Source organism: Microplitis mediator, chromosome 1, assembly GCF_029852145.1.
Source record: "Microplitis mediator isolate UGA2020A chromosome 1, iyMicMedi2.1, whole genome shotgun sequence".
NCBI classification, from domain to species: Eukaryota; Metazoa; Arthropoda; class Insecta; order Hymenoptera; family Braconidae; genus Microplitis; species Microplitis mediator.
In genome coordinates this window covers 674140-800926 of record NC_079969.1, presented here as the reverse complement: position 1 = coordinate 800926, position 126787 = coordinate 674140, and the positions used below count along the sequence as shown (strand labels likewise).

At 31.3% G+C, this 126787-nt stretch overlaps 22 protein-coding genes and 1 long non-coding RNA gene across 34 annotated transcripts; 12 read left to right on the top strand and 11 right to left on the bottom strand.

The window, feature by feature from the left end:
- Positions 1-6093: 6093 nt before the first annotated feature.
- LOC130668900 (1-acylglycerol-3-phosphate O-acyltransferase Pnpla3-like) lies at positions 6094-21930 on the bottom strand. Of its 3 annotated transcripts, none has more exons than XM_057471433.1 (9): positions 21225-21930; positions 15464-15576; positions 15257-15376; positions 11880-12152; positions 11140-11492; positions 9286-9440; positions 9136-9204; positions 8905-8985; positions 6094-7564 (listed from the first exon to the last, which is right to left on the bottom strand). In XM_057471433.1, the coding sequence occupies exons 1-9, from the start codon at positions 21382-21384 to the stop codon at positions 7326-7328; spliced, it is 1563 nt and encodes a 520-aa protein (XP_057327416.1). In that variant the 5' UTR covers positions 21385-21930; the 3' UTR covers positions 6094-7325. The 3 variants fall into 3 exon arrangements, with proteins under 3 accessions (XP_057327416.1, XP_057327407.1, XP_057327398.1); XM_057471424.1 differs by having other exon boundaries at positions 8905-9204; positions 21225-21390; positions 21466-21930; XM_057471415.1 differs by having other exon boundaries at positions 8905-9204.
- Positions 21931-23279: 1349 nt separating this feature from the next.
- Positions 23280-32571, top strand: LOC130672501 (ankyrin repeat and LEM domain-containing protein 2). The gene is made up of 7 exons (XM_057477116.1): positions 23280-23825; positions 23898-24238; positions 26233-26550; positions 26622-27013; positions 31084-31671; positions 31745-31873; positions 32231-32571. Exons 1-7 carry the CDS (start codon positions 23699-23701, stop codon positions 32277-32279), a joined length of 1944 nt encoding a protein of 647 aa, XP_057333099.1. The 5' UTR covers positions 23280-23698; the 3' UTR covers positions 32280-32571.
- Positions 32572-32778: 207 nt separating this feature from the next.
- On the bottom strand, positions 32779-38836 carry LOC130672528 (clathrin light chain). 5 transcript variants are annotated; one of them, XM_057477203.1, is made up of 7 exons: positions 38750-38817; positions 38315-38478; positions 37360-37476; positions 37123-37200; positions 35384-35495; positions 34723-34734; positions 32801-33160 (listed from the first exon to the last, which is right to left on the bottom strand). In XM_057477203.1, the coding sequence occupies exons 2-7, from the start codon at positions 38469-38471 to the stop codon at positions 32974-32976; spliced, it is 663 nt and encodes a 220-aa protein (XP_057333186.1). In that variant the 5' UTR covers positions 38472-38478; positions 38750-38817; the 3' UTR covers positions 32801-32973. The 5 variants fall into 5 exon arrangements, with proteins under 5 accessions (XP_057333195.1, XP_057333186.1, XP_057333193.1 ...); XM_057477210.1 differs by lacking the exon at positions 38750-38817 and adding an exon at positions 38591-38612; XM_057477194.1 differs by having other exon boundaries at positions 32807-33160; positions 38686-38835.
- A 4268-nt stretch (positions 38837-43104) lies between these two features.
- On the bottom strand, positions 43105-47038 carry LOC130675308 (protein PFC0760c-like). The gene is made up of 3 exons (XM_057480889.1): positions 46644-47038; positions 46108-46194; positions 43105-46018 (listed from the first exon to the last, which is right to left on the bottom strand). Exons 1-3 carry the CDS (start codon positions 46882-46884, stop codon positions 44697-44699), a joined length of 1650 nt encoding a protein of 549 aa, XP_057336872.1. The 5' UTR covers positions 46885-47038; the 3' UTR covers positions 43105-44696.
- A 9099-nt stretch (positions 47039-56137) lies between these two features.
- Positions 56138-57968, bottom strand: LOC130674169 (uncharacterized). Its single transcript, XM_057479441.1, has 5 exons — positions 57491-57968; positions 57163-57252; positions 56963-57088; positions 56818-56889; positions 56138-56635 (listed from the first exon to the last, which is right to left on the bottom strand). Exons 1-5 carry the CDS (start codon positions 57721-57723, stop codon positions 56536-56538), a joined length of 621 nt encoding a protein of 206 aa, XP_057335424.1. The 5' UTR covers positions 57724-57968; the 3' UTR covers positions 56138-56535.
- Positions 57969-58181: 213 nt separating this feature from the next.
- On the bottom strand, positions 58182-59738 carry LOC130674177 (uncharacterized). The gene is made up of 4 exons (XM_057479448.1): positions 59006-59738; positions 58767-58853; positions 58569-58691; positions 58182-58487 (listed from the first exon to the last, which is right to left on the bottom strand). Exons 1-4 carry the CDS (start codon positions 59236-59238, stop codon positions 58358-58360), a joined length of 573 nt encoding a protein of 190 aa, XP_057335431.1. The 5' UTR covers positions 59239-59738; the 3' UTR covers positions 58182-58357.
- A 470-nt stretch (positions 59739-60208) lies between these two features.
- LOC130674327 (uncharacterized) lies at positions 60209-62601 on the bottom strand. The gene is made up of 4 exons (XM_057479629.1): positions 61042-62601; positions 60732-60821; positions 60452-60577; positions 60209-60370 (listed from the first exon to the last, which is right to left on the bottom strand). The coding sequence occupies exons 1-4, from the start codon at positions 61269-61271 to the stop codon at positions 60262-60264; spliced, it is 555 nt and encodes a 184-aa protein (XP_057335612.1). The 5' UTR covers positions 61272-62601; the 3' UTR covers positions 60209-60261.
- A 1215-nt stretch (positions 62602-63816) lies between these two features.
- LOC130674337 (NF-kappa-B inhibitor cactus-like) lies at positions 63817-66524 on the bottom strand. The gene has a single exon (XM_057479641.1). It carries the CDS (start codon positions 66214-66216, stop codon positions 65671-65673), a length of 546 nt encoding a protein of 181 aa, XP_057335624.1. The 5' UTR covers positions 66217-66524; the 3' UTR covers positions 63817-65670.
- A 1-nt stretch (position 66525) lies between these two features.
- Positions 66526-67637, bottom strand: LOC130674346 (NF-kappa-B inhibitor cactus-like). The gene has a single exon (XM_057479651.1). The coding sequence runs from the start codon at positions 67054-67056 to the stop codon at positions 66532-66534; it is 525 nt and encodes a 174-aa protein (XP_057335634.1). The 5' UTR covers positions 67057-67637; the 3' UTR covers positions 66526-66531.
- Positions 67638-68229: 592 nt separating this feature from the next.
- LOC130669022 (uncharacterized) lies at positions 68230-69852 on the top strand. 5 transcript variants are annotated; one of them, XR_008990104.1, is made up of 6 exons: positions 68230-68868; positions 68957-69130; positions 69212-69283; positions 69371-69454; positions 69530-69603; positions 69700-69852. XR_008990104.1 is itself a non-coding variant. In XM_057471689.1 (4 exons), exons 1-4 carry the CDS (start codon positions 68639-68641, stop codon positions 69435-69437), a joined length of 543 nt encoding a protein of 180 aa, XP_057327672.1. In that variant the 5' UTR covers positions 68230-68638; the 3' UTR covers positions 69438-69473. The 5 variants fall into 5 exon arrangements, 1 of the variants encoding a protein (XP_057327672.1); XR_008990103.1 differs by having other exon boundaries at positions 69368-69454; XR_008990106.1 differs by having other exon boundaries at positions 68750-69142.
- A 128-nt stretch (positions 69853-69980) lies between these two features.
- LOC130670180 (uncharacterized) lies at positions 69981-70994 on the bottom strand. The gene has a single exon (XM_057473428.1). The coding sequence runs from the start codon at positions 70992-70994 to the stop codon at positions 70623-70625; it is 372 nt and encodes a 123-aa protein (XP_057329411.1). The 3' UTR covers positions 69981-70622.
- A 5731-nt stretch (positions 70995-76725) lies between these two features.
- LOC130678224 (uncharacterized) lies at positions 76726-77162 on the bottom strand. The gene is made up of 2 exons (XM_057485316.1): positions 76928-77162; positions 76726-76769 (listed from the first exon to the last, which is right to left on the bottom strand). Exons 1-2 carry the CDS (start codon positions 77160-77162, stop codon positions 76726-76728), a joined length of 279 nt encoding a protein of 92 aa, XP_057341299.1.
- Positions 77163-88237: 11075 nt separating this feature from the next.
- Positions 88238-90748, top strand: LOC130675411 (uncharacterized). Its single transcript, XM_057481084.1, has 2 exons — positions 88238-89150; positions 89464-90748. The coding sequence occupies exons 1-2, from the start codon at positions 88910-88912 to the stop codon at positions 89967-89969; spliced, it is 747 nt and encodes a 248-aa protein (XP_057337067.1). The 5' UTR covers positions 88238-88909; the 3' UTR covers positions 89970-90748.
- Positions 90749-91488: 740 nt separating this feature from the next.
- LOC130671750 (protein PFC0760c-like) lies at positions 91489-94741 on the top strand. Its single transcript, XM_057475826.1, has 4 exons — positions 91489-91840; positions 91942-92182; positions 92632-92718; positions 92808-94741. Exons 2-4 carry the CDS (start codon positions 91942-91944, stop codon positions 94112-94114), a joined length of 1635 nt encoding a protein of 544 aa, XP_057331809.1. The 5' UTR covers positions 91489-91840; the 3' UTR covers positions 94115-94741.
- A 2639-nt stretch (positions 94742-97380) lies between these two features.
- LOC130671775 (NF-kappa-B inhibitor cactus-like) lies at positions 97381-100159 on the bottom strand. Its single transcript, XM_057475856.1, has one exon. The coding sequence runs from the start codon at positions 99520-99522 to the stop codon at positions 98998-99000; it is 525 nt and encodes a 174-aa protein (XP_057331839.1). The 5' UTR covers positions 99523-100159; the 3' UTR covers positions 97381-98997.
- Positions 100160-100333: 174 nt separating this feature from the next.
- LOC130671761 (uncharacterized) lies at positions 100334-102762 on the top strand. Of its 2 annotated transcripts, none has more exons than XM_057475836.1 (5): positions 100334-101394; positions 101485-101658; positions 101740-101811; positions 101890-101975; positions 102221-102762. In XM_057475836.1, the coding sequence occupies exons 1-4, from the start codon at positions 101165-101167 to the stop codon at positions 101936-101938; spliced, it is 525 nt and encodes a 174-aa protein (XP_057331819.1). In that variant the 5' UTR covers positions 100334-101164; the 3' UTR covers positions 101939-101975; positions 102221-102762. The 2 variants fall into 2 exon arrangements, with proteins under 2 accessions (XP_057331819.1, XP_057331827.1); XM_057475844.1 differs by having other exon boundaries at positions 101893-101975; positions 102221-102761.
- A 280-nt stretch (positions 102763-103042) lies between these two features.
- On the top strand, positions 103043-104478 carry LOC130675701 (tyrosine-protein phosphatase non-receptor type 9-like). The gene has a single exon (XM_057481536.1). It carries the CDS (start codon positions 103563-103565, stop codon positions 104469-104471), a length of 909 nt encoding a protein of 302 aa, XP_057337519.1. The 5' UTR covers positions 103043-103562; the 3' UTR covers positions 104472-104478.
- A 231-nt stretch (positions 104479-104709) lies between these two features.
- On the top strand, positions 104710-105809 carry LOC130675709 (nuclear factor NF-kappa-B p105 subunit-like). The gene has a single exon (XM_057481546.1). The coding sequence runs from the start codon at positions 104710-104712 to the stop codon at positions 105190-105192; it is 483 nt and encodes a 160-aa protein (XP_057337529.1). The 3' UTR covers positions 105193-105809.
- A 163-nt stretch (positions 105810-105972) lies between these two features.
- LOC130675719 (uncharacterized) lies at positions 105973-108341 on the top strand. Its single transcript, XR_008991329.1, has 3 exons — positions 105973-106364; positions 106422-106487; positions 106959-108341. It is a non-coding gene; the product is annotated as an uncharacterized LOC130675719 (long non-coding RNA).
- Positions 108342-108937: 596 nt separating this feature from the next.
- On the top strand, positions 108938-111254 carry LOC130673765 (uncharacterized). Its single transcript, XM_057478948.1, has 3 exons — positions 108938-109216; positions 110493-110673; positions 110751-111254. Exons 1-3 carry the CDS (start codon positions 109051-109053, stop codon positions 111022-111024), a joined length of 621 nt encoding a protein of 206 aa, XP_057334931.1. The 5' UTR covers positions 108938-109050; the 3' UTR covers positions 111025-111254.
- Positions 111255-114520: 3266 nt separating this feature from the next.
- Positions 114521-117127, top strand: LOC130675725 (uncharacterized). The gene is made up of 3 exons (XM_057481566.1): positions 114521-114719; positions 116330-116507; positions 116585-117127. The coding sequence occupies exons 1-3, from the start codon at positions 114620-114622 to the stop codon at positions 116814-116816; spliced, it is 510 nt and encodes a 169-aa protein (XP_057337549.1). The 5' UTR covers positions 114521-114619; the 3' UTR covers positions 116817-117127.
- Positions 117128-117499: 372 nt separating this feature from the next.
- LOC130676193 (uncharacterized) lies at positions 117500-121926 on the top strand. Its single transcript, XM_057482292.1, has 5 exons — positions 117500-117882; positions 119945-120140; positions 120223-120522; positions 121425-121689; positions 121915-121926. Exons 1-5 carry the CDS (start codon positions 117765-117767, stop codon positions 121924-121926), a joined length of 891 nt encoding a protein of 296 aa, XP_057338275.1. The 5' UTR covers positions 117500-117764.
- A 459-nt stretch (positions 121927-122385) lies between these two features.
- LOC130673060 (uncharacterized) lies at positions 122386-123660 on the top strand. The gene is made up of 3 exons (XM_057477992.1): positions 122386-122610; positions 123084-123279; positions 123360-123660. The coding sequence occupies exons 1-3, from the start codon at positions 122493-122495 to the stop codon at positions 123658-123660; spliced, it is 615 nt and encodes a 204-aa protein (XP_057333975.1). The 5' UTR covers positions 122386-122492.
- The last annotated feature ends 3127 nt before the right edge of the window (positions 123661-126787 follow it).

Here is a 126787-nt window from a genome sequence, read left to right as displayed (position 1 = left end):
TAAAATTGTCTATTAAAAAGATTCTGTGACATTTTTTGATAAGTCAGATAGTTTTGCTGGAAAAGTAAAAAGATCTGGAAATTTATTATAGGTTTGACTTCCAGCTCCGATAACTTTCGAATGGATGGATTTATCAAAAAATGATAAGAGACCTTTTTTGTAGAGCGTTAAATTCTCTACAAGAATATGCTATAGACTCATTTATATGACGTGCGAATGCCGAGCTAGAAAAATAAAAAAATAAAAAAATTTTTTTCCCGTGTTATTTAAATGGGAAATGGAGAATTGCAAATAGGCACCTCTTAATATTAATATTAAGAGCTCAAATTTCGATAGAATTTTTTTTCAACATCTCAAACAATATTTTTACTGTAATTGTATACAATTCTATATAATTATATACAATTCTATCATTTCAATTATATAGAATTGTATATAATTTGTATAAAATTGAATATAATTATATGGATTTGTATACAATTTGTATAGAGTTGTATACAATTTCTATACAGTTGTATACAATTGGATCGGGCCATTTTTTGTATATAATTTTATACAATTGTATAAAATCTTTTTTCATCGGGTCATTGAAATAACGGTAAAAAGCAATCAGAAAGGAAAAAAAAGGAGATTGACATCAAGAAGAATCTACATCGTGTAAGTTCACTAAGAATTTGAAGACTAACAATAAAAAACAAGAGTATTGACTAAGAGTTTAGGATTAAACATCAAGTTTAAATAAATAATCAAACATCTTAATTTTAAAAACTTCCAAGCTAGACGAATTTATAATATCCTCCGGTAATTCTTCCCATAGTCGTATCGCTGTAACAACGAAGGAAGATTCATATTGAGTTGTACTGAAATAGTATGGAATTAATGGAAGTAAAAAGTAAGTAAACAAATTTTTTTCATATTCTGTTTTATTGTAAGGAATATAATAGATTAGATAACAAAAAAATTTAATTATGTCGTTCATTAATATATAGTTGAAAAAAAGCATAATTTTAAATGAGTGTGAATGTAACGGACACGTGGCGATTTTTAAATTTCAAATAAACCCTCGCATTTTTGAATCACGGTGGAAACACGGTGGGTTTGTTCCAATTTACCACTGTGATTACGCGGTGAATTCACCGTGTTTCCACGGTGGATTGCCCACTGTGTACACACGGTGTTTCCACTGTGATTACGCGGTGGATACACCGTGGAACCACGGTGGTGAAATAGCAGAAAACCACCGTGGAATCACGGTGGATACACCGCGTTATCACAGTGGATACACTGTGTATACCCGGTGGTGAGATGGAACAAACCCACACGGAAAAAAATTAATCGTGAATGCAACATGATGCAGTCTTGGTAAATAAACATGATGAAATCATGTTGCATTCACATGATTTGTCATGTTACGTCTACATGATAATCATGTTGCGGTAACATGAGAAAATCATGTGGCATTCACATGATAATCATGTTTCGTCTACATGATAATCATGTTGCGGTAACATGAGAAAATCATGTGAATGCAACATGATTTGTCATGTTTCGGCTACATGACAATATGTGGCAGCAACATGATTATCATGTAGCCGAAACATGACAGATCATGTGAATGCAACATGATTTTCTCATGTTACCGCAACATGATTATCATGTAGACGAAACATGATTATCATGTGAATGCAACATGATTTTCTCATGTTACCGCAACATGATTATCTTGTAGCCGAAACATGACAAATCATGTGAATGCAACATGATTTCATCATGTTTATTTACCAAGACTGCATCATGTTGCATTCACGATTAATTTTTTTCCGTGCACCGTGTAACCACGGTGGATCCACGGTGTTAACACTTCCACGGTGTTTCCACCGTGATTCAAATCTGCGAGGGCGACTTTTCGTAGTCGTCACCTCACACGCCGCCGCCTAACCTATTTAAACATCCATTTCCGCGCCTATTTTGTGTATCGGGTATAATTATTGCTAGCAGACGCTCAATAAATAAATTATTTTATTTAATCAAAATTATTTATTTATCAATGATAAAGATTTTTAAACGCCTCATATCATTTACTACGCGCGTGACGTCAGATAGGGCTCAGGACGATACGGAATAGGTCTCAGAGCTATCTACCGTATTATTGCCAGAACGATACAGTAGATCGTTGCAGTAACAATCTAGTAGATAACTATTCCGTATTGTTACTGTAACTATACAGTATACTTCTGAGAACAATATTTTTTTCTCTGTGTATAATAACAAGAAGAAAAAAACTTAAAAGTTTCTTTACGTTTTAAAAAATTTGGTGGCCTTGAAAAAGGCCGTTTTTTTTTCTCCGCTGATTAAACAGCTCTACTTCTTCGATTGTTGAGACATCTCTCTCAAATATCTCTCGAGCCAAAGCCGTTTAGGCTTCATGACTCTTACGCCGGTAGGATTTTGGTGGAATTGTTTCAGGCTCTGCACCAGAGCCTCCACTTCTTCGTACTTCATGGCCCGTAAAAGCAGCTCCAACTCTGCGGTGCTAAATCCACTGTCCATCCTGATTTCTTCTAGATCCATTGAGGTCGTGCGTAGGTGATGTGAAAATCGTTAATGAGTCCCAGGCCGCAATGTGGGCCTTATATAAGAACTTGCGAGTACAGACTCAAGCGTATAGGTTTTAGTACCCCCACTCTTCAAATCTGACCAATGGCGGTGAACCACGACTTTTTTTTCTCTTTCTTGGAAGAAATTTTGGTAGATCACTGCTATTGGTCATATTTGAAGAGTGGGGGTACTAAAAGGGACCTATACTTTTTAGTACCCCCACTCTCAAAATATGACCAATGGCAGTGATCCACGATAGACCTAAAATTTCTTTCGAGCCACCAAATTTTTCACAACGAAGGAACTTACTTATATTTTTTTCCCGTGTCATTCAAATGAGAAAATGAATATTCGTTGAGCTCTTAGCAGAATTTAGATTTCGAACTGCTCCTTAGAGACGATTTTTTAATATTTCAGACTAACTTTTAAGGGGTAACGGTAACCGATTTTCAATTCAATTTAATTTACGGACAAACACTAGAAATCTAAAATAGAGTCTTTAGCGTTTTTTAAAACCTTAACAGAGGGCTAGAAATTTCGTATTTTCAAAAATTCTAATTCGTCTCCGAGAAAAATTGTTTTAAAATTCTCATTTACTCAACGAGTGCAACAAATATGGTCCCGTTTATTTTTCTGAGTGTGAGCAAGAGGTCCGGTAGCGTATCCCCTTAAACCTATAAACTTAAAAAAAAAATATTTTTTCAGGGAAAAAACTTTACTATGTATAATTATATATTGTTTTCAGTTACAACAAATACAACAATGTTTGGCAGCTCAACAAAAAGCCGCAGTTGCTAGTAACTCTCCAAATCGAACTCAAATCCAACCCCGAAGCTCCGCAACGTCAGCTCCTGGAGACGAATCACTCTGAATGTTCAATTTTATTTTTTTTATTTATATTTATAATTTTTTCTTCTCTCCTCTATCCAATATTATTTTTATTTCATTTTCTATTCACAATCGATCCACAAAAAAAATTACTTTTAATACTATTTATATAGACAGTTTTTCCTCACATTTTTTTTTACTATTTATGTTAATTTAATAAATCGTTTTTTTTTAACATCACAAATCGCGGGATAATTGAAACCTTCACAATCAATTAAAATTAATTTAAGCAAATAATTAATAATTATTTTTACGAGTTTTAAAAAAGTAAACAATCAATTTGAATATATTAAATAATTTTAAAAAATTATTAGAAAATTAATTTTATTTTTAATTATAAATTGAACTTAATTATAAATTGAAACTAAATGATTTTTTTTTAAGTTAATAGGAGTGTGCAATAAAATACAAGTTAACTTAAAACAAATTAAATTAATGTTTAAAGTATGAACAAATTAATCGTGATAAAAATGGATCAAATGAAAGTAAATTTAAAAAAAAATAATTAAATTAATAACAAATTGATTGTTTTAATTAATTTATTAATTAACGTAAAGAAAAATATTAATCGAAGGTTTCAATTATTGTACATAATTACATATACATACAATTTGTTTTTTATATAAAAAATAAAAAGAAAAAAAAAAGTAAAAGTTAATAATTAATTATGATAATTAATAAAAAAAGTTATAATAATGAATATTAATTAATGATTATTATTGATAATGATAATATTAGTAATAAAAATGATTATAATAATTGAAAAATTGTAACTTTTCTTTTCTAACCTAGAAACAAATTTTTTCTTATGGAAGAAACAAAGTATGGAATTAATGGAAGTAAAAAGTAAGTAAACAAATTTTTTTCATATTCTGTTTTATTGTAAGCAATATAATAGATTAGATAACAAAAAAATTTAATTATGTTGTTCATTAATATATAGTTGAAAAAAACATAATTTTAAATGAGTTAATGTAACGAACACGTGGCGATTTTAAAATTTTCAAATAAATAAATAAAATTCAAGGAAAATCAGCACGCGCGTTTTTTAAAATTTCACTATTTTAATATATTTATTTATACACAGAAAAAAAGGATTTCTTGGCGCAAAAAATTTTTTCTTGTTCTAAGAAAATTTTTTTATTATAAAGTGAAAACAAAACTTTTCTTGGGGTAAGATAAAATTTTCTCGAAACAAGAAAAAAATTTTTTAGGCGAGAAAAAAATTCTTGAGCCAAGAAAAATTTTTGCCTTCAATTCATAATACAAAATATTTCATGCGCCAAGAAATTCTTTTTTTCTGTGTACATATAAATAGTCTCATATCTGTTACATTCCTACTCATTAATTTTCGGGGTTAGAATTTTTTGACAATGAAATTTTGATTATAAAACAAAAAATTTTTTATTTTATATAAATTATTTAATAATATATAATTATATCTGATGATTTCGCATATAAATCTTAATAGTATATATGAATATGCCTGATCTTAATCCTCATGTGTTAAAATGTGATATTATCTGATCGCAGATGCTCATATATGAACATGCATAATTTATATCGTAATATATGACAATATTTGTTACATCTGGTATATAAATGATCATATATATTTGTATACGACCACAATCATATGTAGTTGAGCCCGTAAAAGAATGAATTTCTTTCCGCCATTTTCTACAATCGTCATTGCCGCGCATGCGCGTTCGTGCAAATGCATGGACATCATAGCCTAGTGGGGAAAAAAAGGCCATTCTTCCGCAGACTCAACTGTATATTCCTACTTTACTAGGTTAGAATTTACAGACTATCAAATTCAATCACATTTTAATTTATATCTGATACAAAAATTTTTTATATATAAAATTTTACTAAAAAATCATGGCAAGAATTTTTTCTGTCATAATTTATACACAATAATTAATAAATTACAAGATTGCATAATTTTTGTTTGACTAATGGAGTAAAATTCTTATGATTATCAGGAGACGCAGTAGTGTCTCGCGCCAAGTACACGTTCAAACACATGTATATTAGGGTGGGCCGACAATCCGCTTTTTTAAAATTTTCATTATTAATACCAAAAATATTTTTCTTTGTACAAAAAAAAAATTTTTCGGAAAACAAAAAAAATTTTAGATCGATATCTTAGGCTCGCCAAATCCCGTTCAAGGTAGAAGTTATTTAAAAATTTTTTTCCAACTTATTTTGATCGGAAATTTAATTCTCTACATAAAAGGTCCTATAATAAAATTACGTAAAGTTGATAGTTACTGGGATAATTGCAATTTTGTCCTAAAAAATATAATTTTTCAAGATATTATCACTTTTTCAGGGTAAAATATGAATTTTATCATATAAATTTCATGGAAAATCAAATTTCTTACAAAATTGGTCTTCTGGTAAAAACTTGAAATTTATAGTTATTCAGAAACTGGCAGTTTTATATTTAGATAATCACATTTCTCGTTATTTGGTGGCATTCATCACCAAGAATCGCTATTATCTTGGTAACTATCAACGTTGAATTAATTTTTGTTAGGTCTGGTTTGTAGAAAATTTAATTTCCTACGAAAATTGTATGATAAAATTTATTTTTTTACCCTGAAAAAGTAATAATATCGTGAAAAATTTCATTTTTTAGAGCAAAATTGCAATTATCTCAGTAACTATCAACTTTACGTAATTTTATTATAGGACCTTTTTTTGTAGAGAATTAAATTTCCGACCAAAATGTGTTGGAAAAAAATTTTTAAACAACTTCTGACTTTAGCGGGATTTGGCGAGCCTAAGATATCGACCTCAAATTTTTCTGATTTTCGAAAATTTTTTTTTTTGTACAAGGAAAAATATTTTTGGTACTAATAATGAAAATTAAAAAAAAGCGGATTTTCGGCCCACCCTAATGTATATGTGTGAAGTGTCATGGCGCGAGCCTACCGTGTATCTATACCGTAGACATAGTGGTTTTTAATATTACAATAATTGACTTATTTCCTTCATTTTTTTATTTAGAATATTCAAATATATCATCAAATTAAATTAAAAAAAAATTACGGAAGTTAATTTAATTTTTTTTACTCATAAGTATAAATTCCACCCTAGTATATGCGCATATTTTTCAACGAATATAATCTTTGATTAATACTTATTAACATTTACTTTTAAAAATTAAAAACATAACAAAATATATATTCTATTAAATGTTTGTTTGTTCAACTTATTTATCCATAAAAATTAAATTAATTATTATGTTTATAATATAAACTAAGAAAACACCAACAATTAAATAAATTAATTGTATATTTATATCACTTTCCATTTACTTATTTATTTTTTTTATATTTTTACTGAATAATATTTATTTTTTTTTTTTTGTGCATAAATATTATTTTTTCATAAATAACTTTTATTTAATTAAAAAAAAAGTATAGTAACTAAAAAATTTTATATTGTATTCGCTCTCGTCATTTGACAAAATATGACCCGTTCATTATATATTTAAATATTAACCAACAGATATTTGCTGATTTTATTATTAACATTAATATAAATACTGTTAATTTTTTTTTTTTATTTCATTTAATTAAAATCTTTCCAAGTAATTTAATTCTCAAAGTTAGTACCATTTATTCAGGTACACGTTTTAGTTCATCATTCCAACTCCTAAAATCCACTTAAAATTTTACGTAACAAAAAAAAGTCTAGTGCGAAATATTAGAAAAGAAATTTTGATCTCAAGTCACAGACTTTAATTTTAAAATTCAAAAAAAAAATAATAATAAATTATAAATTGTTGTGGGTTTTAGGAGATGGTCATAATAATAAATAAAGTTTTAAAAACTAGGTTGATCAACTTCCGGGCGACAGTCCGACGCGAGAGAAGTAGAAGTTAAATTTGTATTCACAATAACTACTTTTACTTTGTCTGTTTTGTCGATTACCCATTCGCTTTCGGGATCGGAAAATATGGTTGAGTCTTCGATTGAATGATCTGATAATCCAAGACTTCCTTGGTCGTCTTCTTTAATGTGGATTTCCCTCATACTATTTGCTTTATTGTTCATTTCTGTAACTGTAATAAATAATATTTATATTGATCATTGGCCAGAACCTACTTCATTATTTGTCTTCTTTTCTTTATAAATTATTTTTGGTGTTTAAAACAACTAATTACTCGACTTAGTGTCAAAATTTCATACTACAGAACGCGAACGGCAGAAGTGCTGCCTCTACAGTCCATGTTCTAGAGCCGTATCGGAACCTGCGACCCAATCAGATTGCAGTCTACGCTTTAAAGGGAACATACGATAGTTCTGTCGGCGACTGGTGACAAAAATCTGCACTAAGTCCGATCTATTATTGAAATTTTATATTTCAGGTATTGTTTGATAATTAGGACTGCGATCTATAGACATGTTACGATGTCAATAATTTTTCGTCTCTTAATTTATTTCAGCCACGCGGATTATTTATTATTGGCCAGATTTCGTATTTCATTATTTGTCTTTTTTCTTTATAAATTATTTTTAGTGTTTAAAACAACTAATTACTCGAGTTAGTGTGAAAATTTCATACTAGAGAACGCGAACGGCAGAAGTGCTGCCTCTACAGTTCATGTTCTAGGGCCGTATCGGAACCTGCGACCCAATCAGATTGTAGGTTACAATCTTTGTCTGTAACTGCGACCCAATCACGTTGCAGCTACGATCGTACCAAAATATAGGGTCAAGTAAAAACAAAAAAAAATTTTGAAAATCCAAAAGTGCACGCCTCGAAAGCTCATGTTATGTTTTTTTTTAAAAGTTAAATTTCGAATAAAATTGAACATCCCGCTCTTTTCCCATAGAAATTTCCATGGTAAATATACGGTAATAAAAGTAAAAAAAAAAATAAATAAGGAGAACATTCCTAATGAAAAATGGCGGCAGTGTGTGTTTGTTTACGTGTAAGATTGCCGGTTTTAACCGTAATGATTTATTTTTAAAAAAACGAGAAGGCCTACAGTAGTGATTTTCGAAAGGAACCTTCTTTGCTTATTTCTGAAAATTTTGAAAAAAAAATTAAGTAGTTTCGTCAAGTCGTTCTCGAGATATCCGTACCACGCCGTTTTTTTGAACCACAGACTAATGGACGTCCACGATAAATTTTTTTTAATGAACTTTTTTTTATATTAATACATATTAGACAAATTAAAAAAAGTATCAGGATTATTTATTAGTGTTTCAGCTTTATATTGATGTGTTTTTCATAATGTGTAAGAGTAATAGAAAAAAAATATATGCACTTTAATGAGTGGAAATCGTGTGACCTTAACAGGTCGGTTATAAAGCACAACCTCTCCGCTTCGCTTCCGAGGCGTGCAATAAAAAAAGGCAATTTTCAAATTTAACTAAAATAAAATATTTAAATTACCATCAGCAAGTGTATGTTGCGCAATCCAATCAGGTTCATCCCAAGAATCATCACAAAATTCAATATTGGCATTACTTTTATCTACAAAATTTAAATCCACATTATAATCATTACTTTTTATTTTCAATAAATCATTTATTCCCGCGGTATTTTTATTTTGATTCATATAATAGTAAGCCATTAGTGCGTCGTAGTCTGTAGTAACTTGCAATATATTTTCAAAATTATCACCATTGTCTGTGTGCGCATCGCGTCTCCATGATTTCATCCATTCGTCAGTCTCATCTCCACTGTAGCATTCTATTAAATAAAAATAATAATAATAATTTTGACACCTTAACTGTTATAAGTTAAAAAAATGAACAATAAACTGATAATTACTTTTGTATTTCGCAAACGCCACTTGGAATCTTATTAAATCAGTTATTGATATAAACTGAATATTTATTGTTGGTAATAATAAATTTACTTGTTTCAAAATGTTTCTTATTAGTTCAATAATATTGACACTTAATTTCGGTGCAGTTGAAATAACTCTGCAATAAAAACAAATAAAAAATCACAATACAGATAAAAATTGTCGAGTCAAATTTACTACAGCTGGAGACATGTTTACACTGTAAAAAGTTTCGGAGTAAACGCAAATCAAATCCCGAGTAATGACCGTATTTATTTACGATCCTGAAATTAGCCGACGTCTAATAATTTTTGGATTTTTTAAAAAACGATAAATTATGAAAAAAAAAATTTTTTTAAAATTGCACTTGTAGTCTTATAAATTTTCTACACGTGCATATTTTTATTTTTTTTTTCTTCAAATTTACTTGTTAAAAAAAAATCCAAAAATTTTTAATTGTCTGCTAACTTCAGGATCGTATTTATTTAATTATCTTGCAGTTAAATTAACTCTGACGAAGAGTTCACTTCGAATTGAAAGTCTGGATCGAAGTGAATGCAGACTTAATTAAAATTATCTTTCGACTGAAAAAGGAATTTTCTAGAAATTTTTTTTTTAAGTTTTTAAAAATTGGAGCTAAATACCGTTCAGTCTACGGTAGTATCTCGCGCCAAGTACACGTTCAAATCAAACACATGTATATTAGGGTGGCGCAAAAAAAAAAGACTATTTTTTTTTTTCGATCTCACATGAAAATTTGTTGGTTTACGATTTTTAAGAAGCCTCCAAAAATCAGCTCGATAAAAATTTTCAAGAGGTCGCTCACGAATTTTGAAAATATAAGAAATGATGGAAATTCGGATTTTTATTTCTAAATTTTTTTCTTTCTCGTGTCAGCAATAGTTTATATTTGTAAAATCATGACTATGCTGAAAATTTCAGCCCAAAATTTAAATATTTGAACGGCGCTCAAGAATTTTGAATATTAACTCAAAATACGTAACTAATAATTTGAATTAGTTTTTATATTTTTTTATAACTCAATTATTGTCATTTCACTTAAATATGACTTTTGCATAACCAAAAATATACAGGACAGTCGTAAACAATAAAATTTGGTAAGTTTTGAATAAGCGAAAAAACCTACAAATTGAATTAAAAAATAAAAAAGTATGTAATTAACTTATTATTTATATTTCTCGGGTTATATTTTCATTCATTGTCATGCAAATTGATGGTGAAAAAATCGAGAAGCTTTATTATTAACATTAAAGGGTCGCTCAAAAACGTCCAAAAGACAGCACTCGGAAACATTCAAAATTCTTGAGCGAGGTTTAAATATTAAAATTTTGGGCTGATATTCTCAGCGTAGTCATGATTTCACAAATATAAACTATTGCTGCCACGAGAAAGAAAAAAATTTAGAAATAAAAATTCAAATTTCGATCATTTTTAATATTTTCAAAATTCGTGAGCGACCTCTTGAAAATTTTTTATCGAGCTGATTTTTAGAGAAGTTTCTTAAAACCGTAAACCAAAAAGTTTTCATGCGAGATCGAAAAAAAAAATAGTCGGTTTTTTAGCGCCACCCTAATATACATGTGTTTGATTTGAACGTGTACTTGGCGCGAGACACTACCGCGTTTTCTTATTTAAATCGCTGGAAAAAATTAACTCCGTATTAACTCCTTATGCAATAATTTTTTCTGAAACTCCGTAACTCTGCGGATTCAGATTTATGTGAAATCCGTAATGACTCCGAATTAACTCCCGATTTTTTACAGTATAACCCTGACTAGATTATACATCAATTAAGTAATAAAATAATAAAAACTAACTTGTTTATGGTAGCGCACATAACATCAACAGGCAGCGTGTAAGGAAGACTCAAAACGGATAACAATTTAATACTTTTGTGTTTGAATAACCAATTAATGATTCCCTTATTGGCGGAGTCAATAGCGTCCTGAAGAATAGTCATAACTGTTTCTGGTAAGTTTGCGACAAGTGCTTCCTGACGGTGAATTTTACATTCAATACACTCGGGATCATACTCAGTACTGTCGTCAACTGTTTCGGATACAACGAACGGTGACTGTATTGCCACGCAACGGGTACAGTTTATTAGATTATTGCGGTGTAGGAATCTCAAGGCATCGTCGAAACCTTGCTGACACATTTTTGATAATATCTGCGATTTAATATTTTGTTAATTGACAATTAATTGTCTCTATGCTTCAATTAATTGGTAATTTTCATGATTATGCAAATAAATTTTGAAAAGGTCGAGAACTGGGTCATTTACTTTCTCAAAAGACGATTAAAAAAAATCTTAATTATTTTTTGAACTACTTTTCTTCGGGAAGTTTCAGTTAAAATCTCTGTCGATTCGAAAGTTTACTTTCATGGAAAGGAGGTTAATTGACTCTATACATTTTTCTTTTTGTCAGATGAATATTTCCAACAAGAGTCGGCTTTTTTTGCCGTTTAATCGGCGGAGGAATTTTATACCGTATTATTTTTCTGCATAATTATAAAAATATAAATATAGTCAGTTAAAAAAAAATGGGAAACTAACCTCTGGATTTGGCGGGAATAAAATGCGGGCAAAGCGATAAATGTTGTCACGTGATAATTCAATACTCGTGTTGGCAAAATTAACATGGAATAATTGTGAAGAAAAATCACGTGGACAAATATCACTTTCGCCGCAAAAAGGACTTATTGTTATTGTATTTTCATCTAATGTTGGTAAATTATCGCTAAAACCACCGTCCATATAACGTATCCCGTGAAAACGGGGTGGAAGTATTCCTGAAAATATCGGTACAAATGATGTTGCGAGAAGTGCCTAAAAAATATTAACGTCTTTAATTTTTAAACAAGTTATTAATAAAAATTAATGTCCTAGTAGCATTCTTGAAGAAGTTTCATGCACTGATAGAAGGATTTGTTTAGGAGTAATAAATTGATTTATTAAATTTTTCTCAATTGACTTTTTTGGATTTAACAAATATTTAGTAATTATTAACAATATTTATTATAATGAAATAAGTAACTTCTTTATTATTAAGAAATATTTTTTATGCTAACAAAGTCTTATTAACATAAAAGAAATATTTGTTAGCACCAAACAAGATTTGTTAATATTTAATAAATATTTCTGAGGAGAATTTGTCGGTAGAGGGCTACACACGAGCCTGTAGTGGTGTACACGTATTAACTTAACCATTAAAAACACATGTAATATCAAACGGATTTCATGTTATTTCTCGGCGTAGTTTAATATAAAAAATATTAATTTGTTTATTCTAGTTATAGTGTTAATTACTATGAAATTGTATTTTGAAATTGAAAGAATAGAAAATTTTATACGATGGTTGTTTTAGTTATTTTTGTTTATAAATATAAATATTAATGAATGTGTGTAGCTGCATGCAAAAACATATATACATATATATATTCTTGAACTGTGTGATTTTATGAATTAAATTTTAATAAATAAGTTAATAGATAATTTCTTAAATATAAAAAAAATTTGTTCAAATAATAAAAAATATATTAAATATAAAATATTCATTTATTAATCATTAAAAAGTGATTCATTAAATGTTAAAAAGTGATTTATTAAATATTAATAAATCATTTTTTAAATGGAAAGAAATCGTTTATTAAATATTAACAAATCGTTTATTAGATGCTAAGAAATATTTATTAAATACAAAAAAATGATGTTTAAGAAATGATTTGTTAAATATTAATAAATATTTCTTAAATAAGGCTCCGTTAAGAAATCATTTGTTAAATATTAACAAATCTTGTTTAATACCAAGAAATCCTTCTATCAGTGTGTAAATCTGTATTTTAACCCGTCAGTTTTTCGGTATACTTTACGCCCGTGATGAGAGTTTTGCTCACGCTCAACGCTCATACGTAGGCACCAAAAAAATTTTTTCGAATTTTAAACAAGAAAATATTTTTCATAAATTAATTACTCCATGTATCATAAGAATAATAAAAAATAAATAAATGATGATTGTAATTTATTTACGATTAATAAACGTAGTTTAAACTTTAACGAATTTAACCGAATAACTCCGCACACCGCAAACTGCCGAAGGTATACGAGCAGTCACGAGAGTAACCGAACATAGAATTTTTTCACTTACGCCTTTACGCCCGTGGTGAGGAAAATGCTCACATTTTTTGAGGAGCATAAAAAAAACAATTTTTATTATTTCTATGACAGCCAAACAAATTTTTTTTAAGCGTAATCTGAAAATATATAAAACTATTCAAAGATAGAAAAAATTTTAACTATTCGTTCCATTTGAAAAAAAAAGTTATTCATGTTTAAAATCGAGCGTGAGCAAAATGCTCATAATGGGAGTGCTGACGGGTTAAGTCTACATGATCACTCTTGGGAAAGTCTAAGGCAAGATACTTCTATAAAATATCGCAAGTAAATTTGAAGTAATACTTGGCTAAGATACTTAAGTAAGACCTATTAGCTCAGACTTGCTGCAGAGGGAAAGGAAAAATAGATACTAATTTTAACTATCATACGGTAAATACGTGAACTTATGATAGAGAAGCTGAATGACTGGAGAAATATCTGAATACTGCATCACTAAGAGAGTTTTTTTGTGTTTTATGACACTGACATTACATTAGACAAGATGATTTGAAGAGAAAAAGTCCGTTTTCTTCATCTCCATCATGGCTGCTGGCTGAAGACTTAAATGAAGACGTTGACTGGATCCGGCCTTAGTTGTGATGTCCTCGACCGCTGACTAGTAAATGCTGCTGCCACTCATTAATAACTATGAGCTATGGAATTTTCGACTATGGCAATCTTTTACCCCCACTCCTCGATTAGAGCCAATGAGAGCACAGCACTAGTAGAAGGGATAGCTGGGGCCTGATTGGACCGCAGGTCCCGATGAAAAGTTCATAACCCCGGCGGCTTTCCAGGTTACGTTACTTATTTTCATTCTGAACTCGCTACAGTGTAAGTGAACCATGGACCACTACGAAAACGACGAAGACGTTCTTCAGTTGCTAGACGATCTCGACCTTTCGTGGATTGCTGACAAAGTTAACGGGACGTATCAGCCGCTGACGCCCGAGCCATCTCCACCACCATCACCACCAGCATCAGAGACAGCTCCAGCCCCAGTACGGCGTTCAAGTCGTGTTAGGGTAGCCCGAGTCCCCTGGGACTACCAAGCGGAGACGTCCCGCAACTCGAGGTGATCACCTCAATGCTCTTGAGCACCAACGGCCCTTTTCAGGGCCCCCAAATTTTTTAAACGTAAATAACTCTCAAGTATATTTGAGAAAACATCAATTTTTTAAAAATCCCTATAGGAACTTTTGTTAAAGAAAGATTCTAGAGGAAGTATCTTGAGCGAGACTTCTAGCTGCTAGTGTCTTTTTCTACGTATGTAGTCTTACACATGACTTGCTCAAGACTCACGGTCAATTTTGAACCTTAAGCAGATCTTGAGCAAGCCATGCGCAACTATTTTCAACCCGAGTCTTACACCTGATTTTAGTTATAATCTGGCAAGAATTTCTTGTGTAAGACTTGCACTAGGGTGCAATTTAAATCTGGTTACAAGTATCTGCAGCAGGACACATATGTAGAAAAATACACTAACATCTATCGATCTTGAGAGCAGACTTGCTCAAGAATTGAAAAAGATTGTTATGTAGGAATTCCCGTTTGATCATCCTTATCCATTCCATTAACTACAAAGGCGATTATAATGCTACTAGGGTAGTATATAAAATATAATTGAATGTGTGGCACAGAATGGAACACGATTTCAGGCTGCCGGTGACGTCAGCCCTCGCTACGGCTCGGGCAGCCAACTTCACCCTGATCTGAAATCGTTTTGTTCCATTCCTCGTCACATAATCTACTAGTTTAATTAATTAATCAATTAGTACCTGAAATAAATCTTCCCTAGAATTAAATTGCGATACAATAACGTTACGTCCATCATAAACTCTTGTTAATGAAATGTGAAGTTTGCCGTTGACTCTGATATGAGCATCTTCGGGTAAATACTAAAAATATATAATTAATTATTAGTTCATTAATTGATCAATCAATATTTTTTATTCATCAAGTATTTAATTAATTAATTAATGAACCTTTTGTAATGATTCTAATAAAATAGCTTGGAGGTTAAAAGTGGGACTGAAAGGCCCTAGTGTTTTTCTTCTTGCTTCCTTACTTAATTTCAGTAAATCACTTGTATAAAGTCCTGTAACATATAAATATATAATTATAAATAATTCAGGCGGGTTTCACTTAATTCCTGGAAAAATTTTCAAGACATTGATTACTTTTATTTATATAATTTTTTTTGCGCCCCTCGAACGCGAAACGTGGAAAATTATTTAAGTAAAAAATTCCTCGCGGCCTTGATTTAAATGTTTGAATAATTAAAATTTCAAATATTCGGATTGATACCACCGGAATTTGGACTACAGGACAGCAATCAAAGTCTAGTTAATTTACAATTGGTGTCGTCTCATATTTACTGACTTTATCACGCCACTGCAGTGTAAATAAAAATATAAGAAATTAATGAGTCAACTTTTTTTTTCCACGTCTGATGTTTTTGAATTGAAATCGATATTCAAATTTAATAGGCGGGAAAATTGAGACGATTTGTAAAGAAAACTGAACGGATCCGGCGATTACTTAGAAAAATTTATTTTTCGCGGGCTTTTAATTTGAATCATTTTGTTGAGAAAAAAAATGAATCTATGGTAGCATGGGTCATAATTTTTTATCAATAATCAGATAACAAATTCTTGAAAACAAAAAAAAAATTGCTGATATAATCGCGCGCGACTGCGAATTTTTAAATTGACCGCATTGTCCAAACAATTAACTTGCCCCTTTTTTAATTATTATTATTAAATTACATAGTCATAAGAACAGAATTTATGATAATTAATAATAATAACATTTATTGATAAATAAAATGTATGAAATCTTATCAATTTTTTTTCAGTTAATTTTTTATCAAAAAGGTTTTTAACCTTTATCATGTTAATCGATTATCAGTTAATATTCTATCAATAAAATATGACAATTTAAACAAAAAAAATTTTTATAATAAATAAATAAATATTTATTTATTTATTAATACTAATAAATATAAATTTAAATTATTTCCTAGTAGTAAAAATGATAACAAGTTCATTGCCATATATATTTTTATATATAGTTTATAAAGATAAAATTGATTGATAATATATATACATATATACATAAAAACCTTGATAAATATACATTAAACTATCACATGATTCATGAAATAGTTTTAGTAAAACGTAAACAAAAGTATGACCCAGTTATCAACATTTGTCACACGTTCTATTAAATATTTTATAAAATTATATATAAATATATACAATGATAATTGATAAACTCAAAAATGTTATATAAGAAAAAACAAAAAAAAATTCTAACAATATAATAATTTATTTGTTCTATTTATTATAAAATTTTATTAAAATTTTTTGTTTATTTATTTTTGAAATATATAACGATAATTTATAATATATGTTAATGTGAGTGATGAGTAATATGCGTAGTGATAATAAATAATATGATTATTTATCAATAGTCTTTGTGGGGATGCTTGAGCTCGATATATATTTATTACATTATTTTTGTTTAAATTTAAAAACTATGATAATAAACTAGAGTAGTTAAATAGGATCATTACTCATTACCAAACAAAGAAATTCCATTGCTCAAGTAATGAAATTCATTATTTCATTTTAATTGTGAAAATAAATTTAGTTTTCAATTATAAAATACTGAAAGTTTTTCAAATAATTCATTATTTATCGGATTTTAGATAAAAATACGTCCCTGCAGGGGACATGTTTTAAAAAGAGAATTAAAAAGGATTAAAAAGAATTAATTTTTCAATATTTTTAATCCTTTTTAATACTGCCAATCCTCTCTTACATGGCTTAATCCTTTTTAATTATCTTTTTTAACCAGGAGTGATATGAATAACAAAAAACTTGTAGTTTCATTTATTTTACCGTAACGACAAGATGGCGGAAGGAAATTTCGTTAAATTGACGAGGTTAGAAAAATGGCGACGAAAAAAATAAATATTTTTTTGCACGAAGAAAAAAATATGAGAACGTTGCTTAAACCCGCAAGAAAAAATATATATCCTGACAAAATAGTATATATCCGGCTCATATCTTTAGTATTGTCGTATGTATGCTATTTTGCCGGCATATATTCCCGGATATATCCCCTGATTAAATAACTGATTTCGATCGAATTAAACAGCATTAAATTTTTAATTCTATTTAATTCAGATAAATTCTGTTAATTCGGTACCTAACTTAAAAATGAATTCTGTCTAATTCGGCAGGAAAACCAGAATTTGTCCAAATTAAAACGAATTCAAATAATTCTATTCGGTTTAATTCAAAAATAATTCTCCAATTTCTGGTTCTGAATCCGAATTAAACTGAATTAAAACAAATTTGAAATTTTTAAATCGGTTTTATTCTGTTTAATTCAAATTCAAATTTTCAATTCAGTTGAATTCTGTTTTGTAGAATTCGACAGAATATAACAGAATTAAAATTTTTAATTCGGTCGAATTCAGTTGTTTACCCTGATTAAAAAAAGCGATTTAAAACGACTTGCAATGTTAAATGCCCATAAGAAGAGGGATCCAAAAGTATTTAAGGTATTCAAAAGCATTAAAAAGCATTGAAAATTTTTTATTTCGAATCGCTTTTTTTAATCAGGGATAATTAGGGTCTTTTTCCGATGTCGCGACTGGTTACCCTCCGACAAAATAACCTCGAACAAAATAACCTGAAAAAAATAACTTTGTTATAAAATAACCCGAAAAAATTCACATAAATCTATAACGATGAAATTTGTCCCTACTTGAAGGTTAATGTTGGGCAGATTAATGAATAGCAAAGTTATTTTTATCCAGGTTATTTTGTTACGAGGTTAGTTTAGTTCGGGTCATTTTCTCCGAGGGTAATTTGAGACGGAACCCTTTTTCCGTGTGGGAAAATGTGAGAAATTAATATAATCCTGAAGTTAGCAGACGATTAACCATTTTTGAATTTTTTTTTTCACCAAATAAATTGTAAAAAAAAATAAAATAAAAAAATACACATATAGAAAATTTAAAAAGCTACAGGTGGATTTTTTTAAATATTTTTTTTTTTAATTTATCATTTTTTTAAAATTCGAAAATTATTAGACGTCGGCTAACTTCAGTATCAAAAATTAATTTGTATTAGTATTTGTTACTAAAATATATGTATTAAACATCAAAATATTTTCGACTCGTTTTTTCCGTGTAGATTTTTGTTTACTAAAACATCATTAAAATTTTTAATAATCTACTAGATATAAATGTTTTTTTTTAGATACATAATATTATCGAGAATATAAATATTGTTATTGATCAAATATTTCATAACTGTTTTTTCCTGTTCGAGTGAAATAGAAAATTTTTCGAAATTGATAAGCTTGAAAAATATTTTCATTTAAATTTATTATTTTATGTAAACAGTTTACAAAATTATTAAAAATATTTCTTGATTATTATCATCATTATTTTAAAAAAATATTTACGCACAAAAAATAAATAAACATTTTGTGAGGATGAGTAATAAAGTCTAGTAGAAAATTATCATTTTACGAAAGTTTAAATTTATATAAAAAATTAATGTATGATAAATAAGGTGACGGACCTGACTTGAGAACATTGAACTCATTTAAATGAACTGTAAAATTGATCTTTGGTTAATTTCACGAGATATTGAATTTTTGTACTGTTCGCGATTAACTCACGAGACTAAAATTTTTAGAAAAGTTGATAATTTTAACTTATACATAAATGAAATAAATTTCTACTTTCCAAAAATCCACGGAAAAAAATAAACTTAGAAATTAGTGTTTGAAATTATAACCCGAAACCCGGGTGTCAATATGGGGAATTTTTACATTCCAAATATTAAATTTTCGAATACGTGTCGTCAAATTTCTAAGTATCAGTTACAAATTTTAAAGTTACAAAAAGAAATTTTTCTTGCATAGACAATAAATTTTCATACTTATCCTGTAATTATTCACGTTTTAATCATAAACGAAAAAATTACTATTTCCCTGGTGGAAATTTTTCGGAATTTTCTCTGAAAAACTCAGTCCTAAAGTTCTAAAGACTTTTTCAGTTATTCAGAGAAAAATCCGAAAAATTTCCACCAGGGTTAGAATGATAATTTTTACTGTTTACTTAATCATTATATTACTTGTCGTTCTCAATTTCTATAGTTCATTTTTTTCCGTGTAATAGTTTTTTTTAGTGTGGATTCTTATTCGTACCGGAATTATTTAGGTTCTGGATAAGATTCCATGCCAACTGATCCCTGATTAAAAAAGTGAATTGAAAAGTATTGAAAAAGATGAGAAATGAATCCTTTCGAATACTTTCTATACCCCAAGGTTTTCATTTTGACATAAAATGAATACTTTTCAATCCCAAAATAATAAAAGAATTTCTGAACTTCCGAGGAATTGAAAAAGATTCAAATGAATTGATATTTTTAATCTTTCTGAATCCTTCTCAATACCTAAACAATCCGACATTTCGGATCAAGTGTGGGATTGAAAAAGATTGAAATGAATTGAAATTTTTGAATATTTCCGAATCCTTCTCAATACCTAAATAATTTCACATTTCGGGTCATGTATGGGATTGAAAAAGATTCAAATGAATTGATATTTTTGAATCTTTCTGAATCCTTCTCAATACCTAAATAATCCGACATTTCGGATCAAGTGTGGGATTGAAAAAGATTGAAATGAATTGAAATTTTTGAATCTTTCTGAATCCTTCTCAATTCTCAATTCTTTTCAATACTTTCGAATTCCACTTTGGAATTGGAAAGTATTCAAACGATCGAAATTTCAATTCCATTCAATACTTTCCAAAACCGCCGAGGAATTGAAAAGAATTGAAATAATTTTCAATACTTTTCAATTCACTTTTTTAATCAGGGATCCTATCGCATTTAATCAGACTCATAGATCATCCAATCGCAGTAGTAGCGATTCGATTTAATAATCTATTAGATCGCCGTGGGATAAAATTGCCGGGAACAGTTAGCTGCGCACGCTGGTTTACTTTTAAGTTTTACAGTGCGCAGATCTTAGCGGTACTTCACGTGGGTCCAAATTTTTACTCTTAATTCTGGATGTACCCGAAGATCGAAACATTTTCCATGCAACGAAAATAAAAATTTTACTTTAATTTTCGGCTGACTTGCGAAACATTTCAGAAATCTAGATCCAGTAGATTTTTTACTTTTCATTTTCGTTCCGTAAAAAATGTTCTGATTTTCAGGAACAGAGTTCCGGAGGGACGTGGCAAAAATATGAGTTTTAAACTGTCAATCATTTTTTCAAAATTCAACTCATCGCGATCCTCAAATTTCTAGACAATTGACAATTTCCGAATTTTTTCAAAAAATCAGTTACGAAAAAAAAAAACTAAAGGTGCAAATTTAAAAAAATTTATTTTTATTTGTTATTTTTAAAAAAATCAACAAGTCATTAGACGTCGGGTGACTTCAGTATCTTCTGACAATCAGCAAAAAATTGAATGAAATATCAGACTTGAATAAATATTTAAATATAAAAAACTTGGAGCATAAATAAAAATAATTAGCAGATAACTAAAAATGACTAATTACATTTATGTGGTAAAAATAAAAATATGAGATACCGCGTCAAAGTGTACGAGTTAATGACTATCTATATATGTAATAAATAAACAAAGAGTTTAAATACGATATAATAAAATGTAAATAAATAATTATGATATAGTTCACTCACCGAGGGGTAGATCACAAAGAAGGCAACATGCAGCAATAGCACCAGCTGATGCACCACTTATTTTTTCCAGTAATAAATGTGGCGCGTATTTTTTGAAACAAACAGCAACTCCGACATGATAAATTCCCAAAAAACCACATCCAGCAAATGACAAATTCATTTTGTCCTAGATTATTTTCAATAAATATATAATATATATATATATAATATATTATATATTATATATTTCACTTGATCTTACTGTTGTATAAAATATTATTCACTGCATTGACGGTCATTTAATTATACGTTTAAATAATAATGGGATCAAAACGTCACCATGACCTTGTCAATTTTTATTAAATTCAAATATTCAAATTATATAGATATATAAATGTATGATATAAATGGTAAAGGTAATTGAAGTTATAATATTTGAGTTGAAAATTCTATTACGCGTAATGTAGTTCGAGAAAGTACTCGAACTGTCACTGACAGCAGCCTCAACTCGACTGACTTTAAACACTTGATACTTTCCGTTAAATAAATCCAATGACTACGTAATTAAATTGATAATTTTAAATAAAAAACTCAATAAATTGTTATCATTATTATTTATACCAATGAAAACAACTGCAATTATTATTATTGTGACGTAATGATATGTATATATTTATATATTTATGTATTAAAAATTATTTACACTCTATGTGCGTAGACATTTTTTATTAGGTTATGGCGCGCGTGTACGGAGCGCATGCGCTTTTAAATTTTAACTTACGCGCGCGCGAGCTAAAACCGCCAAATTTCAAATATTTTTTATGATACTGAAGTTAGCAGACGTCTAATAATTTTTGGATTATTTTTTAGACGATAGAAGATAAAAAAAAAATATTTGAAAAAATTGCACCTGTAGTTTTTAAAATTTTCTACATGTGCATATTTTTACATTTATTTTTTTACAATTGATTTTTTGAAATACGAACATTAAAAAATTTTTGAATGTCTGCTAACTTCAGGATCATTAATAATTTTTTAATTTTTATGATCCTGAAGTTAGCAGACAGTTAAAAATTTTCGAGTTTCTGTTTGAACGACTTAATTTTAAAAAAAAATAAAAATAAAAAAATGCACATGTAGAAAATTTAAGAAACTATGGGTGCAATATTTTCAAATATTTTTTTAAAAATAATTTATTGTTTAAAAAAAAAATCCAAAAATTATTGGACGTCGGCTAACTTCAGTATCATGAATTTTTTTTAGAAACGATGCATTGAAAAAAAAAAATATTTTGGAAAATTGCACCTGTAGTTTTTAAAATTTTCTACATGTGCATATTTTTATTTTATTTTTTTACAATTGATTTTTTGAAATACGAAAATTAAAAAATTTTTGAATGTCTGCTAACTTCGGATCATATATTTTTTTTTTAATTAAATTTAAAATAAAAAATCCTGAATATTTTTAAATTTCAAAATTTTTGAATTTTCATTCTGGATAAAAATTTTCGCGCGAAATCTGAGAAAATTTACAGGGAATTCAAACTCGCGCTTCTGAAAAAAAATTAACTTTCTTTTCCTTATACTTAATTACACTTTTAAAATTAAATATGACGTTTTTTGAAATTTAAAAAAATTCTTATCAATGAAAAAATGAAACGAAACAATAGTCGGCCATTAGGTCAATGGTCTGATCCCAGCTGCGGTATTTTATTTATAAAAATTTTTTTGAATTTATCGATAACGTAACTCGTAATCTTGTTAAATAAATATGTAATTAATTTTTAATTCAAATAAATATAAAAATGATAAATCAATTGTTTATTAACAATGACAGCAAGTTCTCTATCAACTCTCGAGATTTTCGCGGGTTATTTAAATAAAATAAAAAATATTCAAATAATTAATTAATTAATTAATTTTAAATCAATTACTACAATAATAAATATGACATTTATTAAGTAATATGTATAATTGAATAAGTAATATATATTTTTATGTTAAATAAAAGGTCAAGTTTATAAATGCGCACTGGAAATTGCGTAGAAAACAAATATGGCGCCGAAGGTCAATGAAAAGTTTGTAAACAAACTTCTCTTACGTGTCATATTTTTATAAAAATATTTATACCCATCACTAATTACTATTGTCACAATAATTAATAATAAATTTAATTACATCGTCTACTAATTAATTATTTCTATTAAATAATAAAAAATAAAATCGCGCGCTTTTTTAAAATTCATGAGCGCGACAAAAAAATAAAGAACCGTCAGTTAAACAAAAACGACAGTATTTTATTATTATTGTTATCATTTATTAATTAATTAACTAATTAATTAATTAATTAACTGATATATTAATATAATAATAATAATTACGTTATTTCAGTTATTAATTAATGAAACAGTAAAATAAAAATATCTAAAGTTTTAATTTCGTAGTCTAACCTAAAAAAGTGTTTGTAAAAAAAATATATAAAATAAATATGACAATATGAGTGTCAATGAATCAATCAACAAAAATAATTCATCAGTGATGTTAGATAATTTCAAAAATAATAATGTCTACCACGCGGTATTCGTCAACGAAAAGCCAACGACACCCGAAACTGAAGATCCAGGTGGGAAATAAATTTATTTTTTAAATTTTATTTACCGCCGAGTCAATTATTAACTTGGAAATTTATTTCCAGATAAACTGCATGTTTATACAGAAAAATTAGACGCATTGAAAGTCATAAAAAAATACAAGACCAGTAGACTGAAGTCATTCAGCAGCAGAGAAGAAGCTGAGAATTACGCAAAGTATGGAGACATTGATATCAAACAAGTCAATGGCGCGAATGGTGATGAGAAAATTAGCGAATGTAAAAGTGTTGAGGAAAAAGGGCCAGCATTCAAAAGTCTCAAGCCTCAGGAACTTGTGGTCTTCAGGAAACTCATCGAGACTGGAGATCTGGAAGGTGTCAGAAAAGCCATCTGGGAAAACCCGAGATATTTGATCGGTGTCAGCGCGACACCAACAATTTTACAGGTGATTATTAGGGTGATTAAAATAACAAACAATTTTTTTTTTTTTCTTCCAAACAGGTTCAAAAGTTTCGTTTAGATAAAAAAAGACGCCTGTGAAAATTAGAGCTCTTAATATTAACATTAAGAGTTTCCTCATCGCACTTTTCTATTTTCCATAAGAATAACATGGAAAAAATTTTTTTTACGTCTTCTGATTTTTATAAGTAGCTAAGGATGCGTCATAGGAATAATTGGCAGGCATATTTTTGTAGGGAATTGAATGCTCTACAAAAAAAGATTCTTATCATTTTTTGCGGAATCTATTTTTTCAAAAGTTATTTGAAGTTGAAGTCGAATTCATATTAAATTTTGAGTTTTTCTTACTTTTCCGGCGAAACTATCAGACCTATTACAAAATATCATAGGACCTTTTTTGTAGACAATTTTATTCCCTAAAAGTTATTTCTTATAAAGTTTTTTCAAATTCCGCATTGTTTTCTATTTATTTTTATTTTAATGTCAAGCTCTTAAAATCGATCAGAAGACTATTTTTTTTATGAGCATGACATTAAAATGGAAATAACTAGAAAACAATGCGGAATTCGAAAAAACTTTATTCAAAATAACTTCTAGGGAATAAAATTGTCTACAAAAAAGGTCCAATGATATTTTGTAATAGGTCTGATAGTTTCGCCGGAAAAGGAAGAAAAACTCAAAATTTAATATGAATTCGACTTCAACTTCAAATAACTTTTGAACAAATAGATTCCGCAAAAAATGATAAGAATCTTTTTTTGTAGAGCATTCAATTCCCTACAAAAATATGCCTGCCAATTATTCCTATGACGCATCGTTAGCTACTTATAAAAATCAGAAGACATAAAAAAAATTTTTCCCATGTTATTCTTACTCTCTAAATATGAATTAGTGATTTTTCACTAATTTCAAGTGAATATTCACTAATTGTCAATGCTACAATCGTACCACGCAGAATTAGTGAATATTCACTTAATGAATATGTGAATATTGGAATTCACTGATTTGATAAGTGAATATGAGAATCCACTAAATTGAAAAGTGAATATGGGAATCCACTGATTTCATCGGTGAAAAAAAATATTGTATTGCGAAAAAAAATATAAGACACTTGTAATTAGATCCGAAATGTGATTAATGTATTAGAATCATTACGTAGAGGAAGTATACATGATTTTGATTGATGAAAAAATCCCGGTGACTGCTGGGCTCGAACCTGCATCCTTCCGATTTAAAGTCTTTGATGCTGTCCACTGCGCTGACCCACGCATTTGATCGCGTGAGTGTAAATAGTATATTCGTTATGATACCAAACAATAACTGATGAAGAAATAAAAAATCCGTGATGTTATGATTGACGTACTCTTCATATAAATATATTATTGTTCTGTACTTCTATTTTTTTTTATTTTGAAAGTTTTTTATTAAAATTTTTAAAAATAGCACCATAATTATTAATTATATTTATATCTAGTAAAATATTTAATTATTTGCTAGTTAAAGTTACTAGTGAAATTGTGAAATTCATAAATTAAGAAGTGAATAACAGTTTGACTTGTAGAAATTATGAAAATATCGGTAGTTCAGTAGTGAAAATCACTAATTTACTAGTGAAAATTATAGTAGTAAATTTATTAGTGAGAATTCACTAATTCGTTATTTAAATACACTGATTATGAAGTGAATCCTGCTTCACTAACGTAATTAATACAATTTCCACTAATTCATATTAAGAGGGTATAGGAAATAGAAAAGTGCAATGCGGACAATGTTAATATTAATATTAAGAGCTGTAATTTTCACAGGCGTCTTTTTTTATCTAAACGAAACTTTTGAACCTGTTTGGAAGAAAAAAAAAATTGTTTGTTTTTTGAATCACCCTAGTGATTATACTCGAAATATTTTCGCGGGATTTTTAAAAATTACTGTAGATTTTTTACAAAAATACTTGATAATTATTTGTACATTTTTTAATTGAAGGAAGGGCCGCGTTACAATGCACTCCATGTAGCGACATCTAAAAGTACCGATGCCTTTAATATGTGCAAATTAATCCTGGATGTCGTCAGTGATCGAAACTTTATAGAATTAATTGACGGCATTGAAGAATCCGCGTCTTACGTCAACAAAAGTAAAGTATTTATCGACGCGTTCTTGAATACGCCAAATAAAGGCATCAATGAAACCCCGCTACACTTCGCTGCTAAATACGGCCTCAAAGATGTCGTAGCTCTTTTAGTTTCTTATCCCCAGTGTTCTAAAACAGTCAAAAATAAATATGACAAGATGCCGATTGACGTAAGTTTATTTTTTATAAAATAATTAAACCAATAATTAATTAATAAGTTATTTATTACTGTTTAAAATAGATTGTTTGTGATAGAAAAGGCTCAGAGAATCCACAACTGATCCAAGAAATTTGTACCCTACTTGAGGATCACTACTACGTTCCGGTAATGAGATCAGAAGACAATTCCATGGCGCCGGCTGTTGGGGATCTTTTTACCCCGGCGAGTCCTCCGCGGCTTGTTGTCGATCCAATTAGTCCGCGATTTGAAGTAAAAGCTTTCGCGGGGCCTATGACTAAGCCACAGGCTCTGGAGTTTAGGAAGAAGTGGAAAACCCCGCCGAGGACGTTATTTGGTACACCGAAACGTGACACCTCGTTGAATGATTCATTTCAGTTTTTAAATGATTCAGTGGTTGAAAAATTGGATTGTAGGCTTGTTGACTTTGATAAAGGTCTGGAAAGAGTTGGAAGGTAAGTTCGAACTAGGGCCAGAATTTTGGCCTTAATTTAAAAATAATAATCAATAATTAAGGGTGTGGAATTTTTGATATTACGGCAAAAATATTAGAGGTATAAAAAAATTTTTTAAACAAAAGTTGTAGGAAATTTTATTTCATAAAAAAAATGTCTCTTGTAAATTTTTCTTAGGACCACTAAAAAAGCTGTAATTTCAAAATTAAGAGTTTTGTAATTATCAAAAATTTGAATCACTCATTATGAAACTTAATTTTGGAATTACAGTGAAAATATTGGTCGTATAAAAAAATTTTTCAAACAAAAGTTGTAGGAAATTTCATTTTAAAAAAAAAATGTCTCTTATAATTTTTTCTTAGGACCAATAAAAAAGCTGTAATTTCAAAATTAAGATTTTTGTAATTATCAAAAATTTGAATCACTCATTATGAAACTTAATTTTGGAATTACGGTGAAAATAATGGTCGTATAAAAAAATTTTTTAAACAAAAGTTGTAGGAAATTTCATTTTATAAAAAAACTGTCTCTTATAATTTTTTCTTAGGACCAATAAAAAAGCTGTAATTTCAAAATTAAGATTTTTGTAATTATCAAAAATTTGAATCTCATTATGAAACTTAATTTTGGAATTACGGTGAGAATAATGGTCGTATAAAAAAATTTTTTAAACAAAAGTTGTAGGAAATTTCATTTTATAAAAAAAATGTCTCTTATAATTTTTTCTTAGGACCAATAAAAAAGCTGTAATTTCAAAATTAAGATTTTTGTAATTATCAAAAATTTGAATCACTCATTATGAAACTTAATTTTGGAATTACGGTAAAAATAATGGTCGTATAAAAAAATTTTTTAAACAAAAGTTGTAGGAAATTTCATTTTATAAAAAAAATGTCTCTTATAATTTTTTCTTAGGACCAATAAAAAAGCTGTAATTTCAAAATTAAGATTTTTATAATTATCAAAAATTTGAATCACTCATTATGAAACTTAATTTTGGAATTACGGTGAAAATAATGGTCGTATAAAAAAATTTTTTAAACAAAAGTTGTAGGAAATTTAATTTTATAAAAAAAATGTCTCTTATAATTTTTTCTTAGGACCAATAAAAAAGCTGTAATTTGAAAATTAAGATTTTTGTAATTATCAAAAATTTGAATCACTCATTATGAAACTTAATTTTGGAATTACGGTAAAAATAATGGTCGTATAGAAAAATTTTTTAAACAAAAGTTGTAGGAAATTTCATTTTATAAAAAAAATGTCTCTTATAATTTTTTCTTAGGACCAATAAAAAAGCTGTAATTTCAAAATTAAGATTTTTGTAATTATCAAAAATTTGAATCACTCATTATAAAACTTAATTTTGAAATTCCGGTGAAAATTATGGTCGTATAAAAAAATTTTTCAAACAAAAGTTGTAGGAAATTTCATTTTATAAAAAAAATGTGTCTTATAATTTTTTCTTAGGACCAATAAAAAAGCTGTAATTTAAAAATTAAGATTTTTGTAATTATCAAAAATTTGAATCACTAATTATGAAACTTAATTTTGGAATTACGGTGAAAATAATGGTCGTATAGAAAAATTTTTTAAACAAAAGTTGTAGGAAATTTCATTTTATAAAAAAAATGTCTCTTATAATTTTTTCTTAGGACCATTAAAAAATCTGTAATTTCAAAATTAAGATTTTTGTAATTATCAAAAATTTGAATCACTCATTATAAAACTTAATTTTGAAATTCCGGTGAAAATTATGGTCGTATAAAAAAATTTTTCAAACAAAAGTTGTAGGAAATTTCATTTTATAAAAAAAATGTGTCCTATAATTTTTTCTTAGGACCAATAAAAAAGCTGTAATTTAAAAATTAAGATTTTTGTAATTATCAAAAATTTGAATCACTAATTATGAAACTTAATTTTGGAATTACGGTGAAAATAATGGTCGTATAGAAAAATTTTTTAAACAAAAGTTGTAGGAAATTTCATTTTATAAAAAAAATGTCTCTTATAATTTTTTCTTAGGACCAATAAAAAAGCTGTAATTTCAAAATAAAGATTTTTGTAATTTCCAAAAATTTGAATCACTCATTATGAAACTTAATTTTGGAATTCCGGTGAAAATAGTGGTCGTATAAAAAAATTTTTCAAACAAAAGTTGTAGGAAATTTCATTTTATAAAAAAAATGTCTCCTATAATTTTTTCTTAGGACCAATAAAAAAGCTGTAATTTCAAAATTAAGATTTTTGTAATTATCAAAAATTTGAATCACTCATTATGAAACTTAATTTTGGAATTACGGTGAAAATAATGGTCGTATAAAAAAATTTTTTAAACAAAAGTTGTAGGAAATTTCATTTTATAAAAAAAATGTCTCTTATAATTTTTTCTTAGGACCAATAAAAAAGCTGTAATTTCAAAATTAAGATTTTTGTAATTATCAAAAATTTGAATCACTCATTATGAAACTTAATTTTGGAATTACGGTGAAAATAATGGTCGTATAAAAAAATTTTTAAAACAAAAGTTGTAGGAAATTTCATTTTATAAAAAAAATGTCTCTTATAATTTTTTCTTAGGACCAATAAAAAAGCTGTAATTTCAGAATTAAGATTTTTGTAATTATCAAAAATTTGAATCACTCATTATCAAACTTAATTTTGGAATTACGGTGAAAATAATGGTCGTATAAAAAAATTTTTTAAACAAAAGTTGTAGGAAATTTCATTTTATAAAAAAAATGTGTCTTATAATTTTTTCTTAGGACCAATAAAAAAGCTGTAATTTCAAAATTAAGATTTTTGTAATTATCAAAAATTTGAATCACTCATTATGAAACTTAATTTTGGAATTACGGTGAAAATAATGGTCGTATAAAAAAATTTTTCAAACAAAAGTTGTAGGAAATTCCATTTTATAAAAAAAAATGTCTCTTACAATTTTTTCTTAGGACCAATAAAAACGCTGTAATTTCAAAATTAAAAGTTTTGTAATTATCAAAAATTTGAATCACTCATTATGAAACTTAATTTTGGAATTACGGTGAAAATAATGGTCGTATAAAAAAATTTTTCAAACAAAAGTTGTAGGAAATTTCATTTTATAAAAAAAATGTCTCTTATAATTTTTTCTTAGGACCAATAAAAAAGCTGTAATTTCAAAATTAAGATTTTTGTAATTATCAAAAATTTGAATCACTCATTATAAAACTTAATTTTGAAATTCCGGTGAAAATTATGGTCGTATAAAAAAATTTTTCAAACAAAAGTTGTAGGAAATTTCATTTTATAAAAAAAATGTCTCTTATAATTTTTTCTTAGGACCAATAAAAAAGCTGTAATTTCAAAATTAAGATTTTTGTAATTATCAAAAATTTGAATCACTCATTATGAAACTTAATTTTGGAATTACAGTGAAAAAAATGGTCGCATAAAAAAATTTTTTAAACAAAAGTTGTAGGAAATTTCATTTTATAAAAAAAATGTCTCTTATAATTTTTTCTTAGGACCAATAAAAAATCTGTAATTTCAAAATTAAGATTTTTGTAATTATCAAAAATTTGAATCACTCATTTTGAAACTTAATTTTGGAATTACAGTGAAAATATTGATCGTTCTAACTTTTACTATACGACATTTGACCCGCAATCAAAATACCCGCAATCAAAAAATAAACTACTACTGTAGTTAATAAAAAACAACTTGATAAATAGCAGCTGTAGTTCTTAATATTCCACAGAAAAGTTTAAAATTTTTTATTCTTTACTATAAATCACTAATTTTTTACGGCACTGCTGCTTTTTTAAAGGAGAGTGGGGTGTCAAGATTGGGGGGGAGTTCCGAGTTAATGGAATCCGACAATAAAATTTGACTATTGTCGCTTTATATTGAGATTATAAATTTCAAAAAAGTCCTTGACCCTGCGGTTAATCAACAGGTCACAGACAAAAATTATCCCTCATATGTTGTTACCACTGCCTTAGTCCCGTCGCTAACTTCTCACTCTAGTGTTTTTCCCACTAGAAGTATAAAATACTATTATATTAAAAAATGAATATTTTTTTTACCAGAGATTTAGCTGAGGAGTATCACGTACAGTGGAAAGAATACTGGCCATTTTTGAACGACTTCGTAAATTTAAAATCCGCCGAAGGTCTAGATAAATTAGAAAATTATTTAAGTAAACTACAGAGACACGAAAGACTTGAAACAGTAAATTCAGTAGAAGATAACCCGCAAAGGCCGAAAATAAAATCTAAGAGAATTAAAAATTTGTCTAAAGATTTTAAAAATGATAATTGTATCGAATCCACACCGGCTGATAACGACGACACCGATGATATCAAGCCAATAGATTTTTATAACTCCCGAGATAATAATTTGTTCGATAATTTTGATAACAATAATTTACATTTAAAAAATAAAGTCAATGAGTCTTACAATAGTGATATTGACGCATTGATTAAAAATATGGAGTTACTGATTCTTAATTCACCGGATAAAGTGATCGATGATAAATTTTATACACCGCCATCTTCACCATTGCCAACTGATAACAATAATTCGGATTCTGATTACTATGATGATGATGATACTGATAGCAGTTCGGAGGATGAAATGTATGTCGCCTCAGAAGGACTTCCGGTATTTATAGAAGGGTAAGATTTTAATTTTTACGTGCAATATAAAAAATATGGAATCAATTAAATAATTAATTTATAAACATTTTAGTTCCGCGCCCAGTAAAACTGATTTATCTGTTTTCAATGCGATACCTCAGTCAATTGACCCTGAAATTCATCCATTAATTTACCGATGGAGGCACGATTTGCAATTAGCAGTCCGCAAAAATGATATAAGGTGATTTTTTTTTATTTAAATGATTAATAATTCCCATTCCGCAATTCGGCTGTACGTTATTTGTTCAAATATATGAGATGTATATGAATATAAAAATATATGAATGTGATATTTAAATAGCTGATAAAATTCCGCGTCAAATGAGTACCAACATCGATATGTTAAAAAAAATTAATTTTTAATTAATATAATTGTTAATTAATCAATTAAAATTAATTTATTTAAATATATCGATGTGGGTACTCAAACTAGAGGGAATTTTATCTACGATTCAACTGTACTCATATTTTTATACTTATTTTCATTTTTATATAAATATGATAATTATGCAAATTAACAATTTTTGTTTTTTTTTAGTGTTGACTTCAGGACACCCAGAAAAAAATTATTTACGCCGAGCAAATGATGAAAAGTTTCAAAATATAAATTATCTTTTTTTTTAAATATAAAATGAATGAAATTTTCTTCTATCCAGCGAATTTATATCTCTAGCATAAACAAGTCTTCTCTAATTACTTAAACTAAAAAAAAAATTATTTCCTTATATTCTCAAGATGAAAAAAATATTAATTAATAATTTATCTACAATTTTACTTATTACTCATAATTACATTAATTTTTTTAATACAGAGATATAATTACGCCTCAAATCTGTTCTTCCTTCAGCTTAAAAAAAATCAAACATATATTTATATTAATATTAATAATAATTGATATTTATACTTACCATTGTAATATAACAAGTGATATATTTAAAACATATACTTATATTTTTGAATAATATTTTATAACAATTTAAAATTAAACTCTTAAATAAAAAAAAAAACTGATGTAAAATTAAAAGGAATTAAAAAAAATAAATATTTAAATACGTAAAGTTAAATTTGTTAATTGAATTTTTATTTATAATTAACAATTAATTAGCAATTAATAATTTTAATCAAGATTAATTATTTAGTTTAATTTATTTTTTAAATCAACAATTTTAACTCAATGGAATTTTTTTCTCTTTAAATTTATGATTAGTTTATATATATATAGATTTATTTATTTATTGTTATTGTTATTGTATTTGTTTTAACAGATCAGCGATTATGAACTCAAACGTTCATTGATGTAGTGGCTGGTGGCGATTGTTTCAATTGCAAAATAATTGATCGCATGCGCGACACGTCTTTGGATATCCGTGAAGATTTTGGATTAAAGTCGCAGAGTTTTGCGATACGTTCCCACTCGGTTCCCGGTTCAACTTCGCCTGCTTCTGCTACGAACTGTTTCTCGGCATTTCTGTTGCAAAAAATTAAAAAAAAAATTATAAATATACAAATATAAATTCAAATATATATTCAATTTTTTTAAATACGTATTTAATAATACAGTGAACTGACAAAATGCATTTTTCTGTGCGCGTGTATTTTTAGCGATTAAATTTTTTAGAAGAAATTTTTTAAACAATAAAATTTTTTTACGATAATTAGCGGCTTGAATTTTATGATAAAAATTATTTTACTAAATAGAGTAATTAGTTTTTAATTTTTTCTTCCTATTATAAATTTTTTCGATAAATTTTATAATTAAAAATAATTATTTATTTTTATTGTTTAAATAAATAATCGGTCATGCGCTCAAAGCATTTTTAGGCTTTCTAATTAGTTTGTGCATATTAATTAATAATTACTAAACATTAGAGTGTCTCAAAAAATCGACTTTTTTTTTTCTTGAAGAACATTGAAAAATCGACAGAGTATCTCTAGACAAAGACCCTGTTAAAATATGAGACCTTAATATTAATATTTAAAGGTGGCGATTCACGATTTTCTATTTTCCATTTAAATAACAAGGGAAAAAAAAAATTTTAATTTTGGAATTTTATACCTCGGCGATGGCTTATTGAACAGATAAGTTCAGGATATATTTTTGTAGGGAATTGAACGCTCTACAAAAAAAGTCTCTTATCATTTTTTGATAAATCCATCTGTTCAAAAGTTATTGGAGCTCGAAGTCACGTTAGAGTAAATTTCGAGATCTTTTTACTTTTCCGGCGAAACTATCGGACTTATCATAAAATGTCATGAGATCTTTTTTGTAGACAATTTTATTTCCTACAAATTATCATTGATAAATTTTTTTCAAATTCTGAATTTTTTTCTAGTTATTTCCATTTTAATGCCAAGCTTCTAAAAAAGTAGTGTTCTGATCGATTTTAAGAGCTTGGCATTAAAATGGAAACAACTAGAAAAAAATGCAGAATTTGAAAAAAATTTATCAATGATAATTTGTAGGAAATAAAATTGTCTACAAAAAAGATCCCATGACATTTTATGATAAGTCCGATAGTTTCGCCGGAAAAGTAAAAAGATCTCGAAATTTACTCTAACTTGACTTCGAGCTCCAATAACTTTTGAACAGATGGATTTATCAAAAAATGATAAGAGACTTTTTTTGTAGAGCGTTCAATTCCCTACAAAAATATATCCTGAACTTATCTGTTCAATAAGCCATCGCCGAGGTATAAAATTCCAAAATTAAAATTTTTTTTTTCCCATGTTATTTAAATGGAAAATATAAAATCGTGAATCGCCAGCTTTAAATATTAATATTAAGGTCTCATATTTTAACATTGTCTTTGTCTAGAGATACTCTGTCGATTTTTCAATGTTCTTCAAGAAAAAAAAAGCCGATTTTTTGAGACACTCTACTAAACATCTAAAGTAATTGGCCTAATTTGTGACCTTGTCAAAATTTATACGATTTATAATTTACATAAATTTTTTTTCTTTATTTTCTATGTATTATTTACGATAAAAATCATGCTCGATAATTATTTATATAAACAAAGAAAAACTTACTTGGCATTTCCCCTAGGAAGCAAAATCAAAATAGATTTTGTTTGTTATTATTATTTAAATTCAATCAGTTAATTATCTAATTACTTAAAAGTTGGAAATTGTTTTTTTAATGACAGGACATAGAACTCGGGTCACACAGAAAAAAAAATTTCTTGGTACAAATCTGAATAAATTTTTCCCTTCAATTCATGATCAAAAATATTTTTTACTCCAAGAAATCATTTTTTTCTGTGTACTAGGGCAAGTTGTTAAGTTGAAGGTTGAGGGTCAATTTACTTCAAGAATAAAAGAAATTCACCCGCGCCCACCTCCAACAAATTACTGTCCCATCACAGGCACCTGGAGATCCAATGCGCCCAAAAATGGCGCAAGATTACAATTTCCGTGGGTAAGATCCGATGTTAGTTTTTTTTTTTTAATTAGATGTAAAATGAAATATCTCGGAAACTATCGAGACAAAAGTCTGTGACGTGGCAACAAATCGAGATTTGAATCATTTTTTTTTTTTTACTAAAAAATATAAAATGTTCTGAATATTTTGTTGTCCTGCGATGGGTCAGCAGTTGAAGGGGAGTTTCATCCTCGAAGTGGCGTCGGAGGCATTACAGGACTTAATAATAATAAACTAGTAATTAATTACAAATAATAAGTAACTACACACCTATTGGTAGCTTTTGTTTTACTAGTTGTTTCGGCATGATGTTTGTACCATTCCTCAAGTTCTTTTTTAGCAGCTATCTTCCATTCTTCTTTTTTCTTTTCTTCTTCGGCATCTTAAATAATTATTTTTATTTTAATAAAGTCGTGGGATTATAAATTTAAAAAAAAGGCGGGATATTTAAAAAAATTTGAAATAGGAAATTAAGGGGGATAGCCACTGTGAAATTTCAAAAAAAAAATTTTTTTTTTTTTATTAAATCAAAGTGTATATGTTCAAAAATATGTATCTTAAGTTTTATATGAAAATTCCGAATATTTTTAAAGTTATAGTAAATTTTGTGACAGCGCGTCGACTGACCGCTGCATCGACTAAAAACTTTAAACGCATTTTTCTCGAAACTACTTTTTTTGAACTGGTGGCATCTGTAATTTGCATAAATATCAACCGATTCGCAACTTTTTTAACTTCCCGCTAGGAAAATTGTAAATTTTCAAAAATTCGGGAAGTTATTGGTTTCGGTCCGATTTACGAAAATCGAATTTCCATCAGATGTCGACGTTTCGAGGTCCTAGGAAGCTATCCTGACTAATTTCACGATGATGTCCGAGTGTATGTATGTGTGTACGTACGTACGTCCGTATGTATGTATGTAAATATTCATAACTCTTGAACGGATGAACCGATTTTGATCGTTGAGGTGTCATTCGACGCGGCTTGTTAATGTCTTAAGGCCGTAAAAATTTGAACTTAATCGGTAGGGTGCGTTCAGAGATATTTCAAAAATAAAATTTTTTCGAAAATGTTTTATTTGGATAACTTTTAATTTGCTCGATAGATTGATTCCAAAATCTAATCAGCTCTAAAACTCTATAAGCCGCGTCGAATGCCACCTCAACCATCAAAATCGGTTAATTCGTTCGCGAGATATCGTGGGAGAAGGAAATGCTAAAAAATGGTTTTTTACAAAACAATGGCATACAAAAGTATTTGCGAGCTCGAAAATGTATTTACAATGTTTTCGAGCTCAACGAGCTCGAAAACAGCGGGAAGTTTTGGGGCTGGCCAGCAGGGTCAACTGACAGACCGATTTTTTTTTGACGTATTCGTCTATTCAGTAGCTAAAGTTGCACGTAAGGGATTTTGAAAATTTTGATTTTTAAGATTTTTTAGGGCTGTTTGAATCCAAAAAAATGATAAAAAATAACGAAAAAATTTTTAATATGTCGCCATTTTTTTTCAAATCCAAATTTTCAAAATCCCCTATGTGCAACGATAACCACATGCATACAGATTACAACGCCGTTTGGTTTTTTTGTTTCTGATCATCCGTTTTTGAGTTAGAGATGACACCGTGGTGGGGGTAATTTTTTGTTGCTCCACAAAAATGCTTATAACTTTGTAATAACATGATGTTTTTTAATGAAAATTTAGGAGAATTATCTTCAATGTATACTTTAGAAAACAAAAAAAAACCGATCCCCGAATTCCTTTATTATTCCTGTCAAAAAAATTCCCGAAAATCATCTATTTTTTCGATCCTCACAGTGGCTATCCCCCTTAAGTTAATAATTTAAAAGTTCAATGAAACTTTTTTACTTCTCATATTAATTTGTAAAATTACAATTCTTAGAAAGATTTGTCTGGCCAAAAAAAATATCGAACATATCTTTTAAAAATTTTAATTTACCGGAAATACGGTAGAGAAATTTCTAGTACTAAAATAAATATAAGAAACGAACCTTTTTCTTCAAGTCTCGCTGCTTGTTCCTCGCGCCATTTTTTTATTTTTTCAGGTTCTTCTTTTACGACAACTGGTTCTGTATAAAAATAAAATAAATAAGTTATTTAATAATAAAAATAATTTATAAAAATTTCAGCAATTAATTTATTTATAAATAAATAAATAATTAAATAATAAAAAATGCTAATTAAATAACTAAATAAATTTATAAAATAAAATAAAATATAATTACTACCTGGGGTTGAAAATGATTCAGTAGGTTGATCAATAGTATTAATCATCTCGAAGCTACCGGTAGTACCATTGCCACCGGATTCGACGGTCATATTTTCAAAGTTACCAGATAAATCGTCTAAATCCATAAGAAAAATAAATGAAACAAAATAATTAAATAAGTAAATAAATAAATAATTAACTCAATAAATATATAAGTAAATAAATATTTAATTAAATAAATAAAATGCCAACGAAATATTTTAATAAGAAGCTTTAAATATAATAATTAAATATTTAATTAACAGAACGTTAATTGTTATCTTGATGTCCTAAATTACTTTCTTTTTTTTTGTCAGTAATTTTTTTGGGTAAAATAAATATGAGATTCGAGTTGTTGGTGAAATTCCGCGTTAAATGAGTACCCACATCGATATGTTTCAAAAAATTGATAATTAATTAGTTTAATTGCTAATTAAATTGATTAAAATTTTTTTATTTAAAAATATTGATGTGGGTACTCAAACTAGAGGTAATTTGGTCAGCAATTCAACTGTACTGATATTTTTTGATTTAATTATATTTTCAAAAATAAATATGAAAATTTCACGGCAGTCGTTTTTCTTTTTTGTTAAAACTTCGGCTGTATTGAGTATGAATACTGATATTGCTGTAAAATTTGATGTAAAACGATAAATTATTATCAGAAATTAATATCGAAATCCATTTTTCTTATCAACTGGGAAAATAAAATGAGCGCAAGTTCAAAAATCGTCAGATTTTTATATCAAAATCCGGCAAAAAAAATTTTTAGCTACAAAATTTTTAGGAAATGAGTTTTTGTTTCCTTATTTAATTCGAATTAATGTAGAAAATTTTTTAGTTGGTAAAAAATGAAGATAATTTTAATAAAAATGTCAGGATTCGTCGCCCGGGATGTCAAAAATTTGATATTTTAAGATAAAAAAAATTATAACCTTCAACATTTGATAGAACTGGTGCTGATGTAGTCATAGCAACTGCTGGAATATCATCTTCTAGACCAGCCAATTGATCTTGTTCACGAGCTAAAAATTCAGCCGCTGGATCAACTTCGACATCATTGCCAGTAAAATTGTCACCGAAACCGTCCATTTTATTTCTAAAATAATAAATAAATAATAATTAGAATTAAACAAATAAAATTCAATTATTACCCAGTAAAATTTAATAATTAAAAATTTTTTAATAATCGAATTAAAATTTTAACCTACAAATTGAATTTAACGTCACGAGATTGGAGTTAAAAATATTAAGTAGATAGAAAATATGAAATTCAGGTTAAATTTATATGTGATAAATATTTTACCTGACTTGGGAATTATCAAGTGCGAATATTTCGGTTTAATTTATATTATTCTAATGATACACACCCCTAAGTGTAATAACTGCTAGAGAAATGTCAAAGAGAACGACAACGTCAATAATTAGAGAAAGAAAAAAAATATATAACGTTTTATTTTCGATATCAATCGGTCAGTAATGTAGGAATTTAGTTTTTACTCAATCGATAATGCGGGGATCGAGAATGGAGGCTTCTAATAAGGAAAGGAAGATGGCAGCACTTTGGAGAAATTGGGGTGATGTTGAGATCATGGAGTTGTAAAGATCTCTGCAAAAAGCATGGACAGAGACTCTATTCTCCATGGCAAAAAGGTACGACCTGACTCAGAAAATAATTTTTCCTGGGACATTTTCGGGTTTTTCCAACTGAAGGGCTCCATAATGATCAAAAAATGTTAAAATTATGCAGACTTATTTCCAACAGCCGACAGTTTATTTTACATGATTAAAGACTTGGTATTTTTTATAAATTTTTTAATTTTCTATAGAATTTCTTAGACGGCGATCCTGATCAAAATTGAGGCACCCGTAACTTTGCTCCTGTTGGCAATAACCCATCACAATACAAACGTTTTTTGCTCATTATGATGGTCTCAAGTAGGAAAATCCCAAAAAAATCCTAAGATAAATTTATTTTTCGAGTAATCGACGTCGGGCAGTTGTAAAGATCTCTGCAAAAAGCATGGAGAATAGAGACTTTTCTTCTCCATGGCAAAAAGGTACGACCTGACTCGGAAAATAATTTTTCCTGGGACATTTTCGGGTTTTTCCAACTGAAGGGCTCCATAATGATAAAAAAATGTTAATATTATGCAGACTTATTTCCAACAGGAACAAAGTTGCGGGCCACTTTGCAAAAAAATGCATAGACAATGTCATCCTCAATTATCTTCATTTATCCTCATATATGTTACATGTCAGGAAAAGATTTTTTTTTAGGACTTTTTCCTACTAGAGGACATCATAATGAACAAAAAACGTTTATATTGTGTTGAGTTACTTCCAACAGAAGCAAAGTTACGGGCTAATTTTTATAAAAATGCATATAGACTGTGTCATCTGCCCGCCCTGGAGAAAATTTTTCGGACTTCTGTCTGAAAAACTCAGTTCTAGAGTTCTAAAGACTTTTTCGGACAAAAGTCCGAAAAATTTTCACCAGGGCGGGCAGATGACACTGTGTATATGCATTTTTATAAAAATTAGCCCGTAACTTTGCTTCTGTTGGAAGTAACTCAACACAATATAAACGTTTTTTGTTCATTATGATGTCCTCTAGTAGGAAAAAGTCCTGAGAAAAAATTTTTTCCTGACATGTAACCTATATGAGAATAAATGAAGATAATTGAGGATGACATTGTCTATGCATTTTTTTGCAAAATGGCCCGCAACTTTGTTCCTGTTGGAAATAAGTCTGCATAATATTGACATTTTTTTATCATTATGGAGCCCTTCAGTTGGAAAAACCCGAAAATGTCCCAGGAAAAATTATTTTCTGAGTCAGGTCGTACCTTTTTGCCATGGAGAAGAAAAGTCTCTATTCTCCATGCTTTTTGCAGAGATCTTTACAACTGCCCGACGTCGATTACTCGAAAAATAAATTTATCTAAGGATTTTTTTGGGATTTTCCTACTAGAGACTATCATAATGAGCAAAAAACGTTTATATTGTGATGGGTTATTGCCAACAGGAGCAAAGTTACGGGTGCCTCAATTTTGATCGGGATCGCCGTCTAAGAAATTCTATAGAAAATTAAAAAATTTCTAAAAAATACCAAGTCTTTAATCATATAAAATAAACTGTCGGCTGCCTCACTAGTTTATAACTCACGCAATTGGTACTTGGTTCAAAGTGGGGCTCAAAAGATCCGCCCCTGTTTTATCATTTCTCAGCAGTCATAGGCTGCTCCGAAAAGCAATACGATGCTGAAGCTTCTCTAGACCCCACTTGATTCTCGTATTCTATTAGTAAACCAATTTTAAAACTTTACTTCCCCGAACCAATCAGATTGTCCAATCAGCTTACATGCGCGCGCAATTTGAGTAGAGAAGCAATGAACGTAAGAATGGTCACTCCAAACTTCATCGTAAACTGAACAATCGGAAAATGACATCCGGTGACAGAAAACCAAATTCTGTATAATTTACGCATTTTTTCCCATTCACATCGATATTAATAGCCCAAACTATTGTCAGAAATATATGTTATATACTTCAAAATTAGTTTCGTTGTCATGCTGTAAGCAACGCCCACAAACCCCTTCCTCATCAAAAACCGGAGAGCCACTGCTGCCAGAACGCGGATGAAAAGTTCCCCTTCCCAAGCATTACTTTAGCATCACATACAGCCTAAACGATGCTTGGGAAGGGGAACTTTTGTCCGCGTTCTGCCAGTAGTGCAGAGAGCTCAATACTTGTTAGTCACAAGAGCAAACGCATTTAAAATAAATATTCTTTCTGAATTATTTTTTTTATATATATGTATTATCAGCATCATTCAAATCAGGTTACCATATGTTCAGATTTAGTCAACATACTTAAGTTTTTTTTATTAAGAAAATATTAATATGAAGTTGCTACATAACACATTATTAATTCAATATCCGGATTAAATAATTCAAAATTATGGCAAGTCTAGTTAATATTATTATTATTAATGCTAATGATTGTCTATCTGATATGTGTATACTGTAAGTGAGTAAAAACTGTTATTTTTAAATGAATCATCAAAACTGACATACGTAACAATTTTTTCTACAAAGATATTACATGGCGACGTGATGTCTGCAGTGCTGCGTCGTAAACTATTGGCAACGACTTTCGAACACTCGGAATACGCCATTTTAAAAAAAAGAAGCAATATTTTATCAGAAGTTAGAAGTTCGGTGTCAAAACGTGTTTACTTCTTCATCTGGCTGCAGTAAAGTTGCGCTGATAGATTACGAGATTTATGTGAATAGTTTATTATTTCTTCCATTTTGTTCACTATTTTCGTTTAGCATTTAGAAAGCTATCATATTTAACAATCAACAAATTAAATATAATATCAAATGCAATCCTATAAAATTATGAATCACATTGATTTGGTATAATTAATTTGTATAATAATTGATTGCTACTATATATTTGAAAAAAATTAATGACATAGCATACAATTTTTTTTTTTCATTGTATTCTTCTATTAGTTGTTGAGGGAGGGGATATATATATATATATATATATATATATATATATATATATATATATATATATATATATATATATATATAAGTATTAATTGTATTACTTCGATCAACTTATTAGCAGTCGAGTTTATTGATAATTGAAAAAGCTTTATTATTTTTTAATTAGTTGCGGAATAATGAACGCTTTATTTACGCGTAATGCTTTATTAGATACATATTATGATTCACTTGTTATAAAAATACATACAATGTATTTACATAGGATACTCTTACACGTTTACACTGAGATTTTGATCTACGCCTAATAACGACAGTGATTTCCGCTCGAGCCCGAGGCATATGGCCACCCATCTAAGTAGTGACCGTTCTCGTCACTAATTAACATTTTGGTGATCAACAGAGCCATACACTGACTGCGTGGTCATTACTGTCGCTATAGAAGGCTAATTAGTAATCACAAAAATTTTTAATTAAGAACAGTAAATCACGTTGTATTATAATGTAATATTTCTTCAAATATTTTCATACCAGAGGCTTTAATCTAAGTTTTCTTTTCCTATGATCATTACAAAGTTTTCCAAAGAAATCGAACATCGTATTTCCTGCGCTTTTATACAATTCTTCCAGGTGCTTCACTGTTTCATGAAATTGAGTTATTGAGTCTTTTATTTGTTTATTCTTGGCCGTCGAATTTGTTCCGCTTTCATTTAATTCTTCCAGGTGCTTTACTGCTTCATGAAGTTGAGTGATTGGGCCATACATTCGATCATTGGCCGTACTTAATGCTTGAAGGTCACTCAAGTACACTCGACCCGGCTCTAGCCAAGATGATGAAGTAGGATTTTGATGGCTGACTGGATGTTTGTTACCTTTCTTAGTAGATGGACGATTGATACCTTTCTTAGTAGATGTACATTTGTTACCTTCCGTAGTAAATGCTCGGATTTCGACCTCATCCAGTCTTTGCAACACCACTCGGGGCTGTCGTTTCAGCGGCTTCATAGACTTGGTTGAAAGTGGCTTCCTACCAATTCGCTTACTGCGTCGTAGAGTCCGTCCCATTTTTATTGGTTTGTAGTTTTTGGCTAATAAAAGCAAAGGCTCTTGTGCATTTGCTTATTTTATTTTTGATCAGGACCAATCCACCTGAAAAAAAAAATTTCGTAGTTTTATAACAACTATCAAAAAATGTATATTCTGACATTGCGTTCTGGGAAAAGTTTATAACCGACCGAGTCATAACAAAATCAAATGATAAACAAGTATTACGTTTTTCGTATAAATATAGACGCAAAACACCCAAACAGTGCCTCAATTATCTTCTCGACTATAATGTTATTGCATATCGGTGTCGTAAGAAATGAAAACCCTCATGGAGTCTAAAAAGAAGTGCTCATATTCAATTCAAAAACAAATGTTATATTTTAAGATGCATAATTCAATTCGTTCTATTTTCAAGGCTACAAACTCTATGGTTTTTTGTCGTAGGGAAAGCTCATAAACTTTGACAACGAAAGGCTCAAAATTCCATAAATAAGAGGTAGAGAATGCATGACAGTACACGGATATTTTTCCCACTTTATTGATAGAAATGAAGGGAATTGAGAGTAAGGAGGTGTAAAAGTTACAAAAATTCCACTGTATACACTTATTTTAAGTCAAAAGGGCTTCAATTTAAGAAAAAAAACTGAAACACTTACCTCCACACAAACAACAGTAGTTGGATTGATGACGCCCAGATCACAGTTGTAAATACTCAGAATTTATTTTAATCAATTATTTATGAGCTTCTGAAAACAACGCCAGCGTTCGCCGCCGCGCCCGATAATGAATTCGGTCAACACCCAGTAGACTGTTCAAGGTTGTTTTTTTGTGGGTGGGCGCGTACGTGCGACAGAGTATCTCGCTTCGTCTCTTTTCTGGATGACGCAATAATCAATAACGAAAAAGCAATGATGTGGTATACAAACGTAATGTAACTTGGAACTTGTTATTTATGAAAAAACATATATTTTATTAAATTACTCATCAACAATCAAGAATTTTCCATTGTAATCGTAACTATCAAACGATGCGCACCAATAAATATTTTGTACATACAGCTATAAGAATGTAGTGGATTTTTCAATCAGGGAAGTAAATAAAACAGGATGGAGGGAAAAGGGGTTTATGGGGCTCAAAATTTCGCCCTCATTTCAACCTCACTATAGTATTTTGTCCGATAACTATACAGCACTGAGAGTCGAATGAGGAGCAAAGTTTTATGTAATTTCATTCTCAATGGCTCTGCACAACCATAGCAAAATTGGTTATTTGAGATAGAACTGAGGGCCAAATTTCGACTCGGGTGTACTTTTTACTTAAAGACACACATATGATGATGGAGTTGGTTACATATACTAATGTAAAGGCAATAAATGTGCCCTCTAAATAATGATTTGATTTTCTACCACTAGATTTTATGTGATCAGTTCCCGATTGGGAATGAAATAAATTGGTATTCTTATAACTTGTTGTCGACAGTTGAGTGGAATGGCAGCTGCTGATTAATTCCATTTAAGGATAATTAGACTTATTTCGAGTATTAATTAGTGGTTAGAGTAAAATGAGGAGGAAAAAAACACAATATATTATGATTCTTATATTTCCATGTATAATATGATACACGTCAATTAGTAGGCGGAAAAATCTTATCAACTTACGCTAATGAATCCTTGAAAATTGATTAAATAAACTAATACTAATACCCGTAAGCTTTTGTAACAATAAAATATTGATATAATCTATAAATACATTCATTTATTATATTTGAATCTAATTTCTTGCATTTTATTACGTATACTGTTTAAAATAGACTGATTGGCTGTTTTAGGCCACTTATTGGCTTGGGCATACTGTTCAACGTAAGTCAATAAAACAGTTCTTGCATTTTCATCCAATCCAGGCCTTACATGTGTCCCATCAATATCGAATGCCTTAGCTCTAACGCCAGTTAAGGAACATGTATACAACGCACTCTCTGTAAAAATTTCTACTAACAATAATCGTGCTAGTGTTTTGGAATTTTTGGCTAGTCTTTTACAATTGACGAGTTTAACAGCATTGATATACACGCCTGTATGTTCTATAAGTTCAACAAGCCCTGGTGCGTACTCACGATACCTCAAGGTCCATTTTGAGTCATTTTTATCATATTCAGGTGGTAAAGTAAGTGTGCGAGATTGAAATCGTTTTCTTTTCACATAGTCATCATCATCATCATCATCATTATCATTACCATCGTCATCATCATCATCATCATTATTATCGTCATCCTCATCATCATTATCAGCACTATCATCAATTTCTTGTTCGTTTCTTTCGGTTTCTCTTCTTTTGATAATTCCTATTTCAGCTTGTGTTCGTTTCAGCACTTGTCTTTTTTTTTCAATTTCTTTTTCTTCACGTTCTATCTCTTCTACCACCGGAGCTACCTTATCTTTTATTGTAGTATTCAAAGGATCATAACTTCCACTATAATATCGATTATTTATACCATCCATCAGTTTTTCTAAGTACGTACAGTGTTGAACAAGTTCATCGTACGTATGATCAAGGAATAATAAGCCTTCTTCAAAATAAAGGTCACTGACGTTTTTAATCTGACCTGGGTTGCCAGTATCCGAAATTGGTTCGCTAATTATTGTAGCATCTAATGATTTATTTGTTAACTGCGGGCTATCATGATTCACTGGTGATTCATTACCTGCTATGCTTTGTGGACCATTATCATCTTCAATGGAATCAACATTATTTAATGTTTCATCGTTGTTTTCTTGTCTACCGGTAACTTCATACAGATAATGTTCCGTATTTGATAACAGCTGTTCGCCATTTAATGATTCTGATAAAGCATCCGTCTGTTTTACGACCTCATTATCAGAGTTAATAGTCGCAACTCCATTGGTATGTTTTTTATGAGTTGCGATTTTTGTACTGATCGCTGCTAGCTGTTCTGATACGGGTTCTCTGTTATAGCTTGATGGAGCTTCAGATACTTGAGGTTTGTTTACACTTAGATTTGACTGAATTCGCTTGGACCTTCGTAAGCTTTTCAATATCTTCGACACACCATCGTCTGGAATAAACATCGCCATAAATTTCAAAGGAAACATAATAAAAAAAGTATAATTTATACAAGTATTATGATAAAACGAAGAAACTTACCATTATTGACCGGCCCTGAACTGCTTTGTTTGTTAATTAATTTTTCTGTGAGTGTTTTGATGTATTTTTCTGCGTCTTCGTAAGAATCTGGAAAAACAAAAACAAAAAATATTTACATACTTTCAAGATTGAATACTTTGATCTCTGATATCAATATTCTAATGTAAATATTATTCAATTCAAAAATAGCCTTTGATATTAAACGATAGCTACTCTAAATTCTGTTCAATTTAATCTAATACGCATGTTTCATATCTCGCTCGGTACGTAGTCTAGGAGTACATAGAATTATCAATTAATTTTGTTGTTACGGAAATACACCCACACATATGACATCAATTGAAGGAATAACAAGTGATAACAGGAACGGATGACACTAGAAGTCACTAATTTAGATATGTGTTATTTTTTATTTGATATCATTTTTGACTTTTTGCTCACTTTAAGACTGAAACTAATTTTTTCACAAAAGTCTGTTTTAAATTATAACTTTAAATGGAAGTCATTACACACTCGAAACTTAGCAATTTACTCACCAGTGCCATATTTAACTTCGGCCACATAAATTGACCAAGCATCTGAGAAAACCTCACCATCCTTAACACGTTTTTTTGTTATTGATAAATTTTCAACGGGAAATTTAGTAACAACTGCTTGATCCACTATTTCACGTAACTGAATCCAAGAATCCGGAATGCAAACATATTGATCGATGTCACAGTATGGCGGATCCGAAAATTCCACAACATAATATTGGTAATCCCTCTTTATATCCATCTAAAAATAAAAGAAACGTTTTGTTTCTCACGAAGTATTGTTTACCACTTCTACTAAAAAATCCCCTGAATTAATCAGAATGAAGCTCGCTACTACAATTTCAAGGTCAAAAGACGTCTTACAACGAACACGCCAAAAATCTGACTGACTGTTAGCTATATGGCGCGTCGACTTTATATACAGGCCGTTTTTATCGTTTGTATTTACGACATAGTGACGGTCGTTAAATTTTGCCAATACAGTGCTGAACATAAATCAAATAACATCCGCTTTTATTTGATTTATGAGAAAATGGCAGAATAGGAATTATTGTAATTTCTTATAAATTTTAGACAGTTGTGCCTACTCTTTAAAAAGGAATTAGTGAAATTCACTTCGAGTTAGTGAAATTCACTTCGAGTTAGTGAATATTCACTAGGAAACCAGCTATAGGTATAATCCACTAGTTGAATTAGTGGTATATACTTATAGCTGTAGAAATAGTGAATATCCACTGATTTACAGTGAATTTCACTAATTCATTTTTAGAGAGTAAGTAACATTTTGATAAGTAATTAGTGAAATTATTATTAAATTAAGCTCCAAAATTCTTTAAAAATGTACTCTCTAAACATGAATTAGTGAAAATAAGTGAATATTCACTTATTCTGAGTGCCAACCGAACCACTTTGTGAAATTAGAGGTTCGGTTTGCACTTGGAATTAGTGAATATTCACTAATTTTCACTAATTCATGTATAGAGAGTAGTTGAGCAAAAATGTTGTAGAAAAAAATTATGTGCTCGAATGTACTTGCGCGATACGGCTGAACTAACAGTGCCGAGGTCAACGTATGGCAAACAACCATACATAACTAGATATAGAACAATGTATAGATGATTCACGAACGACACGTGTAAGATTAACAGGAAAAATATGAGTGTATTTGCCCGAGTCGAAATATTAGACGTAAATGGAACGTTTTGAACGTAAATTAAACGTATTGAACATTCAAAATGCATGCTCTCTAAACACGAATAAGTGAAATAAGTGAATATTCAGTAATTCTGAGTCCCAACCAAACCACTTTTTGAAATTAGTGGTTCGGTTTGCACTTGGAATAAGTGAATATTCACTTATTTTCACTAATTCATGTTTAGAGAGTGAAACTGAAAAAATTTTAGGAATTTGACATTATTATAATCCAGGAATACAAAATTGATGACAAAATTTTTTGGTACTCTCTTAAATTTGAAATAGTGAAAATAATGACTATTCACTGTTTCCTAGTGAAAAGTATGTCAGTACTTCAAATAGTGGTATACTCTTCACTAGCAATAAGTGACTATATTCACTGTCAAATAGTGATTGTCACGTGATTTTCACTAATGCGTTTTTAGAGAGTATATGCTTATATTTTCTTATTGTAAGTCTAAATAGGTTTTCATTACATTTTGGATTCGTGATAGTCCAATTTACGGTTTGAATAAGTTAACGTCCGATTAAAATATTATGCTGCAAAAGATGACCACCTTGTAAAAAAATGATCGCTTTGACTGCGTTACATTAATTAGTTGACGGCCTTCATCTTCTATTCAAGTTATTTTAATGATCATCAATGTTTGATTTTTTGGTCTTTTACTGAACAGTTGAAGTTGTTATACTGTTCATTGTGGTTTCGTTAAATAATGGAGTGAATATTATCAAAGTTAACTTACATTTTATTTTGGATTTCTGTTAGAGTAAATTATTTTGTATGATAATTATTTCTGGTATACAGAACAATTTCTTAGTAACAAAATGCATGTATATGTGTATTTTAGTTAATAATGAGCGTACTGATTTTCTATCGGAAGATTTGTACGCGAAATCGTTTTTGAATTAAGTTTCATCTGAAATAGAAAATTTCGCATCGAAAAGCCCTCCTAGTCGGTCTTTCGAGAATTCGCGAGGAGTTAGTATGGGACAATGATGTATCTCTACTAGTGGTGTTTGCCATCTAGAAATTTTCAAAAACGAGTATATGAAAAATAGAACTCGTAGTGTGTCGGTTACTGTAAATGAATAAAATTAATAATTGTTAACTCATACTTGATGAATTTTTTTATTCATACACATACCTCAATTCCCAGCACTGTGGTTCAGAACTTTGTTCAGTATCTTTGTTCCTAATTGGAAAAGCTGATGATATTATGCAAGATGCTTGGGCAGAGTACGTACGCTGAATATTCCGAATATTTAACTAACTATTTGATACAAAAGGCATAAAATGTTGTTCATGAATAAGAATAATTTTTATTGTTCATATTAGGTTATTTATTAGTCACAAAATAAGGGGGAGTATATATATATATATATATATATATATATATATAGACTCCCCCTTATTCTGTAACTAATAAAAGACAAAAAAAAAATATTTTAAATCATTTCCTTCTATTACTTAAGAGAGCTATAAATTTAATTACTCTATGATTCATTACTGTATCTTAATTTTTTTTCATTTGAACAACTAGATACCCATATGAAAAAATATATCCGGGAAGGTATGCCGTAAAAATTGCACATACTCGCAACCATACTGAAGATCTAAAAGCCGCATGTAGGGGAGGGTGGGGCAGAGCGGCCCCCCTAAGCCAATTATTATTTTTTATGGCTTTCAACCATAAGATCACTCTACTTTTGTCCTATTTCGAACAAATTTATGGACACTTTGCCAAAATTCTGAAAAAAAAAATTTTTTTTTGTGGGGCAGAGCGGCCCCCCTCCAAAAAGTGATAAAAAATTTTTTTTTTCTTTTTTTTTTTTTTTTTTTAATTGTTTTCATCATTGAGAATGTATTTATTTCTCTTGACAACTATTTTTTGTTTTATATTACTCGAAAAAAATTTTTTAAAGTGTAATAAATCGTTCACTCTCGATTACCTTAATTACTAATTGTTATTTAATAAAAAAAAATCAATTCTGTAGTTTTACTTTATTTCGAAAATTTATCAACTAAAAAAAATAATTTAATTTTTATAAATTTTTAGTGACCAAATTTGCCTCTTACATAAAGAAACGGCCGAAAAATATGAAAAAATGATTTTTTTGGAAGTTTCGGCTGGTCCCTTTTGCCCCAGGTGTTATGCGTAGGGCTAGAAATGTGGAATTATACAAATTTTTTTTTAATTTGACGATAAAAATATGAAAAAATCACTTTTTCAAAATTTTGAGCTTGTCTATTTTGCCCCGAATGTCATGCGTAGGGCTAAAAGTGCGCAAACATATCGGATTTATAGTAATTAGACGAAAAAAAAAAAATTTTTTTTTCGATCAAAATTTCAGGGGGGCCGCTATGCCCCACCCTCCCCTATAGTTTTTTGCCCAAATATATATTTTCCCGTGCGTATTATAATAAACTGATGCCTCTAATTTATAATTAAAAAAGCTATTATATTTCACAATAAATAACGAACCATAAAACCTTCAATTCTTAATTATAGTATAATTTAAACATAATTACAATTCAAAAAAAACCGTTTACCCATTCGTCTAATTTGAGCTTTTAATCAGCGGTCATTTAATGTCAGACAGAGTTCATTTTTTTCTCAATGTCACGGAACAAACACGTTTTTATACAAACAATATAATTAAATTGTTGTGACACTAGCGTTATGCCGACATCGAAAAAAAACCGGGGCCATTACATCAATTCGTTACATCAGCGCTAATGAGTCCTGTTGTCAGAATAGTCTTATCAGTTTGTTATTGCCCATTAGATAAAGATTAAGTAAATAATCATGTAAATATGAACTTCGGACTCATCTATACGATACCTATGGATCCTTATCAGGGTTATTAGGAGTTATCAACTTAGAGAATTGTATACAATATATATACATTGTTTTCCTTGAGATTTCGTGACTTCACTGGATTCCCTTTATGGGTTCGGTCAACCCAAAGAAGGTGCCAACTGGATGTTATTCAATAACAAAAACTGCATCACTGTTTTATCTCTCAGTTTGTTTTTTATTTATGCTACGTACGTTATATGGTTTAACGATCTTGATGTTTTGTCAAAACAAACACTTACTCATATCTATAAATACGCGAGTGTTGGTCAGTCGGTTGTTATTGTGCATCAGTCATTCAAAGTGCGTCAATAGGGTTTATCTTGTACACAATGTCGACACTTCGATTCAGATATTCATTTATAGAATGTTCTTGTTTTTTACCAGTTGAGTGGAGGGTTTATCCGCGGTCTGTGTTAAAATACACTTTGGAAAACGAAATAAGTAAACAGTGTAAAAAGTACAATACTTCCGAGAACATAATTGTTTCCATTCTCGGGGTGGTGGCTAAATCAGTGGAATACAAGTCCAATTTATGGTTCCGAAGAATCGACGAAACATATAATTTAATTGACTTGGCAAGATATTTTCCAATGAAGATAGAATATTTTGAAGCTCTAGAAGTGGGGACACTGTAATGAACAATCAAACTAACGAAGGTAAGATGTGGCTGAGTAAAATTTCACAATAAAACCTATTGACGAAATCAACTGTTATAAAAGTCCCCAATTGATAACCAATTGAACTATTAGAACTGATATATTTTCTGCCCCAAGAGTCCGTCATTAGATTTCATCTTTAGAAGACGTATTAGTTGTCGTGAATAATTTAGTGATAAGAAAACTGTAAAACTAAAAAAATATGTCAAGAGAATACTCGTTCGTATTACCAACCCAGTGGTTAGAGTATTCGTTGGATGTGATTGAAATAATTGTGTTCCAGTACATGTGTGATTACTGGGTATCTCATAATAGAATTTTCGGTACAACTGTAACTATTGAAAATGTAACAGCAATGATAGTCAATAATAAGAAAGGTCTTTTATGGTTCCGTGAAATTGACGATGAAAGTGATGAACCCAATGAAAAATACAGCACTGTACGCCTCAATTTATTTTAAAAAAGGTTTGTACACCAATGCCACTATTTTACTGTGGACTTACAGTCTTGAAAATATTTAGTAAGAGAAGTTTGTAACGTTAAGCCAATAGGGCAAAATGAGGCAGTTAATGGTCATTAATTAACTAATGTAACGGAGTCGTTGGCGCCCGGTCCGGGTAAATACGCATTGCGACAAACCCCACCTTTCGCCCAGACGACACTCCTAGTTTAAAATATGATCAAGTGACCATAGTAGTGGACATTTTCTAGAAGTATGTTCAGAAACCACATTCTATTAGCATGTGGGATCTAACCACAACCACCAAGAATCCACACCTCTGTGGACCTATGCCCCTTCGATTTCAGAAAATAGAGAGATTCTGATCAAAGCTTCATCTGAGGCATCAGTTCCCTGAACTGGTCAACAGGCCGCTTCAAGAAAATGCTAAGACACGGCATTCTATCATTTCCTAAAAAGGATCCTCTTTATAATCATGGCTACCTAAGCATTTATAGTCCCAATTTATTCTAGTTTCTATGCTATAAAGCTTTAAAAAGTTTTTTCTTCTTTACAGATTTTTCTGACGTCCAGTTGAACGAAATCAAAATAATTTGAGTTAATAAATTATTATCTGTAGTAATTATTGTGTATTTTTTTCATCAACTACTAGATCCTGCTATAAATGAATAGTTAATGATTTGAACCACAAATTCTGAAGAATTTACTAATATTTAGACTGAATATCAAACGATGCGCATACTTACAAAAGTCTCTTGTTACATTGTTAGCAACACGATAACTATGACAAATATTTATGCATGAATGTTCCATCTGGGCCATGACAAACCATTTGACATAGATACATTTGATTGATTTATTAATTTTTCAGAGACTTGGCCTAATATAAAATGGATGCACCCATTTAGTCAATTGAAATAACCAACCAATAGCTATAAGAATAGTTTTTATTCGTAAACTACATCACTAAACTTAAAAAACTAATTTAAATACATATTCACATCATTAAACAACTGACCTTTCCAATAACTTATGCTCTACAGGTTTTACTTCTTGTCTACGGCGGGTGGTGATAAAAACAGTCTTGCAGGTCAGGTGACATTCACTACATTCTTAATATTCTTTGGGCCAGTCGCACCTGATTTCCTAAGAAAAAATCCCATCTTTCGGATTCTTCTACTGTAGTAAATTCAAACAAAGCTCTGCGTCACTGTAATCGTCTGTAACAAAGAACAATATTGCGTTGAATGTTTAGTTTATTTCTGCAGTATTTCCAATTCTTTTTCGACAGTAAGCTTAAAATTTCATTTACCGGTCACGAATTCAATAACTGCAGGAAACAAAAGCCACTTTTCACTAGGTGGTAGTCTATTTCGAACCGCGTGCAATAGTTGTGTTTTGTTCATCAACGGAAATGCTACCAACACTTGCTGCTCATTTAACCCTGGTGAAATCCATGAAGCTAGTACCATTTGATATTTTTCTGTGTCCAAAAAGGGCATTTCTAAAAACCGTACAACGCAGTATTGTCCTCTAGCTGATCCCATACTCTGCAACCAAAAAGAATCTGCAGTAGTAAACAAAACCGAAGATAACGATCAAAAGATGGCCATAAATATTTATACGAGTAACTTACGTCGCCAAAACAGATGAAGGTCAGGAAGATTTTGTGCACACAGAATTAACTTCGATGCGTCTGCCTGGGACGATGACTAGACGATCACTAATTTCAGTACATAAGTGTGCAATATTAATTGACTAACGTCGCAGTAATATGTTTTTATTTCATCATTCGTGATGAAAATATAATTTTACAGCTGCAATAATGTTGGTAGCACATGTCGAAAGCCAGCCATTGTTTCGGTTATCATATTTCCGGATATATTGAACATGCCATTATGAAATATATTTATTATAAATACAGCTTAATTTTGCTTGCGCAAGTATTCTATGATTGGAAACATTACTACTATTGTTGACTAGATAAAAAAACCGGCGAATTCGTCATAATATTATTATTTTACGATAACGAGCTACAAGTTTTTCCGTGTTCGGCATGAAATGAATACATAATGAAGTATGTATTTATTATATCAAGAAATATTTTTCAGGCTGAGTGTACGTAGGGTACATAAGTTCGAGAACAGGATTTATTCCATGTCCCAAACCCCTACTTCGGGAGGTCCGTCTGTACTTGATCAGGTTTTCTAGGGTTTTTTCGATCGTTGAAAAAAATGACAAAAACTGTAAAAAGCTGATAATTACCAAAAAATGTAAATAGTAACCAGGCCATAAATAATTACAACTATTAAATAATTACTAAAGTAAAAGAAATAATGTTGAAACTTTAGTTATATTTATAATGTTCCTTTATTTCCCAAATCCCCATACCAACACCACAATTATCTTATCACAGAAATTTGAATAAATAGCGTTACTGTAATAAATCACTTGATGGGTCATTTTTGAAGAACTTATAGATCATCATACTGACCACTATTATGATAACTATAAAAAGTATCCCAATTTCGGCAAGATAACACAGAGCATCGTAGCGCAGGGAATGCCTGTAATGAAAGATAAATAATCTGATGTTATAAATATGTTACTAGTCCGAACATGGTTAAGTTCTACGCAACACGAAACCAGTGCCACATCGATTGGTCATAAAATTACAATTTTGCTTTTATTGCTGATTGATTTATTTATTTCTGCTATTTGCACATATTTAAAAATGTAAGCTATAACTGGATATTAATTAATTATTCTATAGAGTTCTGAACAATAAATACCATACAAGAGCTCCTGATGCATGTGGATTAACTGCATATGAAGTATTTGTCATAAGGCGCATCTGCCCGCTGAAAATAATAAATTCAATTTAGGCTTCTATCCAAAAAATACAATGATTTAACATCACAGGCTGTACTAATAACTCACGCTGGTGCGACTGGCACGACGTAATATGTTGTTCTACGATCACTCTGATCCTTGCCAATCCGATAGTTATTAACTGATATCTCATCATTGGAGTTTTCGTCTGCCGTTCCCGCTGAAGGATTCCCACTAAAATAGTTTTAAAATAAAATTAATGAACCGTAGAATTATTATTGCAACCTTTTTGTTGTCACAATCGTAATTACTTACGCAGTTGAAGCACCAGCCTCCATCGAATTATTTACCGTTTCGGTATCACAGAAGACAACATCAATGATGTGCGCGTCCCTTATTTCTCTAAAACAAATAAAAAAAAACAGTTAATTCTTGAATGCTCACTTGCTGCTGATCCGTTGATCTGCCCATTCCAGGAATACGCACGTTATACTAGTAGTATATTACACATCAAGAAAGGACAGTAGGGCAATCCAATCGGAGCATGTTATTGTTTATTCAGGCCAAAGGCGAGGTGGCAATCACTCAAGTCGGGACATCAAACTTCCCTTCTTCGGTATGTAGTGTACTATTTTTTTTTAACAGTAGCCTACTTACTGATCGGAGATTTTTTCAAAAACGTGGTAAGTTCCACTTGCATCTTCGTGTTGGACCTTCATTGTAGGTAAATCGTTTACTCGCAGTACGACTATCTGATCGTGATCATCATTATTAATCACTTTCTTAGCTAATGATAATAGCAGTTTCTTGATTCCACGAATCGGCCATTCCTTGGGCACAAAGATTCTACTTGACAGCTTAACATAACTTGCCACTAAATATTCTTCCATATCTTTTTCTTCTCAAAATAACACAGTAATAATAAAATTAACGTCTCTAAAGCACTACTAGTAGATATTAGTGTTTGGCGCTCCCCACCTGTTGACTGACTAGCTCAGTGCCTAGGATACCTGTATTTATATCGAATCTCAGGCAATCTCACAAAGCAAAGTTTTTTTGATGTTTCGTCTGAAACACGTTTCTCAAGATTATTAAAACCATATTTTGTTTTTTTTTTTTTTGGTTTGCCTGTATACTAAATTAACTAACTTTTGAAAAACAAGATCTTGCCGAAAGTTTTTCAATCCGGCATTCAATGTCAGCAGTTCATTGACAGGTAAATACAGTGTGATCATCGCACTGTTTTTAACCGAACAAAATATGAATGAATTCTTCACGGTATGGTTATTTTGAAGTACATATGTTTTATAAATGGCTCTAATCTGAAGACCACCCGCATGAAAAAACTTTATATGTGAACAAATATACTTTAAAATATATGAATATTATATCGTGATATATTGCACAATATATGAAATAATATTTATATTTTTGCCGTATTAATATATGATGATATATTGAAAAAAAATATATTGCTACAATGTATTATTTATATATTTATCAATATAACTTTTTTTATGTATTTTTAGCATATATATCTTGGTATATTTCATTATATATTGAAATAGTATATTGATAGTAGTATAATTATTAATATACAATATGATGTATATTTCTTATATGAGTTTTCCAGTATATTGCAAAATATATGGTACAATACATATTTTTCGTACTATGGTATGTTACATAATAAAAACCATGCATTTTAGTTTATAAAGACTATAATTACAATCATATAATTACTAAAGTTAAGGAAATAATGTTGAAACTTCAGTTATACTTAAAATGTTCTTTTATTTCCCAAATTCTCACACCAACACCCCAATTATCTTTTTATATAAATCTGAATAAACAGCGTTACTTAAGCAAATCATCAGATGGTTCATTTTTCAAAACCTATAGTTGATCTTACTAACCACTATTATGACCACTATAAAAAACATCCCAATTCTTGCAAGTGAATGCAGAGCTTCGTAGCGCAGGGCCTCCCTGTAATAGAAGATAAATAACATGACGTTAGAAATATATGTTAATAGTTCGAACATGGTCAAGGTCTATGCAACACAAAACCAGTTCCACGTTGATTGGTCACAAAATTACAGTTTTGCTTTCATTGCTGACTGAGTTATTTTTTTTTATTATTTGCACATTTTTAAAAACATATACTATACCATGGAACACTTTCTGACGGTTGATGATCTACTGCATGTGAGGTATTTGACACAAGTCGCATCATCCGTCTACTGAAAATAGGAATTCAATTTAGCCTCCTACCCAAAAAATAATGTGATTTAATTCCATATGAATGTAACTCACAATTGTCTGGCTGGCATTATGTAATGCGTTGTTCTATGATCGTTTTGTTCCGTACAAATAACGTAGTTATTAACCGGTATCTCATTAATGGAGTTTCTGTTAATTGTTCCCGCTGAAGAATTTCCACTAAAACAATTTCAAAATAAAATTAATAACAAAGTTAATTGAATAAAATTGCTGTCAGAATTGTAATTACTTACGAAGTTGAACCATCAGCCTCCATGGGATTATTTATCATCGTGATATCAGTAAAGATAACATCAATGATGTGTGCGTTCCTTATTAGTTCGCTAAAACAAGCAAAGAAAACTTAATTATTCAATGTTTACCCGTTCCTGAACCGTTGCTTTACTTATTTTGGGAGTACACATGATAGACTTGAAGTTTATTATACACCAAGAGAGGAAAGTTAGGCATAGCGTTTGATGGTCTATCTGATCCAAAAGTGAGGCTGGCCAATACTTGGTTCGATACGTCATACTTTTCTTCCTCGGTATGTAGGATACATTTTTTTATAACTATACTTACTGATCGGAGATTTTTTCGAAAAGGTAGTAAGTTTCATTTGCATCTTGGTATTGGACCACCATTGTAGCTAAGTTGTTTACCCGTAGAACAGCTATCTGATGGTGATCATCATTATTAATCATTTTCTCAGCTAATGACATTAGCAGTTTCTTGAATCCGCGAATCGGCCACTCTTCGGGCACCAAAATTTTACTCGACAGCTTTACATAATTTACGATTACGTATTCTTCCATTTCTTTTTTTTTTGTCACAATAACACAGTATTACTAATATTTACGTCACTGAACCAGCGAAATTAGTGTTAAGTGCTCCCAACCTGACCAGTGACTAGCTGCGTGTCTAGAATGTTTTACTTATATATGTAACGCAAAAACAAATTCGAAGGTGATATGTCATATAATTACAATAATGCATTTATTACTGACTCATTTATTTTATTCTGTTCCTATCCAAAAAATATTGCGATTTAATTCGATGACAAATCATGGCCGGTGATTTTGCTTATGGTATTTAGTAAATAAAAAATGGGGTATGTTTATGATTAATGGCTCTAATATGAAGGTTATAAGGACAAAGAAACAAGGACGATTTTTCAGAAAATTGCTGTATTTAGCATGCTGTTCTATTTTTAAAGTCCGTACATCAAAAACACAATTATATTTTACAGAAAGTTCAATTAGCAATATTATTAAAATAAACCATCAGATGGCTAATTGTAAAAGAATTCACAGAGAATCACTATAATGAAGATGAGGAAAAAGGTCCCAATCACTATAAGCGACCGCAGGACATCACAGCACAGGGCCTCGCTGAAATAAAAAAATAAACAAGTTAGAAATTTGTGAATACTTTGAACATGGTCAAAGTTTATGCAACGCAAAACCTGTTCCAAACTGGTTCGTCATAAAAGGTGAACAATAAGTACCTGGATAAATCTGCTAAAGCATGCGAATCCACGGTGTGTATGATATCTGCCTCACGACGCATCCACTGGATGCTGAAAATAGAAATCCAAATTAGGCTTCTATCCAAAAAATATAACAATGACATTTCACATGTCGGTACTATAATGACTCACACTTGTGTTACTGGCACAACATAATGCGTCGTTTTATTATAACTCTGTTCCTTACAAACAACGTAGTCATCAACTTGTATCTCATTATTGGAATTTTCATCGATCGTCCCCGCTGAAGATTTCCTACCAAACATTCAAAATGAAAATCAGTAACAAAATTAAGTAAACAAAATTTTTGTAGCAATTCTAATTACTTACGAAGTTATAACACCAGCTCCCACAGGATTTTTTATCATTGCGAGATCAGTGAAGACGACATTAATGATGTGTGCGTCCTTTGGTCCACTAAAACAAATAAAGAAAACTGTTAATTATTCAATGCTGATCTGTAGCTGAACCGTTGCTTCACTCATTTTAGGAATACAAACAGTACACTAGTACACATACTTTTCTTCCTTGGTGTGTAGCAGAATATTAATAATTAATAGCACACTTACTAATCGAAGATTGTTTCAAAGACGTAGTAAGTTTCACTTTCATATTCACGTTGAACCAGCATTGTTGGTACATTGTTTATTCGTAAGATGACTATCTGGTCGGGGTCATCATTATAAATCACTTTCTCAGCAAATGATAATAGGAGCTTCTTGAATCCGCGAACTGGCCAGCCCTTGGGCACGAGAATTCTGTGCGATAGTTTATCATACGTTGCAACTAAGTATTTTTCCATTTCTTTTTTGTGTCGAAATAAAAAAGTATTGATACAATAGATTGTTACGTTACTGAACCACAAATATTAGCGCGTACTTCCCACCTGACGACTGACTAGCTCAGCGTGGAGGGTTTTTATATTCATATTCGACCTAGGTCAATTTCATTTAAGCAAAGTTTTTTTGGTGTTTTGTGTGGAACAGGTTTCCCGAGGTTATGAAAACCAATCTTAGCTATGTTTTTGTATGAGCGCATAACAAATTAAATAGCTGTTTATAAATAAGACATTGCCCGAATGTTATTCAACATTCAATGTCATCAGTTCATTGGCACGATAGTACGGCGTAATAAGTGGACTATTTCTTGCCAAACAAAATGATGACGAATTCATCATGGTATGGTCATCTTAGGGTGTCCGGTTATGGAAAGTGACATTAACTTGTAATGGCTACTTGTCACCAGTGAATGCCAATAGTAACCAGACCGAAAATATTAGAATCATTATATAGAGCTATGTGAGGCAAGTATGCCCAGTGGGTCAGTGTGCGCAAACCCATGCATTTCAGTTCGAAATGAATGGGTTTGCGCACACTTGCTCCAGATTGTTCTAATTACTAAAGTGATTGAAATAATGTTGAAACTCTCGTTATAATTAGAACATTGTTTTATTTCCCAAATTTTTACATCAAAAACACAATTATTCTGTACAAAAACCGAAGGAAAAAATTGCTAAAATAAATCATCAAGTGACTCGTTCTTACACAACACAAAGATGATCATGCTAACTATTATCATCAGGAACAGAAAAGTTATCCCAATTTCCGCAAATAAACGCAGAACATCGTAGCGCGCGCCTGGTCTGTAACAAAAAAAAATAACACGCGATAACAAATACGTTCATAATCCGAACACGGTCAAGGTCTCTTCAACGATAAACCAGTTCCAGATGATATCACAGAATTACGTTTTAGTTTTCACTGTTGGGTGATTTGATTTTTTCTGCTAATTACACATCTTTGAAAATATAAACTATAAAAAGATATTAATAAATTATTTTCATTATTCTAAATAATAAGCACCTTTCAACATTGCCCGACGTATGCTGATATGCCGCACGTGAGATATTTCTCTCAGGACGCATCGTCTGTATTCTGAAAATAGAAAATTCAGATTAGGCTCCTATCCAAAAAATATTACGATTCAATTTTACATGAATTTTCCAAATAACTCACACTTGTGTGGCCGGCACTACGTAATGCGCTGTCCGGTTGTAAGTTTCATATGTACAAATAACATAATCATCGAATGATACTTCATTATTGGAATTTTCGTCGCCTCTTTCCGCTGAAGCATTCTCTCTGAAATAATTGAAAAATAGAATTAACCTTTAGCACTTGACTTTGAAAACCTAACCCATGCTCGGAATAGTCGTTGTGAAACTAGAATGGGGGCGTAGCACCCGTAGCGGGGGCATATTCTAGAAAAAAAAGGCAGTGAGTCGTAATTACTTACGAAGTTGAAGTACCAGCCCCCGTAGAATTTCTTCCCCTGATGATATTTTTATTAATGACCACATCAATCATGAATGCGTCCGTTAGTTCTCTGAAAATAATGAAGGAAACCGTTAATTCTTTCGTACACACAAACAAACATCAGAAGTTATTACTTTCACCCATTTCGGGAACTCGCACGAAACATTAGCAGTATATTACACACTAAGAGGACAAGAACCACGTTAGCAAACACTCGAATTAGGACGGTCTACTTTCCTGCCTTGGTGCGTAATGCACTTTTTATTTCTTTAAAACAACAGTTTACTTACTGATCGCGGACTTTTTCAAAGACGTAGTAAGTTCCATTTTTATCTTGGTATTGAACCAGTATTGTAGGCACACGGTTTACTTGTAAAACGACCATCTGATCGGTGACAACGTTATCAATCACTTTTTTAGCCAATGACAATAGCAGTTTCTTGAATCCACCAACCGGCCAGTCCTTGGGCACAAAAATTCTGCTCGACAGCTCAACGTAATTTGCATCTAAATTTTCCATGTCGTTTTTATTTCAAGACAAAATAGTATTAATAAAATCTACACAACTGAAACCCAGATATGAGTGTTTAGTGTTCCCCGTCCAGCGACAGACTAGCTTCGTGCCTAGAATGCTCTGATTTATCAAAGCATAGGTCAATTTTATTAAAGATAACTTTTTGTAATAAATGCATACCAAGTATAATTGTTTTCGATCAACAACATCTTGACCGGATGTTTCTCAATCCGGTATTCAATGTCAACAGTTTATTGACACGTAGGTCGTCCATGATAAACCCAACGTTCTTATTCAAATGTGACTAATTTACGCACGTACGTTTGTTTGTCTATTCTTCGATAAATATTACGGCAAGTCGATTGTTTTGATGGAATAAAAACATACCTAACCTACTCTAACATAAATGTTATCAACTTATTTCGCGTTGGGTGAGTCACGTATCTATGATAACAATGATGTTTCATTACTGGAAAGTTTTTGTAGTCTCGTACTGATAAGCTAGATGTTATATTCAATTTTATTTGAAAGATAACAGGTTCTTGGATGTTATTAACATTCTTAAAACAAAATATTAAATTACTAATTAAATAATTAGTAAAACAAAGTCGTGGATTTTGAAGCCAGTTTTTTACTCACTGGGGGGCACCGCCTCACCCATTTCGGGTATACACACGTTGCGGATTTCGTGACCTTCCGTCCAAACGATGTTCATAGTCTAAAATATAGTCAAGTGACCAGTTGTGGATATTTTCTAGAAGTATGTTCAAACAACACATTCTATTAGCATGTGGGATCTAACCACAACTACCACGAACCCAAATATCGTTGGACCTACACCCCTTCCATTTCAGAAAATATCTGAGGCACCAGTTTCCTGAACTGTTCAGCTGGCCGCATCAAGGAAAAGCTAAAACGTGGCCTCGTCTCATGGTCTAGAAAGCTTATCTCCATTTATCATACGACAGTCGCCACAGTAATGAAGCCCACACTTCTAGGGCCTATAGTTAGTGAGTTCTTCTGTAGGCATCAGGATAATCCAGTAGTTACCTCTTAACCCTGACCTTAAGTAAAGAGACGAATACGAAGCTAACTATTACCGTTCTTGCCGTGTTGTCATTAGAATCAGAGTAATTCCTCATGGTTCTAGAAATGATTTCGATGCTTCGTACATTGCAGTGACTGGATTACTGTTCCGTGTAGCAAAAGTCACTAAAAGATAAATAAATAGGGATTCTTATCACCCTCATATTATTATGTTTATCACTATTTTTGAAACAAAAAGCTTATTGGCTGTATTGACTGTAAGTAATGTTTTATCAATTAAACAAACAGCAATTTTGCAAATAATGTTGAGTAGAACACGAACCCATTAGTCATTTCATGCCTAAAGATACATAGATGTTCAAGCGAATTTAAGCTTTAAGAACACTAGAGTTGACTTAAGTTTCTAATCTGCAAATCATACAATGACTCAGACTAGAATGCACTCACTCAAATTATACATTAATTGACTTTGCGGGCAGTAAAATTCACATACCAGAAATGAAACTATCAAATTATGTAACGATTAGTATATTATCTAGACATTAAAGTTGCTTAAGAATAAGAGTATATTAATCTCAGCAGTAACGAGGTAATTTACTATCTTTTTTTGCCAGCCCAACAGGATTAACGACCAGGTTATTCAACTTTTCTAATGCATTGTCGATGGCTGTATTCGTTTCATGACCCGAATTTTTTATTGATCTCAGCGAGGCCTGCTTTGTTCTGTGAACAAAAAACAAGTTAGTGCAAAAACTCGACTCTACATTTATAAATCCTACTGAACTTATATTTTACTTACACGCCTTTAGATGGGAACTCGCGGATAGAGTAGCTACGAGGTCTGAAGTCACTCATTCTGAAAATACGATAGATTTCGTTTAAACTTTTTAGACACAAAATACCCACGATAAATCGATTTTTGAACGGCAACACGTGCATTTGAAAAAATTATTGGAAGAAAGCCATAATCCTATGAATGCCCGATTTGGTTATTGAACCTGTTCTTCAATTGACAATTTCGGGTTTTAATTCAAACAGTTCTACATTAATGTTAATTGCTTTAAAAAATGGTTTTTTACCACATACCTTGCAAGTATTTCTTCGCTATCACCAAAAACTTATTCACAATATCATTACACGATTGTAGATTTGAGATCAATTGAAATAATTACTTACTAAAAACTATGAAAGCAATATTTATGAATACACTGCCGATTTAGTCCGCAACCGAAACATGACTGGCAGGTACCAACTACTTTTTGTGAAAGCTGAGCTCCCAGCTAATTAACTAATGGGCGAAAAAAAATAAATTAAACAAATTTAACAGCTGCGAATTTTTTTACCACAAGTTTAGATCAGGATTAATGTGTCTATACGAAGTTAATAGCGTAGAATATAAATATTTGTGAAGCCAATAAATCTCTAGAATTGGGGAACGAAAACGTTGGACGTAACTAATAGTGTAATAAAATTGCTTTACAACGTCCCTGGCCTCTACCGCGCTATAAGCGAATGAAGAAACTGAAAATTCTTGTTGCAGCTTTTATACTGCAAGAGAATTTTTTCTGACAAAATAGAATAAATTAATTCGGTCGAATCGTCAAGGTCCAAAAAAAAAAAAACAGAATTACTTAAAGAGGAATATAATATGTAATTATTCTATACTTTGTAAGTGCATAATATTGGTATCCAATGAGAAGAGTTTTTTCAGAATCGTGGCCATACACGTGATGAACAATACCATTCGATACGTGCGTAATCGATTGTTAAATGGTGTATAACATTTGTGTAAATATTTGAAAATTTCGATTGAAAATCCAATTCATGAGGGTGAAATCAGTGTCCACGTGAATAATTGAATGAATCGATAAATTATATTTTTGAACCAAGAGACGGATAAACTTCTATTTAGGTAATTTCAGGAAGTTATATATGATAACGATTTGTATCGCTTTAGTGTGAAAATACTATACCTCCTCGGAAAATAAATGTAAAAGTATGTTGTATGTTATCTAATTTAAGCTTACAAGAAGTTTGGTTCAATTAGAAAGTTTCGATTTGGAAATCATTACTAGTACACAAAACCGCAGTTTCTATGAAAATCTTCATACTGTCGTTCAAACCGCGACTAGGAACACACTCTAGGTTGAAAATTTCTACATGACTCCTGTTGAAGAATATCGAAGTAGTTGTTTCTGCTGATACTATTTTCATTATTTTCATCAGCGAATGACGTCATCACTTTTAATTATATTACAGAAATTTATTCGCTATTTTCGTTCATCATTGAAAAAGCTAATAGATTTATCAATTCGTATAGTATTCCGTTGAAAATTGGTGGAAATATCTGGACAGGTAAAGATTGAATGCACGATCTAGCTACGTCACGATGTGAATTGAGTAATTTTAGTTGATTCATTTCAATCAAAGAATTTTTATTTCTACACCATCATTTTATCACGCAGTGTCTATGATATAAATTATTGTATTGCAGTATTAGTCACGTGTGATAAAGCAATAGTAAATTGGCTTACAAATCACGACATTAAACTTAATATGATAATTATTAAACTTATAATGAACCGAAATTGTTTTTTGTAAATATTCGTTCTTTTTATTAGTTAAAGTATAGAGGGGATATATATATATATATATATATATATATATATCCCCTTTCAACAACTAATAGAAGAAAACAAATGAGAAAAAATTTTTGTAGCTTTTAATATGCGTCATTTTTTTCTGAATAGTAGACTCGTATTTCATGATATATGTTATATATATCTATTATGAATTTATTTATTTATTGTAAAATATAATAGCTTCTTAAATGATGAACAAAAATACTGAACAAAGTCTTGTAACTGATTTTCCAAAGAAAGAACATTCTTTTGTTTATTTTAGATGAGATTACACACAGTATTTATAATCATTGTAATATGTTTTGTGCCGATTAGCGGGGCAGCTTAAATGCAAATGTCCATCACAACAATTGAAACATTACTGTTTTATTGCTGGAAATTTAACTGCAATATTGTTAGGGTAGAGTATGTATGCCTGATCTAAGAACATAAAAAAATAAACAAGAATCTGCTCGGAATAATTATTTGAAATCGAAAACCGTTAATAGTTACACATAATTATACACAAGACTTGTTCCTCCAATAAACTGTTTTAGTGATAGTAGCTTACAATGTTAATTACATCGTATAAGGACTTGTAACATTAATTAACAAAAAAGTTTGGTTGGCACAAAATGAGATTAACAATTTCGTGAAATAATGACTTATAAATGTATACATTGATACCGAAAATTCTACAATAACTTCTTAAAGTTTCAAGTTGCATCGCTCATCACCTAATGAGCTGATTCCTGCATTCTGATGAACTTGACACCATGACCATGACTTGCCCTTCGGTAAGCTGCACTCTTTTTCAGTGGAACGTCACATCGTGCTCCATTCTTCCTGAGTAGGTCCATCATCCTGATATTGGCACGGTCACAGGCAACCTGATACGGAGTCTTATGAGCAAAGTTAAGAATCTCCTTGTCAACTCCCGGCTGCTGGCACAGCCATTTAGCCACTTCGTAGTTGTTTGTAAGGACCGCAATATGAAGAGCCGTATTGCCATCCTTTCGATCCTTACTATTGATATCCGCGCCCCACTTCATCAAAAGCGTGAGTTTATTTATGGGATCAACTTTATCCAGACTTACGACAATATGCATACACTGTTTTCCATCACGATTGAATTCCGACAGCAGATATTTATTTTCATCGTTAATGGCATTTCGGAAAGTCAGCAAATCAATGACTCCTCCATTGCGGCAAAGATAGTGAATTATATTCTCACCTTCATGATTTCGTTCACAAGTAAAGATAGAGTTTTGCAGTGACCACATATCCAATCAATCACTTACTTAGTCAATTATTTCTTTATATAGTTAAAAGCGCACAAACAAAAGGTACATTTGCAAATGTCTTATGATCCGTTAGTGTTTCCGTTAAATACTCTTGTTTATATTCTTATCAAATTTAGTTTTGTCGGATCAAAGTTCAAAGTTTATCACTAAATTACTTTCGCGAATAATTACATCACATTTATGGACAATAAGACGCAACATCAATAATCTTATCGGTTAAATTCTTTGTTTTGTTAGTTGCCTATAATCAAGCCAGGGTTAAAGATCAGTTAAAACACTTTAAACAGGAATCCGTTAACCGTCACTAGAAAAGTCACCAATATCATCTTCAGACATTTCGATGCCTTCAGGATCGTCACAAACAGCTCTGTTGGCTATCAAAAGCTCCTTCATCTTCTCATCATGAGCATAGTAGGCCATGTGGTAAGCAGTATGATGCGCATAGTTGATAGCTCCTAAATTAACGGTTGGCTCTTGGCACAGCCACTCAGCCAATTGGTAATTTTTTGTCCTCACAGCGATATGAAGTAATGAATTACCAGTATTTCGTTCCTTCGCATTAATATCTGCTCCCATGTTTACAAGTATTTCTATTTTCATAATAGCATTTTTTCTGTCGTACAATGCCACCGTGTGAATACACTGTCTCCCACGATGATCGTAATTACGTAGCAGATGTCCATCATTGCTAATGAATGGTGCCAATTCCATCAGCTCATAGACGTTACCTTTACGGCAAATCATCATAAACTTGTTTTCTTCATGTTCGGCTGTTTCTACACACCAAGATTGACTTTTAGTACTACATTGCCCCGCCATTACAATTCAGTTGTACCCTTGCACAAGACAACGGAGCGTGAAAAAAACGTCTTCCTTTCAAAAAGTACCAAATGTTACTGAATGAACAACCGAAATACCAATCGATTAACAAATATCGGAAACTTGAGAACCCTAATTCTCAACATCTGTATTTATTTTTCGTTTCCACAATTATAAACACACTGAGATCATGTGGCTAAAAACGTGGTCAGATGCATATATAAAGATAGCCATATGCGCTTTAGGTAATATTATAATGACTCACTAACCATTGTACCAAACACGTTTTGTTATTATCCTAAAAAACGCTCTGTTCATCCGGGAGCAAAATATAATCTTGTATACACAAACATAACTAACAATGTTCGTTTATCAAACATCACATAATATTGTTACGTTCTCTATCGTAGACTTGTTTATTACATTCATTGAAGCCCTTACCGTGCCAAGGTTGAAACAAATAAGATAACGGATACACGTCTTTCAGGTTATCGTAACGCTCAGAACTATTTATAACTTCCTAAGCAGTAAACAATAATAACGATCTATTGAGGTAGGTCATGAATAGACAGCTGATAATAGATTCAGTTGATGAATCATTTCTGTGTGAAAAAAAAAATTGACGTTACATCACTGATCTAACCCAACAAACAACAATCTGTTTGCCCTTACATTTATTTCTAAACTCGTTTTTGCTCATGCGTAATTTGGCATCGTAAACATTGTTGAGCTCCGTGATGTTTTGATCCGCGGTCATTTACCTTTTTAGCCTTGAATTCAAGGCTACGGATCATTCTGTTTTCGCATGAAAAATTAAACATGTAGCCGATTGTTTATCTTTTTTGCCTCACGAATCCACCGGGTAATCCGATTATATGCTTCTACTTACGTCATTTCGATTGCAGTCTGTTGTTTTACCACGTTGTTATTTCGGTTGGCATGCGCTAATTTCACTTACTTTCTAGCATTTGTAATTCTTAAGCATTGATAAGAGCTATCTGGGACCGCTAGAAGCTGGTAAATGTTTTGATGAAACTAAATAGGCTATTAACTATTTCGTAGGCATGCATTGACCAACTTGGCATTGGTATCAATTTAAGACATTGGTTTGATAAGAGTATTGTTATTCACGGTATGTAGGCAGCTAATGTAGAGAATTCTAGCAAGGTCACCTATTTAATCTTTTTGTCTATCCTGTTTTTATATAAGTCCTCTATTAATTTGAAAGTCGAATTCAAAACCTAGTTGGTTGTAAACAAGAAAATAAACTTGTTAATGGTGCAAAAAAATCTAACATTTTAGATTAATAAATGGAGGTATGGATTTTATTGCTGATCCTTATTATTACATGACCATAAATCAATTTTCAAATTATAAGATTATTAATATCTATAACTCAGGCGAGATAAACGATAACGACTATCTTGCTTTTCAGTCACACATGAACAAATTGGCTCTAAAAATATCTACATGTGGTGTTTATTTGTCCGACGTCATAAGACGGAAGCTTATAAAAGACATACAGTCGAGTTAGGATAGGCAATGTGTTGTGCTTTTAACGGAGTGAGCTGGTCTAGACACAATGGAAGAACATTACACGGCTATTTTATACGAAAAGTTGGGTACATTTGTTTGGGTACCTAACGAATGGCCGGCTCGTATAGAAATTCTATTGCTGGCCTTAGCAGAGAGGATAATCGATCATTATAACTATGTGAGTCCTATTATACAGATAAATAATGTACCAACCAAATTAACTCGTCGCACTGACACTGCTGGATTTTATTACGTTTTCGAGAAAGTATCTCACGAGTAAGTACTTTGAATGTGTTCTAATGATTTATTGGTTTGGCTCAAATGTAGGTAATTAAGAGCGTGCTTTGGTTGTTTTTGATTCCAGAAAAATTTTTGGTGCTTATATTTACAATGTAGAAGTACCTAAAAATGGAGAAAGTATTAAGATAGAAATAAACAGCGGAAGAAATTTTGGCAGTGATACACGGCCAAGTAACACGACGGATTTCCTACCGGACGTTGCTAGAGTGTCACCTGGGCCAACATTTCCGAAATCGTGGTAAGATTCTCTGTAAGTATTGAAGGTGAAATAGTATTTGGCCACAGTGGATAAGACTCGAAATTAACATTATGCTTTCAGTTGGGGCGCACTGTCCAGTGGGGGAAGCAATAGTAACATACTTCGTCGACGATTGCTCGGAAGTACTAAGCGGTAAGTTACTAACGGATCATATCTAGTTCATAACAACGTGGGTGAAATATTAGAAGGCGTATCAGTAACAATTTAATTATTCAGCAGGACTTATCAACGGAAGCACAGCGGCGGCTTCCGCAGCAAAACGATTAACAAGCGCGGAATTTTTTAGCTGCTTCATGGAATTAAGTGAGTTTTTGTAACCTAATTATTTATTTCGAATATTATTAAACTCTATTTTATGGTTCTTGTGGTTTTTCGTAGCTTGTTCAAATGAAACTGTAAAAGAAGTTTTCTTTCATTTCCCCACTATCAGCTGGATCCAAACGACAACAGAAGTATTGCATAATTTACCTCTTTCGTATCATTTCGTTAGTGTAAATAACTTTACTTTTCGAACCTTTTTCGAATTATCTTGTTTGATTTTATTACAGATAGCAGTTAAACAATGAAATGATGTCATGCTGCTTTTGGCGGTCGCCGCGATATTCTTCTTATGTCATGATATAATTGATTAAGCTAGGTCATAAGTATTATACTGTTGTAATGTCATTTTCCCAGATCTCTTATGTAGGTTATTGTGTGTTTAAAATGTAAGCAAAAAAATAAAGAAAAAGTATTGAACATTGACTGAGTTGTCTTTTATTTCTATCAAACTCGTAACAACTTGGCAACGCCGTTTTATATGACATGTGTAGCTCGGAATAGTTATCAAACTCATTAATTAACACCTGATGTTACCTCACTGTTTGTTACTTTAGGGTTCAAATCACCTAGTCACGCAAATACCCAATTTCCTAAGTGATGTCCTCAAGGCTATGCTTGTCCATTAGTATATTGCTGAAATTAATGTTACCTAAAATATACCTGTATTTGTTCATCAAATGAAACAACAGCACAATTCAAAGATAAACTATTTACTTATCTATTTCTAACAATAACATAATATCTTCTTGACTGAACACTATAGATGTTTCTACAATTTCCAATGTAAGCTTAATGTATACCTTCGATTTCGGCTTCTCACCGATATCACTTATCTTCTTAAACCAAATATAGCGTTCGAATTTCCTTGCTCTAGCGCGCACATGATTATAACACACAATCACTCCGTCAGATGTTTCAAATTCCTCGCGATGTCGCATAATTATATGCCTTAGCTGTCGTTTCACTTTCATCTTTGAAATCACTTTCCACTCACGGGGTACTAACAAATAAAGTGACATGTTCTAGCCACAATAGTCCACTGTTTGAATTAGATTACACACGATTACAACTAAATCACTAGCTTAAATTACTGTAAACACTAGAATTTAAGACTTTACTCTCCTACAGTTTACCAACACCCCAATTACAGTTAATATTCATCCGAGTCATGACACTCATCACAGGTAGAACAGGGCCCATCGTCAGATAGCAATGCATCGGAATCACACTCCGAGCAGCTGCTCGAGTCATCCGAAGCTGCTGCAGACGATGGAACCAACGGCACCATCATCAACGAGTAACAATCAAAGTCGGGGTCTTTACTGGTATCGTCAAGCTTCCGGAACCACAAGCAATCAAAGAAATTCATTGATTCTGCTAATACGTCATTGTAATAGCCTATAACTCCGGTTGATGTGAAGTCAATTTCTTCCTTTGCTCTGATGATACGGAGCAGTTCCATCCGCAGTGTCACGCAGGGTAGCACAGTCCACTCTTGTGGTATGATGAGATTGAGAGCCATGATCCAAATTCTCGAAACTGCAATAGAAAGTGACAGTTCAGTAAAGGAAAGCCATTACTTCCGGTAATTATTCATTTGTTTTCGATTAGAAATTACGATTTGAAAAATATATTAAATGCATACTTACTTAATTATTTTGATGACTGAGTGGGTTTTATCGCCGCACCGTACAAGGATAACAACACGAAATTTGTGGCTCGAGACCACGTCCGCGAGCCATAAAAACTCGAAATATATTAACTACAATGGAACAAAATACCGATTGAATTTTTCGCTCGTAAATATTATTTTTAACATCGTCCTATATTTATGTAGGTGCATGTATGACTTTAGAGTAAATATTTTGATGGACCAAAAAGTAATTAGGGACGTTTTTTTTGGCATCGCTATCTATTTACAATCAGGAAAACGTCTGATTTCTCTGTTTGTTTTTCACCAATCAAACAGTGAAAAGTTTTGTATAACCGAATGATATAGTCCTGTTTGCGGTTTCTACAAGTGAGTCAATAAAGCATAATATTTCAAGCATAAATAACTCTGACAGTGATAACTCACTCGTAGATAACGCCAACTAGAAATTTTCTGCCTGACGACTTTGCCTAGTAGGCTTGAATAAGAAATGTATGAAATCTGCGAACAAATCGCTCCGGTTCGTACTAGGGGTGCTTGTCAAATTGAAAATTTCAGGTTGGCAATAATTATGTATCGCAACCATAGACTTCAAGGTACTTTGTTTCATACATCTATTTTTAATGGAAGCTTAGCATCTACTACTACAATATTAGTTTTTTTGCCATGCGCACCTTTAAGAATTCATTAAATAATAATGAAAATTACATAATATTATAAGTTACTCAAGAAAATTAGCAATGGAGTGCCTGAAGCGCGTCGCGCTTGAGGAGTCAAAACAAATGAAACAATAATGTTAATTTTTGAACACACTTATAATTGGATACATCAGTCAGTAAAAACAGTCAATATAAACGAAGCCATACTCTGTGTTTGGTACAGGGTTCGTGTCGCCAACTCTGCGTAGCCACAAAAACGGAAAGAAAGCTTCCGAAATAGCTACCACATTTCCGATGATAATCACTGCACTGTCAAGTCTGCCGTAACTCCGCCACTGCTCAAGGAGTTCGGCGTACAAAATAATTTCCACAGTAAACGTAGGGTAACTTGCCCATTCACGGGGCACTACACACCCGAACTTGTAGCACATTGTTCATATGGAAGCTTAGGAGTATTCGGAAAAATAAAAAGAAAGCGACTGTAGTGTCCGATGAGTGTTTTCGTTTTCATCTATTTTTAGACCTACGTCGCTTTTTATTATGATTCAGTTCAATCACCCAGAACCAGCTGCGCACTTGTTTATCATTTTCAATGTCACAGTATCCTTGCCATGAACTCAGTTTAATTGTTCAACTTAGTCCTATGTTTAGGACACTGAGTATGAATTCGAATAGTATTCAAATTATGAACAAAGAATGCCTACAAGATGAATTAGTCATCTTTTTATCTGAAATTCTAATAGCTTTTCTAATTCTAATAGCTAATTAGAAACATGGACCATACACAATCAGAAAAGCTATAATATTTTTGAATCAATTTCTTATAAAAGGAGCTTGCATTCTTAATTATGTCGTCATTTGAATACAATTACGATTCAATAATACTCGATCAAGTGGACCAAGTTAACTTAAGTATATTGGAAATAATCGATGATAACTATAAAAGTGCGTCATAGTATTCTGATAGTCAGACTTTCTGGTCAAAAAACTAATGTCTATTAGTTGGGGTCAACTTGACGAAAACCTCAGCCTTGGTAACTGTTGACTACCCGTATGAAAAAGCAATATATGAGCTTTAGTATAATTCAAAATATATGATAAATTATATGGAATTATTAGAAGTCATATATGGAGCCATATACAAAATTTTGCCGAAATATTATATAATTTTATAATTTACAACATATATATCGATAATATATTTTTTTTATATGCTAACTTATAAATATTGCTTATAACATTTTATACTATACTTTAAGTTATATGATAAGATATATGATTTAAATATATGACTGACATATAATATTTATACATGTAAATATATAATTGTATAAATATATGTTCACATATATTTGTATAAATGTATGTAAATATATATTTACATAAATATATATTTATATATATTTGCACAAATATAGAACTAGAGATTTCAAGCGATAAAATGCTTTTTTTTAAATCTCGATACGATTATTTTTCATGAAGTTACAGTCTTGCAAAAATCACTAAAAAGTTTCTAAAATTTTTTGTTCCTTTAATTTTTGGTATGAGTGTATTTTTTAAATTATTTATGAATAATAATATCGAAATTATTATAATTTTGAAATTATAAGTTTATATATAAAACGAGAATATATTTTGAGATGTAATATCATATGTATACAATTACATATTTTATAAATTATATGGTTTATAATAATATTGAAATTATAAATTAATTTATAAGATGAAACATATATTTTACGTTATAAATTAATATATAAAGCGGACATATAATATTTGATACAATATCATATGTATATAATCACATATATTATAAATGATATGGATTATTATAATATGAAACGTATAAATTATTATATATGATAAATCATATATTAATCAATATTAATAATTTTGCCGCCATATATGTTCAGTTATTTACCATATATTTTTTTATATATTATCGACAGTATATGGTTTTTCCATACGGGTACAAGTTATGGCCAACTTTGCCAGGAAGTTGGTGACAATGTGATGTCGCAATATGGAGGCCAGTTGGCTGATAAAGTTTCCGTCAAGTTGTAGGCACTATCTTACTCTCCCAACTAATTGCTATCAACTGATGCGCACGCAAACGAGTTACAGGAATGTTGGCTTTAAGTTTCAGCTGCAAGCTTACGTCAATTGGCACCCAAATGGCCATTCGTGTAATTAATATGCATTCCAGAACAGGACAATCATGTACGTATTGAACAAACACTTTTATCAATCCTCATTACCGAGAACTCTTATCAGCTGTGGTTTAACGGCTCACATTAAATTTACTGACCACAATGTAACATTACACATACATATTTCCTCGGTGTAAACAATAAGATAATTTCGTTTATCCACGCGCACTAGTGAACTCGGTAGTCAAAACAAGTTAACAATCTATTTATAAGCTTCAAAATCGAACTGGATTATCTGGTTTTTAATTCTGCATTGAAATAATTGTTTACACTATTACACACTTCAAACACGTAGTGCTGCAATCAATCACAAATTTCCCTGTAAGAATTTTTTTACAACATCAGGAGTTCCTGTTTTGATACAACAACTAACAGGAAAAATATGCTGTTCCCTCCCGAACGAAATGTTTTTTAAAATAAATGTGAAGTCGGTAGCGAATTGCCATCGGTGCTTTTAGTTTGCTCGGAAAATCGTGTTGTCCTTATCACCCACACCGCAATCAGTGTTCGGCTGCGTCTGATGCAACGGGCACCTCATTTGTTATTATTTTAAGTAAATATTTATCTAAATACATGTATATAAACGTGATCTCTGAACAGTTGATAGTTATTCTGCATTAGCATTTCGAGTGTATCGGTGGTGTTTCTATTCAATTTAAATGTCGACATTGAGGTACAAGTATTGTTTCATCGAATGTGAGTGTTTCGTGCCCATTGAATGGGAAAATTACCCGTCGTCCGTGGCAAGATTCATTTTGCAACAAGAAATCAGCGAGTACTGCAAAATGCATAATACATCTGAAGGCATCATTGTTTCCATAAATAACGTTACTGCCGAATCAATGGAACATAACAAAGTCTTATGGTTTAGAAAAATGGAGGACAGAAGTATTGTCATAAATACAACCAGGTACCATCGAATGAAAATTGAATATTTTGAATCTCTAGAAGTTTCTTCACTTAGAAACGGAAGAAGCGCAACATAAACCGGTAAGCTATCTGTTTTACTGCCCAACTGACCTTCGCGATGATCTCACATTGACAATATTGAGGTAGGTCTCTTATCGCATACAATGTGTTAAGCTATTATTTGTTCCCCTATTTGATTTCTACAGAACTAATATGTAGAGTTCAGTTATCTAATCTATTCCAATTGATAAGAAACATAACCGTAAATTATGATAAAGAAATATGAGTGTACATTTTTAAAAGTGTGGTTAGTTTCTACGAGATTCGTCCAGAAATAATGTTTTTGCATACTGATGTTTACGATCACGCGCTGGAAATAGTTTTTACTACAGCTAATACCATTAAAAATTAAGTGAAATGTCATTTACGATCCCTATAAAATTTATTTTCTGGAATACACGCTGAGTTAACACTGATGTTTTTCGCTGAAAATAGTTTTGATTGGGTCGTAAACTGGAGATATAAAAAAACCTGATGCTGTTTTTATTATTATTGAGTATTAAACGATTTTCTTTTGTTCCAGATCATACTGTTGCTGTGAAAATTTACTTGTTTGTATTATTATGCGTTAATAAATTATTATTGGGACTTTGTGTTTTATTTCCACTTGACCCAATCATGAAACTAGAGGGAAACAGTTCGGTAGATTTAGTCCTAATTTCGAACATCAGTCATAATAGTAGACTGCGATGTTCGAAAAGTGAGAGAACAGGGCGTGAGTTTGTCACTCTGCGAGCTTGGATTCGAAACCTGGTTTGGGAACAATATGAGAGCCGCAAAAGCCCGTGGGAGGTTTGTAGAAAAGTGGCCAACTGTACCAGCTGAATTTTCTGAGGACTTTTCCATCAAAACCAATTGAACCACCGTAAGTAAATGGAGGACAGAGTAGTAAGGCAGCCAATCTGTATGGTCATCTAGAGAAGTAGAGAAATGGAAAAGTGGAGTTAGGGTAAAGTAGTATTAGGGTATCCCTCGCAAATTTGAATCACGGTGGAAACACTGTATAAGTGTAAACACCGTGGATCCACCGTGGGTTTGTTCCATTTCACCACCGGGTATACACAGCGTATCCACCGTGATTACGCGGTGTATCCACCGTGATTCCACAGTGGCTTGACCACTGTGTATACACGGTGTTTCCACCGTGATTACGCGGTGTATCCACTGTGATACCACGGTGGCTTTGTGCTATTTCACCACCGTGGTTCCACGGTGTATCCACCGCGTAATCACAGTGGAAACACCGTGTATACACAGTGGTCAAGCCACTGTGGAATCACGGTGGATACACCGCGTAATCACAGTGGTAAAATGGAACAAACCCACCGTGTTTTCACCGTGATTCAAATCTGCGAGGGATAGTACGGAATTTACTCTAAATTCCAGTAAATAACAACTAGTGCGCACTATTCATTCATAAGATTGAGATATTTTTTCTATCGTGACCCAAATAGCGAGGCAATTAATGTCTGGACTGTTTTATTTGCGCAATAAAAATTTTAATGGCACTAATAGATCAATTAACTCTATCTTATCGAAAGGTTATTGACCGCATTTGAAATAACTCACTCTACTAGAATATTCAATGAAATGAAACGAAAATAGAACAAATCATAATATATTTTGTAAACAAGTCGTTAAATTTAGGAAATCAGCTTTTATTCTCTGTGGGTTCAATCTTTACTTGAGGGGGCAATCGTTATTCATTCCCTATTAATGTTTCTTCGCGGTGACTAATTTCGTCTTATTATCCAGCCGGTTTTTCTATTGAAGTAAATCTAAATAAAGCATTGCGTGATCGAAATTGTCTGTAACGAAAAACGAAATTACGTTGCATGTTTAGGATTTTTCTGTGCCTTATTTCAATATTTTGAAAAATAGAAAAAGTAGTTTTTGAAAAACGACCAGGATTGGTTTGATATTCGATGGCAGAACCTTGACAGTAATGAGTTGAAATGTTGCTTACCGGTTATGAATTCAATTGTTGCTGGAAACGAAAGCCACTTTTCACTGGCCGGTCGCCTATTTTTAACTACGTTCAAAAGTTTTGTTTTGTCCATCAACGGGAATGTTACCAAAACTTGTTGCTCGCTTACACCCGGTGCGATCCATGAAGATGGCACCACTTGATATTCTTCTGTGTACAAAAAAGGCATTTCTATGAATTTTACAACACAATATATTCCTTTGGTTGATCCCATGTCCTGCAAAAAAAAAAAAATTCGATAATAACCAACAGTTAACACAAAAAACGCAATAGTTATACAACGTGTTATAAATAACTTACGTTCTCTAATTCAATGAAGCTCACGAAGACTAAACGAACGAAAATAACGGACTTCTTTTAGTGACAACCCTAAAAACAATGTTAGAACACTCTCGTAATTTTAATGCGTTGTACTTATACGTGAACCGGAAAAACACTGGTTTCAATAAATAAGTTACTAAACTTAAATTACATTTCAATATAGAGTTGGTGACGGTCCTGATAGAAATGAAGTTCGTTGTTGCCGCAATCCGGATACCGTCAATTGGCTCGTCTAACCCACTTTGATTAGGTACGTGTCAAAGGGCATTGTTATCACATAATATTTCTAAACATATTCGTATTAGAACTAATAAAAGATTGGTAGCGATGGTCACGCGATGGTAATAAATAATAATAGGAATCGGACGGATTCAACCAGGCCTTACTTTTCGTAAAGCCAATATTTAGGCAATGAAGGGAAACTAGAGCTAGAAATCCATTCTCTGCAATCAGATGACGCTCTTGTAATATTGTGGCGTCTCCGATCAATAGATAAAGCATATATGTGACAAACATGCCCAATTAGCCAGTAATACCCAACTTCAGTGACTAGAACACCATAAACCGATATAGGCCAATACCAACTCAACTAGGTCCCAATCTGGTGGCCGTTTCATGATGCTCATCCCTTAAGTTGGTCATCAAGTAGATTTGGGCACATGGTAAGAACCAACCTTCAACTTAATGAAAAGACTCGCTGCTAGAAAAGGCTCGTTCTGCTACATTTGACTTTGAAACATTGAGAGCTAACGCTAATGACGGATTGGGCTGTGTGACGATCTGTAGGCTAGGGTTCGAATCCTGGCTTGGATACTCTTCTAAGAAAAGGGGGGCCCCTCGTAATTTAGTATTTAGTTAATAAGAAACATTGACACTGTAGTCGTGTAGTAATCGTAGGCAGGCTTTGTTTTTATTGGATCGCACTAGCATCTGCTTATATAAAACAGATCAAAAGACCCGTGACCATGATGGTGTCTTTATAAATAATCTAATATTTGAAACCATATTGTCCCTTATGACCTATAGTCTTGATAAACGAGTTTTTTCAATTCCCTTGTGCATATCAGAATATTTTAATTGAATATTTGTTTACAGTCGTAAACCAGATGTCAGAATTTTACGACTTTCGTGAACTTAGTCATTTATCTCATAGATTATTTGCTCGTAAAACTTTTAAAATACAAAATATTAATTATGAAACCTTATTTATAGGGTATTTCAAGTTCTAATGTTCAGTTAGAATAAATCCGTCGACTGTTCTTCATGTGAGTAAAAGTTCCTAGCATAAGATAGTTAGAAAGAATTAGCCTTTGATATTTTCTATTTTTTTTAGAAAATTTAAAAAATGGCGCGTATCGATTCACCACCAGTTGGCCCAAAATCGACGGTTTGGAAAAGCAATACCCAGTCCGGTTCACAATCTGCGAGTTCATCGACGACCTCTGCATCAAACCAAAACCCTCAAAATTCGTCATCGACCCAAGGCAACAGTGGCAGTGGTGGAAAATCTACCACTAAAACTAAATAAGTGACAAGACCGACAATCGTGCAAATATAAATACGCAAATTAATGGACAAATAAGTTTTCAAACCAAATTTACAATAACTTTTATGCAAATGTACAAATTATTCCTATGGTGGTAAAACAAATATTTAGGTTTTATAACGTAAGTACTGCAGCTTTATTGTTCTTTTTCCTCATCCCGGGCATTTTCCGTGACTGATATCACTTGTAACAATACTACGCAATGCCTATTGTATTCCAAAAGCCCATGAACGTTACAATTACTATTTGGCAAAAGAAACTAGAACAAACTTTTAACCTTGTTACAGACCTAATTTCGATATATTTTCTTAATTGTTATTTCAAGTTAACTATTTTTTATAAAACGAATACCGATTAACCCTTTAGTGCTTGTGGGTCTCAGAACGTCTCGGTCTGTGTCAAGTGGGGACAGCGCGAATCAAAAAGCGTCGTGGATTTTTATGCGTGTGATAGGGTGTAATAGCCCTGCTTAGAAAATCTCATAGAATCCAATAGATTCTCATAAATTCCTATAGAGATTTTATAAGAATGAATGAGTTCTATAGCTAAGTATAGGGCTTATACATACAGCTATAAGAATCTATCGGATTTTTTAAGTAGGGAGTGTTACTATGTCCCTTCCACTTATTCCAACCTGACTTTGTGTACAGGAACAGTTCCGTAGTTGGGACTGTTTACGTAACTAAGTTGAATATTGAAACAAAAAATCCTTGTTTTTCTATGATATGCCTCTGACGCGAGTGCGCATGTCCATTCTAGTTCCACAATGACCCGCTTAGATATGACGTGGGGTTTCAAGGGTCAGTGCTAAAGGGTTAATAGGCATATGACTATAATATATCTATTACTATTTTGTCTACTGTTCAGTAATGGATCATACTAAGTGCGTTATGTACATTAATGTATTTATGCTAATGGCTACATAACTACCATCATTATGTCCAACTATTGTCTCTTGTCTTGAGTCCTTATGTACATTGGTCACGTGATTTTCACGCTAAAATAGTGATTCAAAACCAGATAACTGCGCTTCAACGCAGTGACTCACAAATTTTACTTTTACTTTATTACCTACTGATTTATTTATCTCTGATGTACACGTGTATCAAAAATGTGCATTAAAAGTATGTGTTGATTAATCGTTTTTTTTTTTAAAGCTCATTAATCATTTCTTCACACCCCGTTTAGAAATTCCCAAAATGATAACACATAAATTATTCAAAACACGGTTCCTTTTATTTTTACTCTGGCGATGTACCAACTTTCTGTACATTTTTTATTTTTTATTTTACTTCAACTGTTTCATCTTTCACTGCTTTCATTAATCATATTTGAGCTGCATATAGTCGAAGTCCTTTGTAAATCTATGAACAAGAATTCTATTTGTTTATCAGCTTCACAGAATGTATAATAATGAAACCTACGCAACACAGCCATCTTTAAGTGCCTTATCGCACAATTTGTCACGTAATTGATTAGCTCAAAAATTACTGCGTTCTATTTTAAACAAGACTAGCATCGACGACTGTGAAGATGCCTCTTGACATTTTAGCGAAACCCATTCTCCGGCCCCCAAAACAATCAACAAATTTTTTTCGCAGCATTAGATTTTACTTTCGACAACTGCATGTTGAGCTAATATCTTAAATTCGGTAGTATGTTGACAGTTTATTGGCACGACCGTAGTGCATGATAAACGAAAACATCGTATTTTACTGGTTTATTCAATAAAACGAAATATATGAATTGACTCTTGGTACCGGTAGACGCATAAATTCATTGTGGCTAGAAATTCTAGCCTAGAATATAAAAGTAAATCTAATTTATTTTAACAGCTTTATTGTATTTATGTCCGACAAACAACTTGCTATTAAATAATTTTTATTCTTACAATTTTTCGCTCATGTTATCTCTGTAGTAACTAATTTTATAAAATTTCAATTACAGGGAGATAACCTTTCTGATACCGTAGACAAACAGACTACAAAGAAAAACATCCACTGTGATTATGTTAATTAATTGAATTGTTGTTTTGTTTTGCTACGATAATAATTTGATAAGTTTTATTAATTACTTAATTTACTTTTGGAAATGGACAGAGTTTTTGGAATAATATGAACGTCATATCGCGTGCCAAATGCCAAAAGGGCGTATAAAAGTTATACGACCTTTTGGCTTTAAAGAACCAAAAGGGCGTATAACTTTTTTGTTTTTGGTGCCAATCGTTTTGTTAATATGTTCTAAGCCTAAAAATCAAAAAAAAATTCCAAAGCCAAAAGGGCGTATATCTTTACGTTTCGAGCGATTCTAAAAAGAATGGCAAAAAAAATTTTTTTATACGCCCTTTTAGCATGGAACCCTATCTAACTGCTGTAATACGCCTTTTTGGCATTTGGCACGCGATATGATATTTTGAACGAAGGGATCAATTATTTTGGGATCGGTTGTCATGGAACCTTTTACAAGAACTACAAGATCAGACCAAAAATGAATAAAACAAAAATGTTAGTTCATATTTCAATAAAACCCACATTTGTATGTGGTGCAGACATCTTTGTTTTGAAACTAGCATACAAAATATTGGCCACATGACCACCAACCACTTATTCTAAAAATACGCCAAGAAATTATGTTAAAATAATGACTTTCGTAATGTAAAAGCATCTCGTAAAGAGGCTTTTTAAATGTCAAGAGTGTACTTGCTAGTTGAAAAATAACACTTGCGTTTGATAAAAGCTTTTGGAACAAAGCCACATTATAATGCACGCGTGTTTTTAAATTTTGGCTGGTTTATTATCACATTCTATCATCTGTTGTGTTTAGCAACAGATCACCTTGACTTTGAATACAGACCGGATTTTCAAGGCCACCTCTATGACTGTATCGAAAACAAACGTCACAAAAACAAACACTGAAGATTTGAAATGTTTATAAATGAATGATTTATTCTGGGTTTAATTCAGATAGTCATGTACATGTCAAAGATATGAGTGCGATAATAATCATAAATATTTGTTTCATGAATCTTGCCTCACTTTGTTATGAATAACAACTTATTTACAAAGGAATTGCACTTAGATAAGATCGACGATAATCCTCCTAAGCCCTGTTGGAACAATTTTCTAAAATATTGACACGAGCTTGCAGTGAAACAACAATTACATCAAATCATTGAACTGACGAACTATTTACGTGTCAGAAAATTTATTTTTGAAACGAAAAGAGTAACACGAGCTTATTTTTCTCAGCGAATTTAGATTTTTATCGGAGTGGTGATGAGTGAAATTGGGACTTTGATTACTTTACAAATATTAAATTGAAATATATGACGCAAAGAGACGATAAATTTTAATGACATAAAACTGCCTGACAAATTGCATTTATTTATGCAGTAGAAACGAGAAAAAGACATAAAATATTTTTATTAGCAGCGGTTTCATTGCAAGCGGAGATTTTTTGTCTAATGTAATAAAATTACGAGCTAAGTAATAATGAGGTACTAAAAATTATTGCTATTAGATACGTAGTTGTTGCAATGATCTTATTTAAGTTTGTATGAGAGTCGTTCAATCAGAAAATTTCTGTTTGAAGATCACTACTAGTACGCAAAAACGCAGATTCTATGAAAAACTCCATACTGTCGTTCAAACCGCTACTAGGAACACACTCTACGTCGAAAATTTCGACATGACGTCTGTTTAAGAATATCAAAGTAGTTGGTTCTGTTAATATTGTTTTCATTACTTTCATCACCGGATGACGTCATCACTTGAAATATATTACAGAAATTTATTCGCTATTTTTGTTCGTCATTAAAAAAGCTAATAGATTTATCAAGTAGTATAGTGTTTCTTTGAAAATTAGTCCGTGCTATTAATTCATTGTTGACATTATTAGGAAACTCTGGAGCGATCGAGATTCAATGTGTAGTATTTTGTTGAAAATTGGCGGAAATATCTGGACAGATAAAGAATGAATGCGCGATCTAGCTACGTCACGATGTGAATTGAGTAATTTTAGTTGATTCATTTCAATCGAAGAATTTCTACTTCTACACCATCAATTAAAAAATTTACGTGTTTTATCTCGTAGTATATATAATATAAATTATCGTATTGCAGTATTAGTCACGTGTAATAGAGTGATAGTTAATTAGCTTATACATCACGACATTAAATTCAATGCGAAAAAGAGAATGAAATCATTTTTTTTTAAATATTAATTCTCTTTATTAGTTAAAGTATAGGGGGGATATATATATATATATATATATATATATATATATATATATATATATATATATATATATATATATATATATATATATATACATATATATATATATATATATACCCCCTCTTATTCCATAGCTAATAAATAAGTTGATATAAAAAAAAAATATGAAAAATTCACTTGTTAAATTGTTTTGTTTGAATTTGATATCATTCTGTTACGCGTTTTGTTGAACAAGGATTTAGAAGCTCGCGCATTACGTAATGAAATATAGCTTTACATAGCTTTATATTAGCTTATTACATAGCTTTATATATAGCTTTACAGCAAATAAATAAATGTGTATTTTGTTTTTATTAATATGCAGTGAAAGTGTGCCTCATTTTATGAAAATATGATATCTTGCGCTAAGGTTAAACAATTACTGCTTCAGACTTTGATCCCAAATACTTGTGCCAGATTGTATCAGAGTATATACCAAGAATCCATGAGCCCGCTTCTCCCCTCTTTTCTATCCTGACATGTTATACGTTTACTGAGAGTGAAAAAAGCGAGAAGGAGGGTAAAGTTATGTTTTGTTCCATACCAGAAGCAATTCGTAAACAAGTCACTGCACTAAATACTACCGGACTTCAACAAGTATTACTGAATGCTCCGCAGGAGATACTGATTAGTTAATTACAATTCTGCATCAAAAACTTGAAACAAACCTATTCTTAAACAAGATTTAATGTCTTTTGCTTTAAGTATTTGGCCGAATATTCTGCCCAAACATCTTGCATAATATTATTTCCATCGGTACATTAAACATTAACAAAATACTTCATTCATTAAAAAATTCATCAGCTTTTCCAATTAGGAACAAAAATACTGAACAAAGTTCTGAAGCACAGTGCTGGGAATCGAGGTATGTGTATGCATAAAAAAATCCACTTAGTGGTTTTACGCTTTTTAATTTTATACATATACAGTAACCGTCACACTACGAGTTCTATTTTTCATATATAGTCGTTTTCGAAAATTTCTAGATGGCAAACACCACTAGTAGAAATACATCATTGTCCCATACTAACTCCTCGCAAATTCTTGAAAGATCGACCAGGGGGGCTTTTCGATGCGAAATTTTCTATTTCACATGAAACTTAATTCAAAAACAATTTCGCGTACAAATTTTCTGATGAAAAATTACTGCGCTCATTATTAACTGCAATACACATCTGCATACATCTTGTTACTTAGAAATTCTTCTGTATACCAGAAATAATTATCATACAAAATAATTTACTCTAACAGAAGTCAAAAATAAAATTTAAGTTAACTTTGATAATATTCACTCCATTATTTAACGAAACCACAATGAACAGTATAACAACTTCAACTGTTCAGTAAAAGACAAAAAAATCAAACATTGATGATCATTAAAATAACTAGAATAGATGAAGGCCATCAACTGATAATTAATGTAGCGCAGCCAAAGAGACTGCCTTTTTACAAAAGGCCATTTCCTCACCTACTGCAGGTATCCACGCGCTGCGAGTATCCCATCTTTCTTACCATAATATAGTCGTAGTGAAATATTTAGAATAAGCACATTGGCGTTCCCTAGGATCCTTAGAATCAATGATCCTTTAGTGTGTGGGGTCCAGCTAACTGCCATTACGAGCCCATACCCATATGAATCCTAGCATTCAGTTTCCTTTATGCTCCTTATTTTCAAACGAGGAAACAACATTCCAGGTTTGGCCTATTAACGTCCTCGAATTGGTTCGTCCATTCAGGAGCTATGATGCCACAGACAGATACACAGACACACACTACAAACTTATAAGACCCGTCTTTTTCGTCAGGAGTTAAAAATATTATTAAATAACTCTTCGAAACCTACTGTTCAATTACCTACTCGAAATTTCCGATCTTTAATATTTTGGGCTAAGATGTTTCCCCGTATGAAAAAACCATATACTGTCGATAATATATAAAAAAATATATGGTAAATAACTGAACATATATGGCGGCAAAATTATTAATATTGATTAATATATGATTTATCATATATTATAATGTATACGTTTAATATTATAATAATCCATATCATTCATAATATATGTGATTATATACATGTGATATTGTATCAAAAATTATATGACCGCTTTATATATTAATTTATAACGTAAAATATATGTTTCATCTTATAAATTAATTTATAATTTCAATATTATTATAATCCATATAATTTATAATATGTGTAATTGTATACATATGATATTACATCTCAAATTATATTCTCGTTTTATACATAAACTTATAATTTCAATATTGTAATAATTTCGATATTATTATACATAAATAATTTAAAAAATATACTCATACCAAAAATTAAAGGAAAAAAAAATTTTTAGAAATTTTTTAGTGATTTTTGCAAGACTGAAACTTCATGAAAAATAATCGTATCGAGAATTTAAAAAAAATCATTTTATAGCATGAAATCTTTAGTTTTATATTTGTAAAAATATATATAAACATATATCTATATAAATATATATTAACATACATTTATCCAAATATAGGTGAACATATATTTATATAATTATATATTTACATGTATAAATATTATACTTCAGTCATATAATGAAATCCAATATCTTATCATATAACTTAAATTATAGTATAAAATATTATAAGCAATACTTATAAGTTAGCATGTAAAAAAAATATATGACCGATATATATGTTGCAAATTATAAAACCATATAATATTTCGGCAAAATTTTGTATATGGCTCCATATATGACTTCTTATAATTCAATATAATTTATCATATATTTTTAATTATACTGAAGCTCATATATTGCTTTTTCATACGGGTATCCTTATGATACAAACTCTTATCTTGGACAAGACCGGAAATTCGTGATGATTTCTTCTATTATTGAAATCCCGAAAGATAACCTTTGACTTACTTTTTTAGGACTTCCCGAATTAATAAAATTATGAGATAACAACTTGTAATCAGCTCTTATTTTGCGAAATACCGAAGCTTTATTACCATCAACTCTCGCATTATCATCCCGCAGGATAACCTTTGACTTGATTAGATAGGGAATTCCGAAATTCGAAAATTTTGGAGCGATAATTTTTTATTTCTTCCGGACATCGGTATATATTCCAGGCCCAATACTAATTATGTGTCATTAACTGCTGAACGTACATTAAGAAAATACATTTCAACATATTCAACGCAATGCCTCAGTTATCAGCAAAGAAATATTTTATTATCAGTACTTTCGGACCATCCTACCAGTCCGAAAATAGTTTGTACTTTTGTGTTCCAAGTTTCTGGATCTTAATGCGCTTTGAAAAGACCGTAATGTTTGTGCTTCCACCGCGGGGTGAACTTCAGTTGTCGGTAGATTATATTCGCAGCAAAACCCACCCATGCATTGGTTGGGAGGAATGTACAGGAACAGTGGAATGTGAAACTGGTAAGATGATTACTTTTGGTTACCTTCACAAAAAAAAAAAAAAGCTTCCCTATCCAAAACATCCCATAGAATCCATTCCCTATCCAAAACATCCCATAGAATCCATTCCCTATCCAAAACATCCCATAGAATCCATTCCCTATCCAAAACATCCCATAGAATCCATTCCCTATCCAAAACATCCCATAGAATCCATTCCCTATTCAAAAATTCCCATAGAATTCACTCAACTGCGACAAAAACCGCATAGAATCTTATAGACTGTATTGGTTTCTATGCGGTTTTTGTCGCATTTGATTGGATTCTATGGGAATTTTTGAATGGGGTTAGAATGGGTCAAAAGCCACTTAAAAACCAATACGTCTATAGGATTCTATGCGGCTTTTGACCCATTCTAATGGATTCTATGAAATGTTTTGGATGGGGTTTTAAAAACTCAAATTTAAACTGTATATTTTTCTGTGTTTTATTTTTTTTTCTTCAATTTCTCTAAAGTCGCATCAACTGCCAGAGTCACTAGCAACTTCAAATTGTTGGGTGTCATGTTAGGACTTTCGGATTTTTGTAAAATTGGCGGCGGGTTGAATCTCAGAGAACCGATTTTTTCGATAGACACTAGGATTCGAACCCATGCCTGGTCGGTTATCAAGTTCGAACGGTAAGTCTACTTACCTTTCGGCCATGGTAACTGGTGCGTAGTTTATTTGCAACGAACCGTAAACAGTTTTATTGTAATAAATGCTTATAATTCGTTGGTTTGCTTTTATAGATGATTTGGAGGTGGCGCTTCGAGTCCTCGTGATGTTGAATAAATCTGAACGTCAAAATCAGCGAGAGAAGGTACGGCTGTCCACGATGATGCCCGAAGAATTGGAAGCAGTGCTGTCATAAAAAACCTCTGGATCTATTAGTGCAACAGCTGATTGGACATTGGTGTTATGCTACGAATGGTGCGACTCATGATTGTACGGTCTACGCTTTGACGTCATTTTTTGCGTAATTTTCGATATGACTAAGCTGTAGTGACGTAAAATTACCGTAACCATGTACAAGGCGTTTCGGATTGGTATAGTCGTCCTAGAGAAAACATGGGATTGAAATTAATCGTGGGAGAATGGAATTTGTAGGCTAATCTATGAGAACAAAATCTCATTCCTTTACTGGGACAACTATACACTAGTTCTATAGATTAAAGTAAAATAAGAAGTGAAAAAAAATTTGATTGCTAGCTACTACTCATGACTGAAATACACGGAAAAAAATTCTAGTTAAATTTACAATGCTAACATCGTAATTTGTCCTATTAATTATTGTATTGGTGGACTAGACTTTTCACATCGTAATTTTTACGATGTAGGGTTGGAAATTTCATTTAAGAAATAATACTTCAGACAAACAATACGAAGTCTTAAGCTCTTTAATATAAATTACGATGTAACATCGTAAAATTTGAAGAGAAATTTTAAATAAAAGATTAAAATAATAATCGTTCTGCAGTAGGATTCGAACCCGAGTCCTTTCGAGTGCGAAGTGTCCGACGCCTTGGACCACTCGACCACTGAAGGGCCTACACTATAAGTTATTTATAAGATCCATATAAACGACTTGCGGAGGACCCAGTTACTATTTAAAAAGTACGATGTAACATCGTACTTTTTATAGCTTCCATCGTATTATAACAGAGGCAGCACTGTAATATTTATTTTGTTAAAAAGTAAATAGAAATATTAAATGTACGAATAAATATAGTTTTTAAAGTGTAATTTTTATTTATTTTTTTTAACGATGTTAAATTGTAATTTTTGCAGTAATTTTTAATCCTAAAAGTCTTCGTTAAAATTACGATGTTAAATAGTAAAAAATATAACCCACATAATAAATTTTGAAATAAAACATTTAAAAATTGACGTTAATAAAAGTCTAGTCCGAGATTACGATGTTAACATCGTAAATTTTGGTAGAATTTTTTTTCCGTGTACAACTTAATAAGGATATATTATATCGAATTGTTAAAAACTAAGCATGAAATCCTCGACGGTGTTGATTAAAATACTTTTAAAAATTTTATTGCATTCATTTTCTTTATATGCCTATTTGGATATTTCGCAGAACTGAGTCATAAAAACTAACACACATTAAATTTTATGGATTTTGATGAATAATTACTTTTGCGACATAACAAAAGTATCAAAATACACTGCGATAACTTGTGACTAATTTCCTGGAAATCCAACTAAAAAACCCATCTGTTAATTACTGGTTCTGGTTTAGTTTTATCTAGGAGCCGGCTCTATATATATACCGGAAAACCGATTGTTATTCATTCGCAACTGAACGTAGCATCAGTCTGGACGTGTCCTTTGTCATTTACTTGACCTAATGGCTCAATACAGTCAAAAAAAATTTTCTGTGGTTCGATTCACGGAACCATGTTACACCGAGGCCGGAAATTTATATTTATGTGTCCCGGAATCTTGGATAAGAAATCGTTTTAACGAGAATGTTGTTGTTGCGTATCCACCCTTGGAAGAAGTTTCGCTGACAACGAATCGTATTCTCAACAATGAGACCCCATCAAATAATTGGGTAGACGCTGCAGGAGTAGTGGAGTATCAAACTGGTAAGAAAAAAACTTTTCTTAACCCTTTCCCGGTTAACCTGAAATCCCTTTTCTTAATCCGGATTGTATCTCTTTGTTTTGAAGTGAGAGAGCGCTAGCGTATTTAGCAGAGAAGGGGCAGAAAAAATAGTAGGGGGAGCATGTAGGCACTAATACGATTGAACCGATACTCACACAGCCTTACTAAGAACTGTGATTAGTTTTATCCCCACACAGCTCACAACGAGGCTCCTCAAGACTCCAAACCGGGAAAGGGTTAAACCACATAATCATCGAAGGCAATATGATTTTTTATAAACCTTTCATTTTACAGAAGATTTCTACGACGCGCTCTTATTCATAAGTGAAAAATTTGGATTACTAGGCAAAGAAACACCGGTAAATAGTAATCCAGATCTTGCGTCACGGAATAAAAATACTGGAGCAAAAATCTCGACGAATAACCCGGGATCTGCTGGTACAGCTGCTAAATTGAATTTGGTCACATTTTTACAAGTAATACGTCCAATGATACTCAATACACTAAGCTACATTGATTTGTACATTCAAAACAATCAACAGCAATCTTTGTTCAATCTCCAAGAAAAAGAAATTGATGCCACTGATAGAAACTACTTACGCAAGATTATTTCGATGTGCAATGAATATAATAATATCTATCAAAGAACCATGCAAAATTATTTAAATTTACATTTTTCACAAATGAAATCACCACAATCGACGCCTAGTGAATTACAATCATCAGAATTGAAGATTTATCGAGAGCTCCTGAATTCACTTGCAATGACAATGATGGTTATGAACGGTTGTTTTAAGTAATGTATTGTTTCTTGTGTTAAATGTTCTATTGTTAAGATCCTAGACTTAAGAAAAGCTTGATTTGTTTAATTAATTCGCTTTATAGAGTGATACAATAAAGTTTATCAATAAGTTTTTGAGTTATTTTTACTTATACCCAATTGATACATTCAACCTTAGTTATAATAATATGGGTAGAGTCATGTGAGGAAAGTGTGCGCAGTGGGTAAGTGTGCGCAAACTCATGCATTTCAATCCGAAATGAATCGGTTTGCACACAATTACCCACAGTGCACACTTGCCCCACATTACTTTGATAAGATAAAAACCGATAGATTAAAAAAAATTTGGAAAATCCAAAAGTGCACGCCTCGAAAGCTCATGTTATGTTTTTTTTTAAAAGTTAAATTTCGAATAAAATTGAACATCCCGCTCTTTTCCCATAGAAATTTCCATGGTAAATATACGGTAATAAAAGTAAAAAAAAAATAAATAAGGAGAACATTCCTAATGAAAAATGGCGGCAGTGTGTGTTTGTTTACATGTAAGATTGCCGGTTTTAACCGTAATGATTTATTTTTAAAAAAAACGAGAAGGCCTACAGTAGTGATTTTCGAAAGGAACCTTCTTTGCTTATTTCTGAAAATTTTGAAAAAAAAATTAAGTAGTTTCGTCAAGTCGTTCTCGAGATATCCGTACCACGCCGTTTTTTTGAACCACAGACTAATGGACGTCCACGATAAATTTTTTTTAATGAACTTTTTTTTATATTAATACATATTAGACAAATTAAAAAAAGTATCAGGATTATTTATTAGTGTTTCAGCTTTATATTGATGTGCTTTTCATAATGTGTAAGAGTAATAGAAAAAAAATATATGCACTTTAATGAGTGGAAATCGTGTGACCTTGACAGGTCGGTTATAAAGCACAACCTCTCCGCTTCGCTTCTGAGGCGTGCAATGAAACTGTACTTCGGTATAGTTTAAGTGTCAGATAACTTAAGTAGGAGAGTACTCAGGGCAACAGCGAAGGGATCTGGGTTCGAATCCCGGTCTAAGCTGTCTATATTATTTTTTCGATTTTTCGGTATATTTTCATTAAGAAAATTTTCCACTTATCTCTTTCTTTATTGTTAGTCTATGTATGACGAATTAAAATAGTATATTACACACCTAGGGCAGTAAATTAAGAAATGTCTCAGATCACATGTAATCGTTGGCCGAGGCAAAGCCGAGCCCTCCGGGCAGAAAGCGTCATCTTTCGTCCCGCTGCGCAAAACGAAGTTGCCACTTTCCGCCTACGTCGAGGAAAAATAACATTTATATTTATTTACCTTGTTCTACAATACGATTTCCTCAAGATGTGACTAAGTTAAAATTCCCAGTAATACATTATGCAGATTTTTGACGAGACTTCCCCTTAACCCAAAAGTTTATTCACGTGGCACTTACTGACGCATGCGCGTAGTGAATCTTTTGTGTGGTTTCAGAACAATGAGGTTACATAAATTCAAATAAATTAAATAGTAGACGCAGGTTATTTTTAGGAAAAATCACCCAAAAACTTTAGTACTGTGAACATGTCATCGAGCCATTAACTAAATTGCTACCATGTAAGAGTATGTTTTGTATGGATGAATGAACTGAATGTAACTACGTCGCAAAGTACATTTGCGATAAAAAAAAAGTCGATACATAGCGCCGAAGCGCCATGGCGCAAAATCAGTAGGCCCTCTAGCGTCTTGGTTGTAACACGTGTGTTGCCGTTTAGTTAATAATAGCGGGCTCTATTCAAATCCATTCAAAGGATTTTATAGTAAAAATAATAAAAGTAATACGGCAGTGTAATCCATTTGACGATCAGTTTAATTCTGCTTATTGTACCTAAAGGTGAGAGTTATTCAACATCCAATATCCGGTTGCGCAAGTCGTTTGTATGTGTGTGTCTATTCGAATGACTTTGACTAATAAAACGTTTCTTTTATTTTTAGATGGATATAAAGAGGGATTACCGATATTATGTTGTGGAATTTTTGGATCCGCCATACTGTGACATCGATCAATATGTTTGCATTCCGGATTCTTGGATTCAGTTACGTGAAATAGTGGATCAAGCAGTTGTTACTAAATTTCCCGTTGAAAATTTATCAATAACAAAAAAACGTGTTGAAGATGGTGAGGTTTTCTCAGATGTTTGGTCAATTTACGTGGCCGAAGTTAAATATGGCACTGGTGAGTAAATTGCTAAGTTTCAAGTGTGTAATGACTTCCATTTAAAGTTATAATTTAAAACAGACTTTTGTGAAAAAATTAGTATCAGTCTTAAAGTGAGCAAAAAGTAAAAAATGATATCAAATAAAAAATAACACATATCTAAATTAGTGACTTCTAGTGTCATCCGTTTCTGTTATCACTTGTTATTTCTTCAATTGATGTCATATGTGTGGGTGTATTTCCGTAACAACAAAATTAATTGATAATTCTATGTACTCCTAGACTACGTACCGAGCGAGATATGAGACATGCGTATTAGATTAAATTGAACAGAATTTAGAGTAGCTGTCGTTTAATATCAAAGGCTATTTTTGAATTGAATAACATTTACATTAGAATATTGATATCAGAGATTGAAGTATTTGATTTTGAAAGTATGTAAATATTTTTTGTTTTTGTTTTTCCAGATTCTTACGAAGACGCAGAAAAATACATCAAAACACTCACAGAAAAATTAATTAACAAACAAAGCTGTTCAGGGCCGGTCAATAATGGTAAGTTTCTTCGTTTTATCATAATACTTGTATAAATTATACTTTTTTTATTATGTTTCCTTTGAAATTTATGGCGATGTTTATTCCAGACGATGGTGTGTCGAAGATATTGAAAAGCTTACGAAGGTCCAAGCGAATTCAGTCAAATCTAAGTGTAAACAAACCTCAAGTATCTGAAGCTCCATCAAACTATAACATAGAACCCGAATCAGAACAGCTAGCAGCGATCAGTACAAAAATCGCAACTCATAAAAAACATACCAATGGAGTTGAGACTATTAACTCTGATAATGAGGTCGTAAAACAGACGGATACCTTATCTGAATCATTAAATGGCGAACAGCTATTATTAAATACGGAACATTATCTGTATGAAGTTACCGGTAGACAAGAAAACAACGATGAAACATTAAATAATGTTGATTCCATTGAAAATGATAATGGTGCACAAGGCATAGCAAGAAATGAATCACCAGCGAATCATGATGGCCCGCAATTAACAAATGGATCATTGGATGCTATAATAATTCGCGAACCAATTTCGGATACTGGCAACCCAGGTCAGATTAAAAACGCCAGTGACTTTCATTTTGAAGAACGCTTATTATTCCTTGATCATACGTACGATGAACTTGTTCAACACTGTACGTACTTAGAAAAACTGATGGATGGTATAAATAATCGACATTATAGTGGAAGTTATAATCCTTTGAATACTACAATAAAAGATACGGTAGCTCCGGTGGTAGAAGAGATAGAACGTGAAGAAAAAGAAATTGGAAAAAAAAGACAAGTGCTAAAACGAACACAAGCTGAAATAGGAATTATCAAAAGAAGAGAAACCGAAAGAAACGAACAAGAAATTGATGATAGTGCTGATAATGATGGTGAGGATGATGATGATAATGATGATGAAAATGATGCCGATAATGATGATGGTGATGACTATGTGAAAAGAAAACGATTTCAATCTCGCACACTTACTTTACCACCTGAATATGATAAAAATGACTCAAAATGGACTTTGAGGTATCATGAGTACGCACCAGGGCTTGTTGAACTTATAGAACATACAGGCGTGTATATCAATGCTGTTAAACTCGTCAATTGTAAAAGACTAGCCAAAAATTCCAAAACACTAGCACGATTATTGTTAGTAGAAATTTTTACAGAGAGTGCGTTGTATACATGTTCCTTAACTGGCGTTAGAGCTAAGGCATTCGATATTGATGGGACACATGTAAGGCCTGGATTGGATGAAAATGCAAGAACTGTTTTATTGACTTACGTTGAACAGTATGCCCAAGCCAGTAAGTGGCCTAAAACAGCCAATCAGTCTATTTTAAACAGTATACGTAATAAAATGCAAGAAATTAGATTCAAATGTAATAAATGAATGTATTTATAGATTATATCAATATTTTATTGTTACAAAAGCTTACGGGTATTAGTATTAGTTTATTTAATCAATTTTCAAGGATTCATTAGCGTAAGTTGATAAGATTTTTCCGCCTACTAATTGACGTGTATCATATTATACATGGAAATATAAGAATCATAATATATTGTGTTTTTTTCCTCCTCATTTTACTCTAACCACTAATTAATACTCGAAATAAGTCTAATCATCCTTAAATGGAATTAATCAGCAGCTGCCATTCCACTCAACTGTCGAGCCAATTGAGAATGAAATTACATAAAACTTTGCTCCTCATTCGACTCTCAGTGCTGTATAGTTATCAGACAAACACTCTAAAACCAAGTGTGTTACGAGTGTATTATTTTAACACATATTGAATGTGTTCTATGTTTAAGGCCATAAACAAAACTATAGTTTTTTGTTGTCACTTGAAACACGTTTCACGGTGTATTAATAAAAATCTATAGATTGCTTATGGCGTTTCAATGTTATTCGGCAAGTGTGTTAATTTCGACTTTATACACACCTGGTTTCAGAGTGAAATACTATTAGCTGTATGTATAAAATATTTATTGGTGCGCATCGTTTAATAGATATGATTTCAATGGAAAATTCTTGATCGTTGATGAGTATTTTAATAAAGTATATCTTTTTTTATAAATAAAAAGTTCCAAGTTATATTACGTTTGTATAACACATCATTGTTTCTTCGTTAGTGATTATTGCGTCATCCATGAAAGAGACAAAGCGAGATATTTCAGAGAAAAACGACCTTGAACAGTCCGCACTATATGCGTTGACCGAATTCATTATCGGGCACGGCGGCGAACGCTTGCGTTGTTTACAGAAGCTCATAAATAATTGATTAAAATAAATTCTGAGTATTTACAACTGTGATCTGTGCGTCATCAATCCAACTACTGTTGTTTGTGTGGAGGTAAGTGTTTCAGTTTTTTTTCTTAAATTGAAGCCCTTTTGACTTGAAATAAGTGTGTACAGTGGAATTTTTGTAACTTTTACACCTCCTTACATTCAATTCCCTTCATTTCTATCAAGAAAGTGGGAAAAATATCCGTGTACTGTCATGCATTCTCTACCTCTTATTTCTGGGATTTTGAGCCTTTCGTTGTCAAAGTTTATGAGCTGTCCCTACGATAAAAAACCATAGAGTTTGTAGCCTTGAAAATAGAACGAATTGAATTATGCATCTTAAAATATAACATTTGTTTTTGAATTGAATATGAGCACTTCTTTTTAGACTCCATGAGGGTTTTCATTTCTTACGACACCGATATGCAATAACATTATAGTCGAGAAGATAATTGAGGCACTGTTTGGGTGTTTCGCGTCTATATTTATACGAAAAACGTAATACTTGTTTATCATTTGATTTTGTTATGACTCGGTCGGTTATAAACTTTTCCCAGAACGCAATGTCAGAATGTACTTTTTTTGATAGTTGTTATAAAACTACGAAATTTTTTTTTTTCAGGTGGATTGGTCCAGATCAAAAATAAAATAAGCAAACGCAGAAGAGCCTTTGCTTTTATTAGCCAAAAACCACAAACCAAGAAAAATGGGACGGACTCTACGACGTAGTAAGCGAATTGGTAGGAAGCCACTTTCAACCAAGTCTATGAAGCCGAAACGACAGCCCCGAGTGGTATTGCAAAAACTGGATGGGGTCGAAAGTCGAGCATCTACTAAGGAAGATAACAAACGTCCATCTACTGAGGAAGGTATCAATCGTCCATCTACTAAGAAAGGTAACAAACTTCCATCTACTGAGGAAGGTATCAATCGTCCATCTACTAAGGAAGGTAACAAACGTCCATCTACTGAGGAAGGTATCAATCGTCCATCTACTAAGGAAGATAACAAACGTCCATCTACTGAGGAAGGTATCAATCGTCCATCTACTAAGGAAGGTAACAAACGTCCATCTACTGAGGAAGGTATCAATCGTCCATCTACTAAGGAAGATAATAAACGTCCATCTACTGAGGAAGGTATCAATCGTCCATCTACTAAGGAAGATAATAAACGTCCATCTACTGAGGAAGGTATCAATCGTCCATCTACTAAGGAAGGTAACAAACGTCCATCTACTGAGGAAGGTATCAATCGTCCATCTACTAAGGAAGGTAACAAACTTCCATCTACTGAGGAAGGTATCAATCGTCCATCTACTAAGGAAGGTAACAAACCTCCAGTCAACCATCAAAATCCTACTTTATCATCTTGGCTAGAGCCGGATCGAGTGTACTGGAGTGACCTTCAAGCAATATGTACGGCCAATAATCGAATGAATGACACAATTACTCAACTTCGTGAAGCAGTAAAGCACCTGGAGGAATTAAATGATAGTGGGACAAATACGACGGCCAATAAACAAATAAAAGACTCAATAACTCAATTTCATGAAACAGCGAAGCACCTGGAAGAATTGAATGAAAGCGCAGGGAATACGATATGCGACTTCATTGAAAAACTTTGTGATGATGATAGGGAAAAAAAACTTAGATTAAAGCCTCTGGCATGAAAATATTTGAAGAAATATTACATTATAATATAACGTGATTTACTGTTCTTAATTAATAATTTTTGTGATTACTAATTAGCCTTCTATAGCGACAGTAATGGCCGCGCAGTCAGTGTATGGCTCTGGCGATCACCAAAATGTTAAGTAGTGACGAGAATGGTTACTACTTACATGGGTGGCCATGCCTCGGGCTCGAGCGGAAATCACTGTCGTTATTAGGCGTAGATCAAAATCTCAGTGTAACCGTGTAAGAGTATCCCATGTAAATAAACCACAATGTAAATATACATTGTATGTATTTTTATAACAAGTGAATCATAATATGTATCTAATAAAGCATTACGCATAAATAATGCATTCATTATTCCACAACTAATTTAAAAATAATAAAGCTTTTTCAATTATCAATAAAGAAAATAAATTTACCATGGAATCCATTGTTACACAGAAAAAAAATTATTGCCCCCACTCTTGGAAAACAAGTCTAATCTTTCACTTTAACTACACATGAACAGTACAAACCAAAAATGAATAAAAACTAAATTCTGTTTGAAATACAGGAAATTTCCACTTTTCCATCGACTAGCGGTCAGATTTCATGAAATTCGACTGCAAAAAAGTTGATCGAAGTAATACAATTAATACTTTTATATATATAAATATATATACCCTCTCTTCCAACAACTAAAAGAAGAGTACAATTAAAAAAAAAATGTTGCATGATGTGGCAATAATTTTTTTCAAATATATACTAGCAATCAATTATTATACAAATTTATTATACCAAATCAATGTGATTCATAATTTTATAGGATTGCATTTGATATTATATTTAATTTATTGATTGTTAAATATGATAGCTTTCTAAATGCTGAACGAAAATAGTGAACAAAATGGAAGAAATAATAAACTATTCACATAAATCTCGTAATCAATCAGCGCAACTTTACTGCAGCCAGATGAAGAAGTAAACATGTTTTGACACCGAGTTTGTAACTTCTGATAAAATATTGCCTCTATTTTTTAAAATGGCGTATTTCGAGTGTTCGAAAGTAGTTGCCAATAGTTTATGACGCACACTTCAGACATCACGTCGCCATGTAATATCTTTGTAGAAAAAAACGTTACGTATGTCAGTTTTGATGCAGTAGCATTGTTTGCTCTTATCAATATTGCAAGAATATTAAGATAACGTCCTGACCATTAGATCATTGACGGAAATGCCGGATTGCCTATAAGGAGTTTCATAATCATTTTATAAGGATTTTTTAACGTAAGGGTTCATTGACGCATCCCCATCACAGGACCCAGTTTTGTAGGAGAGTAGTCAGAACTTTTCATCAGAAAATCTTCTAAAAGTTGATGTTAAGCTTGCCAGAGTTTTACAGCAGGCAGGGCGGACCGACCCTTGACTAAAGATGCTCAATCTGGTTCTGAGTATTTAGGTTAGATGTCAGGTGGGATAAGAAAGTGGGTGACGTCTTTGTCAGTGTCGTCAAAATAACTATTGAAAAGTCGAAATAGTTTTATCCTACTATTTTTAAACTAAAATCCATTAGATTCGGGATTCAAAATATAGAATCTTGTTGTGAGTCGTTAATTTGCAGTTTACAAAACAGTCAGTTGGTGTGAAGAATACAATATATTTTCACTTAATTGATTATAATAATGGAGCCAAAAAAAATAAAAACCTCTGAATTATTGGGACGCTTCGTTCGAGTGTCGAATTATACAGGCAATGACTGAATTGCGAGAAATTTGGCGGGTGCAATGTAAACAGCTTTCAAAAATTCCTTAGCTACCAAACTCATAAAGAATAATATTTATTTAGGAAGAGTGAGAGCTATAAATTTACTGTTAGAACAATGTTGGAAACAAGTAATTATAAATCCACAATCGTTTTATTACAATTTTATTACATACATTTTTGAATCACAAGTTTTCGTTGTACAATGTACAAGTGGTTAACGTTAATGCACAGTTAAGCTGCAATAAACAATGTTTTTAAAAAAATATTAGTGAATTATACAATATAAAAGGCCATGTTTCAAGTGCACGAAAAAAGGAATAGTTTAAAACCTTCTACGGTCCGTTAGCAGTTCCGTCAAATTCTCTTGTTTATGTTCTTATCAAATTTAGTATTGTCAGATAAAAGTTTAAAGTTTATCACCAAAACACTGTCGTTAATAATTACATCACTTTTATGGATAACAAGACGCGGCGTCAGTCATCTTATCAGTTAAATTCTTTGTTTTGTTAGTTGCCTATAATCAGTTCAAGGTGAAAGATCAGTTAGAACACTTTAAACAGGAATCCGTTAACCGTCACTAGAAAAGTCACCAGTATCATCTTCAGACATTTCGATGCCTTCAGGATCGTCACAGACAGCTCTGTTGGTTATCAAAAGCTCCTTCATCTTCTCATCATGAGCGTAGTAGGCCATGTGGTAAGCAGTATGGTGCACATAGTTGATAGCTCCTAGACAAACGGTTGGCGTTTGGCACAGCCACTCAGCCAATTGGTAATTTTTTGTCTTCACAGCGATATGAAGTAATGAATTACCAGTATATCGTTCCCTTGCATTAATGTCTGCACCCATGTTTACAAGTAATTCTATTTTCATAATAGCATTTTTTCTGTCGTACAATGCCACTATGTGAATACACTGTCTCCCACGATAATCGTATTTATGTAGCAGATGTCCATCATTACTAATAAATGGTGCCAATTCCATCAGCTCGTAAATGTTACCCTTGCGACAAATCATCATAAAATTATTTTCTTCATCTTCTGTCAATTGAACGTTTCGCACTTTATTATCAATGTCACCGTTTTTCTCCATTATAATTATATTATTTGGTTGAACGAGATAACGAGATGTAAAGAGCGTCTTTCGGCTAAGATCAACAAACGTTTACTGGCTGAACAACAGACCCGCTGACCGATAAATAGTATTACTCAACATTATGCTAAATATTTCTAAATTCTTGGGGCTGAATTTATTTTCAGTGTTGAAACATTTATGTTCGTTATGAGCATACTGTTGAAACGTTAATTCATAAAGTGTATGTCAAGAAAAACGCAAATCCCACGGATATTGTCAAAATTGCTAATGGCTACAATATTCATTTCATTTTATTTCTCCCTCTGGTCCTAAACATGCTTCCAAGCTTGCTGTCTCATGATTTGTACATTTGTTTTTAACGAAGTCTTTAATTAATAACATAAAGATTCCAGACTTTCTAAATTCGTCCAAAGTGTAGAACTATTTGTACTTTAGTCACAAGCGCTGATAACATTGAGGTAGGTCGTGTCTGTTCATTATCTAATCAGTCGTGGTAAAGAATTTTTTATGCGAATAGACAAATGATAAAAACAGGCACTGATCTAGCCCAACAAAACCAACGTAATAGCCAATTTAAATTTATCTTCGTAAATAGTAGTTTTTCTTCAATGTTTATAATTCTAGATTCCGAGTGAACTTGTTGAGCGATGTAACGTTTTTGCTGTGCGGTGATTAAACTTTTTTTAGAATTTAACTACAAAGTCAAGGCTATGGAACATGTTTTGCATGTAAGTGCGATAATAGGCTACAAAATCAATCTTTTTGATTTCGCACCACGTACTGCATGACACAGACAATGCGTTGCCAAAAATACCCACCGGTATTTCGGATTAAGTTCTACAAACTTGAATTCTTCAATCAAGGTTGTCTGTCCAGAATGATTGGGTTGATTAAAAACTAGTTTGAAAACCCACTCAGTGTAAAAAATAAGTCTAGACACGATTATCTATGAATATAATTAAGGATTGACACCGATAATAGTAACGGAGTTGACTTGGTCCAACTTTGTCATTCCGCGGACTGGGGTTCAAATCCTGGTTTAAGTTTTCTTACATTGAGGGAATTCCCTAGCGGGTCCAACTTACGGCGAATCATCGTGATTCGTGGTAATTAACGATGAATCACGATAAATTAGATCCGTCAAGGGAGATATGTTACATTAGTGAGCAAAATGACACCAATAAGGTGAAGGGAAGTGATTTCTTTATTGGCACTTTTTATGAGTTGAAATTTTCATTTAAAAAGGAAATAATAAATTAAATGATGCAATTGGTTGAATAATAATAACTCTAGGCCTTTGTTTCTAAATATAGGTTTTCCTGTCATTTGTAATAAAAAATCTGCAGGCAGTTGGCATTGTAGGCTAATGGCAAAACGTTTCCTTATCTAGAACCCAGAAGCACTGAATGTTGACATTTTTATTCAGAGTAATAAATCATTGATTTTATCGGTCAGGTAGTCAAAAAAAATTCGGACTCCGTTGACCAAAAGTTACTCGTAAATAAATTCAATCTAAATATACTAGCACGCGGGTCTCACGTTGATGAGTGCGTCATTAAGGAGACATATAAAAGACGGCCAGTCCCGTTGGCAGACAGAATGTTATTGGCAGCCAACGAGCTAGATCAGCCTAGACGAAATGGAGAAACAATACGCGACTATTTTTTATAAAGAATTGGGCGTCTATATTGTAGTGCCTAGTGAATGGCCGGGTCGTGCAGAAAACCTAGTGTTGACCTTAGCAGAGAGGATAATCGAACAATTCGACTATGTCAGTCCTATTCTACAAATCAATAATATACCAACACGATTGAGCCGTTGCATCAATATGCTTGGAACTTATTACATTTTTGAAGAAGTGTCTAAAAAGTAAGTACTTTAAACAGATGTTCTAATGATTTAATGCTTTCACTTGAATTTCGATAATTAATGGTGTGTTTTCCTTGTTTTTGATTTCAGCGAAATGATGGGTGCTTTTACCTTCAATGTAGATGTTCCTCAAAATGGAGACAGTATTAAGATAGAAATTACCAGCGGAAAGAATTTGGACAACGACACATGGTCAAACAACGAGACGTGTGTCCTACCGGATGTCAGTAGAATATCACATCAGCCAATATTTACAAAATTGTGGTAAGTTTCTCCGTAAGTATTGGAACTGAAACAGTGCTTGGCCATAGTAGTTAAGTCTCAAAATCAATGTTATGCTTTCAGTGGGAATGTGCTATCCAGTATAGACAACAACAAAAGCACAGTTCATCGACGACTACTTCGGAGTATTAAGCAGTGAGTAATTTTCAAAATGAGGATCATATTTAATAATAATAATTGTAGATGTGTCAATAACATAATTGAATTATTCAGCAGAATTCATCAACGGAAGCACAGCTGCGGTTTTCCAGAAAAACATTGAAAAAGCGTGGAACTCATTAGCTGCTTGGGGAAATAAAGTGAGTTTTCTGAACCTCATTATCTATTTCGAAAGTTATTAAACTCTATATTGTGAGTCTCGTGATTTTTTATAGCCAGTTCAAATGAAACTATAAAAGAAGTTTCCTTTCATTTCCCCACCATCAGCTGGCTCTAAACGATAACAAAACTATTACACTATTTACCTCTTTCGTGTCATTTCGTTAGTGTAAATGACTTTACTTTCCGAACATTTTTCAAATTATCTTGTTTGATTTTGTTACAGATAGCAGTTAAACAATGAAATGATGTCATGCTGCTTTTGACGGTCGTCGTGACATCACTTTAGGCCACTGGACATTATCAATTAAGCTCAGCAGTCATTACGGAGAAGCTAATTAGGTCATAACTATTATACTGTTGCAATGTCATTTTTTTTGGATCTCTATAATCTAGGTTATTATGTGTGTAAAATGTAAGCTAAAAAAATAAAGAAAAAATATTAAACATTAACGGAGTTGTTGTCTTTTATTTATACCAACCTCCTGACATTTTGGTGTTGACGTTTTATATGACATATCAAGTTCAAAATATTTATCAGGTTTCGTAATTAACACCTGATATTCCCGACAATTTACCATTATATCACCTTATCACGAGAAGAGCTAGTCTCCTACGTGATGTCCCCAAGGTTATTTTTGTTTATTAAAGTATCATTGCTAAAATCCATGTTTTCTAAACATACCAGTATTTATCTATCACAAGAAACAATTTAAAGATAATTAAAGACAATTATCCAATGTAATTATTTTTAATGATGGTTTGATTTATACATTCGATTCCGGTTTCTCGTTGATAACACTGACCACCCGTGTATGCATTCTATTTACTGTCAATATGTTATCGAAGGCCAGAGTTTAAAGTATTCGGCTGAAAACAAGGATCCAATAATACTTGTCTCGGCTTATTAATTTAAATGATACGCCAGAATTTTTATCAATATTCAAGATATTATTTTATTATTCGCCCTACTTTTTCGTTCCATTACTTGTTCAAAATTGAACCGTTATGGATGTAAATACATAGATATCTTTAGGACCATCAAAAAATACATAAATCTTACAAACATCCATGGGTATGTTTCACAGTTTTTAGTAAAAAGAAAAAAAAATTCATTGCCAATGTTCAAAAAATGATAAAAACGAACAATCCTAAACCCTTCAAAACTTTGTAGCAACTTTTCTTAATCAATCAAGGACTAATATAATGAATCTTCTATAACTTTGACCTCATATTCGAAAACTGCTTCCTAAAAAGTCAGTAAGCAGTAATTAGACAAAAACAATATTATACCGCATCCATTTAACATTATCATCCAGTATTGAATCAATTTCCATCATATCACAACAAGGTCATAGAGGGTATCTTGAATAATGCATTACGTAAGCACCCAGCTCATTCGAATTTCCGAGTACGATTTAAGTCGGACGTACTCATTGTCTTTAAAATATTCGTCATCGTTCATATAAATTCCCAGCTAGTATAATATTCCTGTATTGTGTAAGCAGCTATCATTGGGATAAGTCAGCAGTCGACTTACTGGAGAGAACATTCTGCAGAAAGAGGCCATGGAGTTCAAGCCTTTCGATGTCAAAAGCTTATGGAAAAGAGCGAATCAGCCAAACTTTTCAAGCCTTGTTTGGGAAGAGTACTTTTTTATTACCAATAGACAAGAGCCACATACCTGGAAAGCTTTTGCAATCCTAGAAAATAGTGATAAGAACCGCAGCAACTACATTCCATGTTGGGATAAAACTCGGGTGAAGTTATCTCAGAATGGGGTTCCATCGAGTTACATTCACGCCAACTATGTGAATGGATTCAAAGACAAGAAGAAATTTATCTGTACCCAAGGACCCATGGCTCATACAGTTAAAGACTTTTGGAAAATGGTGTGGATTAATAATTGTCATCTCATAGTCGTGCTGATAAATACAACTTATAATGATAAGGACAATTACTATCAGTACTGGAATCTTCGAGAAAGTGGTCAAGTGCAAACCGGACGTTACAAAATCAAAACATTGAAAATAAATGAATTTTCTACTTTTATCATGACAGTGTTAAAATTAACTGATGAGCGAACTGGAACATCACGTAATGTCTGCCATTTTTTGTACACAAAATGGCCGGAAAATGACTTTCCTGACGTAAAAGAGTTTTACATGTTTGTACTACAAGTGAACAAAGCACTTCTAAAAATTAGACTGATAGCATCATCTTCTCATCAAACTCCACCGGGTCCTGTTGTCGTGCATTGTAGTACAGGAATTGGACGCACTGGAACTTTCTGCGCGATAGACAATGCTGTGATAAAATTAGTGGAAACTGAACAAGTGTCTTTACCTCAAATTGTAACAGAGATCCGGCAGCAAAGACACTCAAGCGTTATTATTCCCGAGCAATATTTTTTTTGCTATCGTGTGCTGATACATTTGGTATCAATAATGGTTAAGAAAGAAGTTGTGCCAAAATAGAAACCACCATTCGTCATTCTATTATCATAACGCACTGACGTTGAAGTAACGTCCTATTTCCAGCGTCAAACTGAAAAAACAAAGATAACCTTTGACTGTCATTTAACAAAAGCAAACTTATCAAAATAATTATCAGAAGTTATATAAATTATACGGAATCATCCTGCAAGTGAACATTGTCTTTGTGTCTCTGGCTGAGTATAGTTAAGATCTAAACTACTCGTGTTGTTTAGCAGAAATGGAGTTACTATCATGGCTGACCAATGGACTGAAGGAGATATTACTTGAGCAAAATAGCGAAGGGGAGAACTTTTTCCATGAGGCGGCTCGCTCTGGAAGTTTCTCAACCTTATCCAGATTTGCTCCTTACATCCGTGGATTTGATGCTGCGACAGGTTTGAATACCCGAAATCATAACGGGCAAATGGCCTTACATGTTGCGGCAGTTACACATGACAAATTATATGCAGTGAAATTAATTCAAGTTCTAAAAGAGATGGGAGCTGACATCAACGGACAAGAAGGTGCTGAAGGTAATACTGTTCTACACTTAGCAGTTTCACAACAAGGATATGAGCTGGCAGAGTGGCTGTCCCTTCAGGAGGATATCGATTTGGAAATTCGCAATAACGACAATCTGACACCCTTGGGAATGGCTAAGAGCAAGAAGGACAAGAAAATGATAAAAATTTTGAAAAACGGTTACAATCAGAGACGCTGATTAATGTAACGAATAAAGTGACGTTTCGTGTAAAAATTAGTGGAGTGAAAACATTCCCGTTCTTTGTTCTTCCGATTGTGCGCAATTCTTATGTAATTAAAGTTGATAAAAGACTTGAGTAGTTTTCATTCTTTACTCAGTCAGCACAATCCTATTTCGACCAATGCGATCTAGCACAGCCACACAGTATAAGGTGACGTAGGGCAAGAAAAATAATAAGAAAATGGAGGCTAATCTGCTTCTAGGCAATCAGCCTGAAACAGAGAATATCCAAAATAGTAAATACATAAATATCGGCTGCCATTCGAAGTGCCTATTAGTATCAAAATCAAAATATTGTTTGTTTCACTATCAGTTAGCTAATACTAATTAGTGTCAACATTCCCTCAAAGTCACAGATAAATGTTATAGTTCATTGTACTGTTTAAAGTACCATATATAACAATTTCTATAAAGTTTCAGTCTTAATTCATTACTCGATTGATGTATTCATAACTTAGGATGATAAGTGCTCGGTAACTGTCTCATGTAAATTTCATTTCTCATATGAAATACTTTTACAATTTACCATAAATTCATAGTCACTAATGCTAGAGTCTGCAGCTGTGTTTTCTCTTTTAGCGAAATGTCAATTCTTAATTAAGAATGTCTAATAATTTATTTTTTTTATCCTTTCGGAGAACTGCGCGCCAATTTAAACGGGAAAAAAACAAATTTATTATTGTTAAATTCGTTGATAGCTAAATTAATTAATTGGATCCTGGACATATGCGCATAATTTAAATTGGTCAACATGCATAGGACGCATGTGTGAAGCAGATGTAACACTTTATCAACCTGTTCAAAGATTAAATTTCGTCAATTTTGTCTCAGCAATCTATATACGTCTCACTCGCACGAGGAATACAAGCCGTTGGTGCGAGTAGATGCATATATCTTATCAAGTGACATCTTCAAGCACAGTTAGCTTGGTAGTTAGGTCATGCATTTTTTTTTAATCTAGTGTTCATATTATTTATGTTCGTGTGGGTACCAGCTCAAGGTGAAACTGCTAGGATATAAATATGTTGTTTACAAAATGCGCTTCATTTGAGACCTAATCGTTATCTAGTGAGCTAGTGAGCTTCTGATTTTGCAAAGTGTTTTATCAAGAAATCTAAATCATGCAGCACGTGAGTACATAATAATATTTTTACCCTAGAATATTCTTACGTTCGTAGTCTTTTCAGGTTCACTAAGCATTAAGTTTTGCCGAAATTTCGTGGATATTCAGACTTATCGATGCCCTTTCTCTAGTAAGTAAACCATACGCATGCTCTGTTACATCGACATGAATAATGCATTTGTAAGCATGCACATACATACAAATGTATAGCGTCGGGTGGGATACTGCGTATTTTATTGCGAAGGTCAAGATTAGAAAGTTTACACGGAGAGAAATGTCAAGTAAATATGCCGATGCAGCATAGTAATAATAACATTACTCTATAGTTTGTGTCACGCCGCTGTTATGTGACTGCTTATGCAAACTATAGAGTAATGTAATTATTACTATGCTGCATCGGCATATTTACTCGACATTTCTCTCCGTGCAGACAATGAAATCAGCCATTTTTGAATTTTACTGTAAATACAATCTGGTGTATTTGTCAGCTTTGTTTTGAAACTCCGATAAATTTTGATCAGGACTCGAGGGGGTTTGATTGAAACCAACAGAAAATTTCGAAATGTTTCTCTTCCGTTAAACAAATATTTTTTTGTTCCAGCCTAATTTTGGTCAGCCAAATGGCGCGATGCGACGACAAATTGAAATATTCCAAGATCGAATCCAAGTATTTACACAGAGAAAGCAAGCGTTACTTCGGCAACCAGATTCTCCTAATAGACGAAGTGAACTTAGTAGAATAGACAACGAAATTTCGAGAAATCAAAGCGCATTAATGCGTTTATACAATAACTGTAATTATCATCCTTTAGATGTTTATTTATTGTGACGCGATGGTTTTGTTTTATTGATATTAAAATTTGTTTTCTTAAAGTGAAGTTTTATTACCTGCTCATATCATTATCAGCTGAAATTTTGAGTGCATTTGGTATCAAAATGTAAATTTGGTATCAAAATATCATTCGAGTCACTCTATCAATTAGCAAACAACAACTTGAGACAACATTCCCTCAAGGTCACAGACGAATGCTACAGTTTATTGTACTATGAAGAGCCACATTCTAATAATAGATACATTCCGAACATGATCAATTTACATAATTTTGTCCAGAAATCCGCCAAAAAAAATTACATTAATAGCATCTTCAACTAATAGCCTTTTCGAATCTCCAACTATTGGTCATTTCGAAAATTTCCACTTGGCAATCAATCCTAGTCTGATTAAAACGAGTTTCTATGAGATTTCCGAACTCACTCGATTGACTCAGACTAGGGACGTTCGTCAACAAGAAAATTTCTAGTTCAAAAAATACTTCGTGTCAAAGTCGTCAGAACGTAAATTGATCATTTCATAGGCTCGTTTTCCGCGTAAAAGGAGTTTGTTCATCAATAATTAGGGTCAAGAAATTCTTCAGTAAGCGGTTACAATATACAATGAACCTCGACATTGTCTCGCTTAAGTTGCATATCGGTTGTATGTTTTGTGTTTTTTCCTTGTATGCGCACGGCAAAAAAACTTGTAAATAATTATACAAATTCTCGGTAATTATTAATTTCTAAATTTCTAAAAAGAAAGTGAATATGCATAATGACCTAATTGTGATTATTTACTAAACTAAAAGTGATATATTTATATATTTATTTAAAATTCTTATAGCTTTTCAAATTTTTAAACAGACTTATTGATCATTAATCGATTGAAGTAATCTAATATATATTTTGAAAAATTCGAGTTTGTTTCCTGAAATCTGAGACAGTTTTTCGATCAAATTCTCGATGATGGGACTTTAGATGGGACAGTTAGTGTCGGATAATTTTTCAGGATGTCATTGAATAGACAGTTAAAGTTTTTACCCATCAGAATGGGCATCAGAGCGCGTCATTGCAATAAGCGTAAATATTGATTGTCATCTTGCGGATTCGATTTAATTAAAAATAAACTAGGCTTGCTATTTGTCCGGAAATACTGAAATATTAAATGATTTTGAATTCTAGCCGCCTGGAATTAAATCAAAATAGTCTGATCTTCGGTTTATATATTCCCTTATATTTGTTTACGATTCATACCGGTGTGATCATATTGAGAAAGTTTAGTAGTTAAATAAATGAATAAATGAAATAAATTAATCTATAGTAAAATAGCAGGATGTAAAAAAACATAACTAAATTTCAAATCAAAATGTTAATATTCAAAGGCCGGTTAATGTTTTTGGAAATAAATTTATCCCATTGATTATTTATCAAATTACCTTATTAGACTCTTTTTATTTGTAATTATTTATCCAAATAAATAAATATTAACATATATAGTAAAGAAATTTAGAATTTAATTTTTTAAAATGGAAGGTCGCCTTATAGAACAAAATTCAAAATTATAAAATCTGTTTATTATTAAGAGCTAGACAATATCTAGTTTGAAGCTGTAATATTTGTCATGCCTAGATAAAAATGTAATTTTAACAGTTTCAGAGTCACAGCGCATTGTTACTCTACGAAACTAAAATAAATACTCAAATATGAGTTCAGTTTTTTAACTGCTCTTCTTCCTGTGTGGCAGATGTGACATCAGTCGTAGTTGAACTACCGCAGAGTGTAGTACTATAGAAGCCTTCAGACGAAATATTAAATAAGTGATTGAGTTATACTTTTTGGTTTACAATACAAGAAAAAAAAAAAAAAAAAAAAATTGAATCATGGAAACGACTCCACTTCTGGAACATGAATCAGACAATGAGTACGATGAGTACGATGAGTACGATGAGTACGATGAGTACGATGAGTACGATGAGTACGATGAGTACGATGAGGAACTTTACAAAAAAAATCTTTTTTGGAAAAAAGCTTTACCTTCTTTCATACGTAAGTAACTAAAAGTATATGCTACACTAGGGTGTCCCAAAAAAAAAATATATATATTTTTTTAACGTCTTATGGGTTCAAAAGTTACTTCATATTATAAAAAGAATCCTCACAAAATTTCAGCCAGATATCTTTGAAATTGAGCTATCACAGAGGGGGGTCCTTTCCCATTTAAAACACACGCGAAAATTTTTCATTTTAATTTTTCGTTTTTAAGACTATGAAAAACATTTTTTCTTTAATTTCGCTTAAAATCATTTGGTAGAGAATTAAATTCTCTACAAAAAAGTGCTGATGCATTATGTACGTCAAACGAACTGGAAAAAAGTTACGGGGCTTAAAAAATCAACAAAAATTTAGTTTACTCAGTGTTGAATTTTTTTTTATTATTTTTCATTTTTATTGCATCAAAAAATTTTTTGTTCAAATTTTGACGAGAATGCTCAAGTAGGAAATTTAATTTTCTACAAAAAGTATCTGATATTATATATACGTCAAATGAATGAGAAAAAAGTTACAGGGCTTTAAATATCAACGAAAAGTGAAGTTTAAAAAATATTAATTTTTTGAACTAAAATGTCAACGGAAAGTGAGCTTCATTTTTCGTTGACATTTAAAGCCTCGTAACTTTTTTCTCATTCATTTGACGTATATATAATATCAGATACTTTTTGTAGAAAATTAAATTTCCTACAAGAGCATGCTCGTCAAAATTTGAAAAAAAAATTTTTTGATGCAATAAAAATGAAAAATAATAAAAAAAAATTCAACACTGAGTAAACTAAATTTTTGTTGATTTTTGAAGCCCCGTAACTTTTTTCCAGTTCGTTTGACGTACATAATGCATCAGCACTTTTTTGTAGAGAAGTTAATTCCCTAAAAAATCATTTTGAGCGAAATTGTTAAAAAATTTTTTTTTATAGTCTTAATAACGAAAAACTAAAATGAAAAATTTTCGCGTGTGTTTTAAATGGGAAAGGGGACCCCCCTTTGTGATAGCTCAATTTTAATGATATCTGGCTGAAATTTTGTGAGGATTCTTTTTATAATATGAAGTAACTTTTGAGCCCATAAGTTAAAAAAAAAATATATATTTTTTTTTTGGGACACCCTAATGCTACACATATCCGCAAAATAGTTTTAAAATAAATTAATTAAATTCATAGAAGAACTGACTTGGCTAAAAATTTTTCTGGCATAAAATATTTTCTTGTTTACCCCACTCTCCTATTTCTCAATATCTATACTATTCTAAATATTTTTTTTTCTCTCAAAGCTGGAGTCCTCACGTTATGTACAGTAATGATCTACTCTAGAATCAAAGACTTTCCAGGAGATGTCTTTCATGATTTTGCGTTATCTACAGCTACTATCACGGGATTTTCTCTAGAAGTATTATTATTCATTATAATAACAAAGGACATAGATGCAGACAGCGGACCTAAGTCTCTTTTAGTGTAAGATAAAATCCTAAATTTTACAATAATTACAAGCAAAATAACGTATTTGGTTGATATTTTTTTTTTTTTTGCAGAAAATTTTTGACTCCCATTGCTCAATCGATAGTAATAATTATCTTTGGTACAAGTTATATCCATGCGATTCCTGATCTTTTGGCGCGCGATGCAGAACGGCAAACAAGTGTACTTACTTTTACTTTAATCACGTATTGTACATATGCACTGATCACCGCAATATTATGGTGGGTTTATCGTCGCATTACTAAAGACAAAACCGAATTTTATTGTGTCGAGGATCCTGTAGATACAAAAATATCAAAATATGAATCGATTTGTACCCCTAGTTAAAAACGTTAATGAGAAAATTTTTAATCGAATACTATGAAAATTTTTCAATTAAAATAGATGGAAATTAATTTATAATTTTCAATATTTTGATTTATAATTAAATTAAACAAAATTCAATTCGATTTATTCGGAGTTATTAATTAAGTATTAAAAAAAATAATGGGTGCAAAAGTTCATTTTAAATTAAAAAAAAAAATACATAAATATCGGCTTTTACAAAATATGAAGTAATCCCAATTTTATATCTGATCAGATATCTCTATCGATCAGCATATCTACTTTTGTTTTTTGCGAACTGAAAAATTTTATATATTATGATACAGAAAAAATGTAATTTAATAAAATTAACGTTTTATTGATTTAAAAATTTTTTTGTTATTATTGTTATTATTTCCACTATTATTATTATTGGCGTTGGCGTCGAAGTCAACATATGATCGCATGTGAATAAGACGAAATATATGATTTCGTCTGACAGTGAAGCTTGACTTTATTGGTCTCTGAATAGACTCGAAGAAACCTTCTAAAAGTTAAAATTAAGACAATATTTGTAGTCATAACAAATTTTATAACAGAAATTTCCTTTTATGGTCAAAACAAAAATAAGTTTTTCAACATACCGGCGTGTAAAAAATAGACCCAGTCTTTTTTTCTCTGGAACACTTTACCTCTGACTGTGAAAAGGGCCATAACGCCATGAGGCCAAATCACTGAAAGTAACTTGTTCTATACTTAGAAAAATCTTTCTACCCTCCCTGTGGTCTGTATTTCTAAACGAACTTGTATCATTCGTAACCCTGACGCAATATCAGTCTTCGTGAAGCCACTGAGACGCGCGTACGACGGTGGTATAGTGCAACGACGCATTATTATGTTTGCACATCCATTTATTATAGGGCTGTACATCTAAACCGGCTTAACCGGTTAAAAAAGTTAACCAGCTTAATTAGCTGTTTAGCTGGTCAGCTTAGCTAATTTAACCGGTTAACTTCATTAGCTTGGCTAAGCAGCCAAAGGCTTAACCGGTTTACTCAAATTAGCTAGGCTAATTAGCTGAGGGTTTAACTGGTTAAATGGTTAATTTTTTTTTTTCATCTATTCGCTACTTTATCTTAGAAAATGTATAGGAAATATCACATTTCTTTAATTTTAGACCGAAAAAGCTATAACAAAAAATTTATACTATTAGTTAAAGAAAAATTCTCTACAATTTTTCGAATTATTTAATTAAAAATAAATCGCGTTACTAATGCCAAACGGGCGTATCTCAAAATATACGCCCTTTTGGCTCTGTAGAACCAAAAAGGCGTATTAAAAAATTTTTTTTTTCGGATAAACTTGGGAATGTTACAACAAAATTTATCCAGAAAAAAACGAAAGTAGAATTTTTTTTGACTTACGTTCTTTTGGCTTTAGTAACGCGATTTATTTTTAATTAAATAATTCGAAAAATTGTAGAGAATTTTTCTTAAACTAATAGTATAAATTTTTTGTTATAGCTTTTTCGGTCTAAAATTAAAGAAATGTGATATTTCCTATACATTTTCTAAGATAAAGTAGCGAATAGATGAAAAAAAAAATTGACCATTTAACCGGTTAAACCCTCAGCTAATTAGCCTAGCTAATTTAAGTTAACCGGTTAAGCCTTTGGCTGCTTAGCCAAGCTAATGAAGTTAACCGGTTAAATTAGCTAAGCTGGCCAGCTAACCAGCTAATTAACCTGGTTAACTTTTTTAACCGGTTAAGCCGGTTTAGATGTACAGCCCTAATTTATTAAATAGTGGAGGGAATATCAACTCCCACTATATGCAATGTCCAACCAGTGCTTTCTTATTGGACTTGTGATATACAAAACAGTTTTTTATTCCTACTGCCATTGGTATAGAAGTATACGCATGCGTTAGCGCCTGCCAAGTTTAAAGAGTAGAGAGCCGATATGAAACTCGAACGGTATTTAATACCTTCTCCTTAATAATATCGCAATTATAATATACATTACTTTAAAGAAGGGATAAGACTGGAGTTTAATTCAGCCAAATAGAAATACTTATATATTATCATATTTTAATCTTATAATTGCATTAATCACACTAGTATATGAATTTTACACTAAGAGAACAATTTATTTGAGCCAATTGAATAGATTTATTTGACTAAACAAAGTCATTTATTTTATTCAAATATATATTTGTTTATAGTTAACAAATCTTGGTTGAAAAAAAAATCCAAATAAAGATTTGTCAACTATAAACTAAACGTTATTTCATTCAGATGAACCATATCTTTGTCTCAAATAAACACTAATTAGGTCTATTCAAATATAGGATTTATTTGCCTGAAACAAATCTCATTCGGCTCAAATAAATTTTTGAGTATACGCGCAACGGTAGAGGACATCGTGAGCAGCTCACGTTGGCTTATATTATACATATAGGGGAAGGGGGGGGGACAAAATGGGCCCCTTAAGAAAAAAATTTTCAAATCCTCAGTTTTTTTAACTTGTATTACTTTTTTTTACCCCCTCGCCAAGTATTTGACGTTAATTTGTTCTGTCCATTAAAAATTAAAAAATTAAAAAATGTGGGGCAAAATGGCCCCCCCCTCAAAAAATTTTTATAATGCGAGTTTTTCAGCTTATTTCACTTTTTGTTCCTTCTGCTGAGTTTTTGGTGTTAATTTGCTGTGTCTATGAAAATTAAAAAAACCTGAAAAATTGGGAAAACGGGCCCCCAACAAAACTCAATGTATGCTTGTGTCTTGTTTTGTGTTTTGAAACTTTCTGCTGTGTGTTTAGTATAAAAAAGAGTTGATAGTGAAAATTTGGACCTAAAAATAACTTAATTACATTATTTGATTGCTTATATTTTAATTATTTTCGATTATATAGAATAAATTGTTTTTGAAAAAAAGTATAGTTAGTAATGCTGTTGAACTCGTGACCTAGTTTGCCCCTTATCATAATTCTTTAATCATATCTGTTAAAAAAATTTTAGGAACCCGTTTGGCTAAAAAATATTCGTAGGTTTTCAAAGTCTAGACAGCCCATTTTACCCCCTCCCCCCAACACTTTTCATGTTAAAAATTTCGAGGGGACCTTTTTGCCCTCTGATATTTCGAGGCATCCAAAATTTTAGGGGGCCCGTTTTGCCCCTAGGGCCAATTCCCCCCCCCCCCTTCCCATAAGTCTCTCATAATTGTTTATGATTCGTACCGATGTGACCATATTAAAGAAGCTCAATAAAATATTTAATTTCTAATCACAATAAAAGTAATTTTCTAACTTATATTTAAATCCAAACAATATAGTTACAAAAATACAATGATTTCTTAGTGTGAAAAGAGCTTTGAGACAAAATTACTCTAAAATAACTTAATGTTAGATATTTTTAGACTATTATCCGTATACTTGAGGCGATATCTTAACTATACATGTGGAGTACGAACGTGCATTAGGCAGATGTGACATCAGTCATAGTCGTACCACCGCGGAGTGTACTACTACAGAAGTCTTTCAGACTAAATATTAAAGAAGATTCAATCGATAAGTACTGTTATATCTATAAGTTGATTATTTATAAAAAATAAAAGTTGAATCATGGAGACAGACTCACTTGTGGAATATGAATCTGCTGATGAGGACGAAATCGAGCCTTTGAAAAAAATATATGTTGAAAGTTTGGTTATTTCGTTGATTCGTAAGTTTTTAAAAGTGTATACAAAAAACTCTTCAATGTGGGGAAAAATGAGGCACCACTTTTTGACATACAAAATTTGTTTTTATTTATTGATTTTTGTGAATGTATATTTACAGTCTTTAAAAAAAGCGAAGAATGAGCTGATCACACCAAATAGAATGACCATTTCTATAGACCAATAAAATAATTTTTTCGGATTTATTACACTGAGAGAACAATTTATTTGAGCCGATGAATGAGATTTGTTTCAGGCAAATAAATCCCATATTTGAATAGACCTAATTAGTGTTTATTTGAGACAAAGATATGGTTCATTTGAATAAAATAATGTTTTGTTTATAGTTAACAAATCTTTATTTGGACTTTTTTTCAACCAAGATTTGTTAACTATAAACAAATGTATATTTGAATAAAATAAATGATTTTGTTCAGTCAAATAAATTTATTCATTTGGCTCAAATAAATTGTTCTCTCAGTGTATCAAGGTCATTCTATTATAAATCAGTAATAAAATGGTGACTTGAAGCGGGACTCACCCGACCACTAGTCGAGGAAAACAACTTACCCCATAGTCGTTTTAGAGACTATAATGTCTCTATACACGGAATGAAAATTATGGGAACCGCTGCCATAATTTTGTGAAATTTTTTCCTATACCAACATAGGAATTACGACCATAAATTATGGGAGCGGTTCCTATAATTATAGGAATGTTTCCCATAATTATAGGAATAGTTCCTATAATTATGGGAATGATACCCATAACACTATAGGAATGGTTCCTATAATTATAGGAATGGTTCCTATAATTTATAGGAATACTTTCTATAATATTATAGGAACCATTCCCATAATATTATAAGAATGGTTCCTATAATAGTATGGGAACCATTCCCATAATATTATGGGAATGATTCCCATAATGCAATTGGAATGTTTCCTATACCATTATGGGAATCATTCCCATAATATTATGGGAATAGTTCCCATACTATTATAGGAACGATTCCTATAATATTATGGGAATGGTTCCCATATTATCATGAAAAAATTAATTTAAAGAAGCGTGGTAACCTTTTCTACAATGCACAGAAATATTATTAAACATAAAAACAAAAATTCAAAAATTGAAAAAAAAAATCGTATTTAGCAAAAAAACATTAAAATTTTTAACAAGAATTTTTTGTCAGCACAAAACATTCAAGAAAATTCAAATTTTGGGAAATTTCTACATTATTGTGCAAAAAAAGAATTTTATGATATTATAGGGATGGTTCCCATAACATTATGGGAATAGTTCCCATAATGGTATGGGAACCATTCCTATATCATTATGGGAACCATTCCCATAATGGTATGGGAACTATTCTCATACTATTATGGGGATGGTTCCCATAATATATGGGAACCATTCCTATAGTAGTATAGGTACTATTCCCATACCATTATGGGAACCATTCCCATAATGCATAGGAAAAGTTCCCATAATTTTCTTTCCGTGTACTATGTATTTGAAACATTTATAATAAATAATTTTTTTAGTTCATAACAGCTATCCCATTTACCCCCCACTTTATTACATATATATATAATTTTTTTTTCTTTCACAGCTGGAGTCCTAACGCACTGGACAGTAATGATTTACTCAAAAATTAACGAAGTTCCGAAAGAAGTCTTGGACGATTTTTGGATATCAACATCCACCATCACGAGATTATTTATCGATATATTATCTTCCTTAGCGGTGTTTCACGACTCACTAGATTTCGAAAGCATAACACTATTAAGGTAAGATAACATCCTGAATTTTGTAATAATTACAAGTATTAATTGAATGTTTCGATAATAATTTCTTTTTTTTGCAGAACAATTTGTGCATCCATTATGGGTATTCCGATAATTATGGGTATCTTTAGTATAAGTCATCTGCCTCAAATTAATGAAATTATTGAGCGCGATAAAGATAGGCAGATAGATGTATTTCCATTTATATTTATCGCATATTCTATGTATTTATTTATCACCGGAATACTGTGGCTTACCTATAACCGCATACTGAAAATAAAACTGAATATGATTATAACGAGGATTATATAGATAAAAAATTGTCACAAGTTAATTATTATATACCCCTGAATAAAAACTCGAATTAGGAAATCCTTAATCGACTGCGATCAGAATTTTTCGATTAAACCCAACTAAAAGGTAACCAGAAATTTCCGATCTTATGATTTCCGGTTAAGTTACCAAATAAATTCAATCGGATTTATTCGGAGTTTTCAATTCAGTGCCGACAAATGATAAATTTGTTATATGGTCAGGTCCCAATTCTATATCTGAGCAAATATCGTTAGATCTGACCATATCGCAACTTATCTATTCATGGATGAAAAAATTTTACGATGATATGGAGAAACGTAATGAAATAAAATTAATATTTCATTAGTTTTGGAGTTTTTTATTACTATTGCAATCATTCCAATATTGTTATTCTTGATGTCGAGGTCAATATATTATCACATGTAAATTAAAAATTTAATAATTATGATTCTAGCTAAATATATGATTTTTTCTGATAGTAAATAGGCTGGACTTTATTGGTCTCCGACAGAGTCGGAGAAAAGTTTCTCAAAATTAAAATTAAGACAATATCTGTAATCACACCGTAAATTTTATAACAGGAATTTCCTTTTATGGACAAAGCCAAAATTAGTTTGTCAACATATCGGGCTCTGTAAAAAATAGACCTATATTAGTCTATTTTTTCCAGAACACTTACTTTTGGCTGTGAAAAGGGCCATGACACCATGAGGCCAAATCACTGAAAATAACTTGTTCTATACTTAGAAAAATCTTTTTACTCTCCCTGTGGTCTGTATTTCTAAACGAACTTGTATCGTTCGTAACCCTGACGCGATATCAGTCTCCGTGAAGCCTCCGAAGCGCGTACAACAGTGGTATAGTTCTCGTAGATTCTATAAATTTAATAAATCAGATTTTTTTACACTAATCAGTCAATTGTTGTTACCAACGTTATTTTCAATAATGGAAACTGAACCGTTAATTGATAAAAGCTCTGATTATGACGAAAACATCGGTAGACGCTACATATGGAAAAATAGTCTTGATTTTTGCATATGTTTCATCATTTTTTTTTTTTTCGGTAAGTTAGTATTCATATTCATTATTTCACTCTCAGGTATAAAAAAATCTAGGAATTGTTTTGGTCATAAATTGTTTTGTAATAAAAAAAAATTAATTTCATCATAAGATTGTGTTACACAGAAGAAAGAATTTCTTGGGGACAGGAATATTTTGCTGAACAACACTGAACAGCATAAAAATAGAAATTTTCTTGAAATAAGAATAAATTTTTTGGCATAAGAAAATTTTTCTTGCTCCGAGAAAATTTTTACTTTAACTCAGAATATGTAAAAATTTTTTTGCGCCGAGAAATCCTCTTTTATTGTAAAAATGACTTCACATATGGGGCATTCCATGTAAAATCACCGAGGTTTTGACGCGACCCCCTTCGATTTCGCTGAAACTTTTTTATCATTTTTTATCCTTCCAAAGACATTTTTCTAAAAGTTTTCAGATTTTTTTACCCAACCCAAAAAAAGTTACGAATTTTTGAAAAAAAAACGCTCTGTTTTTTTTAAATTGCTATAAGTTTCTCGCAAATTAATCTTTCGGCATTTTTTTTTTTAAAGTTTGTGTTTTCAAATGGAGTTTTCAGAAAAAAATACAAAAAATTTTTCGGCAGTCACGATATATGAAATATTTCAGTTTTTTCAATAAAACCGTCAATTTTTCGAAGTCCAAAACCTTCGATTCTCAATTTTTTTGTCTCAAAAAAAAACTTCAACCAAGACAGTATTTAACCCCGCTATTCCCATTGTGTGCCGACTTTCCTTTATATTTTTTTTTTTTTCGATTGAAAATACAAACATTTCTAAATTAGGCTTATTTTTTATGACTTTGCGCTGAAATTTTCTTGGATTGTTTTTAAAAGCTCAAAAGTTGAATAAAATTGGACAAAATCAACCGTAAAGTGTATTAGAGGCAAGGATTGATTTTTTCGGAAGAAAATTCCCAAATTTTAAATATAGTGAAACCTAAACCTACAATTAACCTTCTCAATAAGACAATTTATAGATAAATTCAGAAAAATATAGATAATAGCTTTATAGACAATTTTAGATCAAATTGAACGAAATGTAGTGTATCACCGTATATCTCAACTGGTGTATAGCACTCGGCACGATACCAACATGGTCTAGGTTCGATTCTCAGTTCGGGTTATCGATATTTTTCTGAGTTTATCTATAAATTGTCTTATTGAGAAGGTTAATTGTAAGTTTAGGTTTCACTATATTTAAAAATTAGGAATTTTCTTCTGAAAAAATCAATCCTTGCCCCTCATCCACTTTATGGTTGTTTTTGTCCAATTTAATTCAACTTCTGAGCTTTTAAAAACAATCCAAAAAAATTTCAGCGCAAAGTCATAAAAAATAAGCCAAATTTAGGAATTTTTTTATTTTCAATCGAAAAAAAAAAATATAAAGGAAAGTCGGCATAAAATGGGAATAGCGGGGTTAAATACTGTCTTGGTTGAAGTTTTTTTTGAGGCAAAAAAATTGAGAATCGAAGGTTTCGGACTTCGAAAAATTGACGGTTTTATTGAAAAAACTGAAATATTTCATATATCGTGACTGCCGAAAAATTTTTTGTATTTTTTTCTGAAAACTACATTTGAAAACACAAATTTTCAAAAAAAAAAAGTGCCGAAAGATTAATTTGCGAGAAAGTTATAGCAATTTAAAAAAAAAGAGCGTTTTTTTTCAAAAATTCGTAACTTTTTTTGGGTTGGGTAAAAAAATCTGAAAAAATTCAGAAAAATGTCTTTGGAAGGATAAAAAATGATATAAAAGTTTCAGCGGAATCGAGGGGGGTCGAGTCAAAACCTCGGTGATTTGACATGGAATGCCCCATATATAATCATAAATGATTTATCACAACAATTAAAATCAAGTTCGACGTTTCGAGAGTTTGAACATTTCGATTAATTCGTAAATTCATGGTTCCAATCGAATAAATTTTTTTTGTATTCGATGCAAAAAAATTCGTCAGTTCAAATTATATAAGCAAACACCTTTAATATATATATATAAGCATAAATATTAAAAGAATCTGTGTTGATTTATTTCTTTGTTCAACTAAAGACGCAGCACCGATGTTGTGTGCGACAATAATAGTGACGAGAACCCTAGAATCATCTGAAGAAATTTTCTTCCCGTTTGGATTGATGACATTTACATTTATATTTATCAATGTCGTTCGCATATCGTTACCAGCAGATATATATTGGATGGGATTGAAAAGAGACGATTTCCATAAATGTTCGTCACTTAAGTTCGAGTATACTTTCAATTTTTTCAATATAACTACAAAAATAATCAAAATTATGTACTAATATTCTTGAATAACTTTTTCATTACAGCCGCATTCACGGCATGGGGGAATCCGTAGTGATGATTCTTTGCGTTCTGACTTTGCCCCTGTGCTTGTTGTCTACTCTGATGGATACATTACCACCACCTGCAGATCCTCATGAGGATCGAATTCAAAACAAAATAGTTCTCATCATCATGACCATAGTTTATTGCATATGGTTGTTTAATGTCGCATTTAAATTGATGATTAAATATATGGTATTTTATCGAAATAAACAAAGATCAAGTTCCAACAGTACAATTATAAGACAAAACATTTTTGACAATAAGTTATATTATATTTCCATGTAAAATCCTTGGATAATAAATTTTTTTGAAAAACTATTTTGTTTTTATCTTCAATATTACACTGTCAAAAATCCGGAGTGAAATAAAATCCGAATTTACTCCGGATTCACTCCGCCACTCGGAGTTCCGGAGTTTAACAAAAAATCACTCCGCATGCGGAGTGAATTGGGAGTTTTTTTTTAGCGGAGTGATTGCGGAGTGACGCGGATTTTATTTCACTCCCAATTCACTCCGGTCCGGAGTTTTAATGCTTAAATAAATTTATACTAAACTGCTAAACAATGTGTGAGTGTGTGTGTGTGCGAGTATGTGTTTGCGTGTGTGCAGGTGTTTGTGTGCATGTCCTAAAGCTAAAAGGGCGCATAATTAAATACATACGCCCTCTTAGCTTTGGGAAAACAATGTTTGACTTTCAAGCGTAAAAAATGTTCACTAGTCAACTGGCGATGAAAAGAAAATTTATGCGCCCTTTTACCTTTTGGCACGCTACATGTAATCACAACGTAAATTTTATAACAGGAGTTTCCTTTTATGGACAAAACCAAAATTAGTTTGTCAACATATCGGGCTCTGTAAAAAATAGACCTATTAGTCTATTTTTTCCGGAACACTTACTTTTGGCTGTGAAAAGGGCCATGACGCCATGAGGCCAAATCACTGAAAATAACTTGTTCTATACTTAGAAAAATCTTTTTACTCTCCCTGTGGTCTGTATTTTTTGTTCCTGATAGTGTCCTCTAGTAGAAAAAACTCCAATAATTTAGAGTTACTAAATTTTTAAAAAAAATAATTAATTCATTTCATTTCATTTAAAAAAAAAAAAATATTAATTGTTGTATTTTTAATTTTTTTTTTTTTTTTTTTTTTGTTGATATAAAAAAGAAGTATGCAAAATAAACAGATTCAAAGATGCGATATCTTCTGATAGAATAAGTATGTTCAGAGAAAGAATAGCCATCAAATTATCGCAATGGAATACCAGAGAAATAAAAACTGATAAAGAAGAAAATAGCGGCGACGAAAAAATGGATTGCAATGTTGATGTAAATGATGATAATCTTGATAATAATAATGATTATAATGATAATGATGACAACATCATGGTAGAATCAAGTACAGAAGTACGCAAAGTAGGAGTCGGATCCGCTGAATTGATAACAAAATTGGTAATTTATTTAAAAATTGAATGGCAATTATTAATTTATATATATATACCGAGTCCAAAAAATTTTACAGTGTATTATATGGAGAAATGTAATGGAATAAAGTTGATATTTCATTAGTTATGGAGTTTTTTATTATTATTTAAATTATTCCGGTATTGTTATTCTTGATGTCTACGTCAATATATTATCACATGTGAATTGATAATTTAACAATTACAATCCTAGCTAAATGTATGATTTTTTCTGATCGATACTCTCTAAACATGAATAAGTGAAATAAGTGAATATTCACTAATTCTGAGTGCCAATCGAGACACTTTTTGGATTTAGTGGTTCGATTTGCGCTTGGAATCAGTAAATATTCACCTATTTTCACAAATTCATGTTTAGAGAGTAGTAAATAAGCTGGCTTTATTGGCCTCCGACAGAGTCGAAGAAAAGTTTCTAAAAATTAAAATTAACACAATATATATGTTACCATAACAAATTTTATAGCAGGAATTTCCTTTTATGGACGGATCGAACCAAAATAACTTTGACAATATATCGGGTTCTATAAAAAATAGGCCTATATCACTGAAAATAACTTGTTCTATACTTAGAAAAATCTTTCTAACGCTCCTTGTGGTCTGTATTTCTAAACGAAAACTTGTATCGTTCGTAACTCACACGCGATATCAGTCTCCGTGAAGCCTCCGAAGCGCGTACAACAGTGGTATAGTTCTCGTAGATTCTATAAATTTAATAAATCAGAATTTTTTACACGAATCAGTTGATTGTTGTTCCCAAAGTTGTCATCAATAATGGAAACTGAACCGTTAATTGATAAAAGCTCTGATTACGACGAGAACATCGGTAGACGCTACATATGGAAAAATAGTCTTGATTTTTGCATATGTTTCATCATGTTTTTTTTTTTATGTAAGTCAGTATTCTCTCTCTTTATCACTTTCATGTATAAGAAAATCTAGGAATTTTTTCGGTCATGAATTTGTTTGCAATAAAAAAAATTAATCTTATCCTAAGATTGTGTTACTCAGAAAAAAGAATTTCTCGGGGAAAGGAATATATATTTTGCACTGTGTATATACGTCATAAAATAAATATTTTTTTAGGATTAGAATAAATTTATTGGCACAAGGAAATTTTGTTGCTCCGAGAAATCCTCTGTTATTGTGAATATGACTTTATACATATAATCATAACTAATTTATTACAATAAGTTACAAACAAGCCCGACGTATCGAGAGTTTGAACGTTTACGAATAATTCGTAAACTCATAGTTCCAATCGAATACATTTTTTTTTGTATCCGACGAAAAATAATTCGTCAGTTCAAATTATATAAGAAAATAAAAAAAACTGTGTTAATCTATTTCTTTGTTTAACTAAAGATGCAGCACCGACGTTATGTGCGTCAATAATAGTGACGAGAATCCTAGAACCATCTGAAGAAATTTTCTTCCCTTCTGAATTGATGACATTTACATTTTTACTTATCAATCTCGTTGGCATAGCGTTAACAGCAGATTTACATTCGATGGGATTGAAAAAAGACGATTTCCATAAATGGTCGTCACTTAAGTTCGAGTATACTTTCATGTTTCAATACAACTACAGAAGTAATCAAAATTATGTACAAATATTCTTGAATAACTTTTTTATTACAGCCGCATTCAAGGCATGGTGGAATCCGTATTGATGATTCTTTGCTTTCTGACTTTTCCCCTGTCCGCTTTGTCTACTCTGGGTACATTACTACCACCTGCAGATCCTCATGAGGATCGAATTCAAAACAGAATAGTTACCATCATCATGCTCATAGTTTATTTCATATGGTTGTTTAATTTCCATACAAAATTGACAAAGAAATATATCGTATTTTATCGAAATAAACAAAGATCAAGTTCCAACAGTACAATTATAAGACAAAACATTTTTGACGATAAGTTATATTATATTTCCATGTAAAATCCTTGAATAATAAATTTTTTTGAAAAACTATTTTGTTTTTATCTTCAATATTAATAAAAGTTTATAGTGTCGGTGTTCTTTTAAAATTAATCGGTGAATATTCACTGCACGGATTATTTATTTTAATATACTGAAAATTATTCGAATTATATACTTCGATTGGCGCTTTAAAAGTTAAATTAGAAAAATTTCGGGGGCTAATGCGTGCATACCCCGGCTATTTTTTAAAGTGTAATATTTACTATCAGGATAATAATATTAACTTTTTAAAATAATAATAATAATTAACTCTGGTTAACACACAGGATTGTAACTTAGTAGTAATTCCTATTATTCACTTTTCTCCGTATATCACAACATCAATCGATTTGATTGTATCCCAGCAAATGTAATTTTTTTATTGTAAAGACTATAAAAAATTTAATAAAGATACGGAAAATAGTAATTCCAGCGATAAAATTGTCATCAACTGCTGCGCACGCCAACGAGTTGCAGAAATTGCGAGTTGTCCAGTTCAAGCTGCCAAATTACGTCAAGTTTCGGACGAAAGCTATACCGGGGGTTCTATATTTATCCCAGCATGTTGATTAGGGTGGGCCGAAACCCGCCTTTTTAAAATTTTCATTATTAATACCAAAAATATTTTTCTTTGTACAGAAAAAAAATTTTTCGGAAAAAAAAAAAATTTTTAGGTCGATATTTTAGGCTCGCCAAATCCCGCTAAAGTTAGAAGTTGTTTAAAATTTTTTTTCCAACTTATTTTGATCGGAAATTTAATTCTCTACAAAAAAGGTCCTATAATAAAATTACGTAAAGTTGATAGTTACTGAGATAATTGCAAATTTGTTCTAAAAAAGATAATTTATCAAGATACTATCACTTTTTCAGGGTAAAAAATAAATTTTAACATAAACATTTCATAGGAAATTCAATTTTCTACATAACAGACCTAAGAAAAATTAATTCAAAGTTGATAGTCACAAAGATACTAGCGATCCTTGGTGATGAATGCCACCAAATAACGAAAAATGTGAATATCTAAACATAAAACTGCCGAAAATTTTTTCCATTTACTACAAATATTAAAAAAAAAAACAAAAAATTTTATTTAACGTATTTGAATTCCCAAAAACTTACTGGTTCCTTAAGTACCCCGTTTCACTCCTCCCTCCCCCATATATTAGACTGTGTAAAATAAAATCGATATTTTTTTTTTAGTTCCATACGAAAATTTTGTTGTATGTAACAAAACAAAAATTTAGGAACTTTTTTGTAGATCATTTTATTATCCATCAAATAATGTTATCCAATTATTCATAAACCTTGTAATTCAACAGTTACACGTAATTAAAATTAATTGTTTGGAAAAAAAAATCCCAATTTTCGTGATAAATGGATGAAAATTCTTTTATGTCACATTAAACTCTATCGAAAATTGTTGTCTTTGATTATTTTATCAGCCGAATGACGGATTTTATCTGTAAAAAAGTGCAGTGAGTATGCACTTATTCTAGTAAAAAATTTTAAGGTCAAAATATTTAACTAGTATCTAAGCGGCACAAAATAAAGTTGTTAGCTGTATATTATTGACATAATAAAATTTAGTTGTCCCAAATAAATTTTAGTTCAACAGAATTTAACAAAACCAATTTAATTGTCCGAAGAGAAATTTTTTCTCAGTGTAGTTTCAGAAAGTGTGTTATTTTTTATTAATTTTTAAAACGCGAAAAATGTTATAATCTTTAGGTACATGATAAATTAACGATGTTTAAAACATCACACTGAAGTTAAACGGATCACAAAATTCATAATTTTGGAATTAATTTTTTTCAACAAATTAATTGCAAAAAAATAAAATAAAAATATGCACATGTATAAAATTAAAAAAGATACAAGTGAAATTTTTTAAATATTTTATTTTCTTTAAATTTATATTTTTTTTTAAATTAAAAAATTATTAGACGTCGGCTAACTTCAGTATCTTGTTTAAAGTCGGCCATTTTTCGTGTAATTTTATTGCGGTAATTTATATTTACATTAAAGTATATATTATAGTTATTTATAATAATTATTATAATTATTATAACTATTTTTATAATTATTTATCAATTCATGATTTATTTTTTCTAACAGACATTTCTAAACGTGAAACAACTATGTTTTTATTCGCTGTCCTTGGAGTATTCCGTGGCTGCAATAATGTATTCTTACAACATGAGTTGGTCATCGATAACTAATCGGTACGTATCGCCTACAATGATTTGAACTATATAAAAATTGAATTAGAAGATTTTAACCCGTCAGCACTCCCATTATGAGCATTTTGCTCACGCTCAATTTTAAACATGAATAACTTTTTTTTTTAAAATGAAACGAATAGTTGAAATTTTTGCTATCTTTGAATAGTTTTATCTATTTTCAGATTCCGCTTGAAAAAAATTTGTTTGGTTGTCATAGAAATTATAAAAAAAATTTTTTTTTATGCTCCTCAAAAAATGTGAGCATTTTCCTCATCACGGGCGTAGAGGTGTACGTAAAAAAATTCTATGTTCGATTACTCTGTGGCCAAAAGGCTGACGGGAGTGCTGGCGGGTTAATAAGTATTTACTATTTATGCGTTAAGATTTATTATTTTTTTTTTTTTTAATTTAGTTCTACGACCGCCATGATTCTCTGTTTTACGATCTTTTATACACGCCTCAATCAATCCGATTATCGTTCGCCTGTGAGTCAAGATCGACCGGAATATGAATGGTTCTACGTTGTGCTATTATACGCAGGAACAATCGCACTTACTATGCTAACAGCATTCCTTGAAATACCCACAAAGAAAAAAATTAAGAAAACATTTATAACCATTTATGTAAAAATGATTTATAGTATATTAAACTTGTTTTGAGCGATTAATTAAATATAATAAAAACATGATTACACTGAGAAAAAAATTTTCTTCTGACAACTAAATTTTAGTTATGACAAGAAAATGATTTGATTGCCCATTGCCAATCATATATTTGGTGGTTTCAACTAAATTTTTTATAATCCACCAACAAAACAAATTATTAGAAACTATAAAATATTTAGTAAAGATAATTATGCGTTATGTAGCAAGCATAAAATCAAA

Excerpts from the sequence above, each read along its gene's own strand:
- LOC130675411 (XM_057481084.1), top strand. The coding sequence starts at position 88,910 with ATGGCTCAATACAGTCAAAAAAAATTTTCTGTGGTTCGATTCACGGAA. Across the intron at positions 89,151-89,463 it reads AGTAGTGGAGTATCAAACTG|AAGATTTCTACGACGCGCTC; the intron begins GTAAGAAAAAAA and ends TTCATTTTACAG.
- LOC130668900 (XM_057471415.1), bottom strand. The coding sequence starts at position 21,384 with ATGAATTTGTCATTTGCTGGATGTGGTTTTTTGGGAATTTATCATGTC. Across the intron at positions 9,441-11,139 it reads ATGTGCGCTACCATAAACAA|AGTTATTTCAACTGCACCGA; the intron begins GTTAGTTTTTAT and ends TTTTTATTGCAG. Across the intron at positions 9,205-9,285 it reads GGCGTTTGCGAAATACAAAA|AATGCTACAGTGGAGATGAG; the intron begins GTAATTATCAGT and ends TTTATTTAATAG.
- LOC130674177 (XM_057479448.1), bottom strand. The coding sequence starts at position 59,238 with ATGGAAAAATACTTAGTTGCAACGTATGATAAACTATCGCACAGAATT. Across the intron at positions 58,692-58,766 it reads GGAGCTGGTGTTATAACTTC|GAAATCTTCAGCGGGGACGA; the intron begins GTAAGTAATTAG and ends AATGTTTGGTAG. Across the intron at positions 58,488-58,568 it reads GTTGTGCCAGTAACACAAGT|CATCCAGTGGATGCGTCGTG; the intron begins GTGAGTCATTAT and ends TTCTATTTTCAG.
- LOC130672528 (XM_057477194.1), bottom strand. The coding sequence starts at position 38,471 with ATGGACGGTTTCGGTGACAATTTTACTGGCAATGATGTCGAAGTTGAT. Across the intron at positions 37,201-37,359 it reads TGAATCATTTTCAACCCCAG|AACCAGTTGTCGTAAAAGAA; the intron begins GTAGTAATTATA and ends ATTTTTATACAG. Across the intron at positions 35,496-37,122 it reads AGCGAGACTTGAAGAAAAAG|ATGCCGAAGAAGAAAAGAAA; the intron begins GTTCGTTTCTTA and ends TAATTATTTAAG.
- LOC130674337 (XM_057479641.1), bottom strand. The coding sequence starts at position 66,216 with ATGTGGTCACTGCAAAACTCTATCTTTACTTGTGAACGAAATCATGAA.
- LOC130674327 (XM_057479629.1), bottom strand. The coding sequence starts at position 61,271 with ATGGAAAATTTAGATGCAAATTACGTTGAGCTGTCGAGCAGAATTTTT. Across the intron at positions 60,578-60,731 it reads GGGGCTGGTACTTCAACTTC|AGAGAATGCTTCAGCGGAAA; the intron begins GTAAGTAATTAC and ends CAATTATTTCAG. Across the intron at positions 60,371-60,451 it reads GTAGTGCCGGCCACACAAGT|AATACAGACGATGCGTCCTG; the intron begins GTGAGTTATTTG and ends TTCTATTTTCAG.
- LOC130671761 (XM_057475836.1), top strand. The coding sequence starts at position 101,165 with ATGGAGAAACAATACGCGACTATTTTTTATAAAGAATTGGGCGTCTAT. Across the intron at positions 101,659-101,739 it reads CCAATATTTACAAAATTGTG|TGGGAATGTGCTATCCAGTA; the intron begins GTAAGTTTCTCC and ends TTATGCTTTCAG. Across the intron at positions 101,812-101,889 it reads CTACTTCGGAGTATTAAGCA|CAGAATTCATCAACGGAAGC; the intron begins GTGAGTAATTTT and ends TGAATTATTCAG.
- LOC130676193 (XM_057482292.1), top strand. The coding sequence starts at position 117,765 with ATGGAAACTGAACCGTTAATTGATAAAAGCTCTGATTATGACGAAAAC. Across the intron at positions 120,141-120,222 it reads TGTTCGTCACTTAAGTTCGA|CCGCATTCACGGCATGGGGG; the intron begins GTATACTTTCAA and ends TTTTCATTACAG. Across the intron at positions 120,523-121,424 it reads AAGTTATATTATATTTCCAT|ATTCAAAGATGCGATATCTT; the intron begins GTAAAATCCTTG and ends CAAAATAAACAG.
- LOC130675701 (XM_057481536.1), top strand. The coding sequence starts at position 103,563 with ATGGAGTTCAAGCCTTTCGATGTCAAAAGCTTATGGAAAAGAGCGAAT.
- LOC130675725 (XM_057481566.1), top strand. The coding sequence starts at position 114,620 with ATGGAGACAGACTCACTTGTGGAATATGAATCTGCTGATGAGGACGAA. Across the intron at positions 114,720-116,329 it reads TTTGGTTATTTCGTTGATTC|CTGGAGTCCTAACGCACTGG; the intron begins GTAAGTTTTTAA and ends TTTCTTTCACAG. Across the intron at positions 116,508-116,584 it reads GAAAGCATAACACTATTAAG|AACAATTTGTGCATCCATTA; the intron begins GTAAGATAACAT and ends TTTTTTTTGCAG.
- LOC130674169 (XM_057479441.1), bottom strand. The coding sequence starts at position 57,723 with ATGGAAGAATACGTAATCGTAAATTATGTAAAGCTGTCGAGTAAAATT. Across the intron at positions 57,253-57,490 it reads TTCGAAAAAATCTCCGATCA|CGAACTAATAAGGAACGCAC; the intron begins GTAAGTATAGTT and ends TGCTTGTTTTAG. Across the intron at positions 57,089-57,162 it reads GAGGCTGATGGTTCAACTTC|TGGAAATTCTTCAGCGGGAA; the intron begins GTAAGTAATTAC and ends AAATTGTTTTAG.
- LOC130674346 (XM_057479651.1), bottom strand. The coding sequence starts at position 67,056 with ATGGCGGGGCAATGTAGTACTAAAAGTCAATCTTGGTGTGTAGAAACA.
- LOC130678224 (XM_057485316.1), bottom strand. The coding sequence starts at position 77,162 with ATGGGATCAACCAAAGGAATATATTGTGTTGTAAAATTCATAGAAATG. Across the intron at positions 76,770-76,927 it reads AACAATTGAATTCATAACCG|ACAATTTCGATCACGCAATG; the intron begins GTAAGCAACATT and ends TTTTCGTTACAG.
- LOC130670180 (XM_057473428.1), bottom strand. The coding sequence starts at position 70,994 with ATGGCTCTCAATCTCATCATACCACAAGAGTGGACTGTGCTACCCTGC.
- LOC130675308 (XM_057480889.1), bottom strand. The coding sequence starts at position 46,884 with ATGGATATAAAGAGGGATTACCAATATTATGTTGTGGAATTTTCGGAT. Across the intron at positions 46,195-46,643 it reads CGAAGTTAAATATGGCACTG|ATTCTTACGAAGACGCAGAA; the intron begins GTGAGTAAATTG and ends TTGTTTTTCCAG. Across the intron at positions 46,019-46,107 it reads TTCAGGGCCGGTCAATAATG|ACGATGGTGTGTCGAAGATA; the intron begins GTAAGTTTCTTC and ends TGTTTATTCCAG.
- LOC130669022 (XM_057471689.1), top strand. The coding sequence starts at position 68,639 with ATGGAAGAACATTACACGGCTATTTTATACGAAAAGTTGGGTACATTT. Across the intron at positions 68,869-68,956 it reads TTCGAGAAAGTATCTCACGA|AAAAATTTTTGGTGCTTATA; the intron begins GTAAGTACTTTG and ends TTTTGATTCCAG. Across the intron at positions 69,131-69,211 it reads CCAACATTTCCGAAATCGTG|TTGGGGCGCACTGTCCAGTG; the intron begins GTAAGATTCTCT and ends TTATGCTTTCAG.
- LOC130671750 (XM_057475826.1), top strand. The coding sequence starts at position 91,942 with ATGGATATAAAGAGGGATTACCGATATTATGTTGTGGAATTTTTGGAT. Across the intron at positions 92,183-92,631 it reads CGAAGTTAAATATGGCACTG|ATTCTTACGAAGACGCAGAA; the intron begins GTGAGTAAATTG and ends TTGTTTTTCCAG. Across the intron at positions 92,719-92,807 it reads TTCAGGGCCGGTCAATAATG|ACGATGGTGTGTCGAAGATA; the intron begins GTAAGTTTCTTC and ends TGTTTATTCCAG.
- LOC130673060 (XM_057477992.1), top strand. The coding sequence starts at position 122,493 with ATGGAAACTGAACCGTTAATTGATAAAAGCTCTGATTACGACGAGAAC. Across the intron at positions 122,611-123,083 it reads CATCATGTTTTTTTTTTTAT|ATGCAGCACCGACGTTATGT; the intron begins GTAAGTCAGTAT and ends GTTTAACTAAAG. Across the intron at positions 123,280-123,359 it reads TGGTCGTCACTTAAGTTCGA|CCGCATTCAAGGCATGGTGG; the intron begins GTATACTTTCAT and ends TTTTTATTACAG.
- LOC130675709 (XM_057481546.1), top strand. The coding sequence starts at position 104,710 with ATGGAGTTACTATCATGGCTGACCAATGGACTGAAGGAGATATTACTT.
- LOC130671775 (XM_057475856.1), bottom strand. The coding sequence starts at position 99,522 with ATGGAGAAAAACGGTGACATTGATAATAAAGTGCGAAACGTTCAATTG.
- LOC130672501 (XM_057477116.1), top strand. The coding sequence starts at position 23,699 with ATGAGTGTCAATGAATCAATCAACAAAAATAATTCATCAGTGATGTTA. Across the intron at positions 23,826-23,897 it reads ACCCGAAACTGAAGATCCAG|ATAAACTGCATGTTTATACA; the intron begins GTGGGAAATAAA and ends ATTTATTTCCAG. Across the intron at positions 26,551-26,621 it reads ATGACAAGATGCCGATTGAC|ATTGTTTGTGATAGAAAAGG; the intron begins GTAAGTTTATTT and ends TGTTTAAAATAG.
- LOC130673765 (XM_057478948.1), top strand. The coding sequence starts at position 109,051 with ATGGAAACGACTCCACTTCTGGAACATGAATCAGACAATGAGTACGAT. Across the intron at positions 109,217-110,492 it reads AGCTTTACCTTCTTTCATAC|CTGGAGTCCTCACGTTATGT; the intron begins GTAAGTAACTAA and ends TTTCTCTCAAAG. Across the intron at positions 110,674-110,750 it reads GGACCTAAGTCTCTTTTAGT|AAAATTTTTGACTCCCATTG; the intron begins GTAAGATAAAAT and ends TTTTTTTTGCAG.